The 144,179-nt window shown below is 31.7% G+C and overlaps 2 protein-coding genes across 23 annotated transcripts in view; both read left to right on the top strand.

The window, feature by feature from the left end:
* Positions 1-59,555: 59,555 nt before the first annotated feature.
* LOC148281954 (uncharacterized) lies at positions 59,556-131,864 on the top strand. 20 transcript variants are annotated; one of them, XR_015822211.1, is made up of 10 exons: positions 59,616-59,758; positions 63,024-63,169; positions 79,339-79,528; positions 80,528-80,908; positions 106,899-106,940; positions 120,570-120,647; positions 122,346-122,483; positions 125,591-125,687; positions 130,804-131,484; positions 131,631-131,864. XR_015822211.1 is itself a non-coding variant. In XM_088225847.1 (9 exons), the coding sequence occupies exons 3-9, from the start codon at positions 79,363-79,365 to the stop codon at positions 130,955-130,957; spliced, it is 1,056 nt and encodes a 351-aa protein (XP_088081973.1). In that variant the 5' UTR covers positions 59,616-59,758; positions 63,024-63,169; positions 79,339-79,362; the 3' UTR covers positions 130,958-131,864. The 20 variants fall into 20 exon arrangements, 12 of the variants coding, with proteins under 12 accessions (XP_088081984.1, XP_088081978.1, XP_088081973.1 ...); XR_015822216.1 differs by lacking the exon at positions 106,899-106,940 and having other exon boundaries at positions 59,561-59,673; XR_015822213.1 differs by lacking the exon at positions 106,899-106,940 and having other exon boundaries at positions 59,561-59,758.
* Positions 131,865-138,623: 6,759 nt separating this feature from the next.
* LOC148281953 (cilia- and flagella-associated protein 184-like) overlaps positions 138,624-144,179 on the top strand; it is a 17,587-nt gene continuing 12,031 nt past the window's right edge. For 2 of the 3 annotated variants that reach the window (XM_088225843.1, XM_088225842.1), the window contains exons 1-3: positions 138,783-138,859; positions 140,435-140,475; positions 143,006-143,135. In XM_088225843.1, the coding sequence (XP_088081969.1) occupies positions 138,832-138,859; positions 140,435-140,475; positions 143,006-143,135 (199 nt within the window). In that variant the 5' untranslated portion in view covers positions 138,783-138,831. Of the gene's footprint in view, positions 138,860-140,434; positions 140,476-143,005; positions 143,136-144,179 lie in introns of all 3 variants that reach the window. The other variant, XM_088225844.1, reaches the window with a different exon arrangement.

The raw sequence follows: 144,179 nt of genomic DNA, 5'->3' as shown, positions 1-144,179 counted from the left end.
ATAATATCATATCTTTAAAACTATTTTGGCTTGATAAAACAAGATATAAATAATTGGCATAGTGCGTTAATAAAAAAAAATTTAAAAATAAAAAATAAACAAATGGTACAGAGAGCAAAAAATATTTATTTTGTCAAGTAAAAAAAAAAAAAACAATCTTATATTATGTCCTTATGGCGGTCTTAGCATTTGTAGACGTTGCTTGAACAGGGTGAGTGGATCTATCCTGTAGTGGCTTGGAGAAGCGTATTGTTGGAGCTTTTCAGGCGTCACCATAGCCTCTGGCAATAAATAAAAAATAAAAAAAACTTTATATTTGGAGTATGTATGTGTATGTAAACATAAATGTTTTTCATCAAGTACTGGATTTAACCATCTCAGGATTTTATCTAGATAATCAAGTATCTCAACAAAGTTTTTTAATTGAAGTATGTAACAATCGGGGTGGTAAACATTTTTAAAATAAAAATCCAGCTAATGCATTTACAGGACTTGTGACTGTCTTATTTTTATTTTTAGTGGTGGGAGTCAGTGCTATGCAAGCTCCTGACGTCACTGCGACATGTGAAAATCTATTGTGACGGGTCCCCGTGAATAGTTTTCGCCCTCCAAGCCAAGGTCCGTAAAGTTTCGGGTTTTTAGGTAGGGGGTGAGCTTTATAACATCCTTACGTTTAACCAGTGGTCCCCCGAGGATAGGGCTCTTTTTATATATTTTTTTAAATTTTATTTATTTTATTTAGAAAACATACAGTCATACAAAATAAGTACTAAAAACAAAAATTTTTTAACATAAAAAGACCAATTAAGTTTTCATAAATTAAAAAGATATAAACATTAAATGTGACAAAAAATAAAAAATAAATAAGAATTTTAAGTGAGAAAAGGATAATTGTTGACATTTGCGTTTTCCATGGAGGTAATAAAATAAAATAAATAAAAATACCGAATGTACACTCCGAGCCATCCACGCACACACATGAACGCACATATAAAACATACACAAACATTTACATTACATGCGGCACATATACATAGCATAAACCACTCAAGATGTACATTCAGCAACTATCCCAAATAATCGACCCCATGAAGAAATTTTCTGTACAAATGCAACGTGCAGTTAAAAATGTCTACATCAATACTGAGTCCGTTATAATTTCTACAGGTACGTCTAATGAATGAATTCGAGGTATAATGTAAACATCATATTCACATATAATGTGTATAGGTGTTTCCTCATCTACACTGCAGAACCTACATCTAGACGTTTCGGAACGGTTCATTCTAGTCAGGTGTTTGTTCAATCTGATAACCCTCACTTGATTTTGTCTGAGCTTTATTACATCAAAAGCAAAACTTGGCGAGTCTGCTTTTATCAGTTCTTTCGCATGCTGCTGACCTGGTACTTTTTGCCAGAGCATTACACTCTGCTTCCTAGTTTATGACCTAAGCTTATCACGGGGAGCACATTTCAGCTCCTCAGCTCCCAGCCTTGCCAACTCATCAGCACTTATGACTGTCATTATTTTTTTAAAAATATTTTAAATAAATATGTGTATGGTACCGGAAGCGTTATACTGATTACCTTACATTGATGTAACACATACTCGAAATACGCTGCATTTGGTCTATCAATGCAGTGCTTTATGCACCACTAAGTTCTGAAATGGAAAAAATGATTATTATAATAAATTTATATCTCTTTGTTCGGACTATCTCTTCGTTCTAGTAACGAGAGAACCCTTTTAATACCCTGTCATCGCTCTAATTTTCTTGCCTCCTTCACAGTAGTAGCCGCTCGATTGTGGAATAATCTACCCACTAATGTAAGAGACGCCCCTTCTTCATTTACATTTAAGTCAATATTGAAATGTCACTATCTAAATATTTAAATTGTTCCTTTATCCTTCTTCTTTCCTTCTCATCCCCTCTCCTCTCTTCATAGTATAGTGTTATTTTTTTAAAATTTATATTTATTTTTGGTCAGCGTATTTGCATACCATGCAAGAGGTATCTTTCACAGTAGTAGCTGCTCGATTGTGGAATAATCTACCCACTAATGTTGGAGACGCCCCTTCTTAATTTACATTTAAATCAAGATTAAAATGTCACTATCGAAATATTTAAATTGTTCCTTTATCCTTCTTCTTTTCTTCGCATCCCCTCTCCTCTCTTCATAGTATAAATTTTTAAGTGTTAACTTTTTATAAATATTTTTATTTTGTTAATCTTTGTTTTTAATTTGTGTGTATGTCCATGTATTTGTAATTTTCTCAAACTGAACGGTTTGGGTAGGTAGGGAGAAATTGCCTTAAGGCAATATGCACGCTCTTATATGTATAAATATATTTTATATGTTTATAAAGTATTAAATAAATAAATTTAAGAAATTATAAAAATTTTAAAGACATATTAAACAGTCCATTCTGACATAAATTCCTAGCCTCTTCCACAGACATACATTTCGTTATACATGCCTTTTGATTGCGTTGCTTGTGGCATGAACAGACTTGAGATTTTGGCTTATCTCATCATGCCACGTCTTTCTTGGTCATCTTCGTCGTACGCGACCATTCATTCTCGCCACATAAATCTGTTTTAACTTTCGCCATATCGTCGGCCTAACTTATAAAATTCATAAGTCCCAAACTTACTTTTGTTCAGGGGAAAGTAAAAACACCTAATACTAAAACTGTTGTTTAGTGGCAAATATCAGCAAAGTTTTTATTTATTATTTTCATTTTTTTATAGTGGAACACTGTACGATTAACATGTTTAAGACACATGTATTAGATTATCTGAAGTCCTAACAGAAAACGCAGAACCATATTTTTTTACTATTTGTGGACTCACGAATTTTACAGTTAAGGTGACGATATGTTGATATATGTTTTACAATTATCATATCTGTAAATGTAGCAGAGAGAATTAACCGCCACCCACGTCTATCCTGGCATTCATTTCTAGCTTCTTCCACATTCATACATCTTTTTATACACTCCCTTCGGTTTTGCCTGCTTTTGACATGACCAAATTTAAGATTTTTGATTATCTGATCATGCCACGTCTTCCTTGGTCATCTTTGTCTCACATTACTGTTCATTTAAGCCATATATACTTATTTTACCATCATTTTGTCACCCATTCGTTCTACATGACCAAACTATCTCAGAGACCCTTTCTTAATCTTATCAATTAAACCTGACTCAGATTTACACTCTCGCCTGATTTCATCATTCGTAACCGTCATACATTGATTTTCCACACTTTCGTCTAAGATATCGCATTTCGACCACGTTTACTTAGCTTTCATCCTTTCTCTGCCAGTTCCATGCTTCACTTCCATAAATGAGTTTTGAGACCAAAAGTTCTTTGTGCACTGCCAGTTTAGCTTCGATTAACTTATTTTTATTAGCAATTACTGAGCTTAGTGCGCCGTTCATTTTGTTTCCCGCATTCACTCTTCTTTCAACATGTTTTTCTACTCTTCCATTTCTTGAAAACATGCTTCACAGATACACAAACTCTCCTACTTGTTTAAGACATTCGTTGTTTACATTTATTATGCAACCAGTACCCTCACTTCCCCTTTCAAATACAATCCCTTTTGACTTACTTTCTTACATCACCAATCCGTTCTCCAGGCATACATCATACATTCTAGATACTATTATTACACTCGCAAACACTAGATTACAAACTAAGGTTAACCTGATTGATCCCATATGATAAATTACTTCGGAGATCAAAATTTTAATTGCATCATTCCAAGATTGCTCAATAGTTTCCCAAAAATTATTATTTACTGGATTTTTTTAATAAATTTTATTTAAAACATATTAATATAGGCATAGTGCATTGCAAATATATTTATTACAAGACTTACCAAGCCAATTTTTTTCGCTCAGCTTTGAAGATCCTTTTCAAGAAAACATGTAATTACAATATATATCTAATACCATTTCTGTAAATGCATTTACATGTAATCTCACTCGTTATTTTTTAGAAAATGAATGAATTTATTTAAAAATATATTATTAAATTTAACTATGTTTTTTTGGATACGTATTTTTGTTTATTTCTTTATAAACATTTGTGGATTTATTGCCAAATTCCAATTTCTTCCAACCAACTGATAAAATACAGGTGTTATTGAGATTATTTAAGCTTTCATACTGATCCAAAAAAAGTATTATTTATAAAATCTTATTGTATCTCCCTCACCATTTTACACATACACACATTCATATGCACACACATGAGTACAAACGTCACACACATACAATTATCTAAACTTTTTTCTAATGTATTATGTATTATTAGATTTACTGTGGTTTTTTGTAATTGGCTTAATCGACTTAGCTGTAAAAATCCCAAATAAAATAAAATAAACTTATCGCAGCGCGTAAAATACTTATTCCCACCAAATGCTGTTTTAGAGCACTAAAATTAACAATAATAATGTTAAAATAGTGAACAAACGCTGTTCCGCAGCATTGAAAGTCAGCGCTATAAATACCTAGACATTTATTTTACCATCTCGTTTATTCTGTGGCAAATTTGAGTATTTGATTCAGTGTTCATAGTCATGCATACAATTTTCTTCTGATAAGCTCCGGTATCAACCCAACTTTGAGTAGAGTGGGGTGATTTACAACTTCTTCTCCGTTCCCCTGTAAACTTTCAATTTGATTGTCGCCCATCAGCTGTGAAATTGGTCCGCTACTTCTCGTTCGCTCACTGGAACTTTTCTCATTGGGGTCCTTAAGAAAAAAATGAGCTGAATCCTATAACAGAGGTCCCCAACAAACGGTCGGGGGCTAAGACCGGTCAGCAAACGTCTTTTGTGTCGACGTACCTTTTTTATACATAAGGTGTGTCCGTTTTTTTCCGAATTGAAATATTAGCAGCAAAAGTGAAACAAAATGTTGTTTTTTACGAATCAATGGCGAATTTAGCGTTTCTGATCCCGATGCGCAGACAGTCATATTATTATCGCATATTTACCATGCAAGACTTTTCATATTGTTATAATATTACATTTAATATGAGTACAAGGTAACAAATGAAGAAATTCACTGCAGTTATTGGTTCCAGTGATTAAAATACTAAATGGTTACCCACATAAATAAAGACATTTACCAAAGCGTCAACCACAACCATAATACAAAATACTCTAATAGGGATCTGATACTAAATGAAGGGGTCAACACTGTTCTTTTTTTTTTTTTTTTTTTTTAAAATGAAAAAAAGAAATATTTGCGTTCTTATGATTTACCCAAATATTTAATTTTGAGGGCCATTCTCAACGAGTTGTAAATAACTCACTATTAGAAAATGGAATCAAGTTGGGGTAGAGTGGGATTCGAACCACGGACCTTTGGTCTGTGAGTCCGAGACACTAGCCACGGGACCACAACCCGACAATTCTGGCATCGAGACAACACTGTTACTTAGGCAAAAAGGTCCATAACTTTTTGCCAGAATCGTGGAAAGACGGGAGTGCTGTCAAGTTGCGGAAGGTGTTGACCTCGCTCTTTCATGACATTGGTCATAGGGAGTCAGAAAGGTTAATGCATTCCGCGGATTGAAGATTCTTACTGGATGTCAAATATAAAATATGAAAATGAAGAATAATTGAACAAAATATATAAACAGTTGGGGATCATGAAGTTTCGCATTAAAAAAAATTGTCTTTGTTTTATGAATGTATATATGTGTATGCGCATGGGTGTATGTACATGTGTGTGCATGTGCATGTGTATATATGTGTATATAACTATATATATATGTGTGTATGTTTATGTTTAAAAATGTGTATACGAGTAAGTTTATATTTTATTAGTCTGTGCTCTTTATTAATTCGTTAACTAATATCATATTTATTAGAATGTAATTGCCTACCTTGGAACGGAATGTGTACCCTTGTTAGCTGGGCAAAGTGAACATAAAATTGTATTTTTGATAAAAGGTGAATATAAATAAATAAATAAAGATTATAACTGTAGTGAAAATAATCAGTTCTTTGCTTCAAATGCATTTAAAGCATAAAACTGATCATTTTAACTTCACGTAATAAAAATTATCAATATACATTTCGTGACAGTGACTAACGGAGTGCCCTGTGCACATTGGGTGAGAAAATCGATTAAACCATTAATTTAAAATATTCACGGGTTATAGACAGTGGTTAGTGCCACGGACCCAAAGATCAAAGTTCTAAGGTTCGAACTCCACTCTTATTCATCTCGATTCCTATTTCTTAATACTAAGTTATTGAATTAATTATAAAAATCATAAGAAAGCACTTTTAAAATATGTTTAAACATACCCTAAGAACAAAACGATTGCGAACTCCTGTTCTAAACAAAATTTGCATATTAATGGGACGAATGGAGCAGGGTATTTCTTACGGCCAATCTTTTCTCTTACTTACGCAAGTTGATGGTACAAAGTTGCCCTCGTTACCAGTCACCCCGGGTTGCCTTGATTAAAATGTGTCACTTTATTTGCTCCAAGGAGAATTTAAATTTAAGGGCCCTTTTACGCGCTTAGATCTTAATGAGAAAGGTGCTCCTTTTTAGATTGATTCATATCACCTACATATTCTGAGTCCGAGCGGAAGAGAAATACAGTTCTGTGTAGGGCTTCCAATCTCGGTATACCGAGATTCCGCATGATTTTCTTATCCCGCCCGGAGTGAAATTGCTGATGCGGGATATCTCAGAATTTGCGGGATCCTGGATTTTCGGGAAAATCGCACAATTCGTTTGATCATAGACTCTTATTTAAGCTGTCGATTGTCATTTATCTTTTAACAGCATATCACACCTTAACAACTTCCGATACATTTAGTTTATTGAAAAAGTATTACAAAGTCTGAACATTAAATATGAATTATTTCAGTTCTGATTTGAAAATCTTTGATTCTGCAAATATCGAGATTGCAAGTCAGCTGCGGGATCGGATGCTCTTGTTCTGTGTGTGAAAAAGAGCCAGAACCCTGGAAAAGTGTTTTCGACTCGATGGCTGTTCTCAGGTAAAAATGCTGAATACGGAAATCGAGTGGAGATAATACCATCTTGTAATGTAGTGGCTGGCGCGTTCACCTACAATGCTTTATGCCCCAGGTTCGAGTCCTGAGAAGGCCGGCATGAAATATTGTTAAGAAATGTATTTTTAACTAAAACATTAATTCGTCTTTTTCCATCAAAGGGAAGTATTGTTGCCTTTCTAACCCTTGGTTTTGAAATTGTCAGACGTAGTACCTACCTACCAACCATCTTTTCACCATGTTTTGATTAACCCGATCAGACCTGAATGAATACATGTGGATATAAAAAATATTTTTTATTCTCTGTGTATTAAAATAATTCATTGAGCATTTTTGGTATTTTCGTGTTTTTTATCTTTTGTGCTTTAGAAATTATTCAACATTCTTTTTTCATAAATAACGGGTCTCAAACTTGTAATCAGCCGTAACGTGTTATTATCTTACATTGTATGTTTATTTCATTAAATTTATTTCATTTTACTGAAATATATTAAAAACTTGCCCTACATATTATTTATGAGGACGACAGGAATTCGCTCTAAAACAAACAAACCAGCCAGAAGCTAGCTGTCAAAGTAAAAAACTAACGGACCTGTGTAATTCTGATTACCAACGTATACAAAAATAATAGAGACGTACGTAAAAGATCCAGTTATTAAAAAATAAAATCGCAGTTTTTTAATTTCGGTACGTATCAGAGTGAAAATTTTTTTAATTGCCTATCCTATTTGTCATGTTTATGAGGTTCGCCAGCAAAAATCAGATCTCGGAAATACAAGTTCTTCGAAACAAAGCTCTGAAAAACATTCTTGGACTGAAATGGGGTGTTCATGTCAAGGATATCTACCGACAGACAATAATTCTTCCTTTCAAGGTGATGCCATAGCATGACATAACCAAAACCATTTTGAATATCAAAAACTTTTCTGCTCACACAAATTTAAAATACATATTTGGTCATGATATTCACAATTACAATACGCGTTACTCGGGGAATCTTCATGTGTCTAAGTTTCGCTCAACGAAGTTCGGCAGAAGGTTTCTGAAAAATATTGGCCATTCCAAATTTAATAAACTCCTCGACGAGCTAAAACACGAAAAGTCGAATAGGAAATCTAAAAGTGTCGAAATTAAAAAATATTACTGAAATCTTCTTGATAGTGATAGTTATTAATGTAATTTATATAGGTGGTGTAAAATTAGTGCTTTATGTTTCTTACATAATATTTTCATACTATTTCGGATGTATTAACTACGTATTGTCACAAAACTGTTTTTTTTTATTTGTACGGTCCCAAATGAGTTTTTGAAATAACTCCTGGGAGTATGTATTATATGTTTTATTAATAATAATACAAAATCTAACTTTATTTTATAAACACCCCGGATAAAAGGGTGAAATATTTGTAATTAATAATAGAATGAAAATATTTGAATGCATTCGAAAGAAAATAACCTATTGCATTCGAAAACTAAATTAATTCTGGATGAATTCAGGAATTAATTAGTAATTGTATGAATGAATAAATAAATTGATAAACGAGTGAATGAACGCTTTAGATTGGAATTTGTTGCATGAGCTCCTCTCTCCCCTTCCATGCATTTATACATTTTTGAGATGCTAACTTTTCTCAAAATTCTGTGAGCACCCCTTCCTTATGGTTTTGAGTGATTAGACACTAACATAGTAATGTGTGGGTACATTTGATTCGTAGATGTTTAAGTTGCGAGCGGCGCAAGGCGGCCGGCTTCATTTATTCGTGTTTTGCCTTCCTAGTCACTTACACGTCTTTGCTTTTATAATTATACTATACTCTCTGGCATAATTGTTAAACGAAATATAAGAGTTTTTGTAATTAATCCAATACGTTTTTATCAACCTTATCAATAGGGAACTATCACGTACTACGAATACCGATTAAAATATATGAAATGGGGTTAGAATAATTAATTGAGTATCCAAAATCAATATGGATATGTTTCGATACATAACTTTAAAAAGAAAATTAAAAAATATGTGTCACTAGAAAAACGCTACAGGTTTGGAATTTATATTTGTAAAGTCATGATTCGTGACGATGTTTAAAAAAAATAAATGATTTGGAACAAAGTTGAAAATGAACATGAATCGTGACGTATTAGGGGCGCGGCCAATGCAATGACCGTTTGTGTGGGAATTCAAAATTACAGATTTAAATATATTTTGTATGCTACTAAGTAGATATTTTTTTTTTATTGGACAGTATTCTATGGACCCTTATAACCTTGAAATGTTTTTAAAAACGTGATATTTTCCTATGTAATCTCTTGCGCCTGGGCCCCGATTACAATGGGAAGTTAACAGAGTTATCTTCGACTGTCTATAAAGAAAAACCGATATTTGTGTATGAAAATAAGGATATTTGCATGAACGTTTAAATTGTCTTCGTTGGAAACATATTAATTAAACACGTTGAGAAGAAAAAATTCTAAGCATATTCTGCTTTTCATACAGAAAACTTAATTTTATTTTGTAGATAAAGTTGAAGATAAATGTTAACTTCCGATTGTAATTAAAGCCCTGGAGTTTTTACGGATCCCGGCCAAGGATTTTACAAGCATAGGCCACAAAACTAAAAATGAATGATTCATTCAATAAATTCATTCATTCAATTACTTATCATTCCGATAGTAAATTCATTAGATTATTTTAATGTCTAGTCATCTCTTGTATGGCTATAATGTCACACTCGACAATGTCGACATAGGACACGAGACTTCATAGAGACAATCAGTGGTAATGCATTGAAGATGTTAGGATTTGTTCTGCGTACTGCCAGGGTTTTCGAAAATACCCGCGTACTGAGAACTCTTTACAACTCCTTGGTGCGAAGTAGACTCGAGAGTGGCTCGATGATTTGGGGGCCACATGAACTGAAGTACTCTCTTATGATAGAGAAAATCCAAAAGAAGTTTCTGAGATATCTCTACATGAGAGAGTGCGGGTATTATTCTTGGCTCTACCCGACCGAGTTTCTCCAGGGTACGCTTGGCTACAACAGTTTAGAGACTAGAAGGAATGTGTATTTGACTACACATTTTTATCGATTGTTGCGCGGTGTGATCGATAGTTCTGAAATTATGATGAGCATTGGTTTGTATGTTCCTGATAATTACCTAAGACAGCGTCAGCATAGATTGTTTCATATTCCGATATTCAGGACCAACCTGCCTATGGTTAGGCCTGTTGGACGGGCTACCGCTATGCTGAACAACATCGCTCTGGATATTGATCTGTTCCATGTATCCGAAGGGGTTTTCCGGAGCAGGATTCTTCTACTACTTTGACATGAGTCTCTTCGTGTATTTATTTTTCTTTTTTATAATATTTACGTATTGAATATATTTTTGTAATGTTTATATTATATATAAAATAAATTAATTGAATTTAAAAATTGAATATATCTTTCCTATTTTTTTAAATGATGAACTCGTATTTTTTGTAATCTTCAAATGGACATCTTTACACCGGATTTGGAAAGTAAAATTTGTATAACTATGCTGGATGTAAATACAAAAAATATTTATCCTTGCTACTCAAAGAATTATTGTCCGCTAATTCAACAATACATCTGTAGAAGATAGAGCGCAAAGATGTAACCCATAACAAGGAAGACAGAGGCGCTTTTCTGTGGCGGGTGTTGGGTAAAACTGATTCAGTCTTCAGCAGTGGCAAATGGTGGTTTTATTTACAGCTAAGCTATAAAAAAATCATATATTTGTACCTACATAAAAGGTATATTAAATAATGTAAGTAATATAAACTACAAATTGATATTTTTCTGTAGTTCTGTGTGATACAACAACTCTTATCCATGAAATTAACTCAAACGACGTAATTTCGTGATATATTATATTTTATAAATATATTATTTATAACTTTAATACATAACTCATAAAAAAATAATAAAAAAATTACGCTACAAATTCAGTCAATATTAAATATTCAATTGAAGTGTCAACTGGCCGAATTGTTCTAGAAATTAATAGTGTTAAAAACGGCCGCGTCGAGTGCTATATGTCCTGCAATATGACGCATGAAAGTAAATGGTCTTGTGTCAAAAGTACCATCTCAAAGAAAAATAGCCTTTAAGAAATAATGTTTGAAATACTGTTTTCAAAATCAAGAATCATTAAATAATTTGTGTAATCTGCAAGTTTAATCTAGGAGAAAAAACCCGCACTAGGGTTAAGACATTCAAAATATAGTATACTTATTTGTATTAAAAAAAAAAAACTGGAATAATCGGCTAATTTCTTGGCTCACCGCAGGCGCTGGGCGCGTTTTATTAATATTCATATTTAAATTAGGATAAAGATACAAACGGTGGAAATGATTTAGAATAACTATTAATTTTTTATTTGTTTTTCTGTAAATACAATTACAGTAAAACATTATTATGGTTAGCTCAATATAACGGTAAGCTGCGCATAATCAGTTCTATACACGGTTCGCCCCTGGTCTTCAGTCGGTTGATGTCAGTAATGGGGGACGCACATTTATTTATTTATTTATTTATATATACGCCCAATGGTTATTTTTATGGACACATTTATACATGGAAAATTATTATAACAAAATTAGAAAGACTCAATGGTTTATAGTAGACTTTGTGGGAGTGGAAGCGGGAGAGAGGTGTTTATAATTGAATTTGATTCAGTGATCGTTTGAAAGAAGGCAACTTGTTATCAAAGAAATCAAGACTGGTATGTTTGTTGGCAAACCGAAAAATTCTGGGCATAGGTGAATGAAAACCACTGTAAGTTCTATGGTTACCAGTATGAAAGAGTAAGTTTTGTCTGAGGTTTCTAGTTAAGATATTTAATTTTACTGAGCTCAGTAGTTCAGGCGCATTAAAGAGTGAGTTGAGAATTTTAAATAGGACCATAAGGTTGGATTTATTTCGACGGTCTTGAAGAGAAAATATATTCAAGGTAGTTTCTAACTCATTATACGTATATAGGTATCTGGATAAGCCCAACCTCCAGCCCATCTTTCTTAAAAATCGATGTTGAACTGATTCAATATTCTTGATGTGAATATCATAACATGGAGACCAGATAACAGAGGAATATTCTAGGTGCGGGCGAACTAGGGAACAGAAGTTTTAAGGGTATTGATATTTTTGAAGTCAGTTGATCTTCTGGTTATAAATCCAAGAAGGTTTAAGGATTTATTGATAACATGTTCAATATGAATTGTAAAAGAAAGTTTAGTGTCAAGTATAATACCTAAATCTCATATACTAGAAACAGATGATAATATTTCGTCGTTCAGTGAGTAGTCGTATATGATTGGATTTTCCAGACGAAAATATCTCATAACCTTGCACTTACTTAAGTTGAGATGTAGATTATTGGATGAGCACCAGGTGCTAAAAGACAATAAGTCAGATTGTAATAGTGAACAATCGGAAGGGCTGTCAATCTGTTTGAGATTTTTAGTGTCATCAGAAAAGAGCCAAATTGATGAAGTAAGAAAAGCATTTTTTATATCATTGATGCACAGATTAAATAGCAAAGGAGCAAGGTGAGCACCCTGTGATAAGTAATATGAACGGCGTATTTATGATTTTTAATTTATTTTGCCACAACAGGGCTAAGTTATATGTTTATTTGCATAAATTATGAAAAGGGAGTTATTTATCAGTATGTCTCCGTGTTTTTTTTTCTTTTTCAAATGTATAAATTTTAGAATATTTAGTCTAGTGGGAACACGATGTTACATCACCGCGCTCAAAGGGATTATTTACCACAGTCTTTTAAAATTAATTATATTTAAATTTTTGAATTTACCTTTTAGTGACTCGCATGAAGGGCGTCGGAGTTAAGAAACTTTATCAAAAAGATGATAATAATAATTTAAATTCCATCATTTTCGGGTAGTTTCAAACATTCTCATTACAAATAATACCATTGTTGTGTTTTCATTTTAACAGCAACATGATACGTAAACTCATTACCTAAATGAAAATAGAACATTTCTTCGTAGGTACTAGATATATTCAGCAAACAAGAGTAGAGATTCCTATTAAGATGGCAACTCTTGTAATAAGTATGAAGTTGGGCGTGATTCGAATAACATTAACCCCATATTCATAACATATCTAGAGACTTCTCTGCTGAATATTCAATTCAATAATGCCCGAGCCAAGAGGTTTGCCTGGCAGCCATTTTGCATCCAAACGACGTGCTTAAGGAGAGTTAACAATGACAGTTTTTACTTCGCTCGTATTTTAGAAATGGAGGCCCAAATGTTTGACATTTTTCACGAATAAATGTGCGGGTTACAGAAATTCTGGCACGAGGCAACAGTTTTGCGTTAATCAAAATTTATTAAATGTCCAAAGAATTTAAGGATTTGCCGAAGACAAAAAAAATAATAACAATCATATTTTTATCTGTGTCCGGGTGGATAAAAAATACAGTTCTGCGAGTGAAAGAGAACCATAATCTCGCATGACTTTTGATTCGATGGCTACCCATGACAAATATGTAAAATGTATGCACTGTTTATGAATGTTATTAATTAGTCTATATAAATTGGTTATGTTTTTTATTAATATTTTTGTTTTTTATTTTATTTATTATGTTAATTATAATTAGGTTAATTGGTTTAATTACGTTTTTTTATTGTTCTTATTTTGTTAATTTTTTTAAATTTGTTAAATATATTTCATAGCTTTGTTAAATATTACTATCTTAGGCATGTTTCACATTTATGTAAAATGTTTCCCTCGGCACGGGACATTGAGGGAACATTATTCTGTATAAAAAAAAAGAATACAAACAATGTAAAAGTATAAATAAATAAATACTCTCAACTGAAAACCCTGTTAATGGAAATCAACTAGACAAGAGTCCGCCTTGTAATATAGTGATTGGCGCGTTTGCTTACCATGCAAGTCCTGGATTCGATTTCTGGGAGGATCAAGATAAATATTTATTTTTGTTGTTGTTTTACACTGCAAAACCTCATTCTCCTTTGACTGGCAACCTTTTTTATTTAAAAAGTTAAAACCAACGTCCCGATAGGACACATGCTATTAGACGCTAACATTATCATCATCATCGTGCCGTATCAGCACGCTGGTTTTATATTTCCTCTGTTATCTTAAAATAATATTGAAAAAAATCAAATAATTTTTGATTATTATGTTTATTAGTTTTGTTTATTTTTTTTTAGCCCAATATGATATTGACATAATTTGTTGAAAGTTTGACGATTTTGACAGTTGAAACATCCGTACCAAGTTTTGAAAGGTTCGTATTTTTTAAATTTTATTGGTACACAAATAATTATACACGTTTTAATATTTGACTACACCACCTGCGGTTTATCTTCAAACAATCAGCGCAGAGTCTTCATCCACGTTTTCCAATAATTGTTCTGGGGTGCAGCCGCGGTCCAAAATTTAGCGATAGGTTTTGAAATATAGTTCAGAGTTGAGGCGTTGCATTCCGATCACGTGCCGAGAAAATGGTGACGTAAAAATTGTGACAGATCCGACGTATTCCAAGTTTCATTTTCTTCGAGGACCAATCGGGGACCGTCCGTTGGATTTTCATAGCTGACGCATCAGCACTTCTGTGTGTCATTTTTTTGTTCAGTCAATCTCAAAATTTTTAATTATCAAAAATGTTTAGAAACCTTACTTACATGTAAAAGTTGTTAAATTTAAAGTGTTTTTTCTTAACACTTTACAACGGAGATAAAAAACGTTTTAAAGGAAGGAAAATCGAAATTTACGCATCTACATTCAACAACCGTAACATTCATCATTGTGCCTATATTCAAACATCTAGGTATATTCCTTTAGTTTTTCCATCTGTTTATGTTTTAAAAATAAAGAGCTAAAGCTTTTATTTATGTGGGTGAGGTTCATTTTATTGAATAAATTCACCTGGATACTAGGCAATGCCTGAAAATATTTTCTTAATTTTTATACTTTTTCTTGGACCATGTGGATTTGTCAATAATGAATCTTCACTTTTTCATTCAGTTTTTTTAATCTTTTTTTTCTACCAATAATATATTTACACAATAGTCTTAAAATCGTCCTGCTTAATTGTAAGCGTACATTTCGTCAGCAGGTTCTTATTTATTTATTTATATATGGCATTTCTGCCCTTTACATATATGTGGTATAAAGAGTGCTTAAAAATAAAAACATTTAAAAAAAAATCGAGTATGAAATATTAATATACTCGTACTGTACACATTATCAATTACTTGAAATATATATATATATATATAATTTAAAGAAATTATACAATAACAAAATACATTAATCAATCAAATTATAACTATTCCAACCCAATCTTCTGAAGATGATTTGCTCTTTTTGATAAAATAACGTTGGTCACTTTATTTTTTAAGTTAGGCAGAGATAAACTAAATATATCAAAATGTGATGCATATTCATTCCCGGTATTCTGTAATCAACAACAAAAGGTGAGTTATATTGAGCTACCGTTCGAGAATTTTGACAATAAAATATTGTAGATGTTCTGCTTAATCTAGGTGGTACATAGAATGAAATCAATTTCAGTAGATCAGGGGTATCAAACGTTGGTTTTATTATTTTAAATAAAGTCGTATGATATTTATGTCGTATGACGTTATGATATTCCTATGATTTTTCATACTGAATAAATCATAATTTTATTTGAAAAACATTACATATTATACCTACCATATTCTCTTACATTAATAAAGATAAAAAAACTATTATTAATTCAAAAAAACCTTTTTCCATTAGCCATAATTTGAGCATACGTTTCACTCCTGTATTTAAATTACTATTTTTAATATTGTTTGGTAACACGTTAAATATTTTTGGTAAACTGTATTGCAGTGTCCTTTTGACACATTTATTGCAATATCTAGGAACAGCTAGCCCTTACATACTAGTAAACCTGGTGTTGTTATTATGTACCAACTTGTATTTATACTCGAAGTGCGACGCATGGTGACAAATTGAGTTGCTCTAACGTAGAGCCCTAACTGATTATTTAATTACAGATTTATACATTGACGACATAAAAATATTTTGGATCTGGTAGTATGCATCTTAATGTAGTAGCAAATTGATCATAGCATTTTGCAAAGTTTGAATACATATAAGCTTTACTTGATAACCTCCAGGAAGTTATAGGGTATAGGATTATTGATTCTGAAAAGGTAAAAAAATAATAGTAAAGTATTAACAGGGACATTATATTTTTATTTATGTATTTATTTTATTTATTTGGGCAACCAACAGCTATAATTATCATATATATATAAATATATGTATATATATATAACAAAACAAATAACAAATAAGCCAATTACAGGTTTTCACAAGTAGCATCACAGTAAGTTAAAAAATATTCTCGAACATAAAATGAATAGTAATTAAATGTAAATTCAAAAGAAAAGAAAAAATAATACGAATTATTTCGAAAGCAAACGCCGTACGTCATTAAGATTATTTGCAAATAAATATATGTTAAATGATTTATTTATTACATTAAAATTATTAAAAGTTCGCCATAAATATGAATTTTGCCTATAATTAGATGAAACAAGAGGTATGTGAAGAAGGGGGTTATTTATGAAAACTTTGGAAGGAACATTGATAGAAAGTTTGCATAGTAGTTTAGGAGAGTCAATCGAACCAGAGGCAATTTTTAGTAAATAAATTATATCCGCTATTTCACGACGTTTTTGCAGAGGCAATAAGTGATGTTTTTTACAAATCTGAATAAACTGGTCGGATTTAAACTCAAGTTTCAACCGGAAATACATGAACTTAACATTTTTTTTAACATTTATTTACTTATTGTTCTTAATCGCTTGAAACAGATTTCTTATTTGTACATCCCATTTAAAATTACAAAACATCGTTGAACCTTAATACACATATTGTTACTGTGCAAATTGATGGTGTTGTAAATTTTTTATTGTTCAGTGATCTTATGTGCATTAGTTTGGTTTTCTTAGAATTAATTATTTAACCTGCGGCATGGGACCATTTTTGCGGGTTCACAAAGAATTTTGATTGCAGCAATTTCTCTGCAGTTTTAAGATCCTCGTGAGACATAACTGAGATTAGTATTTTTTTAAATTCAATTTTTGTTACACCTACCATATAACACTTAACTCCAAAAGTCCTAAGTCCTGTGTTAATTTGGGATGAATAATAAACTGAAACAACAAAGATGGCAACAAATTATATTTAATATAAGAAACACCATTAAAGAATAAGACTTGTGTTTCGGATTCATTATCTTTTTATTCAAGTGTCCAGCCATTCCTTTCTTTGATTCCGGTGGTCCTTGATTTGAATTCCAATGTACTTCCATCGCTGACGGCGAGTCGAAAAAGCAACACGCGCGAACATATAACGAAAAACGTACCGCAAGCGTTACAGTGATTCTGTGGCCTTATTCTGTAAGTAATTCGTTTCGTTAATTCATTCGTATAGTATGCGAGGGAACGGGAGCGAAATACGATTTTCATTGCGTTACATTGAGATGGATATATGACGAACGAACGAACTTAAGAAACGAAATTATGACAGAATAAGCCTGCTGATCATCAAAAACAGACACCTTTTGTTAAAAGTGATTTGTGTACACGAAAACGTTATTTTTCTGGACCAGTGTCAAAAGGAGGAAACCGTAAGTCTTTACACCTTTGATTATTCCACGATTGACACTTAAAAATAACGTCAAATAGTTTGCATAAAATCAAACGTTCCCTGTTTTCTTCGAACACGCGTATCGCGAGAGAGCAGGAATTGTTTACAGTCCCGAGGTCGAAGGGATCGAGCATTCGACAACATGGCTCATCAATGTAAAAAGAACAAACATAAAAAATATTTCATTCACATGAAACAAACTGAAATAATTGAAAAAATTATCCAGGTGTTTCCCACTCAAATCCCTCCCGTCAAGAATAATACAGTCCCGGGCCGCGATTATAAAGGATATCTTCATCGGTACATACCGAGATGGTATACTTGACTTCTGTTCTATCTCTATCTACTTCGGTCTGTTCTACCGGCTTGTCATCTCGACATCGTATGATCGAATCCAATGAAAGACCCCGAAAATTTAGTCCGCGTTCCTTCCTTAATTAAAATTTAAAATTGTTATCATTTATATTTTAAATAGGCTTCTGTGATAAAAAGTTGACCCCTTCAAAGCGATTATAAACTCCAATTTATCCTAATTCAAGCAAAAAATGCTCGCTTGAATATGATTTTTGTATGACTTTTGACAATTACCAATACGGTATGCTTAACAATCGTCTGTATTTATCTACCAAGCAATTACAAAGCCAGTTTCTTTTACGTATTGATACGAACACTTAAGAAGATAATAAAACAGATGGAAAAAACATAAAGACACAATTATTTTTTTATAGTGGCAACATTTTTAGACCTAGATGCTCTTACATGTTAATAGAAGTGAATCAAGCCACATTATCTGTGAATCTAGGCATTTGTTTTCAAAACGGACAGTAATCTCTGAATTTAATTCGACTTCAAAATTGACTTACTTCTCTGTCATATTTTAATAGTCTTTTAAGAAATAAAGTGGCAACATCGGAACAATTAAAAATGTTAAATAAATCATAATTAAATGATAATATGCTCGGTGCAAGAAAGTTTTGTCACTTTTAATGTGTATCGAGGGGTACTACTAGACCCGTCGGTATTAACCGGTGTATTAACGTCAAAACTTGAAAGTGGGGGAAACGGCAGTGTATCTTCAAAATCGCTAGAGAGAATTATTTATCTTCAACTATGACATCATAATGAAGCTATGTTACTTTAGTGCGTTAATATGTGTACCGTGTCCTATGCTCCCCCTTGTAACATATCGATGTATCTACCCGGAACTTGGGTTGGTAGCGTATCTTCGTCGGGAGAATTTATATTTAACTTTTCCGTCATGGAAGGTATGACGTCTTTAGTCTTTAGCTTTCAATCATAATCGCGGCCTTAAACCACTCTCTTAAAAATAGGTTTTATCTCTGAGAGCTTAATACACTCTTCCAAAATATTTAACACCCTCGGATAAAGGAGAGGTGACTTTAAACAAAATTTGTACAGATTTTGGAAAATAATTAAGCCATTTATGAAATTAATTAACATGTTTATGAAATACCTTTTAATATTTGTTTTACTAACTATACTTATAGTTTGAAAATTCTGTTTCTCATAATGAAATACTAAGATTTGAATGAATGTGTGTATATGAGCAATGGGCATACGATCAGACGCTATTTGGCTCTACCAAACGGCCAACTAAATATCTCCAGGGAATTGAGCTGTGTAGTACATTTCAATAGTCTTTGTTCTACGAATTAGGGGTCATCTGCCGTGGAGAATATTTGTCACAATACGCTGTCTTCAAAATTTGATTCGACCAGAAATGTATACAACAATGTTTTGAGTATGCCCAGATGTTTGCATACTGGCTAGATTTGTATATCCAGTCCATCTACCTACCGTCAAATAAATTTTCATTTGTTAAAAATTAACTACGGGGCATGGTCAGGCTGAAAAATAATGCACAAATGCTTGTAGAACACAAACAAAAACAAAAAGTAAGATCGGTCAAAAAATATTTAAAGTACAATTTACTTCGAAATCATATATTTATTTTTCACCACCGTTACTGTTAATCCTAACACATTTTTCCTAACGTGTAACAATTTTTTTCATTTCATTTTCATAGACCTGTGACTTTAAGAAATCACACAAAAAAGTTGTGACAGGGTCAAATCGCATGACCTTGGTAGTCAAATCAGACCACCCCTGCGAGAGATAACCTTACCCTCAAATCTTTCATGCAGAATGTTAATCGTGGCGTCCACTGTGTAAAACTTAGCACCGTGCTACTTAACCGCATGTCATCTAGGTCTATATAATTCAGTTTGGGCCGTAAAAATTTGTTATCATTGTTCTGTAATGCTCGCCGTTGACAATGACCACCTCACTAGCGTCGTTTTCAAAAAAGTACGAACCAATGACGCCACCGGCCGAAAATCCAAACCAAACGGTATCTTTTTGAGGATGTATAATCACTTGGTGAATTGATGTCATCCCATATACAGCTTTTTTGCTTGTTAACACAACCATTCATACAAAAATGCGCCTCGTCGCTAAAAAATATTTTTTGGCAAAAATTGGGATCGTCTTCCAAACGATTGGAAGCCCAGTCAGTGAACAAACGGCGTTGTCTATGGTCATGAACGTTAAGTTACTGGTTCAATTGAATTTTTTATGGGTGTAAACTTAAGTCCGAAGCAATATTCACCAAGTTGAAGTCTGCGAAAGGCCGAGTTCTTGTGCACGGCAAAGAATCGACTGCCTTGGGTTCTGCTGTACACTTTTAAGGATGTTCTCGGCAGATCTGACGTTCCTTGAACTAACAAATGTTAGTTAATTGATAACCAAACCGGTCGTCTCAAATTTAGCTACCAAACGTTGAAGAGTTGGCTGTGAAGGGCCACCACGTCTACCGTAAAATGGGCGCAATGCGTGCAACGTTAACGAAAACTCATTTTGATAATAAAATTTTATCATTTGAACGTGTTTTTCAATTGTGTAACTTACCGTGATAATTTGGCATAAGTAACTAAATAATTAAAAAAATATTTGACAGATGTCATCAAAACAAAATGGCCGCCACGGGCCCTCAAAGTCTACTCGCGCCAGTTGAAAAACCCTTTACATAGCTACTCACAAAATATTTTTGTTCGCGATCTGTATTTTTTGCTAAAAAAAATAGCAGTTTAACAAAAATGGTTCTTTATACATTCTGAAATAAATAAAACTCATCTTAGATAAGGTTCATATTTCCCTAGGACCAATAATATACCATTTGTAAATTTTGCACGTAAGAAAAGCGCGGTTCCACTGCCCATCTCGAGGTATCATACTGTACCTATACTCCAACACTGCAGTTTATTAAATCACTATCATATTGATAACTTGCTCAATAAAAATATTTTTATGTTTTAAAAATATGTGCAAAGCATAACCTTATGACGTATACAAACACGTTATAGGTGTGTTGATGATGGCATCTAATATTTTTCTTAATTTGCAAACCATATGATATAAAATAATAATTATGTCAATAAAGACACTGGATTAAAAGTTCATCATGTTGAATATTAAACATTGAAATAAGATAACTTGTAAATTTTAGAAATTAAAAAAGCGATTCATAATAAGAAAAAAATATATATATAAATGACTAAATAAACAATATGTCCGTTCACTCCCGTCTAATTTTGAGCGTTTTCATCTCAAATTACGCTTTCCATCCTTAAACGAAAAGAATACTTTATTTATTAGTTTCATATGTGTAGCAGAAATAAAGGAAGACCGAGAAAGACATGGCATGACCAAATCCAACAAATACTTAAAGATGGACATGTCAAAAGTCGGAATAATCGGCGCGCGTGCATAAGAAGATGTATGAATGTAGAGGAAGCGAGATCTGTATGCAAAGATAGAGTGTTGTGGCGTTCTATCCTCTCTGCCTACCCTTACGGGGAAACGGCTTCATAGTTTGTTTGTTTTGTTTATATGTGTAGCAAATATGCTATTAAATTAATTGATAGTAAAATGGGATAGAATTCATTAGTCAAGCAAACCTCGCATAAGAAGCTTGTATAGTTTTGAAACCGGTCGGTAGAAAAACTAAGTGATTGGAAACAAAGTTGTTTTATTTAATTTATTGAAACTAAGTCAATTTTAAATGAAATTTATGTTACTTTTAAATATCAGGTTAATTCAATGTTTCGTATTTTTTAATAATAAGCCTTAGTCCCCATAGACTTCCTCAATGCTCCCAATTTTCTCTGGACCTTCAACCGCCCCCCTGAAGACCTTCAGTGCCTACAAGGAAGCGTTATCCCCCACTTTGAGAAAGACTACTCTACACGATCCTACCGGCAGACGTGGTACTACAACTTAATCCGCCAAAACATTAGTTCGGTTTCTTTTGGGTCCCCTACGTATCCCTTAATCCACGCATATTTAAGCGCATTGCGCCTAATAAAGACTAATGCGTCATAATTCAACGCAAATAAAAGACGTGTCTATAGGTAGATGATAAAAACGAAGATAAGTTTTCATGATATGTTTCAAATGGGTACTTAATCGGAATAAACATTTTGTGAAACAGTAACATAAAATCGTCTGTTCCCATTATAATAATGTTTGCGCTAACACACACGTTCGATACTTAATATTTAGGAAGAAACATCTTGTCAACTAATGCCATTGTTGTTTCGTGCCCCAAAACCATCGTTATAATGTTAATTTTCCCGCCATACACTTTAACAGAATGTCGGGAGGATTTGTGGGTTCCATTTCGACCCCAAATCTAAAAGAAAAACACAAAACGGCCTACAATAAAAGGCGGGTAATTGCTGCGATCGCCATCTTTGGGCGGAAAACTGCCCGTTATTTCAAAGAAACAAATGCTCGCTCTGTTTTTAAATTTGAAAGCGTTATTATCTCATTGTGGGCAAGTTTCGGCTGCTGAAAGGATAATAAAACATAAAATGGCAGCGTCATTGTTAAAATAACCTTTAAAGCAAACGTTCAAACGGAACGATCTTTATATTACACTTAAGTAAGATATAAATAAATATAATACTTATGCAAAGATAAAGAACATTTTATAGAAGGGAAAATAGAAATCTAGGCATTTACAGGGCTTATGAACTGTCATTGTCTGGTTTAAGTAGCCAATATACGCACTGTGTAACATTCGCCATTCTGCCTATATTTAAACATCTGTATTCCTTTCATTCTTCCATCTATTGATCTTTGAGATGTTAAGAACTGAAAATTGTATTATTGATGAGATTATGATGAGATCTTATCTGAGATTGAGATGAGAGTCTGACCTAATTATTTCTCCTACATATTAGGCAACGCCTGAAAATGCATTTCAAATTTGTAAGCTTTTTCTTGGACCAGCTTGTTTCATAAACAATTTTTTGAGTTGTACCAAATTTTCCTCAAACGAGAGAGTAAAAACAGTTAAAAAATAATCCTAAACAGCATAATAACATATCTTTTTTTTTCGTTTTTCATCAGTTTGTGAATAATAAAAATTTAAATTAAGCTTAAACAAAAAATAACAAACAGTGTATGCAAGTTTATGCAAAGCGGGGAAAGATGTATTTGAATTGAAACAAATGGACAAAATAACACTTGTGTTAGTCGTAAATAACATTCCCAATTCCGCTATGTGTGTTTTCTCGTATTTCGGTGGTTTCCGCTTTCCCGTTTTAATCTTATTTAGAATGAATATAAACGAGATGTTTTTTAACATTTTGTTTCGTATTTACTGCGACTTTGTGTCGTCACCCCGTTTAACATAAATTGCCAATACAGGGTCATAAAATGGGCGGTGAGTGAATACGTAGGTACACTTTGTAAACCTCAACTGTTTGTTAGCGAAAAAAATTATAATTAAAAGTACATTAAAATAGACAGGATGTCAATAAATGTTTGTTAAAATTGTTTGCATGTTTCAAGATAAAATACATACATACCTGTCTTTTTGTCAAGACATTGAATACTACAGACCGGATTATAAGCATCCTACAAAGGTTTAAATATGCATGAAAAATGCTTAAAATATGCTAATAAAGTGTGATTTATACAAAATATAATATTGTTGTGTTTATTTATTTTTATTTACGAAGGTAAACAAGAACAAAAAACATAAAAGGAAAAATAATGAAACCCACCAAGCCGCAAAACCGGCTTGTCAGCAGGTTTCTTATTTTTCCTTTTCAATGAAAAAAGTTTATAAAGTAATATAATATTCTATTTTATTTTATTTTATTTTATTTTATTTTATTTTATTTTATTTTATTTTATTTTATTTTATTTTATTTTATTTTATTTTATTTTATTTTATTTTATTTTATTTTATTTTATTTTATTTTATTTTATTTTATTTTATTTTATTTTATTTTATTTTATTTTATTTTATTTTATTTTATTTTATTTTATTTTATTTTATTTTATTAGGGAAATCAACAGTTCTACATACATATTTTTAGTAAAAAAAAACAGATATAGTGTATAAACTCAGAACTAATAACAGATTTCCACATGGTATACAAAGTTAGTAAAGAAAATATATTACATATCAAATAAATACGTACAATATATACATAAAAAATGTTATTTTCATGTTCTCAATAATCAAAGATTTTTTAAATATTAATTTAAGAACATTAAGTTACTGTAAATTGGGCGAGATAAGGACAAAAATGCTTGAAGAGAGGATAAGGAGGGGAGGGGAGATGTACATATTTATTATTATAATATCTACTAAGTTACATAATACATTTTTAGTGTAAATTTTAAATCTGACAGAGTGATGTTTGTGTGATCTTTATTTTTATATTTTGTATTGTACATTGAAAAAGTCCTACGAAAAAAAGCATTTTAAACATACGATGTTTTACTTATTGGTACATGAAACAGGTGGTACCGTCTACAAATCCTGGCTGGCACATGTATTGTTATTAAACCAAGCAGCTCTGTACAGTCAACCATTACTGTCATAATTTTGTAAAGCAGTAGTTGGTCCGCAGTCACTCTGCGGTATTGTAGAGAAATGATTCCATGGAAGGTGGAGGCAGTGAGAGTAGATACATAAGAAATACCGGTTTTGTATTTATTTTAATATAATATATAATATAGCACAAATTTTACCTAACAATATTAGGCCAGCTTTTAATACTAATAATAACATAGGTAAAATATCAACAAATTGTAAAAATAAGGATGATTAATTAAATCATTCGGGAATTTATAAATTAAATTGTTTAAATTGCCCAAATTTCTATATTAAAAAAAACTTCACGTAAATTTAAAGTTAGAATCAAAAAACATATAAGATGTCTGAGTAATAATAATTTTTCAGAATTCGCAAATCATCTTATATCCGAAAACCGTGAATTTAATCAAGAAACGTATGTAGAAATTTGGCATGTCAATAAAAATGGTTTTCGTTTAGATAATTTAGAACGATTAGAAATTAGTAAAGCCATTAATCAAAAACTTCAAATAATAAATAATCAATTAAATTTAACTTCGAGTCCTCTTTTAAAACTATTCCCGTTATGATTTATTTTATCTTCTTTCTCTCTCTTTCTTTAGATTTTCTTCTTCTCTTTCATGCAATATTTTATTATATAAATAGCAACGCGTGTAATTATAAGTTAGTTAAATTCCTGACGATGAGGTAGTAACCTCAAAACCGGTCGAGGTGTAATTGAAAAAAGATTGAGTGGTTTATACAAATTTATAAACAAATAAATGTAAAATGTCATACCACAAAGTGAAAAATGTTTTTGATAACAATAATGTAATATAAACATTACTAAAAACTAAAAGCATACGTATTTTTTACACAAAATTTATTTACAAAAATTTGAATGGATGACTGTTAACATAAAATAATAATCGATGTAAAGCCTTGTTTCATATTAGCTATTTAATTATTTTTTTCTTAAAAGTTTTGTCAACATTTTCTTTTAAGATCTGCTAAGAAATATTATTGAAAATTTTAGTAATTGTATAATGAAGTGTTGTTTGGTCATACTTGTTTACAAATTTTGGTACTGACAAGCCTTCACGTTGTGCTAGCCTTGTGTAATGTGTATGTATATACCTTTTCTGGTAGTTACTATCAAATCGATATCTAGTTACAAATTTAAGCCATAGAAGAGCATTCACGGACAGGCACCCTTGCTTTTTAAAAAGTTCGGGTTCCTCGTCCTTATCAATTCTAGCTGATCTGTTAATTAATTTAAGAGCCAATTTTTGTAAATATTGAATTTTTATAATGTTGGTTTTAAAAGAAAGGCCCTAACTGGTAATACCATACCTAATAATTGATTACGCTAATGGTTGATAAATAAGTCTTAATGCTTTTATTGAAACAAAATATTATATTCTAAATATGATGCCTAAAATATTATAAAAAATAACAGTTATTATTTATTTATTAGGAAAAACTTACGCAATCTTTATTTTAATTAATACAGTGGAGGGGCTTACTGTCGGGGTTATTATTTGTGTTGGTCAACAGATTATTGTCGACTGTACTATTGTCTCTGTAGGAAGGTCGACTGACGACGGACTTCAAAAATATTAATAGTACCATCAAAACTCTTTACTGCTCACTAGTTCGACCTCATCTAGAATATGCTTTATCAATTTTGTCTCCATTCTATACTCAGAGTAATAATTTTCTAGAGAAGCCCTTACGCTCAATTGCATAGAACAAAGCGTTCTAATTTTTTGGTTTGGTTATAGTTTAACAACTAATTAATGAACGGTTTCGTTTAGCGCTCGCAATTCTTAACCCAAGTATTGACGGCCATAAAACATATTGTTGTAATCTGTAGCTAAGTTCATAGTCAATAATCATTGAATGGTTTTTCTCTGTACAGGTGACTCAGCTAGGTTATTACTCTAAGATTTTATAGGACTCATATTGACCATATCGAGTCTGTCCAACACCGTTCTTTAAGATAATTAGCATGGTTGCACGGATGGCAAAGGGGTAATTATTCCTATTTTTTAAAACAGCAATCTCTTGATCTGTCTTCATTGGAGAAACGAAGAACCGAGATGGACCTTATATGCATTTTCAAAATACTGCAATAAGTGTTGTCTAATTTCTTTTGCAATAAATTTCTTTTCACGTTCCCAACCATGTCACCAGAAGCCAAAATCGGCTATTCATCAGATCTTCTAAGAGCAACTTTTGTTTTCATGCCCCGATGCCCAAAATGTGTAGATTAGTCAATTTGTCACACAACTTGGAATTCTTTGGGATAGATCTTCCGGCTTTTTGTAGATCTCCTCACCACTTAAGCAGTGTGGGATGAATATGAATTGGCATGGTTTAGCTTGGAGTATATATGTTGATCGTGTTTTTGAATATATTGTATACCAACATTTTATTGCCCTTGTTTGTCTTTGCTGCATAATTTTATGTTATTTTTGTTTAGTTTTTGGTACATGTGTTTCTTGATATAACTGTTGTTATTGGCTAAGGCCATATATATATAAAAAAAAATAAAGATTCCAAGCCAAGGTTGGTGTGTCAAATGTTTTCAAACTTTTCTCTTAGTTTATGAGAGAATATCTGTGTTAATTATTATTATTATTGTTAAGGTCAGCTACAAGATTAGAGTAATAACGCGCTACTAATAATCAGCCCTCCGGACATCGTTTTACGGCCCTATGGGCCTCAATTGATCGGCCTCGGGCCTTGGTTGGTTAAACTCATAAGCACCTTAAAATATCGCTCATTTGGGCTTCACATTTTTTTTGTTGGTTCAGAGTAATCTAAATGTAATAAAGAAGAATTTATCACTCAAAATATTATCAAAACCACACAAAATTTACAGATATAATATTATCAATATCTACACAAAAAATTCAGTTAGCAAGCGATTAACATTGAACAACGAAGTAATCGAAATTTAAAATAATAACAGTCAGCTGTCGCTGACTATTACATGCTAGTTAATTCAGCCCATCGGGCCTCATGTAATCAGCCCTGTGGGCCTTAATGATTTTTTTCCAAAAGCCTCGGCTAATTAGGATCTCGGATGCGCTGTATTAGTTACCCATTATACAAATAAATACATTTTTAAGAATCACTTTGTAAAGCATCTTTGAGGGGTTTTCCATAATAATAATATTGATAAAAAAGCATGAAGGTTTTATAAAGACTAAGTTAAAAGTTATGCCTCGGCATAGTGTTAGAATAAGTATTGCACAGTAAAATTTCCTAATCCTTGAATAAAGTTAAACTCGGTATAAAGCTGTGAAAGCGACCATAGTTACTTATTCCACGCTTATACCTGGGCACAACCCGGTAACGCGCTGAAATAAACCCGCGATCCGTCATCTGTCAAATTGTTCTATGGTAAAATGGATTGCATTTATCTCAAATTTAAAAAAATATAAAACACACTATTTTTCCAGAGATTTTAAAGTAAAATATCGTTTAGAGTGTAAAACCACGACCAATCTTCACTCGATTTCTTTTAGCAAAATTTTCACCCGCGAGTAGAAGCAAAATAAATAAAAACCAAAAAAATATTAAAATAACAAGGATCCACCCACCCTAATTTTACCGGATCGAACGGATTGGCACGATACGTGTTAAACGGGTACGTACATGCCAGACACAATCAATAATCTTTAGAATAATAATAATATATAAGATAACATTTTCATTTTATTAGTGGGTTAGAAGAAATTTGTATTTGGCATTGAGCCCACCGAGGTAAAATTTATATTATATAAAAAAGTTCAATATAAAAATTGCCAGCGTTGGGAGGATCTGACACGGCACACATACAAAAACCAATTCTGTTGCCTAAGTAGAGCATATGGAATTCACAAAATCTCTCCGGTAAACTGTTAGCTGTGGATTTCTAGGACCGTGAGATTCTGATATCTGTAAAGTAGGTAAGCTTTATTTAAGCTGAGTGAGACATTTTTAACATATGCCCGTAATTGAATCATAAAAAAACTACTAAAGAACATCTGAACTTCATTTTCCACTTTGTGTGAACATAATTAAGTATCTATTTCAATTTGTCGTCATATTAAAAAGAATTCTTGTTTTTGTAGTTTTTGGCAGATAAACGTGTAAACAATTAATCGCTGGCTTATTATTCTAGGTGCAAAGTAAATCCTGTTTAACAAATCATTTTCAGTTCTCTGAATATAAAAGTTTCAAATGAAATTGAGAAAATTAAGCAAATTGTTTGAAGTTTGAAGAAATTGTGGATTAAAGAGAATTATACTTTGTCTTTCTGAGAGAATATTTACATAATATTTTGAATATCAAAAGCATTGCTTAGAGAAAATATAAATTTAACAAACAAATCAAAGCCCTTTACGTCATCAATAAGGATAGAAAGCTACACTTCTGTATCTTTTCACGTAGACCTCGCTTCCTTCACATTTTTGCAGCTTCTTTACATTATTCGGATATGCCCATCGTAAGCATTTGCTGACTTTAATTTAAAGGTTTTATTTAGTTCGTTTATAAGATCTCAAAAATATATTTTTGGTCTTCGGTGTCAATATAGTTCTGTGTGCGAAATATAATAAAGCTGTGTTTAGTTTTTGACACGGGACCACAAACCGATTTTTTATCTTATTTTCCAATTTGCAGCTTAAAATAATTATATTAATTTTCTTATATTTGGGTTGTTTTTTTGGTTCATTTTGAGGTCAAAATAGTAAATTGCGTCTTGTAAATTAACTAATGAATTTGTTATCGAAACCCGAGCATAAATATATGAAAAGGTCAAACTTATTTTTATTTGTTTTATTTTTAGTAGAACAGACCCGCTTATAATTAATCAGAAGAAATAGATTTCATAACCCATACAGAATAAACAACGATCGAGCAGTTTATTTTTTCTCGCAATGTTTACAAAAGCATACATCATTATCTGTTTTTTGTTCATTATTATGTTTGCCGGATTTCAACGTAGAATACCAATTTATTTTTTTAATACATATTTGATATACTCTTAAAGTTGGGTCGTTATTAAATATTCCAAAATAACATAATATCCGTTGCAGCGATATTGTGATTGAAAACTACTTAAATGAGTGCGTAGAGGGGGGGTCCATTTGCTTGCCAGAAGCCGCTTGGCAAGCGTACGTCAGCATCAACCAAACGTCAGCATCCACACGCTTGCAAACGCGGCAGTTAATCCTGAGCGTTCATTGGTTCAAGCCAAAGTATGATGTATATTTAACTGTTGCTTTCTTTGATCTGTGCACAAAATGCCGACAGCGTCCCAAACAGCCCAAAGGCAAGCTATTCGCACCTTCCACACGCTTACGCTTGTCGACGCATGGCAAGCGTTTGGAACACTTTTATGGCCACTGTTATAATTGTGTATAGTCTTTTTTGGGTATTTATTTACTTTATTTTTATTTTATTAACATAAACGGCAAATATGCCTTTTACAAAAATGTATAATACTAACATATTTGGCTTAATATATATATTTTTTAAAACGTAAATTTCCCTATACTCAAGATAAATTCAAAAAATTTAACCTAAAAATGATACAAGATTTATATTTAAAAAATTAACCTAAAAATTATACAGCATATTCAGTAGAAAGTTTAAACAATTCAAGAATAAATGTAAAAAACCAAATTAAATAATAAAACATTCTAAAGTAATACAACAAGAAAATCAAATGAATTTAAAAATCATATGAAAAAACAAAATGACAGGTCATAAGACCTGTAAATGCCTAGACTTCAATATTCCCTTCTCAAAAATGTTTTTCCTCTCTGTTGAAATGAATTTAAATATGAATTTCTCCCTAGGGAGGAAATCCAGCCAGTCTGCAAGCATTTTGACATAATTAAACATTGTTGAATTACTAACTGGTAAAAGAAGAAGAATAAAAATTGGAAAATTGTTTTCAGGCGTTGCCTAGTAGGTGATTTAGTTCAGCCGTAGAATCTCACCCTAGGCAGTTCCCTAGGGAAGAAATCCAGCCAGTCTGCAAGCATTTGGACATAATCAAACATTGTTAGTTCAGATATTTGAAAAAAAACATAAAGATATACTTGTTAACAAAAAGGCGGACTGAGTTGCGCCTCGCAGGATATCACATAGTACGCTAAATTTAGTCTCGGAAGGGCGCAGCTCAACACCAAAGTATTCCATACTCACTCCTCTCCCTTCAGCGCGTTTTACTACGGCCTCTCTTGTCTTGAAATCAATCGGAAGAACTTTTGCAAGCATAGGAAGAGTCTCAGACGCCACAGTCCAATATGGCCTTGTCAGTGCCAGCAGAGGAACCCTCTGTCCACTAAGAAGTGCGAGTCTAGCCACTCCGTTATCCAAACGATGTACCTATACTTCGGCCGCATCGTAACCTGAGCCACATAGGATCCATGATATATTTATTTATTTATACATTTGATCAAAAATACAATTTTATGTTCACTTTGCCAAGCTAACAAGGGGACATTCCCCGTTCCAAACTAGGCAATTACATTTTAATACACCATAATAGTTTACAAGTTAATAAAAAGCACAAACTAATAAAATAAAAACTTACTCGATACATTTACATACACACATTCAAATACACACATACACACATATACACATTAAAATAATAAAATAATAGTAAATAAATAAATAATAAATAAATAAATATATACATACATACACATATAAATACATTTATATATGTACACATATATACATATACACATATACATACATATAAACCTACACACACATGTACATACACCCATGCGCATACACATACATACATTTATAAAACATAACAATTTTTAAAATTTAATGCAAAACTTCATGATTGCCATTTGTAAATATATTTTTTTTAATTATTCTTTATTTTCATATTTTGTTTTCTACATCCAGTAAGCATCTCCAATCCGCAGCATGCATTAACCTTTCTGACTCCCTGCAACCAATGTCATCAAAGAGCGAGGTCAACACCTTTCGCAACTTGACAACACTCCCCCTTTTTCACGACTCTGGCAAAAAGTTATGGACCTTCTTGCCAACTTAATAGTGTTGCCTCGACGCCAGAACAGTGTTGACCCCTTCACTTAGTATCAGATCCCTACTGGAGTATCTTGTATTATGGTTGCGGTTGACGCTTGGGTTTTTATTTGTCTCTATTTATGTGTGTAATCACTACCGTTCTCAATATATACTGTTGAATAATATTAAGTACTGTGAATTCGTTGAAAAGCAAGTCACTTGGATAACGAAATGTTTTTTTTAATTATTCGGATTAGAGATTTCTGTGATCCGCAGGGCTGAAAATCCGAATTTAAACCACCAAAATGAAGAATTGAAGAAATATGGATGTTCCACAGTGTGTCAAGTGGCCACTTAAACCAGCCAACGGCAGGTCATTAGCCCTGTAAATGCTTAGACTTCCATATTCCCTTTTCTTAAATGTTCTCCATCTCTGATGTAAATTTTTAATTATAACTGGTGTCTAAATACGAAAGGAAAAACATGCCTAAAAGATAGTTTTTGTTTTCATACGTAATCCAGAAAAGAGCGAAAGTACTGGTAATGTGTGGCTAACAATCGGTCGATATTTTCTTTTCCTCATCTGACCTTCTCAAGTTTTATTTCTGTCTCATCTAAACACGTGCTACGGGTTTCGTCACTCCACACCTTGTGTTCACTTCTCAGCTAGCTTCTTGCGGAGTTTATAATTAATATAAATTGCCTAGTGGTATTTTCGAGCCCCCTTAGCGCTTGGAAAGACCCGAAGACAATGGGTAGAATCTGAACGATTTCTTCATGGATACATATCGATATGGTAAAAAAAAATATGTACGAAAATGTGTATATTTGGACGAAAGTTTGAAGTCGCTTCGCGGGTTACCTGTAATTTAACGTGTTTTAAAAAAAAATGGACACATATTATATTTTTCGTACATAACACATAATTTCACTTAGTAGATAAAATTCAATCCAAATTTTAAGTTATCATTGTAACACGGGTACAGATGCACGTAACAATCACCCACGTCCATCGAGTAATATTACATTATTTAATTAAGTCAGGTTTATCAACTTTTATCAATGTTTTTTCTTTTTTTTTCATGTGTTATTTCCCTCACATTTTTAAATTTTTCATACATATTTTTTTTTTTAAAAAAGGATCATTTTTATCTTTTTGATTTACCCAAATATTTCATTTTGAGGGCCATTTTTAACGAGTTATAAATAACTCACTATTAAAAAATCTAGACAGGCAAGACAGAGTCTTTTGTTTTACACTGAAAACGCGTCAACAAACTATTTTAAACAATCTACAATACCTAGAATATGCGACCAATATAACAATATATTTACCGAGGCAGATATTTTTTGTGACAATGTTTGTAAATTTAGGTCAAAATTTATAGAAATTTTGAGAGAAGCAGACATTTAACATTATTATTATATAAATATTTTTTCATTTCGTTTTTTTTACATTTATTATATTGAACATAATTTAAATTATTGTATTAAGTGTAAACAATTTTTTTGGTGTGTGCGTGAATTTATTACCTAATATACAAAGAAATTGGCAATATATGTGTACATACTGTTTGTTTACCTGATAAAATAAATAAATAAAAGATGGGAATCAAGTTGCGGTAGAGTGGGATTTGAACAATGAACCTTTGAGCCGTGAGTCCGAGACACTAGACATGAAATATATAAATCAATAAATAATCGTTCACTGATATATCAATCTTCCACGCACCTTTTTTTTTTTTTTAAAGAAATATTTGCGTTCTTATAATTTATGCAAACATTTAATTTTGAGGGCCATTTTCAACGAGTTGTAAATAACTCACTATTAGAAAATGGAAACCAAGTTGGGGTAGAATGGGATTCGAACCACGGACCTTCTATCTGAGTCAGAGACCTAGCCACGGGACCACAACCCGATTTAATTTAAAAGGTTTATTATATATGTATTATTAGGTTTTCAAGACGTTAATCAACACAAAATATGTGTCATATAAAGGGTTAATTAATGACATTCAACTAATTCAATGAGTTTTTAACACTTTGAGTACCGACCGAATACACATAGAATTTACCCTGTACCCGGCCCATTTTTGTGAAATTTCCTGCTTTGTGAAGGGTTTCTTAAAAGTGTCCTAACTATAAAAATACTGGATCAAATCAATTAAAACTTCTGATAATTATTTCAAACAATTTAAAACATTTTTGTTCGATAGTTTTGCCAAAATTGGCCTTTATGGAGAGCCACATTGCAATGTTCGCACACATACAGGTGTCACTCCTTTTTTTGTGCTTTGTATCCCGAAGCCGTGTAAACACGTGAATATAATAACCACGCGTTGTGTCCCGGTCCCGTGTTTTCACGTAGTTTACCAGCAGCGAAAAAGTACTAATAAAAGTCACTAGATGTTAATAAAATGCACTTTTTAAGACAGCTGGTAAACCACGTGAAAACACGGGACACTAGGCGTGGTTATATTATCACGTATTTACACGGCTCCGGGATAAAAAGTATTAAATTATGAACACGAAGATCAAGGTTGTCAACTCATGCTTGTTAGAAAACGATATAAGTCAGTTTTTTTATCGGGTTGTGATCCCGTGGCTAGTGTCGCGGACTCTTGGATCAAAAGTCCACGTTTCAAATCTCATTTTGCCGCAACTAAACTCGAATTTTCTCATAGTGAGTTATTTACAACTCGTTGAAAATGCCCCCTAAAATGAAATATCTGAGTATATCATAAGTTACTAAGAGATCCTCAAAAAATATTTTTAATTTACGTAAAACTCGCTCGTACAGGGATCAAAAATGTTTTAAGTTATCTCAAATTTTTGTGGACGAGCTGGATGAAAAATTTTTCGTCTTGCCATCGAATTAAATAAAGGAGCAAATTTCGATCAAATGTTTAATGTAGGTAAGGTGATTTGTCTTATGTTTCAGGTGCCAGTTCAGTAACGGTGAAATATTTTACAACGGTGATTTTTCTTCATACAAACATCATCCCGTATTTTTTCTCTGGATTGTGGTATGAAATAAGTGTTTTTTTTTACACTCTATGGATATTTTTTATTTTTCTTGATAAATTGTTTATTATGAAAACTAGGACTATCCAAAAACCCTTAAAAGCTTCTAATTTAATTTGTCGTCTTTGGACATACGGTATACAAATATAAAAATAATTTATGATAAATAATGGAGACAGATTTCAATAGTCTAGCTGACTGGATGAGATTAAATAAATTAAGTTTGAATGTTAAAAAAACAAGTTATATGATTTTTGGAAACAAACATACATAAATATCAACATTTCTTTTGGAACTGGCTTTATTGAAAATACCAATGTAACTAAATACTTGGGACTATTTACTGACTCCAAACTTTCATGGAGCTACCAATTTGAGAATGTAAAATCAAAAATAGTACTCGTAACTGGCGTGTTGTATAGACATCGAGGCTTGCTTCCTCATTCTGTTTAGTTTGCCGTCTACTACACTATGATTCATTCCCACCTATCTTATCTATCTCCGTATCATGTATATGGGGTTTTGCCAGCAAAAATCAAATCTCGGAAATACAAGTTCTTCAGAACATTCTTGGACTAAAATGTAATTCCCATGTCAAGGATATCTACCGACAAACAAAAATACTTCCTTTCAAGGTGATGCCACTTCATGGTGTAACCAATACTATTTGAAATATCATAAACTTTTCTGCTCACACAAATTTAAAATAAACATTTGTTCATGATATTCACAATTACAAAACGCGTTACTCGGGGAATCTTCATGTGTCTAAGTTTCGCTCAACAAAGTTCGGCAGTAGGTCTTTGGAAAATATTGGCCATTCCGAATATAATAAACTGCCCGATGAGCTAAAACACGAAAAATTTAATAAAAAATCCAGAAGTGTCGGGTTGTGGTCCTGTGGCTAGTGTCTCAGACTCACGGACCAAAGGTCCGTGGTTCGAAACCCACTCTACCCCAAATCGATTCCATTTTCTAAAAGTGAGTTTTTTACAACTTGTTGAAAATGGCCCTAAAAATTAAATATTTGTGTAAATCATAAGAACGCAAATATTTATTTTTATTAAAAAAAAAAGTGTCGCAATTAAAAAATATTTCTTAAATCTTTTTGATAGTGATAATTATTAATGTAATTTATATAGATGATGTTAAGTATTGTGTTTAATGTTTCTTCTACATTAATGTTTTCTTTCTATTTCAAATGTATGTATGATATTATGTTTTATCAAAAAAATGTTTTTTTTTTATGTACGGTCCTAATTGAGTTTCTTTAATAACTTCTGGGAGTATGAAATGTACTTTTTGTTTAAAATGTTTTATCAATAATAATAATAAATGCAAGAGAAATTTTATTCTGATACTCATTCTAAAAAAAAACAACCAAATCGGTTTAGTTCTGGGGTGCAGAAAACAGAATTTATATTTATTTGTTTATTGTAGTTTTCACTACAATTTTTAATAAAATATAAAATGTACAAAACGTTTTTAAAACTGTGATTTTATTTGAATCCTACATATGAAACATATTATTTATTACGGAAACGTTTGAAAAATAACTTTAATTGTTTGTTTTAATAGTTTTTTAACTCACTAAGCTAATTGCTAAGTGGTTTGTATCAGCAGCTGTGCGCTTTGATAATCCGAGAAGACGACAAACTCGACTTGACAGTTTTATGAGACTAATTCAATATTAAATGTATTGGTTTTGACAAGCATAAGAAACGAAAAATGAAAAAACTTGTAGACGTCAAATCATCTCGTAAAAAATGATATAAATTATTATCTTCATTTTTAAACTCAAGGGAAAAAAGTTTGGGTTTTTACACAGTAATTAAATTTTACTGCTTATTTTGATCTTCTGTTTATTACGGAAAATGATATAATTGTTTCTTTCACTTAAAAACAAATAAACCGCTTGTAATATAAAATTTCAGTGTTACGAAAAATCAGAAATAAAAAATATTTTCTTACACGCTGTTAAATAAAAGCATTAAATTGTACGGCGAAGGTTCTCGAAAATGTGCAAAAAAAAACATTTTTTTTGAGCTGCGCAGAATTTCACTCGGATAAACCAAAAATAAAGTTTGAGCTACGTCAGAAGATCATTCGGATAAATCAATGATAAAGTTTCAGCTACGTCAGAAGTTCACTCGGATAAACCAATGATAAAGTGTTGTGATAGATTTTTGGTTTCTCTTTTTAAAAAAAATTAGTATAAATATAAATGAGAAGGGAGGTCAGGGTTGTAAAGATATATAGGAATGTTTCCGGCGTTTCTTGAGAGTGGACAGAGAAGGTGCATTTTTTATATGAAGAGGTAGCTCATTCCAAAGTCTGACAACTTGAACATTGCCGAAAAGTGATGTCCTATGTCGAGAAATGGAAAGTGTTCTCTTCTGAGAAGAGTGTAGCGAATGACCATGATCTCAAAAGTAAATGAAATTCTCAGCAAGATGTTTTGGTGCGCAAGGGTTGTAAATAATATTCTGAAGACCTTTCTATCACTATAGAGATTTAAATATTTAACTGAGAAAAAAAAATATTCCCCAGGTGACTTATTATTTTAGTAGGCATGATCTTAATAAAATGATTTTAATCCACTATTAATCATTAGATTTTAAATCGATTTCGAAACTAAATAAAAAGTTTCAGTTTTTGAATAAAATCATTTCGATGGGTGTAAAAAATCTATGTTTAAATCACTATTCACATAAATCATACCATTTTACTTAAAAACAATAATTAATACAAGCTTTTTTAAAATAAAAAGTTGCGTCAAAATCCCACTTGTAAGTTGGATTTTTTTTCCTATTCAAATAAACGTTTTGATTTCCTCATAAAACTTTGAAAAAAGAACCCCATAACTTTAAAATGACATCATGGTTTCACCGCTAATTATGAGAAAAGCATTGCATAGCCACGTTATTTTCCTTTACAGGACGGATGATATAATGGGTCCCTTACCAACTTCCGTAATGCACAAGAGCTTTGTTGAGCTTTGAAAGTTAGCGTAAATGCAACATTGATAAATGCAGATTTATTCTCTTTTCAAGCTTCAGAAACTGTTTTAAATAAGCTTCATAATTGTGAAAATGCAGGCTTTTCAAAGTACTATTCCAGTTTTTGAACTGTGCGGTTGTTAGTTGAAATGCAAATAGGGACTTTGCAATTAATACCATTGACCAATTTCACCGTGGCAATACAGGGTATGATTGAATTTCAAATATGCGAGTTGTTTGTTTAAATTGTGATGATACAATAAAATAAATTTGGTAAAATATCCAACATAAAACACTTCTATTGGATTTTCATTTAAATTATTAATTGACAATTCTTGAGGGAATTCCATTGTAATGGTGTAATAACTTATATTAACATATATGTTACTAATTTAGGAAGAGAAAAATCCGAAAACCATCCAATAAACATTCTAAAATAATAAATGGTATATATATATTGTTTAATTTTAGTGTATTTTAGTGTAGTCATGTTATTGTTTATTTTTGCACAAAAATGTCTGCCTTAAAACAGGTTGTACCTAGTTAGACAGATTAGACACAATCCAGAGAAATCTATTACCTAAGTATGTGTCTAGTAGATATAGAAATTATTTTTTTGTTAATAAACCATGAATATTATCAAGTTTACATTTGAAGCACTAATTTTGTGGTTATTCATTATAGTAAAATAAACAAACCTTGACAAAGAAGCTTGTTTGCTTTGAAACCGGTCGGTGGAAAAAAAAAAAAAAAAAATTGGTGGTTAAAAACAAAGTTGTTTTATTTATTTTATTCATGATTATTATAATTATTTTTATTAAATTACCAGTCTAAAAATGCCCATTAGAGGGTGAAAGCGTTAACTTGTCAAACAAATAAGTGGAAGTGTACCAAGTATTTTTAATTAGTAACTTATATGTAAATATAAGTTATAACATTATTACTTTTATTGGATTTAATTCTACTTTTAGTTTTTTAAATACATGGGACGCGTTTCATCTTGTTGGAACATTGTCAAACTAACATAAGTATTTGCAAATAGGTGCATAATAGTGTTTATAGTTTATGGGGTATATTTATGGGATATGTATATATTTTTTTTAAAGTTGAATCCCATCCACAAAGTGTGTTATCAATCATACGGTTCAGGTGTCAGTCCAGAAACTATGAAATGAGGGTACTATTTGCAAACCAGGCAAAATCCAAAATCTAAAAAAAGTTAGATATTCATTGGAACTTTTTAAGAATACAATTCTTACAATAATTCTAACATGGTCAGTTAAAAATACGGCTTTGTTTGTAAGAACTTGACTTTTAAATTATCGGGTTTGTTGCAAACATGGCAACCTCTACTTGAGTATTGTAAAGTTGGAATGTATAAAATTAAATTTATTATTTCTCTACTGTTTCTTGACATAATCATGCTTATATCATCACTGTTACGTATAAAATATTTACTGATTGTAATAAAATATTGAAGTTTATAAAAAAGTTGAAGTTTAGTATTATATTAGTTTTTTGTGATTTGCTCAAAATAAATTTTGATAAAGCTTACCGTGAATGTAAATTGCTGTTATTTATATGAAAATATGTAAGCACAGAATATTTTTATATTTTATTATTTACACTTTTTAAAAAATGAGCAATAAATGATTATTGGTTTTTTGTATATTTTTAATAGGTATTAATCCCTTTTCCGTGGCTTGGATTAAGGAGAATTCATCTTGTCTCAAGCTTATACTTTTCATTTAAAATTCGGTTTTATACCTTTGGAGCACGAGGCTTTTCTGTTAAAAAATTCAAAGCCTTTTGAAAGTTAAGGCTCGATGTTCATCCTGTAAGCTCTAAATATTTTTGACATCAACAGTCGTGAAAGTTAACACTGTGGATTAGCCAAGCTTACGGTAGGAAAAGGTCCTGAAAGCTTTCATGACTCACTTTTAATTGAACGTAATTTTTAATTCATTTAGTGAAATCATGGATAACGAGAAGAACAAATTAAAGTATCCCGTAAAATTATTTGGGAGAGCTCTTAATAAAGCAAGCATCCAATTTGATATACCTTATCTAAATTTTATTAACGTTAAATCAGGTGTATCTAGGAACTAAATATTAACAAAATAAGTAAATTAAAATTCGTTTTGAAATCACCAAGAATTTTTAATTTAGTTAAAAGGTTACAGATAGTTTTACATTTATTTCAACAGAGAGGGAAAAAAAATTGTGAAGGGAATATGGAAGTCTAGGCATTTACAGGGCTTATGACCTGTCATTGGCTGGTTTAAGTGGCCACTTTACACACTGTGTAACATTCACCATTCTGCCCATGTTTGAACATCCACATTTCCTCAACTCTTCCATCTGTCGACTTTTGTGAACAGGTCATAAGCCCTGTAAATGTCTAGACTTCCATATTCCCTTCACAAATTTTTTTCCCTCTCTGTTGAAATAAATTTGAATATGAACAACTCCCTAGGGAGGAAATCCAGCCAGTCTGCAAGCATTTGGACATAATCAAACATTGTTGGGTTACAGACAGAGCTAATAAATAAACACTTTGGAGTAGATTTATTATTTTCTTATTGTACAGTGTATGTATTGTATAGCTGGGCGTAAATTATAGTTCCTCTCCAACCGTAGCTTATAATATTATAATAAATTTGAAAATAAGTTGTTATACTCGTATGTTAGAAAACAATGAGTTAATGTTTATAAGTTGTTAGTGTGTAGTAGTGTAGTCATGTTTAAACAAACAGTGGAAAAAAGAAGGCTATTTATTTAATAGCATTGTTTTATACATTATTCTTTACAAAAAATTGTGACAAATTGTCAACAATGGAAACTTTAAAAAAATAGTGCGCCTGTAACCTTGAAATCATAAAATTTTATATGAATCCATTAAAACCGTTTAAGAATGCATCAGTTTTTGACGCAAAAGTACCTTAATTTTGCTATTTGGAACACTAAACCCATAATTAATAATCTACAACAGTGCGACTAAAAATGAACTGACATTTTTTGATAAATACATAATATTTCAAATATCTGCCTTCTAATAACATTCAAGATGATTAATCAAACCGCTCATACACGCGTTTGTGTAATATTTATGTAAAAAAGTGAATTGAACAGGAATGTTACGTCTCATATAACGAAATAATACGGACCAAAATGGACACTAAGTCGTTGGAAAATAGGCATAATCCTCCAGTAACTACACACGTGCGTTTCCAGAAATTATCAAGCAGCCAGTGGGCCAAATGGCAACGGTATCTACTTACTGTATACAAAAGCTTCTCTTCGGACATCTATCTCCCTTTGTTAACCATGGAGTTGAAACAATGTTTTATTTATTTAGTTTTTTATTGCTTACTTCTTGGCATGAACACTTGACAAATTTACTACTATACTCTATTTTTTGTAAATTTATTGATATCATTTTAACTTTGCTAGAATTCTACTCATCCTTGCGCTTTGTAGCTGGACGATGATTGGTTATCTAGCTTTCATATATCAACTTTAAAATACCTAAATTTTGTAAATGGGGTCTAGAATTCCAATCGTCACACTCTCCTTTATTTTTTCACACATACACACATTCGCATACACACACATGAATACAAACGTCACTTGCATACAATTACGTAAACTCTTTTCTTATATAATATGTATTGTTATATTTACAGTGGATTTTTTTTATTGGCTCTAAACGGCTTAATTGATTTACGTGCGGTTTTCGGAGAAATAAATATATTTGCTCTGTGCGTGTTTGTAGATATAAAAATCTTTAATCGAATATGTAAAAATGAAGTGAGGAGCATTAATGTTTTATTCATCGATCTACCAGGGTTGCATTCGAGGAGAATGCATTTGCAAAAAAATGGAAAGATGTTGTTTTTTTGTGTATAAAAAAGTTTGTTTTTCAATGTTTACAAACAGCATTTGTTTTTTGTGGATCCCAATCAGATTCTTTCCTTAAATTCCTTATGATTTCAACCCATTTATTTATTTTTATTGGATTTTTGGTAATACAAAAATAATATTAAAGTCAATACATTTTTAAAAATCGTATTCCTACATAAGTACAACCCTTTGTCGCTGAGACGACCAGAATTTGACGTTTGCAAACAGAATGCCATATTTGAAAAAATATTAATTATATGTTTTGGAATTCAACCATAAACAGGTACATGCTTAAATTCAATATTTTTTTAATATTGTCAATTTTTCGTTTTGAAATTTAATCACAAACAAGTACCTAGGTACTAGTACCTAGGTTCTAGGTCCTACTTATCAATAAAAAGTATTTTTCCAAGGCAAGCCAACGTTCAGGCAAGACAATGTCTGTCGGGTCAGCTTGTTTACATATATATTATAAAATTTACATTTAAAGCACTAACTTTGTCGTACCAAAATAAATATAGAATAACTTTGTTTTTAAAATATTATTTTTAATTTTTTCTACCAACTGGTTTCAAAGCCACAAGCTTATTTATCAAGGTATACTAAACTGATGAATTATATCCTTATTTTATTTGTGATCATTATTTTATTTGTGACTTATAATTCCATATGTATCAATGAAATATTAAGTAATCACTTCTTCTTTTTGTCGTGTCTTATCAGGTTTCCCCGACGTTAGCGTTCACTACAGCGAAAGGATCTCAGTCTTGCGCTACTCTGAAGCCAGGACAACTGCTTGTTGGATGTACTCGCCATAGTGATTCCTTGAAAAAGATGATCAGAATGGTTTCCCGTTGCCTTCTCTGGTGGATTTTTCTGTCGGGGTTACCTTCCCTTAACTGGTTGGTTCTTATTTAGAAGGTGCCTCACCTTTCATACTCTCGTTATCTGCTGCGATTACACCGTAATGAGTGTGATCCTATTGCCCAGGGTTCACGACGTGGACGCTAACGAGTTGGACTAGTCAGTGGTGTTGCCGGTAAAATGCAACTGTGCATTCGTTGCATTTAATAGAATCACACTCTCCAGCAAGATGTGACTCACTGCAACCCTACTGACGGTTCGAACCCATGTTACCTTGTTTAAGTAATCACTGTTAACATAAAATAGGCTAGAATTCTTTAGTTAAGTTTACCTTGATAAAGAAACTTGTTTAGTTTTGAAACCGGTTCGTAGAAAAATAAATGGTTAAAAACAAAATAGTTTTATATAAATGTTATTTTATGGTCACAAAATATTATTTTTCTTACAAAATAAATAAGTTAATAAGATTCTTACTTACGATTTGTATGCTTAAGGTTTTTGCAATAATTTGGATAATACAAAGTTCAAAAGATGTGTTATCGAAAAGTTTCTTAAGAAAAATATTTGGCTTACATTAAATACTTGGTTATTTATCTGAGATTGAAAAACTTTCTTCGATCAATAATTTCCATTCCATATTAATTTGACTGGATTTCTGATTTTCCTGAAATGGTTTGACAGTTAATTAATGTTTCATTTTTTTCAAAAAGGTTGTCAATGAAGGCTTTTTCTAAACTTACGTATTTTTTTCCCATTAATGAGTTTCTTTTGGATTTCCTCGTGACAAATATTAAAAACCATCGTAATTCGTATTTTTTTATATTAATTTATGTTTGGCTTTTTAAGGATCCAACACACAAGCTAGCCGGCCAGTTTTTTGTATATTTTACGTCCTTATACAGTCTTACATCCCGCCTTATTTAAAAAAAAAAAATACAATTCAAGACGACTTTCTCTCAGCTCATCTTTTGTCTCCGAACTGACAAATGAACGAATATATTGGTTCTAGTTATTTAATACGATGTACGGGGACGAAATAAAGAAAAGTGATATAAATAAAAATAAGTTTTTTTTTTTAATCATTGTCTTAAATTCCAAGTTAAGTGGGTAAAAAAATAAAAGAACAAACCAAACAATTGAAAGCAGTGTAAAAGAAGGTGTTTTTTAATATTTTTTCTCATATTTCGGTATTTAAAAAGACTTGATTTAATTTTGATTATTTAATTTTAGTATTTAATTTTTAAAACATTTATTTTATTGATATATTTAAGATTTCTAAAATTTTAATGTATAAATTATTATATTGTGTTACCAAAATATGTATGGAGAGAAATCCCTGCAAAAAAACTGCTTTTGCAGTTTGGCGGGAATTAAATAATTATTCAAAGGAATGCACATGTAAAATTTTTCAATATTATTACTTTTTTTTAAATCTCTTATATATATATATATATTCCCAAAGTTTGACTGTATTATATTGAAATTTAACTCACATTCGTTTTAATGCATTCCGAGTATTGTTTAGCTAACTTGATTTGGGATTTTTTAATAAAATTTCTGTTTCCGGCGTACGGACCTTGACAAGAAAGATATTTTCTCAAGTTTTTACCAAAGTTCCTGCATTTATTTCGTATGGTTTCCTAATTTTAAGAAAAATTTCAATGTACATCTTAGAACTTTGTTTTTTAACCTGTAGGTCGTGACCCCGCAGGGGGATGCCTTGCTTGAGGGGTCGCGGTCACAAGCAAGACAAAAGTAAAATGCAGGGGATGAAAAACTGTCATAGAAGTAATATAAAAAAGTAGGTCCTGGGAGGGATGGGGTAGTCAAGTTTAGTCGTGATTGTAGAACAACGACGGATGCGCAAAAAATGCGTCATTGACTTTTGTTATATTTGATATTGAAAAAGGCTTTATATTCCAGGTTTGAAAAATATATGTGTAACTAATCGAAGTAGCAAGGGCATTATTTTATACTTATATAGTTATGATAAAAAGCGTGAAAAAAATAACCGCTCTCATGTAAGGTTGAAGAAAATCACATGCGTCGTTGTTCTATGATCGTGACAATTTTTTAAAGCCTTGCTAGAGATGCCAACACCACCGAACGTGCATGTTCGGACATAGTGATGTTTGCATCCCCTTTAACTTTGCATGTAATTTATGTATTTTTTCGTAAAAACTATTTATACTTGGTGATGGTAAAGATGAAAGTATTTTCTAGTATTTGCATGTTGGTGCACTGAGTGGCCTGACGAAGAGACGTGTATATTTTGAAACCAGTAGACATAAAATAATATACTAATATTTACGAATATTCGTTAAAAATTTTGACCAAAAAGTTAATGCTTTAAACATAAATAACATGTTGTATGATTAATCTGTACTAAAAATAATAACAATAAAAAAATTCAACCATACGGAAAATTGGATTTAGATAATGTATTCTTAAGTGCAGTAAAAATAAGAAAATTATATCGTTTTACGAAGTGTGTTGAAAATGTACCTATGAAAAAATTAATAAAAATGATTTTTAGAAAAACGAACTACTTTGAATGACGTCACCAGTTCCTCCAAATCAACCAATGATAAGAGAGTTGTGATAGATTTCCGGTTTACGGTCAGGCAACTGACCAATCAGCAAAACTCATCGAGCAGAAGTGGAAGAGAACTTGAGACGTCACACGCGTAGTAATTTCAAAAATACAAAACTATCACTACTAGCGCTAATAAGACGATACATTTTATTAGCTTAGTTTTTTTTTTATTAGCTTAGTTAAATAGATTTTGTTTTATTAAAACACCAAACACCATCATTGAAAACATTTCAATATATTTAATGAAAATGTCGAGATAAAATTAAAACAGAAAAAATATTATATAAAAGAAATAACAATTCACTGAATATTAAAAGTCCTTCATTTTATTCTCTTGCTCAACATATTCGTATATGCAATGTAACTGACAGTCACATCAGGACCAAAAGTTTAAAAACTTGGGGCTTAATACCGTAAAATGCCTTAAAAAAAGGAAATATCCCTTTTTTTGTCTATGAAACACTCGAGTAAAAACATTTTTTTCACTGCTTATTAGTTGCATAAAAAATATTTTTACATTTATAACTTTGGATTCCCTCGAAAATGCTCCATTGCATTGGCCACGCTCCTAATATGCCACGATTCGGGTAAACTTTGAGCTTTGTTTGTGACCGTTAAAATTTAAATAGAACATCGTCACGAGTCAAGACATCATAATTATCGTGGCCAAACATGTCGCATTTTCGTAGGGACATGTTTTTTAATTAAAAAAAATAATGATATGCATGACAACATTTCTCCGAAATATCCATATAGATTTCGAAAATAAAATTATTTCATCTAAATCCATATCATATATTTTGATCGGTATTCATGGTATGTGATATTTCCTTATTCTAGTTTATATAAATACATAAGATAATTTTAACGAAGACAAACAACACACGTGTCAGAAATAAATTAAAATAAAATTCAACATCTGTCAATATAATGTAAATATATCTTCCTTCGATTAATTAATCGAATTTTTCATCTATTTTTCACTCAGCGTGATATGATCATTTCTTTTTAGCTCAGTACTGTAGATGTGTTTTATCGCTATCAGTAAATCTTGTGGCAAAAGCTATAGTAATAAATTCCCAACAACAATGACAGAATTGATATTTTTCTTGAAAAAAAAAACTGCGTTGGTGGGTAAAAAACTTAATTATGTTAAAAAAATATAAAATATATACGTTACTGCCTTTAATAAATAATTAATATGCATATTGTGGGCATACAAAAGAAATTGACCAAGTGACAATAATGTTCTGGGGAGCCATTTTAGTGTTTTTCTAGAGTTCAATTGCTTCTCAAAGATCAGATTTTTCAAGTAGCTGGTTGGTAATTTTACATTATATGGACAGTATTTTCAACTTTCCTGTAAATTAAACTTTTAAATAAAATATAAAAATTGAAAAGTATGGTCAATTTTACCCGTAAAATTTGTCATGAAATCTTACAGATAATCATTTTTGTTTCGTTCATTGAGGGAGGTTGTATTTTATTTTATAACTATAAATTTGTTTTGGGAATTTTTATTTCAATAATCCATGTTTTAATATTTATGAAGGTTAAATAAACACAGAAATAGAAAATAAATGTAATAGAACAAATAATTAAGAAGTGTTACGAAATAATCTAAAGAATACATTTTATTAATTAACTTTTTATAAAAAAACCGTATCTGTCAAATACAAATCGTATACTAACTTACTAACTACTAAGTACTAACTCTAACTAACTCTTTATTGGTGATATCACCTACAAGTAAAATTCACTAACTGTTACTTGGTCTATTCTTTGGATCTTAAATTTACTAATAAAAGTGACTATTTGCGTTGGTCAGTTTTACTTGTCAAAAATCTGTGAGCTTCTATCAAATGGTCACATATTTTACAAATTACTTTTTTTTGGAGTGTCGGATCGACTTGAAATTTTTACCAGTTAAGTAATATGCTAATACAATGTCAAAAAATTAATTATCTCAATTTCGTCATTTTTGCAAATGGTCACTTTTACTTGTATAACCACGATATGTTCGGGTAACAAAAGTGGGTTTGGACGTGTAGAGCGAATGGACGGTGAAAGAAGGGCTAAAATTATTTACAATGCGAATTTTTCTAGATGCAAAAAACAAGGAAGACCGAGAAACACATGGCATGACCAAATTTAACAAGCACTTGAACAAAGACATGACAAAAGTCGGAATGATTGAATGTTAGAGAAAGTATATTACGGGAAAGAGGCGTAGTGGTTTGTGGTTTGTTTTGTTCATAAATAATGTTACCTATGTTCAAATATTTCACCCGAAATTTTTATTTAAAAAATACTGTTTATAAGGTTAGTAGGACTGTCGTCGACACGTACGTGTCAATTTTAAACACAATCTGTCTTGTAGTTTGTGGCAGCTGTGAAAACAAATCGATATTTGGTGTGTTCTGCAGATTTTGCTTTAATTTTCCTCAAAAAGCGAGAATCTGTCGCTGAAGAGATACTTTCTATGGACGATATTGCCATTCAGCGCATTATTACGGATAATGAAACGTGGATGCATGAATATGACGTGGAAACAAGTAGACAATCTTTGGAGTGGCGTCCAACTGAGCCAAAACCCAAAACACCAAGGGAAAGTCGTTTAAGAATCAAAAATGTCGACTGTTTTTTTTTATTATCATGTGCTGTGGACTCAGACTTCTTTTCAACAGGTAAAAAGATTAGTACAAAATACTATTGAGGCATATTGAAGCGTTTGAGGGAGAATATTTATGGTTTTTTATTGTAAAAGTCGTTCCCGTTCACCGTATTCACCTGGTTTTATTTATTTATTAGTTTATACATACATTGTTACAAAAATGGCACAAAAAACACTCTGGGAAGTTCTGATTGTACTAGGAATAGGCTCAGTATATGAAAGGTCAGCAAGCCAGAAATATTAGTATGCCTAATGTTACAATCGGTTCCTATATGGGTTTGGCTGCTTGTAACTTTTTTCTGTTCTTTAAACTAAAAATACCTCTTAACGTAAAGCATTTGGACTTGATTGAGGTGATAAAATAAAATTCTCAGAGAGAGCTGAAGCTATCCTGGATAGCTTCAACTATCCAGGGTGCTACGAGAAGTGCTTTAATGATTGAAAAAAAACGTTGGAATACATGCATAGCCTCTAATGGAAAGTACTGTGAAGGAGATACAATAAATATTGATGAGTAATTGAGCTAAAGTCGTTTTTTTACAAATCCTGGGTCATATTTGAACATATGATGATAAATTAAAATTGACTTGTTATCATAATTTCCCTATCTGTTTTCGCCACATTTACTATATGTGTACACACATACATAGCATATTAATAGGATGAGGCTTTCAAATTTATTTGCTACCTACTGGGCCCTGCTTAAGATGTTGCAATGCCTACGGTGGGTACCAATTATTGTCCCGGCCCCATAATAACAACTGAACTGATTGTGAGTGCATGTACTATTAATATTCTCACCGCGATCGCGAATAAGTTATTTTTGCGATCAATAACCCATTAAATCCGCTGTGTCGTGTAATCGTCAAGTGCCTCACCCTCCAAAACACAAGACCTGATGTGATTTTGACTGCCGTGACAGAAATTCCAGACAATTAAGGTGCCAGAACCCAGTACAAGGTAGGTAATTGCATTTATTGTATTTAGGGTTCGGTGGCAAAGTAAATAAGGATAACGCATCCCGCGAACCAGACAATTTCGAGCACTCATCTGCCAACAATCAAGTGGGGCGATCACTATCTAAACTAGTTTACTAAAGGCAGTGGATCTTAATCATCTGTTACACAAAAGGAAGGTGGTCAGTTTTAAAGGCAATTACAAATTGCTTCACACTAATTTGTTATAAAATTTGTTTTATTTAATTGTTACACATTTACATAATTATTGCAGCAAATTACATTTTATAAAGTAAAAGCGTACAAAGATATTTTTTGTTTTTACTGATAACTCATCTAAACTACCCAATTAGGGATTGCTTTGCCGTTCTGAGGCAGTAAATAATGTGATTTTCGTCATAAATATCATTTACTTAAATAAGACATTTCGATCCATTTTTATGGTTTTTCAAACCTTAAGTTACAACGTAATACATGTCAAATAGTTTATAAATGAGATACACATGTATACTCGTACATTATTATTACTAAAGCTCATTTAAAAATATGTTTTTGTGAGCCTTTACTTCCAGATTGGAAAGCAAATAATAAATATGCTACGAATACCTAAATTCTAAATCACTACCAGTAAAACTAGAAATCAACTTACGCCCTTCTACGTTCAACGACAATTTATCTGACTTCCCCGACCAATACTGATTAAAAATGCAGCCAACTCCTTCCTCAGCCTGGCAATCCCACCACATTTCCATGAATCTGGGATAAGGTTATATATCCTTGGGCCTTTATAGTATTGCTGCCTTTGAGCCAAAAAAGTATTACCTCCTCTGTGTAGAATCAGATCCTCAATAAATATAGGGATTTGAATTTATTCAAAATAAAATATTGACAGAGAATACCTAATTTACTCATTTTTTGTAATCGTTTGAAAAAACGGGCAGAACTTGTGTTAACAGCATCAAATCAGTGAACGATTCATGGCATCTTCACCTTTATTATCTTGAACAGAAAGTGTCAAAAATGCTCACTTTCGTCTACTTAACATTCCATTTTGAAAGATTGTAATCAAATATAATAAATATACGTAACGGAAATGTACTCAAGTATAATAACATACGTAACGTAAATATAATCATATATAATATTTTACGTAACGTTAATTTAATCAAATATTCAATTCAATTAAATTAAATTCACTTATTTTAAATACATATACATTATTAAAATATATTCAATACGTACATATTATAAAAAAGAAAAATAAATACACGAAAGAGACTCATGTCAAAGTAGTAGAAGAATCCTGCTCCGGAAAACCCCTTCGGATACATGGAACTGATCAATATCCAGAGCGATGTTGTTTAGCAAAGCGGTAGCCATTCCAACAGGCAGACCCAAGGGCATGTTGGTCCTGAACATCGGAATATGAAACAATCTATGCTGACGCTGTCTTAGGTAATTATTAAGAACATAAAAACCAATGCTTATCATAATCTCAGAAATTTCGATCATACTGCGCAACAATCGATAAAATGTGTAGTCAAATACACATTCCTTCTAGTCTCTAAACTGTTGTAGCCGAGCATACCCTGGAGAAACTCGGTCGGGTAGAGCCAAGGATAACACTCGCACTCTCTCATATAGAGGTATCTCAGAAACTTCTTTTGGATTTTCTCTATCATAAGAGAGTACTTCAGTTCATGTGGCCCCCAAATCATCGATCCACTCTCGAGTCTACTTTTCACCAAGGAGTTGTAAAGAGTTCTCAGTACGCGGGTATTTTCGAAAACCCTGGCAGTACGCAGAAAAAATCCAAACATCTTCAATGCATTACCACTGATTGTCTCTATGTGTTCATGAAATGTCAGAGTGCTCACAAATCTAACGCCCAGATCCTTAACATTCGATGTTCGTATCAGATTCTGGTCATTCATTTTGTAGCGAAAAAAAATAGTTTTTTGGGCCCTAGTGAAATATAATAATATACGTAACGTACGTCTTCACTGTACCCACCTTTAATAAAATATAAAAAAATAATAACAAATGTAAAATAACCTGCAGACAAGCCTCGGCTTTGCGGGAACAACAATACAAATGACCGTTGTTATGCAGAAAGCAGCCAGCCATAGAAAAGTAAAACTAAAATAATAGCAATTAGGTGAAAAGAGTGAATAATTAAAACCACAAAACAGTTGGAATGTTTTTTACTTTGACAATTGATAAATGATGCACACATTCGTTTTTTATTTATAAAAAAAAATGATTATGTATTTGATCAGTTTAAATGATTTTTAAAGTCTGGCTGACCACACAACCTTAGGCGTGCATTTTGCAGAAAACAGCCAGCCCTAGTAAAGGTCTGATGTTCGTTGTATTATTCTGTTTAAAGGGACTTCATTGTAAAGAATCACATAACTAATTTGTTATACCTAAAATCTTTTTAAATAATTTAATTCTGTGGTAAAGGAATTTGGGTTATCTTTGTAAGTCTGGCTAACTTAAAATATGCATTTTGCAGAAAACAACCGGATCTAATATTGAATGATACCCCATTCTAACTTTGAATGTATAAGGTAACATTTTGTATTAGAACTGTTTGTTTAAAGGTATTTTAAATACTTGTGAATGTATACACCTTAAATAAAATAAATAAAACAACTTTGTTTTTAAACACTTATTTTTATTTTTCACCGACCGGTTTCAATGCAAACAAGCTTCTTTTTCAAGGTTTACGTAACTAATGAATTGATTCCTTTTTATTTTATTTCTATCATGTTCACTAAATACTACACGTGGACCCAATAAATCAAGTGTTTTTTTTTCATACACGGGTGGTAATCTGATATCATTATTTTCGAAGTAAGACAGAAACTTAGGTTTTCACAGAAACTTAGGTTTTGTTATCCGCACTTGCCAAGTTTTTAATGATATTGGTAGTATCAAATTGATTTATTTCGCTTACGTTCGCAGTCTCCTTGAATATGCCTCCTCTGAGTGGTCTCCTCAGTATTTCATACACACGATAAGGCTTGAAAATATTCAGAAAACATTTTTGAGACATCTCAATTGGAGATCCAGATTTACGGACCTTAACTATAAAACTTCTTGTCATAAACATAATATACTTAGTCTTGAGGATTGTCGTTTGGTATTAGATATGGGGATTTAACATGACATTCTTAATGAACGTCTTGATAGTCCTGTTCTGGTTTCTGAGTTGGCCCTTAAGCTGGAGTTTCCTAGGACAGCGGTGCCCGTATCTAAACGGCCGTAGTGAACGGTGATGTGGTGGACAGCCGTCGTAACGGTGACTAGAGAGTGGTTTCCTAGGAAAACAGTGTTAAATGGTGTCGATAACACCGTTTTCCTAGGAAACCACACTTTAGTCACCGTTACGACGGCTGTCCACCGCATCACCGTTCACTACGGCCGTTAAAAGACGGGCACCGCTGTCCTAGGAAACCCTAGCTTTGATGTACCTGGCTACCGCACCCGTCACACGAATCTATCTCTTTTCCATGTGCCTACAGTTCGCACCAACTATGCACAGAACTCTCCTCTGATTCGCTTGGCGCGTAATTATAATTTATTTTTCATAACATAGACATATTTAACTGCAGTAAACTCACTTTTAAAACCAAAATTAAAAAACTATTATATGAAAAAAAATATGTTTCTCCAAAAAAAAAAAAAAAATTTTACATAATAAATTTAAGTTGTTTCTATTCACTCATATCAAACACACACTTACCCTGTCCCTAAACCTACCCTCACACCCATATACAATCACACACATATTCACATACCTACCAAAACCACACTCCACTTTTTTACTCACGCATCCTCACACAAAAAAAAAACTCGCACTATATCTAACTAAAGTGGCTTTTTATAATTGTATTTATGTGGAAAACTGATTTGGCTTTATTTTATGTTTTTTTATAATGTTATGTATATTTTTTTGTATTGCTGTTGTTTTTCTGAATAAACAATTTTTTTTTAAAAAAAGACAGGAGAGGACTAAAAGCGGACTGAAACCGGTCGGTGAAAAATAAAAATTAGTGGTTAAAAACAAAGTTGTTTTATTTATTTTATTATAATGAATAACCACAAAGTTAGTGCTTCAAATATAAACTTTATATTGTATACACCTTAATTTATTTAAGAGAACTAGATTTCTGTCAGCATCTTTACCGTGAGATTTTCCTAGTGCTGTGGGTGTTTTCTGCAAATTGAAAACTTATATTTTTGTGATCAGCACTACTTTCAGATTGTAATTAGTACAGTTGTTTGTATGAAAGCGGGCTGGCTTTTTTTAGCGAAACATTAAATTGACCTTACGGCTACTTTCTGCATAACTACGTTCAATTATGTTTGCTATTTTGTTGTTGAAATAAATAGATATTTATAAAAAAATATATTCAAAAAATAAAACAGGATGTCTGTAGAGCAGGATTTTTTTTTCGATTGATGTACGAGTATAACCATAAAATTAAGAATAGTTCAGAAGGAGCGTAGAATCATATTTGAATACATCGGACTGCGTCCAGAATGACCCCACTATGCCCCACTTTCACCGCGAGCATTCATGATTTCGCCGCGTAATGTTACACGATGGGAAAAAATAAAATCATAACACAAATGTAAGGTAAAAAAAAATTAATCTGTTGATTTCTCTAAAATTTCATTGTGCACGCGAAAATATTGATTGACACAGCATAGTAGATAAGTTAAGGGTCATTTAATAAGAGTAAATGAATTAATGAACTTTGAACTTACAATATAAAAAAAAAAAATATTTGACATAAAACGGATATTTTTATATAATGTTAAATAATATTTGATGTTTTAAAGATAATGTCGTTCAAATGTCTCCCACGGCATTGTTTAATCTGAGGTCTAATTTTCATTAATTTTCATTAAATAGATGAGCGAAGTAGCGTAAAAAGATTTACTACCCTGGCAACACTAACGGAATGTTCATTTTGTTTCTTCGACAATCTGACAGCTGGAAAAATAATTCAATATTTAGGTAATACATTTGTTACATACACATTTATTTGCTAATTACACATGAAATGAGATTGCATACTGTTTCTTTAAGATCCTAGTAGTATTTTTACACTTTAAAAGGACGCAACACGGCATAGTTGAATTCAAATCAGGAGATGCGTACTGAGCGACGTCTAGAAAGAAATTAATGGGTCTATTCTATGAGTATAACCTTTGCCATTTTGTTTTTTTTTGTGCTCATTTTAAAATTTGGAAAAAACTGACACAGATTATATTTACTCCTAACAAATAGTGTAAAATTACTCTATTGACCAAACCTGGGAACACACCTATCACTACAACGCATTGCAGAATAATCTACACTCGATTACCTTGAGAATTGATTTTTACCTAATGGTAGCCGTCGAGTCGAAAACACTCGTCCAGGATTTTGGTTCTATTTCACTCAAATAATATTTTCCATTCATATTTAAAGTCTCTCTGTATAGAGGCAGATGAATAATACAGTTCTGTGTGTGAAATAGAACCAGGGTATTTGACTAGATGGCTGCTCTCACGTAGAATTTCTGAATGCAGAAATTGATTGAGGGTAAGTCCACCTCGTTGAGAAGTGATTACCGATTTTGCCTACCATTTTTGTTGTCCTGGGTTCGATTTCTGGTTGGCTGAGCGTTAAATACTGATAAAATAAAATATATATAAAACAACTTTGTTTTTAACCATTTTTTTTTTCTTTCCACCGACCGGTTTCAAAGCAAACAAGCTACGTGTAACTACGTTACGAAAACCTTGGAGAAGAAGCTTGTTTGCTTTGAAACCGGTCGGTAGAAAGAAAAAAAAATATTGGGTAAAAACAAAGTTGTTTTATTTATTTTATTATAATGAATAACCACAAAGTTAGATCGTCAAATATAAAATTTATGTTAAATATTGATTTTAAACATTTTTTCAACAGTAATTTATCATTAATCCAGGACTTGCAATTTGAAGATTTATGCTTTCGCGTTTTTTAATTCGCAAATCAGAAAAATAAAATAATGATTGTAATTAATATGAAGCTGCGATTGCCAGAAAGAGCCGAGATTATATATTCCGGATTAATAAATTATACGATTCATGATCTTTACAATCAATTATAAATATGAAACAGATGTGAAGCTGACAAGATTTCAATTTGTATGTACATTGGAAAATTTATTGGAATTTTTAATCCCCTGATTATAAAAAGCTCCGTTTGTAAGCTTGATCAATTTATTTCACCACAAAACTATTATTCATTTTGTGATAAAAATCACATTTGAAGTGAATAATTTTAGAAAAAACTCTTTTTCACTTGTTTTTACATTTTTTCTTCGTTCCCTTTTCCGCACCTAGTGGTGCGTCGGGTACTGCTTTGCTACACCAACACCAGCGCATTACATTACATCAGAGATGGAAAACAATCTCGAGAAGGTATTATATAAAAGTCTATGCATTAACATTGCTTTTGACTATTGGCAGATTTTAATGTCCATTTTACACTCAGCCTAATATTTTGTAACAACCAATTTTTTTTTTCCGCCCTGACACAGCAAAACAAGACACAAAGCATTTGGGTGTTTTTTATTTATGAAAAAAATACGTGCGACGTCTAATATTTTTTTTACAAAGGTTTAAACATGCAAACGAGTCATTTTGCGCCTTATAGTATAAACGGCACGTATTACGCTACCGCACAATACTTGAACGCAATGTTTGTCAGTGGAGCTCTCGGCTTGCATGAAGTGTGACGTCAAAGTCAAAGTGATGTGATGAAAACTGCGACTCGTTTTGTATCTAGGTGCTTGCGTGTTAGTAATTTAATAATTTCTATTAAAGCACTCAGTGGTTCATAGGGCGCTGACTGCGTTGGCACTGCAACTCCAGCGTATCCATCTTAAGGTACCATTCCGAGAACAGTGAAACATTGCAGTGTTAACCCACCAGTAAAACATTTTTTTTGAGAGGAATCTAACCAGAGTACTCAAAAATGGTAGGTATGCACCAACCACTACACTAGGAGTCGACATCGAGTCGAAAACGCCCTCGAGGGTTCCTGTTATATTTTACACACAAAACTGTATTCTTCATCCGCCTGGACACGGAATTTAGCTAACCGTCAATTTGTTTTCAAAATGAAATCCGAATTTTTGTACTACGATACGACTATTATTTACAAAAATATTAATAAATTTTCTTTCAACAATGTTTTGAGTATGTCCAAATGTCTACAGATTTGATGAATTTCCTCCTTAGGGAGTTATTAAGATCTAAATTTGTTGCAATAGAAAAGGAAAACTTTTTTGAAAAGGGTATATAGAAGACTAGGCATTTACAGACCTGTCATTGGCTAGTTTGAGTGGCAATTTTACACACTGCGTAACATTCACCATTTTGACTATGTTTTTACGTCCACATTTCGTCAAATCGTTCACCCTCCCTAGGAAGTTATTTAGATCTTAATCTCCAGCCAGTCTGCAAACATTTGAACGTACACAAAACATTGTTGAATCAACTAACAGGTAAAAAAAGAAGTATCATAAAAATAGGAAAAATGTTTTTTTTAGGCGTTGCCTAGTAAGTGAATTTATTACACATGATAAAGGTTTTAGCTCTTTTGCTTCACAAAAGTTGAGGAGATGTGGATGTTAAAACATAGGCAGAATGGTGAATGTTTAATGGTGTGTAAAGTGGCCACCTAAACCAGCCAATGACTGGTCATAAGCTCTGTAAATGTCTAGACTTCCGTATTTCCTTCGCAAAAATGTTCTCCGTGCTTAAAATTTTTTTTTTTTCTTTCGATCAACAATTGCTATGTATATTTTCCCACATAAAACTTTATCCTAAATACTTCAACTTGTAGGTCAATTGGTTAGGATCGCTCTCTTCACACCAACGTGTATCTGTAGATACGTTGAGAGTTCTCCATAAAATAATATTACGTATTCTAGAAATAATAGTGTGACAGAATCCATTTTTAAAGACCGCTCTAACAGCAAAATGGTGCTATGTTAGCGAAGACACAAGAAGTCTATGCGAAGGCGCCTCGTTCAGAATTATCAAGGATTTTTTTCTAAAGTAAGAGATCAAATGGCTTTAAGAAATAAGAACACGAATCCACTATTTAAATTTTAAAAGTAAGAAAAATAAGTACTTTATTGTTTTTTTTAAATATTTATTTCAGAGATATACTTAACATAATAATACTTACACCTTTTTCAGAATGCAGATTTACAATTGAAGAGTGACTTTTCAAGTCAAAATTTTAGAATTTCGAAGTAAGAAAGTTATTGTTATCACAACTGTGACATTTATCTTAAGAGGTACACGTAACTTAAATTAAGAAAATGAGTTAAGTATGCAGTTTTGCTCGACATAAGTTCTACAGAAAGTTGAGCACAGATAATAATTAAGACATTTTAATAATAAAAAAGGTGGATTGCTGGTGCCTCATAATGAGGGGTATCCGAATCACCCCCATGTGTGTTCCGCGATTTTGCGTAGTTTTCGAGTTATAATTTTTGTTATAAGTTTTTAATCGATTTTTATTTAATTTTTTTAAATATTTGGATTGTTTTTAGGATATTTTTTGCAACTCGTTTTTTTTTTATTGTACTTCCACGCATAACATAATCAGCTTTGTAACATTAACGGAAACTACAAAAATTTTGACCTAAAATGCAGAGTTTAAGTTGGAGCGAGTCAGACTTGAACTTTCAACTAAAATCTAAAAAGGTGATTCCTTTTTTAAAAAAAAACGTTGAAAACTGCGCTAGACATTAGGTTTTTGTAAAAAAAAAAAATATTACTTCATAGATTATTTTACGAACTTTTATGGTGGTTAAGAGCTTTTTATTCGTTCTAGCTAGACTTAAGACTTTAGTTTGTTATCAGGTCTGTCAGGTCAAGATATCTTAAGCATTCTGCGATGCAACCACATCTCAAAAGCCTCCAGCCTGTTCATAGTGTTCACCTTCAGAGCCTAAGTCTCGCAGCCATACAACAATACAGACCGCACATAATGTTTTTCCAATCTTTGTCTTATTTTCAAGTTGAAATTAGCATTGCAGAAGAGGGATTTCATGTTATTAAAAGTTGCTTTTGCTGTCTCAATTCTGCATTTAATTTATATATCTGGGTCGAGGGTTTCTGTTAAAATACTGCCGAGTTACTTAAGTTATATTTTCGTATCTGGGGCATATAATGCGTAGAAAAAGTACCACTTGCTTCATTTAATTTTGAAAGGCAAAATTGAGGGTCATAGAGGGGTTGGAAGAAAACAGATGTCCTGGCTGCGAAATATACGAAACTGGACTGGCTTCAGGACTGTGGATCAGATTTGCCGGGCAGCGCAGGACAAAGATACTTTTGGGGGATAATTGAGGATACCTGATAGGGCACTAAGAGAAGAAGAAGAATAGGTTATTATTTGCTGAAATCAGTATTTAAAGATACTGAGGTGGACAATTCCTCAGTTATTTTCATTTTGTGTTTACTGCTACTCAGTTATTTTTCTTAGTTTCCATACTAAAAAAATTATAAACCTGTCCGGTAGAAAATTTTCAAGAACTCATTAAAAAATCTCAACTCGAAAGCTTCGCAAAATAGCGGACCATACAGGAGGTGACTCGGATGCCCCTCAATATGAAGCACCTACATTTTCCCTTTTTCAGCCTGTATTTAGAAAACTGTAATTTTGGTCGGTTTGTAAACGTTGTAATTTTTTTTAATGACCGTTTTTTATTTAAAAAAATAAATCGTTTCATACAATTCGTTTATTTTTTTTATTTGCTGCAATTACTTTGTGGTTATTCATTTTATTAAAACAAATTGTTTTTATCCACTATTTTTATTTTCTACCAGCCGGTTTCAAAGCTACATAAGCTTCTTCATCAAGGTGTAATTTACAAATGAATTTTGTCATGTTTTATTTTAACAGGAGTAATTATTTCATTTAATCCTAAAAGAGATCAGTGTGAAGTTGTTTTTATTATTTAAGAATTAATTGTTATATAAAACATCTAAGTTTGCAACTTAAAATTCTTGATGGAAGTTCATTGTAATTTATTATAAAAATAAAAGAAAAATCATACTTGAATCCACAAAATGTTATTCAAAAGTTTATTGGTTTGTTTTTCCGAAAATGAATAATTTTTCTCTGTTGTAATATGTTGATGTAAGCAGCTCCCCAGGGAGTTGAATCCAGTCCTTGTCTACAAAAATTTGGACAAACTCAAAATATTGTGAATAATTTTTGTTTTCTCTGTAATTGAAAATAGGTTTATAAATACCCAGACAAACCTATCTGCTACTGATTGTCATTTTTCCCTTGTATCTATAGCATTATAATTTGAATCACCTGTGCAATAAGAAATAATGCTTTATCATTCGCAAAAATAAAAGGAAAATGTTTTGACAATTTTGGGTGGCTCATTTTTATAAATTATAAATAGCAGAGACCGAAAATACTGCCTTGTGGTACACCTCTTTCCACAATTTCCAATTAGATTAAGACTTTTTTTTAATACGGATATTTAATTCATTTTGTATCCAACTACTATTTGTTTTCTATTATACAAATACAATTCCAACCATTGTAACAAAATATCACGTGTGCCTATACATTCTTGTTTATTTAATAGTTGCATGTGGTCAATATTAGAAAAAAAAAAAAATTATACGAATTCGTTCTTTCCCCGCTACTGCGCGCTTCTGCCATTAAATAAAGAATCGGGCCTATAGTTCGCGCATCCGTATAATAATAGATGTCCACTGGGATGAGACATTTTTTGGCACCATCTACTCCGGGCGTCGCGACGCCCGTTCTCCGCACTAGTGCCGTCCCGACGCCGGGCACTTGTGGAATAGGCGCGCGTAGTACGAGTAACGATAGTATTCCCCACCGTCACCTGTCCGCTCGATGTATTTGTGAAGCGATAAGAACTTTCTATTGTACAATTACACTTTGACAATTGTGGTAGTGAATATATTATTTCGTTAAGTGTTTGTGCGGTTAACGATCCATTATTTTAAACTGACATAACTTAAAAGCTTCTGAATTTTACCTTAACCGAAAATTTCAATTAATAAATTTTGGATACTGAAAATCGTTTTCAATAAGTAAAAAAGGGTTAGTTATTTTTTTTGACATTTATTTAATAAGACCATAATTTTATTTAGTTTTATTTAATAAATAAAAAAAAATAGTATTTTAATTATTGAGAAAAAAAGTCTTTTATTACAAACACAATATTTTTTTACGTTACTATTGCATTTATAATAAAAAATCTTGTTTTTTATTTATTAAGGAAATCATACAGTCTTTATATAAATACAAGATACAAAAAAACAATTTAAAAAAATAAGACCAATTACAGATTTCACATTAATTTATTATGAATGCAGGAGAGGGGAAAAAGTAATTAAATTTAAAAAATATATAGATAAAAATATATTATATCTATATATATGATATATTTAATTATTATTTATATATACAATAAAAATATTAATTAAAAAGTACATAAAAGGAAGAAAACATTGCAAAGCTCCAACTTTCCTTTCCTCTCTCTCTGCTTCCATGAACATTTACATTTCTTAGTAAAAATTTATAATCAAGAATAATTAATTAGATGTAGGTAGTAGATAAACATATAAATAAGTTAAAATTAAGAGTTGAAATTAAAAGTGAAAAGTGTAAATTTAAATTTAAAATTCAAATTTAAAGTAAAAATTAAAATTTAAAATAAAAATTAAATTTAATACGTAAAATTAAAATCACAAATTGAAATTAAAATTTAAAAATTGAAAACTAAAAGATAAAATTCAATGTCAAAATTATGAACGCTAGTTAAATTTTTTAACATCCAAAGAAATATCTTTTAAAACGCAAAACAAGATACGTTTAGTTAGATAAAAATTTGCTAGTTGTGTTAACTTTCTATTTATCTGGAGAACATGTGAGACATATATTAATATAAATTTTCCAAGGAGGATATTTTTATTTCACGACAAGCGTTACGTTTTGACTTTTAAAAATTATGTATAAAACTCAATTGAATGGAGCCGTTAAGTCACTTTTTAAATTTAAAGCTTAAAATCACATAAAAATAATAAACATTCTTATTTCAAGTACGTGTATAAAAATTACAGACTTAAACTTTTTTTTAAATTTCTTTTGACTGGTGATATTTTTACAATTAATGTCAATAAATGAAACAAACAAAAATAATATACAATGACAGCCTGTAATACATAAGCCATTCATAAATACTATTTAAATTGTTTGATTGAGATGATCCAAAACACTAAATTACCCACCCCTAAAAAAGTTAAAATGACCAAAACAAATTATACTAAATTCTATCAGTAATATCCTTTTCCGGTCAAATAAAGTGAATGAATATGTTAAATATGTAGATCTGTGTGTGAATAAAAATAAGACCTCATTTCCTTTATATTGAAATGGGAATTCAACAAAATTATCTTCTTATACTCATAAAGTAAGTTTGATTTTTTTTAAATGAAAATATAAATATTAGAATAAAGATTTTAAATATTTTTGTCGGTAACATGTAATTGAACATGTTTCAAAAAAATTAAAATGTACACGTTTTCATACATGAAAATTCATAATTCTGTTTAGACAATAAATTTATTGACATTCTAGTTTTCTACTTGACAGATAGTTTTCGACTTGATAGCTGCTATCAGGTTAAAATATTGAAAAATAAAACCGAGTAGAGATAGGTCCGCCTCGTAGTATAGTGTTTAGATTTATAGTGGTTAGATTCCTAGCAGGGTCGAGATGAAATATTTGTTGATGGATTTAAGATGGATTTGTATTTAAATGTTTTATCGTCTATAGACTGGGACATTAAGATAAATAATTAGACCCATTTCACATGTATCGTGCCGATTCACCTGGGCCTCAATTACAATGGGAAGTTATAAAAGTTATATTTATGTATATTTTTTTAAAGAATAACCTCTCTAAACTTCTGTTTAGAGGCTTGTCAGCAGGTAGGAAAGAGGGAAATAAGGTTATGAAAAATACACCACAACACCCAAAACAATTGAGATTTTTTCTTTCTTTTTTTTCTTGCAACTGGCGGGAATTGAACCAGTGACGCCAGTTTCACAGTCAGCCGTTTAACTAATTGCGCCACGGTACTTGTTATTCGACTGTCTATAAAGAAAAACCAATATTAGTGAACCAAAGTAAGCATAATGTTTGATTATGTCCAAATGCTTGCAGACTGGCTGGATTTCCACCCTAGGGAGTTGTTCATATTTAAATTTATTTCAACAGCGAGGGAAAACATTTTTGAGAAGGGAATATGGAAGTCTAGACATTTACAGGGCTTATGACCTGTCATTGGCTGGTTAGTGTGTAACGTGGCCACTTAAACCAGCCGATGACAGGTCTTAAGCCTTGTAAATGCCTAGACTTCCATATTCCCTCCTCAAAAATGTTTTTCCTCTCTGTTTAAGTAAATTGAAAGTAAGTGTATTTGCGTAAACATTTAAAGTATCTTCTTCGGAAACCGATAATTGAACATGTTTTGAAGAACAAAATGTATGCATTTTCTGCTTTTCATACAAAAAACTTAATTTTACTTTGTATATAAAATTTAAGATAAATGTTAACTTCCCATTGTAATCGGGGCCCTGGCCGATACAATTTGGATAAGTGTATTTTAATGAATATTTTTTTTTATTTCTTTAGTTTATACTCGCGGGTTAAATTTTGCTTAGAAAATCGAGTGGAGATTTGTCGACCTTATTTATCGTGTGCTGATTCGTGCGTTTACCAGCCAATAAATAAATAGAATAATTTTAAAACTTAATTACTGTACGATAAAAGTCAATCCACCGTTTATTCTTTTATTGGGCCCGATGGAATTTCGCTGTGGATAAAAACGTCCTTAGGTTGCATGTAATGTCCTAATTCAGCGCCCTTTAAAGTATCAGGTGCAAATAGGGGTTGATGTGAAAAAAATAAAATTCATGAATTATAATGATAAATAAAATTATAAATAAACTTATCAATGAAACTTCAAGGTTTAGTTTTACTTTTTATTATTTTGACCAACGAGCGCTTTTGCCTAAGTAGGCATAATCATTAGCTTTGGAGTTTTATTATGAAATATCAACAAAAAACATCAATATTATAATGATAAACATTGTCGTATTTTCAACTCATTTAAAAATATATTTTGAATATACTTTTTTTTTATCAGTGCATATTTCGTCATCAAGATTTATCAAACTTTTAATAAATATGTAATAAAATACTGCAAACTATAGACATTATTATAATAAAACTTAAATACTGAATTGAAAGTGCTTCAAGTGGTGAAATCAGAATTTCAAAATTTATATTTAGGTAAGTAGAATTATTTATATTAAATGTTACGAAATAGTTGTAGATAACCACCAATCAGCTTTTCTACACATCTCTTCCTCAAAACACCAATCAAACTAATATACAAATCCACACCTTCCCCGAATGATATTATTTTTTCGTGTCTGTGTAAGGTGGGCTATGTTGTGTGCCAACCTTTTTTGCCTTTTGTTATATTCAAAACTAGCGCAAACCCTTGTTAGATAATTGCCATCTCCTACACCTCAATAACTTACATGGTATCGCAACTATTTTATTTTTGATATTTGGCTTGACATTTTATTTTAGCCAAGGCTTATTTATTAGTCGTAGTCTATACCCATTTGACAATTTATATCTAGAGTCTATACGCGTCTGATAATTTACTTATCTTAATGCTCTCACCTGCAAGGGGCGGATGTCCCAAGGGACAATATTGTCTGTCTAAAGATTGACTGTTCAGATGCACCTTGCGATGCTCCAAACTGAACTTTTCCTAAATTAACCTACTATAATCCCCTCTAGTTACTGAAAATGTACCCTTTATAATGGCATACATTGATTCCAGGAAGATACATTGAAATTAGATTCCTAACTTAGTACGTCGTGACTACGACATTTTATTATAAAATGTAAACTTGAATATCATTAAATCATAAGTACAGTAAGCCAACGAGTGTAGTTGGAGACATATTGTTATCTTCAAAAGTGAATTAAATAATTAAATAAAACAAAACCATCTTCGAAGCTGCCTTTTATTGACGACTGGAAGGCGATTCAATTACTCATTACAAAGTGCCTCAACACCTTACATGGCACATAACAGCTATATGTGTGCAATAGTCCATATCTCTTGGAGCGTATTTCAATCAATTGTCCCGTAGCTGCTCCAAATTTAATTTACTTTGTCCCTATTTAGATATTTTTAATACAAAATTTTGTGACTACAAAAAAAAACTTTTTGAAACCCTGTAAAATAAAACATTTGTCAGTGTGTAATAAGTTTATGTTCCTTTAATTATGTTTATTTTATTAAAATATCAAAATTTTGAACTATTCAACTTTATTATGAAAATCCCTCTCCTCCACTCAATGTCCTCATCCCTTAACCTTGTTAAGAGCTCTTTTTTTTCTCATATCTTTTATAACATATTATTATTCTCTTAACTATGTAAAATGTTCTCTCATTATATTTGTGAAAAACTTTAACTGGATGTATGTACTATTTTTTTAATATTTTGTATTCTTTTATAACAACCGTTGTTTTTCCTTAATAAATAAAAAAATAAAAAATATAACCAGTCCCGGACGAGCGTTTTTGACTTGTGTACACTCTCGTGATGTAGTGTCGGCCTCGTTGTGTAGTGGTCAGCGCATTTACCTTGCATGAAATATTTATTTTTAAAAATGTGTTTTTGTACTGGAATATTTTATAGTCCCTGGACTGGCACGTGAACCGTAAGACTGATCATTTTACCTTCTTGTATAAAAAATGATCAAGATATGTTGCGATTGGTGTACCAATGCAGTTCCCTGTGCGCCATTATATGCGGAAAGGGAATGGTGATGATAATGTAGTCTTGTGAAATTCTTCACAAAGAAAATTGAGTGATGATTAGTCCGCCCTGTCGTTTAATAGTTAATTAGTTTGCCTACTGCGTATGAGGTCATGGTTTCAGTGTTCAGGTCAAAGGCGTTGAACCACAATAGGGAAATATCAATAAAAATATATGAAATGGATTAAGAATATTTTATTGTATTTTCAAAATCAAAATGGATATTGTGGAGAAATATTTTCATACATCAATGTAAAAAAGAAATTTAATAATGATTATTATTATTATGGATACCTTATAAATCGCAATTTTCATAATATAATACCTAAAGGGTGGTTTACAAAGTGATTAAATATAGATATTTTTTTTTTTTTTTTTTTTTATGCAAGAAATACACTGTACTTTGTCACCACATGCTAAGGATTTATTCAAATGATTTAGAGAACAAGTGGGTTTTAAGTTTCTTCCGAAACATCACTTCACTCTCACAGTTTCGGAGCTTTGCTGGGAGAGCATTCCATGCCGTAGGGCCTGCGACCGCAAATGCGCGTTCGCCAAATTTAGTGCGCTGTTTGTTTAGATACTAATAATGACTTTTTCTTTAGACGTAGATGTAGCTGATCTAAGCGAAAAACGTCTGTCAGCTAGTTTATCTGGAATGCAGAGTTCCTTTAGATATTCTGGAGTAAAGTAGTGCAGTGACTTATACATAAGATAACGTTTGTTTTCCACCCTCTGTGGAAAACTTAGCCAGTGTAATTTCCGAAGTAGTGGAGTGATATGACTCAACTTAGAGATTCCAAAAATAAGTTTCGCTGGGGCATTCAATAAAGACTGCAGGCGAGTCATTTTCTTCATTGGTAGACCTGCGTAGTAAATACCATTACAATAATCGACTCTAGACACTACAAACGCATTTATGAATTGACGGGCGGCATCAACTGGCAAATTTTATAACAATAGTTTGGCCTCGGTTTTTGTGACGTCAAAATTTGTGATAATGTTCAAAACAAATTTCGACGGCCAGGAACAAATAAACATGGATCGTAACGTATTAGGGGCGTGGCCAATGGAATGACTGTTTTCGCAGGAATTCAAAATTACAAATTTAAAAATATTATGTATGCTACTAATAAATAGCAAAGATTTTTTTTTACTGGACAGTATTTCATAGACCTTTTTTTACTTTTAAAATGTAAAAAAACAGTGATAATAATTTGGAATATTTAAATTCTGAAAAAAAAGAGAGCATGGTAGTTATCTGTCGCTTTATCCCATGGTGTTCCTCTTGGGCGTGCTTGGGACGAACAGTTTTCAACTTTGAGGATGATGGGATGAGTTTTCATTTTTTCAGACTGATAAGAACTTTAAAAAACTCAGCCATTATTAGAGTGTATAAATTTTTACGTTCCTTTTGTGTGAAGTGATTACTTAAACCATGCAATGACAGTTCATAAGCCCTGTAAATGCCTAGACTTCCATATTCCCTTCTCAGAATTTTTTTTTTTTTTTTTTAATTAAGTTAATAATTAAATTTATTATATAAATAAAACACGAGTTATACTTTAAACCACAAATTTGGAATATCCAGTGACCGGTTTCATTGCTTTCGCGACATCTTCGAGACTAGTATCTTTATTGAAGAGTTAAATGTATTTATACAAAACAGAGGTAAGGATAGATACTTCAAAGTTATATGTAAGTAAATTAAATAAAGTTATTATTTGTGGATTAAAGTATCACTCGTGTTTTATTTATATAATAAATTACAATGAACTTCCATCAAGAATTTTTACTTACAAACTTAAATGTTTTAACATTTAAATTATTATTTTTTTTTAAAATATGTATTATAAAATTTTGTAACAATAAGGTAATAAAACTGAAATAAAACCTAATTAAATAAATTAAATATATGAAATTCGTAATTGAAACAATAATGTATAATGTGGATGAACAATAAAATTCAAAATATTGGGTTAAAAAACATATTCAAAACTAAAGATAAGACTTTTATTTTTTGCCGGTGGAACATAAACTGTTTTTCAAAATTTAAATATATATATTTTTATTTTATTTAAATCTTAAAGTAGGGCACACAAATCATACATATTGTTATGTGTGTTCTAATAATAACATTGCAAATATATTTAATTTATAAATTGATATGATACAATACTTTACTTGATCAGACACTTTGGATTACAATACAATCAATATTTTTTTTAGGTAAAAGTGCATTCTACTTTGTTAGAACTGAAAATAAAATTCACCATATTTCTCACTTCATGAATGATACGGCCAAAAGTGGTAACGTAAGAATTATTCAAATAAAAACGAAATTCTAGAGACATATCTTTGGAATACGAAGATTGAAAAGAATAAATTGTTTTTCTACACATTTATTAATCATTAAATATCAGCGTTAATATTAATAATTGTCCAGAGAAAAGGCTCGTTACCCAAAAATAGAAGCACTTATTTGATATTTCAAATCTTAATGCTAAAAATAACATATTACAACAGAGATGAATTACAGTTTAGAGAAGACCTCTTGTGTCTTCGCTAACACAGCACCATTTTGCTGTTAGAGCGGTCTTTAAAAGTGGATTCTGTCACACTATAATTCCTAGAATACGTTATATTATTTTATGGAGAACTCTCAACATATCTACAGATACAAATTGGTGTGAAAAGAGTGATCCTAACCAATTCACCTACAAGTTGAAGTATTTAAAATATAGCTTTATATAGGAAAACATATATAGCAAGTGTTGATCGAAGAAAATTTTTATTTGTTGTAACAGAGAAAACATTTTTGAGAAGGGGATATGAAAATCTAGGCATCTACAATTTTTATGACCTGTCATTGGTTGGTTTAAGTGGCCACTTTACACGCTGTGTAACATTCGCTATTTTGTCCATATTTAAACATCTATATTCCTTTGATTTTTTGTTGATGTTGATGTTTACAGTGGTAAATGTTATACAGTTGTAAAATGGCCACGTAAACCAGCCAACCAACCAACCTGTAGATGCCAAGACTTCTATATAACATACTCTTTAATGTTCTTAAGTTGTTATGTGTTAACTGCTCCCAAGTGAGTTGAATCGAATCCTTTTATACAAAAAAATTGACAAACTCAAAATATTGTTGAAATACGAAAAAAATAATTTATTTTATATTTTATATGCTACTTCTAATGTTTATATAAAAAAGGACGTTGATAAGCGACTTGCCTAGCTAAAATGGTTCGTGCAACATTGAGAAAGATACTTTTCATAAAAGTTGCAAAGAAAAAAATCCTTTGAAAAAGTGGAAAAATCTACGGCCTTGCCCATTTATACCATTTTAGCTGGTGTATTCTAAGGATCCTTTGCAGGAACTAGCGGATTTTAAACAAACACAATAATAATAATAATCAAAGTTTATTAACAAAAACAACAATAACTTTATCTACTACAAAAACACTTAGGTAATAGATTTCTCTGGATCATGTCTAGTCTGCCTAACTAGGTACAACCTGTTTTAAGGCAGACATTTTTAACCAAAAATAAACAATTACATTACTACCTTCTTGTTGATATACTATACAGTTATACAATATTAATTATTATGAATTTATTTTTAGTAAATTTTCCGATTTTTCTCGACCTAAATCCAGTACCCTTTTTTTTACAAATTTGCTAATTTGAATCCGGGTCATGGTTTTGCAATCTTTGGGTAACATATTGAATATTTTGGGGCCCAGAAACCTGAAATTTATTTCCCCGAATTCAGAGTTTGTGATAGACCCCATGACCCATCCTCTAGTTTGACTTCTGGTAGTGTGGGAATGTTCCTTTTGGGATTAGATAAAATGATTTACTTGCACAAACATTATTATTCTAAAAATATATATTTGTCTTAAATCTAAAATCTCGAATTCCTCAAATAACTTGACGCTGGGGTACCTGAAGGGTTTTTAAAAAATTATTTAAATGATTGATTTTTGAGCAGATTTGAGAGGTATCGATTTATTAGTGCCTCCGCATCCTAATATGCCATAAATTATAATTGAATTACATAAAATAAAATATAGTTGCTTGAGTTTAATTAGTTATAATTATAACACTATTTGGATAATGACGTCCATAGTGTTAATAGTTTTTATATTTTCAGTTACTTTGAATTGAATGTCATTTCAAATTGGAAATCTCTCTTCAACAGTTGACTGTGAATTTATGCTGACTTCACAATTTCATTTCTGTGTAGAGCGTTTATTGAAAATTTGCAATAAATACGTAAGTACGCTGACGATATTTGCTTCCGTTGATTTATTGGAATAAGCTGGTTGGTTGGAAGCCGTAAATGTCGGGTTGGTTGAAAGCAGCGCATATTTATGGTTGTAAAAGTAAACTAATATTTAAGCAGGTAGACAGGTTTGTAAATATTGATACGCAGAATTAAATCACTGTAAAATATCTTAATAAAAATATCTTCATGCGTAGTGGGAAGTATCGGAATTACTTCCTCGAATGCAAATATTTGGTTTTGATATAAATACTCACGAATTATTTTAAACGAATGTATTTGTATGTGCATTAAAATGTATTTACAGAAAATTTAATTTTAATTCTTTCTTAAGTTAAAATTATTACTCAAAAACTGGTTTTGAAAAACGTGAAGGTACGTTTAAAAATAGATCATCGTCATTCCTTTTTCTGCATCTAGTGGTGCATAAGACATTGCATTTGTAACCCAAATGCAGCGTATTTCATACAACAACTGTTTAAATACAAACTGCTTTAAAGCAGAATCAAAATCCCGAACGAGTGTTTTCAACTCGATGGGTACTCTCAGATGAAAATACTGATAAAAGAAATGTAAAATCTCGCCTCGTAAAGTCGTGATTGGCGTGCTCACCTATCACGTTTAAGGTCCTAAATTTAATACCGAGTCAACATGAAATATTCGTTTGAGAAGCTTTGCACAATATTTCACTGACTGGCACCTGAAGCGTGAGGCTGATCGTATTTCTTTCATGAAACACATGATTAAGATACACTGCGGGAAACTCTTTGATAATTTTCCAAATGTTTGAGTCTACTGTTTACCATATTGATGAGCCATATATTTTGTTTTTTTTTTATTATTACGTTTCTGATATGATATATTATTTTCGGTGATATACTCATGTGTCTTTGTCAACTAATTGCTCGTCCCATTTCAACACAGGACTTTAACAGGATGACAGGAAGAAAATAAATAAATAAATAAACTGCGTGTAAATAGGTGCGAAGGTTTTCACGGTCACTGTTATCAATATTATGTATCTTTTTTGGGTGATACCGTGTATGTTGGATTTGATCCGACGTTTCGGCTACCATTGCAGGAGCCATCTTCAGGGAAAACTGTGTGTTTTATAGAGAAATGTATTTATTTTTTCCCTGAAGATGGCTCCTGCAATGGTAGCCGAAACGTCGGATCAAATCCAACATACACGGTATTACCCAAAAAAGATACATAAAACTGCGTGTACTTTTCCAATATTGAGCCTTGCGTACCCCAAAAAAATATATATAATTTTAATCTAATACATTTAAATTTACGTTTTTTAATAGCCCGAATTTGAAAATAACTTTTGATTTCATTACTTTTCATGAGACTACAGCCTTAAGGGCATATTTAAAATGTTAAGACTTTTATTTATAATGTTTTGAGTTTGTCCAAATTTTTGTAGACAAACTCAAAACATTGTTGATGAATCCACCTGGTCCAACAAGAAGTAAAAAAAATTAAAAATGTTTACAGGCGGCGTCATAATAATGCAATCAGATGAATCTCACAGGCAACAATAAAGGTTTCAGCAATTTTACTTCAAAAACGTTAACAGGTGGAAGAGTCGAAGAAATATAAACGTTCAAACATAGGTAGAATGGTGAATGTTACACAGTGTGTAAAGTGGCCACTTAAACCAGCCAATGACAGGTCACAAGCCCTGCGGATGTCTAGACTTCAATATTCCCTTCTGCAATTTTTTTTTTGCATCACTACAGGCCAGGAGGCCCAGTTACATTGGTGAATTGCATCACAGAATGCCCAAACTTGATAAAAAGTACATTTAAATTTTTGTGTTTTTTTAATTTTTTTTTATTTATTTACAATTTTAAAAAACCCGTTAGGGTTACATTAGAAATTTAATATTGTCATTTTATGTCTCGTCTAGTCTAGTTAGTTCAGTCATCATGTGCTTTTTCAGATTGATTTTAAATTTGTCTCCATTAAAAGTTTTCAAGTAGAAAGGTAGGTCGTTGTAGTGTTTAAGTCCATTATGTAGTATTTTTGACTGTCCTGTGTTTGTCTTTGCTTTTTCAATATGATTGTGTTGTTGTTGTCTGGTGTTATATTTGTGTGTGTCAGCATTTTTGACTAATATTATGTCGTCGTCTTGTATGTTTTCCAGTGTTATTTTGAGCACAATTTTTAAGGTCTCAATTTTAGTCAAGTAGTTTATGTCAAACTGGTGTGTTTTTTGTACAGTTCAGTCGTAGAGGTCAGGTAGGGTAGATTGTATGTTAGTTTAAGAATTTTATTTTGTTGTTTTTGTATTCTTGTTACCAGTTCCCCAGAAGGCGATCATGTAACTCAATTTACTTTTGACATAGACTTCGTACATCATATTTTTTTCCTTTCTTGATATAAAATTCTCACCGAGAATCGAACCCGGAACCTTCCGTCTGTGAGTAGCTGGATAGTGCTTTGCTTTGTCTTACACCAAAGTACCGCCATTAATAATAACTTCAGACAGGTTGCGGTTTGTTGTTTCTCCTAAGAAAATTTATCAAGTGAAAAATTAGAAAACTTTGGGAAGCCATTTGTTATTATTTGGAATAAATCGGTCGATCTTTGGCTTCGATATTCATCGCATTAGGGAGTTTATTTCAGATAAAGAAATACTTTGTCTCGATCGAGCGTTTAACTTTGGGAACCCATTGTATCGGCTTGATTACACAAGGTAAAATAAGCATTTTCGAATGAGATTTATTTTTTTATGGTTCCGATTTCACGGTCGTTTCTAACCAATGAGGATGTTCAGTGCTTTGGGAAAATTGATGTAAAAAATTTTCCTTTGCGTGGTAAAAATCTAAGCGTTAAATCGTAATGCGAAGTTTTTAAAAATGTAAGAAAAAAATAATAAAAATGATTAACAAATTACAACAGAGATGGAAAACATTTTGGAGAGGGGAATATGGAACTCTAGGCATTAACAAGACTTATAACCTGTCATGGGTGGTTCAGTGGCAAAATCAACAGATGGAAGAATTGGAGTAATATGGATATTCAAACATAGGCAAAAATGTGAATGTTACACAGTGTGTAAAGTAGCCACTTAAACCAGCCAAAGACAGGTCATAAGCCCAGTAAATGGCTATACTTCCGAATTCCCTTATCTAAACTGTTCTCCATCTCTGTTGTAATTTGTTCATGATTTTTATTATTTTTTTCTTACATTTTTAGGCAACTTTGCCTTTTAATTGTGCTATAATTTTTACCGCGTGTATGAAAATATTTTTATCAATATTAAATCGACATTTTTCTTAATGACTCCCTAGGGGGTCCATTCAGTCTTTTGTCTACAAACATTTAGATAAACTCAAAATATTGTAATTTTCTAATGATTTTTATAAAAACCAATGACTTTGAATGACTTCGTCATTCAGTTCTTCTAGTTTTTCCGACTCAACCGATAATACAGTGTTCTGAAAGGTTTCTGGTTTACAGGAAGCCAATTCACTAATAAGCAGAACTCACCGAAGTGCACTTGTGACGTCACACGCGGAAAAATTTCAAAATTAGAAAAGAAATCATAGCAATAATAATCCACATTTTTTTTTTTAATTTTGGCTTAATTTGATAGTTTATTAGTGAACAAAAATTAAATTTGAAATCAGTTAGTGGTAGGAAACTGACTTCCCACGTGGATGCGGGGCGAAAATTTGCGGGGGGCGAAGCCCTAGGGCTTCTACGATGTTATTTAGCTGAGTAGACATTATTTAAATTTTAATGAAATAATTGAATATCCTCGATATGCGGTACACAGTGTCAATTGGTACATAACCTCAACGAATGAGATGGATTAGGGATGGATGTTGTTAACCTGGTTCGTTCTTGATGGAATTGCGCTGGTCTGACTGGTCAATTGCGAGCGGCACCAACACTAGAACATACCCTTGATCTGGAACTGAACACTGGTGGTTGGTGAAAACAAAATCTTTGATGCGGCACACGTTCAACAAAATAAACGCGCGATTCTCGACACGAGTTCTTATTGTGGTAGATGATCAAAGGATACTAAGGTAGGAAATGAACAATTTTTGTAGGTTTAAAGGATGTTAAAGTTGTGCCAATAATTTGAACAATGCATACCCACATAATTTGCAACCAGTAAGTAATATGCTAGAATATATTCAATAGATAAGATTCGCCGTAGTTCGGGATTCGAACATTTGACCCCTGATTCTAAAGCCTTATCATTATCACTGCACTACAACTCTACTCATCTTTTCATGTTTTTATTTAACTGCCTTGCGTAGTAGTAAGTGCGTTTGATTTATGCGCCTAATCCAATTTTCAATTCTTAAATGTTTATTTTAAGGATGAGTTCAGTTTACATACTTAGCAATTGGTATAAGAAATGAAGTTCCTAATACAGACTAAAAGCTTAATTTATCTGATAGAATAATTCAATTGGAATGTGGGTAAAACCATGTACGATAGTTGTACTAATGTCGAGATTCGTGAATCGTGTAAGGCTGAGACAAGCATTATTGACAAAACCAAAAAAGGAGTACTGCGTTGGTTTGGGCATGTGGAGCCAATGGACGGTAAAAGAATGGCTAAAAAGACTTACCACGTAAATTTACAATGTTTTTTTAAAAATCTTTTATTTACTATACGTAAGTTTTACATCTTTTACTTTTTTTTAAAAAAAATTTAAAACTTTTTACTAGGTATTTTGCTGTTTTTTTAAAATTTGTTTTTGCTTTGCGCATATTTTTTTTTTACTACAACAAAAAATGTGTTTGTAACTATGTATTTGGTTTTCTCTACGTAATTTACGGGTTTAATATGTATTTTACTATATCTTTTACTATGTTTCTTACGGTATATTCTATTTAAACTACGTATTTTTTTTACGTAAGTTTTCAAATAAAGTTTTTTAAGTATGTTTTTCCTTATGTCCGCCACCTTTATTATTGTTTCTGTATATTCACTGTCGGCCTCGTGGTGTAATGGTCAGCGTATTTGCCTACCATGCAAGAGGTCTCGTCTTGGGTTTGATTCCCAACATGGTTGGCATGAAACATTTATTTTTAAAAAATGGATTTTTACACAAGAATATTCATAGTCCCTGGACTGGTACCTGAAGCGTAAGACTTATCATCTTGCCCTCTTTTAATAAAAAAAATATCAAGATACGCTGCGATTGGTGTATCAATGCCGTGCCCTATGCATGATTAGGAGCGGAAAGGGAATGATAATGATGATGATGTTTGTTAATTACTTTTTTGACTCTTAGAACGGGGTAAATAACCCTAGTTAGATAGTCAAAACAACTTCGTATTAATTATTATTTTATCTATATAATATGATAATAAATAAATAAATGTTGATGGATGTAAGAAAACGAGTAAGATAAATTCTACAACAGCTATGTCAACAAATGTAAAAAAATCGTCTTGCCTTGAAAAACCCTATATGTCAATCTTGATACTCGTGACACGAAATTAAAATTTAAATAATAATTAAAATAAAAAATCATCAATGTTTGATTATGTCCAAATGCTTGCAGACTGGCTGGATTTCCTGCCTAGATCATATTTAAATTTATTTCAACAGAGAGGGAAAATTTTTTTGAGAAGGGAATATGGAAGTCTAGGCATTTACAGGGCTTATGACCTGTCATTGACTGGTTTAAGTGGCTACTTGGGCAGAATGGGCAGACATGAGGGACAATGGGATCCTTTGGGACAGTCTGCAAGCATTTGGACATAATCAAACATTGTTGAATTACTACCTGGTAAAAGAAGAAGTATAAAAATTGGAAAATTGTTTTCAGGCGTTGCCTAGTAGGTGATTTGGTTCAGCCGGATGAATCTCACCCACGTGATAAAGGTTTCAGCTCTTTTACTTCACAAAAGTCAACAGATGGAAGAGTTGAGGAAATGTGGATGTTCAAACATGGGCAGAATGGTGAATGTTACACAGTGTGTAAAGTGGCCACTTAAATCAGCCAATGACAGGTCATAAGCCCTGTAAATGCATAGACTTCCGTATTCCCTTCTCAATTTTTTTTTCCCTCTCTGTTGAAATAAATTAAAATATGAACATCTCCCTAGGGAGGAAATCCATTCAGTCTGCAAGCATTTGGACATAATCAAACATTATTGAATTACTACCTGGTAAAAGAAGAAGTAAAAAAATGGAAAATTGTTTTCAGGCGTTGCCTAGTAGGTGATTTGGTTCAGCCGGATGAATCTCACCCACGTGATAAAGGTTTCAGCTCTTTAACTTCACAAAAGTCAACAGATGGAAGAGTTGAGGAAATGTGGATGTTCAAACATGGGCAGAATGGTAAATGTTACACAGTGTGTAAAGTGGCCACTTAAACCAGCCAATGACAGGTCATAAGCCCTGTAAATGCCTAGACTTCCGTATTCTCCTCTCAATTTTTTTTCCCTCTCTGTTAAAATAAATTTAAAAATAAAAAATCTTTATAATCCCTAAAGATAAAAATTTAGTTTCTTCCACAAGCATTTGGACATACTCAAAATATTGTTAAAAATCTTTATTTTTGAAAAATATCTCTGGGTTACATTTTTGTTCTGCATTCTTGTAGAAAGACACTAATTTATGACTCCGAACTGCCAAACATCATTGAACATTAAAAGTTTGTGAAATTCTTTAAATTAGTTCACATTGTCCGCTTTTAATGGAAGTCTGTTTAATTAACCAAATTAGGGACCGTCATTACTACTTGCGGAAAATTATTAAGGAGTGCTTTTACATCTCTTCCTTCTATTAAATATTCCAAATTATTCTTTGAATTTGACGACATTTTCACGTAATCAAAATTAAGAAGAGCTTAAAATTTTTAATATTTGTTCGCGCAACTGCGCTGTAGATGTTTTATTTAATTAATATTGATGTATTATGAGTTTTGTTTTTTGATTCGAGAAAAGACTTTTTTTAAATATATCAATGATGAAATTGCGAAGAAGGCCTTGTTCAGTGGAAGTGATCAACTCAGCTAGATAAAAAAAAATAAAGTTTTGTATGTTGGAATCAGTTTTGGAAAACCTTCAATTCAAACAAGGAAATTTGAAACGAAAATATACAAAATTTCATCCGACCCTCTACCTGGTATTATGCCTACAAATTGTCAAATAGAATCGTCTCTAATATTACCAGACTGAAGATTAGGCACTGTATTATGAATAAACATTGTTTAAAATCAAGACTGTGGACAGTCCTCGGCGTAAGTGCGGCCTTGACGAGGAATGCATAGACCACGCGTTGTTTGGATGCCCCGTTCGGGATGCCATATGCTTTGCATCGGAAACCAAACCTCCCCCTTTCCCTAAATTTATCCCATATCTTGTAAGTTTTATCCCCAAAAATAGTGTTTCACCTGTCTAAATTTACTGTTGCAAATTATATAACTTTTTTAACTAAAAAAATATCATTGGTATGGCACAGGTATGGTATCAACAGTATATGGCACAAATCATCCTTGTAAAGACCCTTAACTTAAAAACATTTTTTGTTTTAAGATTATGTCTTAATGTTTCCAGACAAGATTTTAGTACCCATATTTGCTTTGAATTTGATTTTGGTGAGAAGAATGTGGGGTTCATAGTCCATAATCGATGACACACGCGTGTTTAAACATTTTACCTGAAATAGTGCGATGACCGATGAAGCAATGTCTACGTTTTCTATAGAATCCAATACAACAAATTATGCAACTCTAACAGTATTGCTCAAAAAGACTAGAGCATTGTTCTGCAGAACATTAAAACCGTCCCTACCATTGAGATATGAACAACAAAGGAACTTGGCCTATATAGAGATCACAGGGCGTACTCAACGCCCAGTTAAGTTCAGTTGACCAGTCAACGTCAGCCAGTCCAGCCAGCCCGAAGACTCTGCTCAACGCAGATTTTCCAACCCCTCATCGCCGCTAAGCTCGCGCTACACAACCAAGTGCTGTATATAATTTGCCATGAAATAAATATGCATTAAACAGCAACCGTGTGTCTTCTGTTAATCTCTAACTGGGGTAGAAGCTTCAACCCTCAACAACCAAAATCCTACATTGGTGACCCTGACGTGATCTCAAAATCATAAATTCTACTTTTAAAACTATTTATCCGAACGGGTTTCACACACGTTTAGAGCCCCCGCTGATTGTGACAAAAAGTCACGGTGACTTTTTCTCACAGTGTCAAGTGCTATGAAGATATATAAGAGTAAGCTCACTGTGGCGACATGACAATACGGTGACAGAAAGTTCAAGCATGACGTGACTGTCACACGGCCCCTGCCTGTACTTTGCTATGGGAGTGCGCTCACTAGGAACTTTTTGTCACTCTGCCGGTAGACGCCTACCAAACGGACGTGCGTATTGAATTTTGCAGTTATATTTAAGGTTTACATTTTATTACAATAGTGATGACGAACATTTTAGACAAGATAATGTAGAAGTCTAGGCATTTACAGGGCTTATGACTTGTCATTGGCTGGTTTACGTGGCCACTTTAGACACTATAAAACATTCACAATTCTACCCATATTTGAACATCTATATCCCTATACCCTTTTATCTGTTGATGTTTGTGAAGTTAAAGAGCTGAAACCTTTATTTATGCGGGCGAAATTTAAGATGGATGGTTCTCTGCAAGAAGATAATATTGACAACGAATTGTTAACAGAAGACAAGGAAAAGGGATATTGACGTGATTCAAAATACAGGGAGTAAAATTTTCCTTTTAATAATTGTTCATTATATATGGGATGTACCCAGTAATATTTCTTTCGTTGAGTTTTCCTTCTGCGTAATTCAAGAGCGCAAATCACTGCGACCTCTTCGAAATCCATCGCTAAATGAACATTTGGTCACCAGTAGTGAGTAGTGAGTAGTGAGTAGTGAGCGCACCCTCAGTGACACAACGTGACAGTGACAAAAAGTCACAGTCAGCGGTTGGTGTTAAGTGTCAAAAGCGGGGATTTTGGTTTCAATTCTAAACGTCTAGCTCACTTCACAGCCCGCTGGCGGTTGAGGATCGACTCAATACGCGTTGGGCATGACTGAGCGTTTGAGCGTGGGTCATCATCTTGAGGGATTATTTAGTGTCTTTGTGCATAAATAGGTTGAAGAACGGTGGTAACCGGATTGAACTGCACTATGTTGCCCTGTGATCCTTTTACATGTCGTTTTTTTTTTGTTCTCGGCGTCTTTCTGGAGAAGATGAGGTTATTGTACTCCAATACGTTGCACCAGATTGGTCATTAAGAATTGATTAATTTTATTATTAAATATTCACGTCCTGCGTGTAATAATGTTGGTCTTGCGCAATAAAATGAAATGTATTGAAAAGAAAATGCTGAATTGCTTTCTTTGGTCGAAATTCTAGATTTGTGGTAAAATGATTTGGCGAGTGTGTGTCATCGCTTTATGGACATTGTACTTGCAGTTGAAATGCTGAACATGTAAAAATTTTGAAAGAACTAATTTAAATGAAAGGCTGAATGACGAATGTTAAACACTGTGTAAAAAAGCCACTAAATCATCCAATTTTTTAGAAGCCCAGTAAATTTCTATACTAGTATGTTGCTCTCAAAAATATTTGACTTCTTTTAACAATAAATGTCAAACTTGATAACTTCGTAGAGAGTGGAATTCAGAAATATACTTTTGTAAGACGCGAAATCTTTATCATTTTGTTTTACTTTTAAAACTCATGTTTAAATTTGGAAAAAATAGGCACAACTAATGTAACCTAGTAAATGTTTTTTCTTCTTCTAGTGCCTTGCAGGGTCCCTCCGACATTGGCAATCACTACAGCGAAAGCATATGTATCTGTCCTGCGCAAATTTTACATTTCGCAGCCAGGACGACTACTTATTGGTGTACTCGCCTTAGTGATTCCAGGAAAAAAATGACCAAAGTGGTTTCCCGTTGCCTTTTCTGATAGATTTTCTGTCGGGATACCTTCCCTTAGCTGGTTGGTTTTGGTTCTGAGGCGCCAAAAACTCACCTTTCATCCTCTCGTTATCTGCTGCGATCACACCGTTATGAGTGTGATCTCATTAACTAGTCAGAATTAGACTAGTCAGTAGTGTTGCCGGTGGAATGCAACTGGGCGTTCGCAGCATTTTATAGAATCACATCCTCCAGCAAGATGTGACTCACTGCAACACTACTGACAGTTCGAACCCCAGTATATGTTCAATGAACCAAAAATATTTGCATGTACAACAAAAATGTACGCATTTATGAACCTTTTTTCTTGTTCAATACCTTTGTTTAAACATCCATATCCCTTAAACCATATTTCTTTTTATTTCAGTTCAATTGACCGACAACATTCAAGATGTCTACGTCAACAATAAACATGGAGGAGAGGAAACCTCTGATGGACCAGATGATGTTTGAAAGACGGATGCTTTTTGGTGTCACGGCACTTATTGGTATTGGCATTCTAGTCTGGATCACAGCCATCTCTACGGATCATTGGTTCGTCGTCCAGGGAGGGCATGGTAAGCCAAAAGTAAAAGAAAATCAATCTTTCTTTTTTTATTTTATCAAAGTAAAATCTGTGAGTGAAGTAGAACCAAACCCCTGTAAGAGTGTTTTTGACTTGAATACTACATCATCAACATCAATTTTATTTGCACCCGGTTGTGCATTTTGTTTTGAGTACTGAGCTGACAGTCGAATTGCAGTGCATTCTAAATATCTATAGCTTTTTGCTTCTTATCCAGTCCAGAGACTTTGATACATTGCAGAGAAAAACATTCATATACATATTAATGTCAACTATTTTATGAAACAAATGTGGAGAAGCTCCTTAGCAAAATCAAAGATAACTATCTCGCCAGATCACACCTTTTGCAATAAATTGAAGCCTTGTATATAATAATTAAGGCAAAAAATGAGCAACTTTTAACCAAAAAAACCGGAACTTTTGGGATGGTGGATATATTTAAAAGCTCTAGGCAACCGCAAGGTGGACTTTTCGTACTCGATTTCATCCTAAAAGCTGTCATAAGTATATTAAAAATATTTGTCTTGGGTTCCAGTTCTAATTCACACAGAACTGTTTTCTCCATTCCTTTAGAACACGATGGTTACTTCCAGGTATAAATAAAATATAATGGAGACAAGTTTGTTTATTGCATAATTGGTTGCCAAGTTTCGAATCCTGGCTGAGGACGCGTAATATTTATTTTAAAGCTTGTTCTGGACTAAAATATTACATTTTTGACAACTGTCTATATAATGTATAAAGTTCAATTTAATTACTTGGGCGAATATTTACTATCGACTGTTTTCTGTTTCCGGCGAAATAAAAATACATTTTCCAAAAATGTTATTAAAACCGTATGTTGTACATACTTGTATTTAAAATAAATGTGCAAATAAAACATTGTCTTGATGTTTTGGAAATTAATCAAATAATTCCTGTTGTGCCTATTGTCTGTCTTGCTTAAATGCTTTTGTATTGTCATGCATCCAATATGTAATTTTCTTTCCAGGTATATTTGTTCCACAGACCAGAAGATACTTTGTCAGCAGTCATTCTGGTCTCTGGAAGGTCTGCAGATCAGTCTTGGTATCAACTCCTGAGCAGCTCAGAGACAGCGTTGCTGGAAGAGCATTTATCACAACCACAAAACCAACATCAACATTACCACCACCTCCAGATCTAAATTCTACCATTTCTAATGCTGCTTCAACCATTCCTTTATCAAATTCAACTGGTGTTGGTGGATTGGATAATTCGACATCATCATTATCTACATCTGTGAATTCATCAGTTCATCTTAACAACTCGACTTTTTTAAATTCGACAGTGATACACACTACCGCAATGCCTGTTCTTAACGCATCAATGGCAGCCAAAATGATACCATTCCGTAAGTTAGTTGTAAACTTATTTTTTATGTTATGCTACCTGCAGAACAAATACGAATTCAAATGCTGACCTTATCATGTATTTTTAAATATATATATTTAAAATTTTGTTTAAACTAATCATATTACCTGCCTCACTAAGCAGTCCTGTATTGAGGCAGGAACTACTCTTTTTTCAGTTGAGTCAGTAAGTATTTAACACATTATATCATAAATGAAGTTTTCTACCAATTGCTCCGATAGATCCATGATCCATCTTTATCTTTTCCTTAGCTTCTGCGGCTTTAAAGACCCTTGATTCTATGCGCAGGTGACTTCAGTGTTCGTACACAGTTAGGATATTTAGTACTTTGAATAGTTTTGAACCCGAAAACCTCGTTTTCGTTTGCGTATAAGTGTACTTGGTTTTATATTTTATGGTAGAGTAATTTTTAAAAAGGTTTTTCCTATATTCATTACGTTGAACCTTGTTAATACTTTTTTGTGGGTGTACGGATAGGCACTTTCAAGAGGAATTTTTAAATTGGTACTTTGTGCAATTTTCATTGAATGGAGTGCTGTCTTGCTTGCTGTTCCCCATGCTATGGCACCATATTCAATTGTGAATGGTACAATGCAAAGTACAATATTTTGGCTATTGCTGGGTTCATGATGCCTCTTATTTTACTAAAGACATATATAAGTCTCTCCAGTATATTTGTTATTTGTATTGTGTGTTCATTCCAACGTAAGAAGAAATCAACGAATAAACCTATGTAATTTATACCATCCACCCGTTGCAAGACAGCATTTGATAGGAATAAAGTACACATTGTACGAGTCTCTATTCGGCTGGGGTCTTGTCGGGATATTCTGGGATGGAGAGATGTAATAGCGAAAACTAACATTTTTTTTTTTTTTTTAAAACACAGTGGAAGTATTTTTCCTACCTTTCATGTTGTGTCCCTTATCGAAGAAGTACTTATTGGCTGTATTCTGATGGTTATATTTTTTGAACAGTTCTTTTTGCCTCTTTACGCTGCTGAAGAACTTCGTGTAAGTCATTTAAAATTAAAATATTACTGCGATATTGATTATACAGTACATAGCAAAAGAAAAATTATTTTACCACTGATATTTCTCTTCTCACTGTGGCGTTGTGCGCAGAAATTGGAAATAAATACTCACATAATTTCAGCATTGAATGAAATAAATCTTCTTTTTTTCTACAGAATCTCTCAACTTCTACCATATCGCGGCAAGTTAAGGTAATTGATAGCCCTTGAGGTGATTTTCACAAAAATGGCCCTTTATAAATTATTTACAATAATAATAAATATGTAATTTTACGTGTATGATATGACGAAAAATATTTTTTTATATTTTGTTTGTTATCTCACTTGTACAAGTTGTTCACAAAAATAATTAATAATAGACTCTCTAATAAACTAGACGCATACCAACCGGAAGAACAGGCAGGATTTAGGAGAGGTTACAGCACGAACGATCATATACAGACCCTGAAAAATATCATCCAGAAATATAATGAATATAATATGTCATTACAACTAGCAATTATTGATTTTGAGAAATCTTTTGATACTGTAGAGATATGGGCAGTAATGAAAGGTTAAGATAATTGTAAAGTGGATCACAGGTAATCAGGACTCCTAAAAAACATTTACAATAATACAGCTTCTATTGTACAGCTCCATAAACCAAGCGAAAAGTTCCACATAAGAAGAGGAGTAAGATAAGGAGATACAATATCCCCAAAATTATATACACTAGCTCTGGAAGATGTCTTCAAAACTCTTGACTGGAACGACAAGGGTATTAACATTAACGGCAAATTTATAAGCAATCTCAGATTTGCAGATGATAAAGTTATATATATATATATATATATATATATATATTTACATGCTAAAGATGAGAAAGAACTCAAAAACATGATAAACAAAGTTAATACAGCATTCCTGAAAATAGGCTTGAAAATGAATGATTAAAAAACTAACGTAATGAGTGATGCAAACCAACCATGTAACATTTTAGTAAATGGACAAATCGTTGAAAAGATTGATTGTTTTATATACCTAGGACACGAAATACAGCTCGGGAAAGATAATCAACATGTAAAAAATAGAAAGAAAACAAGATTTAGCATGGGCAGTCTTTGGTAAGCCCTCATATATCCTAAAATCTCCGAAGTATTCACATAACTTAAAGAAGAAACTTTTTTATGCTTCTGTTTTCCCTGTACTGGCATATGGCTGTGAAACTTTTGTGTTCACGAGAAAAAAATTACACAAATTATCAGTGACACAAAGAGCCATAGAAAGGAGAATGCTGGGTATCTCGTTGAGAGACAGAAAAACCAATACATATGGACTAGAGCGAGAACAAAGGTCACTGATGTGGTCCATAGGGCTGCCAACCAGAAATGGAGCTGGGCTGGTCATATAGCCAGAACCATAGGCTCTAGATGGAGCAAAAAAGTCCTGGAATAGAAACCCAGAACGAGTAGAAGAAGTGTCGGCAGGCCTCAGACAAGGTGGTCTGATGACATTAGACGAGTTGCAGGAAGTGGTTGGATGCGGTTGGCTCAGTATAGGGAAATATGGAGAAAAAAGGGGAGGCCTATGTTCACCATTGGACAAGAGACGGCTGATGATGATGAAGATGATGATGATCATATATTTTTAAAATATGTGTTAAAATATGTTAATGTGATGTACTGGTGGATTTTTATAAGCGGGTGCGTGCACTATACTTACACATACGCATTGTGTAGTATCGACGCGCTTATGAGCGTGACATAGACAACTACTGCTTAGTTAGTTGCTAATGATATGGTAATACAATATACACAGAATGCTTCTGTGTTCGTCTAAATTTCACTGTGATTCTTAATAATCAAAATATAATAATATGTTCGAGTATTGAGTTATGGATTAAAATCACTGGTTTATTAATATGTATGTATTTCATTAAATCGAATCATGAATAGTTCGTTTACGTAGATATGGCGCTTTCGCAAAACTTACACAAAAACCACCAGTCTCAAAGATGTCGCGAAAGCGATGAAACCGGTCACTGGATATTCCAAATTTGTGGATTAAAGTATCACTCGTGTTTTATTTAAATAATAAATTACAATGAACTTCCATCAAGAATTTTCACTTACAAACTTAAATGTTTTACACAAAAACATTTTTAATGTACAGAATACTAATTTTAAAAATGTTGAGGTTATACAAAACCTTTTTTGGATTAAAGCGAAAAGAAAAATAATTACTTAAGAAAACATCATATATTTACGAGTATTTATTTTTAAACAAGCATGTTTTTTATTTAATATTTTGTGTTCATCGTCATAATAATTAATTGAGTGTCATTAAAATGCACTGTACAAATTATATCGGAAAAAATATGTTTACACACTAATTGATAAACAATAAATCTTGTTATTTATATACTTAATACAATCTACACTTCATCGCATTCTAGTTTTAAAGTAAAAGACTATAAAAAAATACATTTTTCTAAATTTAAATAGCCCCTTGTTCTTGGAAGGACTATAATTAGTAAAATGCAACATTTAAAAAAAGTATTTGAAAATTATAAAACAATGAAACAAAGTATTTTAGTAAATAAATATTACAATTTTTATACCCATTCTATTTTTTTTATGTACACCTTCCTCTAATCCAACACAGAATTTTAAAAAAGATAGCACATTTGGTCAAAATTGAAAACAATATTTTTTTTAATCAACATCCCATAGATTTAAAATGCGTTAGTGTGAGTTTTCTGAACGCGCCAGCTTAAGTTAAACCACCAGTAGGTAGTAAGGCCGCTAGAGGATAGAATTTTTAATATTTTTTACCTAGTCAGGTTAGGTTACAACGGTGCACATTTGAGAATTTAGCAAAAGTTAAAATCGGAAACAAGAAAGTTGGAAATAATCAAATGAAAACTCTTGCAAGACCGTAAACTTTTATTTTTTTATGTTGGATTCAATCTCTCCATTGTTTCTACGCTAAAGAAAGTTAAATCCAAGAGTTAAACGCAGGTCCCGTTTTACGATTTTCGACAAAGAATCTAAAAATTTAGCACGCTTCATAATTTTAATTTTAAAGTTTGCAGTGTCTTCCTAAGGTAATTCGATGCTCGCTCCTAGAATCCAATCATGCAAAATTCTCCTTCGCCTAGAACTCCGGTGACTTGAATTCGGAAGATACGTCATCTTTAAAATGTCTCCATACTTAAACAGGTAGAGTCAAATAAGAGAAGATTGGCTTTGAGTGTGATTGTATCAGTGAAAACTGCGAACAGTGCATTCCAAATGTCTGAAATAACTAAAAAAAGCATATTTTTAAATATTTCGTGGTTATTTTACTAACCCAACAAATAAAAAACGGTTCTCGATGAGAAGTTTAATTTTTATGAATTGTTTAGCTTAAAATATTTTACTAACAAAATTTTGATGTGCCGACTAAGTTCATTTTACCACAAAGTTGACGATACACCTATCAATATTACAATTAACCAATGAAACTTTTCTGTATTTGAAATTGGTTTTTACACACACATATGATACATATTTATGATTGTAAACACTTGAAAGTCGCCATAAAAAAGTTAGTAATTGTGGAGATGGAATTTATTGTAAAGAAATACGTCCTATCGCTAGGGCGCGTTGAATCTTAGTGCCGTCAGAGCGATTTACTTTAGCCTGTAGGTCGACACGTTCCACGTTACCCCTCAGAATGCTTCTTTTTTTAAAAATGTTAATTTATCATATCTGTTACAAAGCGCAGTATAAATAGAAATGACAAAGGTATTATTTGAAAACTCATTTGATATCAAAAGAATTCGGTGCAAGTTCAACGTAAATGTTAATTTTAATGGGACGAAAATAATGATAAAGATATTATTCTTTTCCAACAAAAAAGAGACCTTACTGTCAGAACACAATCCTTCTAGCAAAATGGCCGGCTTCAAAACTTTGATGGATTGTCTCTGATACAGTTGTGAGAATTAAATGTCACAAATGTGATCGCGGGCATAAAGTACTTTAAAAGTTCTAGTTAAGTAATAATATTTTATATTTTGAAATGTAACATATATACGTAAAGAAAAGGTAGAAATAAGAACAATTTTTTAAATATTGAGCGAAATTAAAGCAAAATTCAGGAATATTAAAAAATGATCGAGAGCAACAATAATATTTTTAAAAAACCCCGCCCTTCAGAACGCTTAACGAATCTCCAAAGATATCAATGTTTCTCGCAGTGTCATAATGTTACTTGTTATACCATCTGAATATGCGAGATAGATTTTTGAACAATAACGTCATGGAAGTATTTTAGGATAATCAGCTTGACAAACGCATGCTTAATAAATCTTATAAATTCATGCGTTTACTAATATTAATTGCATCCTTAAGTAAATGTATTTATTTGTGATTACTTATTTTCATTTTATTTATTTATTGAAAACTTCAAAAACAAAGAATGAGTACTTTGGCGGACTTATTGCTAAAAGCAATATCTTCCAGCCAACCAAAAAACACATTGGTCAAAAAGAAGAGATTGGTAAAAATTTCGCACTAAAAAAAACATCAATATATACCAAAATATAGGTACATACATAAAATTTTTGAAAAATCTAATTAATTTAGTATAACCTCTGTTTTTTAATTAAGAGATAAGGATTAACTTTAATAAAATTTAAGAAATACATTTTGCTATACATGTTAAATGATGAAGAATGTGGTGATCAGATAGTGTGTTTGGAAGGAGAGAGAAAGAAGAACCAAAGAAAAAAAGGGATAAAAATAAATGTTTAAGAAAAAGAAGAAAAAAATGCTGTAAAACTCAAGGAGTTCAGGATTCTGGGGATATATAATAATGTTTAAGGCCTTTCTTGAAAGTGGCTAGAGAAGGTGCATTTTTTATATGAAGATGTAGCTCATTCCAAACTCTATAGTCCTTAAACTGTAAGATGATTAGAATGACAGTTGTCAGAAAAACTGACGACATAACTTTGTAGTAACGTCTAAGGAGTGATTTATATTGACACACGAATAATCATTCGTATTTGGTAAGTTAATTTATTTTTTTAATACAGTTCTTAACATATAAATCAACATAAATATACAAAATCAGCTTTAAAACTTAAAAAAAAACTCAAATAAACCTAATTATTAACGACGTTCTTACAAGGTTACATCATTTTGCAAAAACGTTGGAGATGGACAAATTGATCAAATAAAAAAAAATCGTTTGGTAATGTTCACGAAAAAAGTATAAATGTCTAATTTTTGGTGAATAATTGTATTCAACACACTAAAATAGGCTTGTTTTTGCTTTTTTTATCAATTTTCGGAAACAGAGTTTCATGTTTGCATAAAAAAACTGATAAAACGAATTCGATCGGTACATAATCAGTGATCAGTAATTTCCCATCACTGTTAATTTGAGTTTGACAGCTGTCATTCTAATCATCTTACATTTTAAGGACTATAGCAGCTTCATTCGCTCTTTGTCGCGCTACGGTAAAGTTTGTCATATTTTTAAAATTTAGACAAATTTGGTTGTTTCCCATTCCTTTTTTTTTGTTTTTTGACCTCTAAAGGATTTTTATAGAAAACTTTAGAAATTTTCAATTTATTGAGAATTTTATATATTCGTTACAGTGAACTATAAAAATAAAAAAAAACATATTTGACACAGTTTTTCATCATGGCAGGATGACATATATCGCACAAGTGGGTTTGGAGACTATTTAGAATATTTAGCCTCTAGCTTGAATAAAATTAAACAATGTGCGATGCCCGTAAAAATGTGAATGTGTGTACGTAGAGTTTATATATCGGTATGATGTTTTTGATTACAAATATTCAATACAATAAAATGAAATTGATCCTTTTTATAGATAATTTTCTATCGACAGTTTGTATGGGAATCCAATTCTGCGAACGACCGATTACATGCATGGAAAATGCAATGAAACATTCAATAATTGGTGCATCTATTGTGCAATATCACAATTATTATTCGGTAAATGGTGATAACCAACGGTAAAATCGAATACGCGAAATGTAAAAACACACTCTGAAAGGAAAATAAATAAAAGCGTTATAGGTTTTGTAGACTGGCTTTCGAATTATAAGAATATTTTGAAAAATTTTTTTTTTAAAAATGTAAATAAGATTCTTTTTTATTAAAAAAAACTTTAGTTTTCGCGCAGTGTAGGGTTGATATTTGTATTTATTTTTTGCTTTATTAACTCTCGCGCTGTCAACATTAAAGTTACCTGTTCTTGTTACCTTTTATTTTTTTTTTATATATGTTAGTGTTGCTCATCATGTCCCTATACTCACCCAATAATGCATAAGACACTGAACACTAAATGAAAAAAATGGTCCGTTCAGTTATTAGTTATTGTTAAACTTAGAGATCGACATTATTGACACTGGATTGTTAAGGTTTAAGATATATTAATTTTTTTACATTTAATTTAATTACTTTTACTTTTTACATTGCTGGTTTTGTTTCGATGCATATTTTATTGATTATTTTTATTCGTTTTATATTAATGAGTATTTTTTTTTTAAATAATTTAATTTTGATAATTTGTACTGTTAGTTTTATTTAAATACGTATTTTATTCATGTTTGTTTTATTATTAATTTGTAAAATTTTAGTATTAAAAAAAATAAATTGTTTAATTTGTGTTTCCATGCAATTAAAGAAAAATCAGTGTGTCTTTTTTTTATTGTTTATATATTTATGTGCATTATAAACTATTTTTCATTGTTTGTAAACCAAATAAATAATTTAAAGTTTAAAAATTATATTGTTAGTAACTATTGATGCGATTTCATAATTTGGTTTTATAAACAAAGTAAAGCTTATTATTGAATTTTTTTGAAATATGTATTATTTGAATAATTTATTTTTTTTGCACCACAACGGGCAAGAGGCCCAATTAAAGCAGTGAAATTATATTATTTCAATAATTTAACAAACAATGTCTTTTGGCTTGTGTTGCGGACTCATGGATCAAAGGTCCGAGGTTCAAAACCTACTCTACTTGATTTCTAATATCTAATAGCGAGTGTTCACGCCAGCTGGTGCAGGGTTCTCGCTTCGACGGTCTCGCCAATCTCGGGTGACATGCGAACGAGGAAAAAGACACACAGTTTCTTCAAAATATTATTTATTTTCTAAATTCCGCAATGTCACATAAATTACAATAGAAAACAGTCTGAAAAAGTTGAGCGGGCATGTAGTAATTAAACAAACATATCAGCTCAAATAAAACCACAAGGCAATCACACCCTCACACTCGCAACTCGTAACACTCGAGGATGCGTACAAGCCTCGCCTGTCACTTAGGACCTTCCGTCATTGTCTCTAGAGGCTCACTATTGAATGTCACATAAATAATAATTATTGCAACTATCCTAAAAGATAACTGCAGTTCCTTTAAATGATTACGTAGGTAACCACATTTACCTAATACGCGTAACATTCGAGGATGCGTACACTCCTCGCCTGCTACGGTCTGACTTTCCGTCAGCAACTCTACAAGCGCACTTGCAAAACCAATTTCGATTACATTCTACAAAAAATACTGATATTTTAGTGCCAAACAAAATATATCTAAGACCTTTTCAAACAATTACGAGATTTCTCTTCCTCAATAAATTAAATTATATGTGACATCCTAGGACAAGAAACGATAAACTAAACTAGGATCTTAACACGGGACAAATGTCCGGTTCTTTGAAAAATTATAAAAAAAATACAAGATTACAAAGTATACACAGAAAAATAAATATCTCAACTTCAGTAAACGACATTTAAAAGGCATAAAACAATAATTCACGATATACGACACTTTTGAAATAAATGAACACGTTGCAAAGCCGAACAATAACATCTGAAATTGCTAGTCGGTATACAAAATTAACCAATAAAGCGTTCTTTGTAAAGTATTATTTTAACCCGCCAAATCTTCGGAACGAAGTGAGTTATTTAAATGCGTTCTGTAAAGAATTATTTAATAAACGAAATATTGCTCAATTTAGTTTTGGCCCCAACAGTGAGGTTTTTACAACTTTTTATAATAGCCACCAAAAATTGAAATATTTAAATCAATTATAAGAACGCTAAAATTTTTTATCATTAAAAAAATAAAAAATAATCATGGTTAAACCATTTTTTCACCTTATTAAATTCTTCTTATCGTAAAAAACTGGAAAAACCCTCAAAATCGCCAAAATTTCCAGAAGAATACACAAAAGAATCGCATTATCATAGAACGTAATACTATTTCTATTCGTTTTCGGGGATTCAAAATATCATCCTCTCCACCTAAATCCCTTCTGGGCTGACCTTTTATCGTGTTTTATTATATTTTATTTATCTCGGTCTTTATTCCCGGCACAATGCCGGGATAAACACAACAGCCGGGATAATAAGTCGGGAAGAAAGGTCTGCTTACAGTTTCCAGATCTAATTAAGCGGAGTTCGTTTGTTTTTAGGGATAAAAATATACATCTTGTTCGTGGCTACCATAGGGTGCCTAAAAAACGTAAATAACTCAATTTCTTTTGCACGGCAAACAAACAGATGGAAAATTAGTGAAATCCAAATTTAATTAATACAAAGCATACATAATTATATGTCTTTAATATAATTATGTTGCAAAGTTAATAATAAAGTTCTGTGCCTATTTTTATTAATTTACTAACTAACAAGTAGTATATGCCACATTTTTTGAGATATAAGTCGCAACTCCATAGACTTTAAAGTCCTGTGTTGAGTTTTGACGAGTAATCAAACTAGTTTTCATTTTAAAAATTACTCTTAAACAAAAAAAACATGAAAAATAAAATCATTTGAAAATCAGTTCGTGGTGTAGGTACAAGGTAAGACTTTTCCAATAGATGAGGTTTTGGGTTCGATATCCGATAAAGTAGAAGTAAAATATATTGTTTTTTTACTGAAACAAATTTCCTAAAACACACTTGTTTCGATTGTTGCGCGGTAAAATTGACAACCCTGAAATTATGCGGAGCATTAGCTTTTATGTTCCGGATAATTACCTTAGATAGCGTTAGCATCGACTGTTTCACCTTGCAAGATAGAGGACCAACCTGCCAATAGTTATGCCTGTTGGAAGGACTATCTCTATGTTGAACATTACTTTGAACATTGACATTTTTCACGTCTCTGAGCTAGTTTTTCTTTACAAGATTATCTTACTTTTTAAATTTTACCTTTTTATTTTAATTTTTCTATATTTATTTATTTAAGTTTTTGTACATAATGTTATTTGTACATTGGCGGGCTTATTGCCAAATGGCAATTTCTTCCAACGAACCAATAAAATAAAAGTTTTATTTTTATAATTCAAGTTACAGAACATATTCAAAAGAAGATATTTTTATGAAATTTTATGAAATTTAGAACTAACACTGTATTCCTCCACTGTAATACTGGGAAATTAGAAAAGGGTGATTGTGCTGACCATGTGTATTTGATTGATCACAAACTGACAAAACTGCAGTGAGGGGTACAATGAAAGTTTTTAAAGTTTATTTGTTTTGTTATTTTCGCGGTTTGATTGTAAAGAAATATTAAATTTTCGCTTAATTAGTTTAAAAAAAAATAAATTGATATTGATATGCGAAACTGAAGAAAGACTCAAGTCTTTATGAACAGTTTCGGGAAAGGGGTGGATGCTTTCATTGTAAAAGAAGATATTAAAAGTATATAAATATATGAATCAAGAAATTGAAAATTGAATTCGAATGAATAAGTAAAATGTAGCATTTTAAACAAATTAATACAAACCAGTTATTAATACATATAATAAAATAATCAAAACTATAATAACTATAATAAAGAAATTTTAAAAAAATATAATAATCGATAAAAAAATGTGTTTATTATTATTTAATACTACATTGGGTAATAATAAATATATTTTACTAATATAAAAAAATGATAAAGATAAATATTTTGTACCGATAAATAAAATTAAGAAAATTAAGGAAAAAATAGAAATTGGAATGGAAACAATGATTAATTTTTAATTTATTTAGTTTCTTATGCATACATACTTGTACATTGGCGAGCTTATTGCAAAGTGAAAATTTCTTTCAACCAACCTATAGAATAAAATATCCTATTTATATCATTCTGGATAGGAAACGTACGCAAGAAAAAATAGAACTTGCAATGTGTGTATTAATAAGTGCCATACATATAAACCTATACAGTTACGCCTAGGCTTAGTGGAAGAATAAGAAATGGAATACCATATTTTTTCTACTACTTTGCCTAAGCGTAACTTTATAGCAGATTTATAAGTAACTAGCGAATCCGACACACGTTGTCCTGCCTGACAATGGGTTACCTGCTACTAGCTTTAAAAAATACATTTTATTGATAAGTAGTATATACAAAAGTATTTCTTTTCTGTTAGTCCTTGGTTGTTTGCAAGTTAAATAACTTGATATTGCAGTTAAAATTTAATTTAATATTTGTCTTAAAATGAAAAAAAAATTGCTTGATTGTGTCGTGAAAGCGTGCAAAAACTATTCGAACTAAAGAAAAAATACTTTTCATTGAAAATAAGGTACTTAGGTACTTGTTGATGATTAAATTCCAAAACTTAAAATTATTTATTATCAAATATTGAATTTAAGTAGGTACCTAGCTACTTGTTTATGTTTGAATTCCAAAACATAAAATAATTCACTTTCAAATATATAATTGTTTATGCAAATATCAAACTCGGCTCTTCTCACTAACAGGGGTGCAGTTTATTCATGAATGCGATATTAAAAAATGTATTAAATTTGATTTGAATAAATTATAAGGAATGAAGGAAAGAATCTGATTGGGATCATTAAAAGCTAATGTTATTTAAAAACATTCAAAAACAAACGTTTTTGTGCATGCATTCTCGTCGAATGCAACCCTGGTAGGTCAATGAAAAAAAGATTTACGGTTCTTACTTTTTTTTTAATAGATTCGATTAAAAATTCAAATGTATGCATACACGCGTAGCGCAAAGATTGCAATTTTTATGAAAACTGCACGTAAACCGGTTTAGCCGTTTAGGAGGAGTTCAGTGTCCCATTTATCGGGGACTTGGATAAGTTCTTGCCGTTTTTCGTTCAATGCATAGAATAAAGAATAGTCCAAAAGAATCGTAGAATCATATTTGAATACATCGGTCTGTCTGAATACATCCTTACTATGCCTCACTTTCACCGCGCGCGTAATATTGCACGATGGGAAAAATATAATTATAACACAAATTTAAGGTAAAAAAAAATCAATCTGTGAATTTTACTAAAATTTTATTGTGCACGCGGAAATATTGATTGACATAACAGAGTAGATAAGTAACGGGTCATTTAATATGAGTAATTGAATTAATGAACTTTAAACTTAAAATATAAAACCTTTTTTATTTCACATAAAACGGATGTTTGTTAAATAATATTTGATGTTTTAAAGATAATGTCGGTCAAATGTCCACGATAATCCGAGATCCAATTTTCATTAGTTTTCTCATTAGATGAGCAAAATACGGTAAAAAAGTTTACTACCCTGGCATTATTATTAACAAACAATGACATAAACTAAGACCTAACTATGTTGACTAAATGGACAAACACAAACTTACTTACACTTAATGACAAAAAATGCAATATTATCCATTTTGAATCTAGAAAAAAATGTCATAAAGTAGATGCTTACATAAATAATGAACGACTTACTGAAATTGAACATGTAATACTTAGGATTAACAATAGACAGGCAATTAACATGGACAATTCATGTCGACAATTTAATTAGCAAAGCGGCGACATTATCGAGTCTTTTTTTAAAGATCAAAAATTTTGTTCCAAAAACGGAAAAAATTATAATGTATGAAGCCTATGTAAAAACTAAAATATGTTAAACGCAACTACTATGAGGAGCAGGATATCAAAATGACATAAACACAAACTACAAAGACAACAAAATAAAATATTAAAGTTTGTATATGACCTTCCCTATCTAACTGCAACTAGAGAACTTTTTAAACAAACTAAGCAATTAAATATAACTGCACTTTTTCAACTAGAATCATTAAATTTTATCCATAAATTAGCCACTAATGTAATTGTAGACGAAGAACTAAAACTTGTAAAAAATTGTAGTCAACGTGGACATAATACGAGAATATCAGACAAATACCAAATGCAACTTTCTAAAACAAGACAAAGAAAATCAAGACTAATGAACCAGGGACTGAAATTATACAATAAACTACCAGACAAAACTAAACAAAAGACTCAGACAAACTTTTCAAAAGATGTAAAAAATATTATTTTGAACAACAGAGTATGAATGAAAAATATATATATTATTTTTTGTAAAATGAATGTAATAATCCGTAAGGGTTGACAATCTGACAGATGGAAAAATAATTCAATCTGTATGTAATGCATTTGTTACATACACCTTCATTTGCTAATTACACATGAAATGTGATAGCATCCTGTTTCTTTAAGATCCTAGCAGTATTTTTACACTTTAAAAGGACACAACACGGCATAGTTGAATTTAAATCAGGAGTTACGTACTGAGCGACGTCTACAAAGAAACTTATTCGTCGAAACGTAAACCTACTCATTTATGAGTAGTTTAGTCGCGTTCTGTTTGATGTGCGTATGCGTTTTCTAAACTATTCTTAATTTTATCGTCCGATGTTTATCGGCCTCGATTCGTACGGCACCCAATCTTTGCTTTTGGATCATTCCTAATACTTTAAAACGTTGGCAAATGTTGTGTAATTAACTCCTAATGATTCTGCAGGTTTCTTTTGCATCTGATTTGGGTCTTCATCGAGTAATGCTTGCAATTTTTTGTCTTCTAACCCTTTTGGTGAGCCAGAGCGTTCTTTATCTTCAACATTAAAATAATTATTTTTAGAACGTCGAAATCAATCTCGGCGTGCGGTTTCCAACAAAGCATGGTTGCCGTAATTCTCCAAAATAATGTTGTTTACCTGCAGATTTAAAAAAAAGTGATGCAGTAATATTCCCGCAAACACAATTTTTTGGCACGAAATTTGACATGCTTAACGTTATTAAAAAAACGTGTTGTTCACACTTCGGTCTAATAACAGATACCTTATTTCATTTCAAGCCAAATGATGGAGCATCACCTTTCTTTTATTGATGTTGGCTTAAGTATTGCCCAACGTTTAAAGTCTTAGATAACATTTTTCGTCGGAAAACAGCGAGGTCCCATTAGAAGAATTGGGTGAATGTGGGTTAAGGTAATAAAGAGCAAAGAAAAGAAGAGAGATCAAAAGAGAGGAAATATTTTTTTAGGCGCGATTTAAACAAATCTACAGTAGAAACATCTTTGATAGTGGATGAGCTATGAATTTACAATTGAAACGTGTCAACATTATTTGAGTTAGGCAAAAACGAGATATTGTTGATGTTAATTTGGAGAAATGGTATTATTTCAGTTCACGCACAGAGATATTAGGTTCCTTTGGCAAAATATGATTTATATAAATATACTAGCGGACAGACGTTGTCCTGTCCGAACGTTGGACTTTTCATTGATAAGTAGGTACCTAGGTACTTGTTTGTGATTTAATCCCAAAATTAAAAGTATTTAATATTCAAATATGTAATTTAAGTAGGTACCCAGGTACTTGTTTATGGTTGAATGAGAAATTCCAGCTCAACCCGGAATTAAATTTTAAAAATGTTTTCGTGTACACGTAAATATTTAAAAATTTTGGAGTAGGAGGAAATATCTCAAAAACGCACGCAAAAATAAATAAAAAATGTTAAAAATAGTATTCATTTTAAAATCTTAAATAATGACGTCACTCCTTATATCTACGTGTAGTATTTCCGGTTTCCGATTTAAAGCCTCCGCACCTTATAAGGAATGTTTTGACCATAGAAAAAAAAGAGTATAATTTGTGATTGAAATTTTTGACATTTCAACAGCGTTGCCAGATCTACCGTTCGTAAAAACAACCATAACATAGAAATGAGCAAATTACCATCAACTAAATGAAGTAATCACAGCAATATTCCATAGATTCTTGTCAGTTTTGTTATTGGCTGGAGAAATATAACTTACCGCGGTCAGTTAAAGTAAGAACGCCAACCGTTTCATGACGTCACTACTAAAAAGTGACACACTGATTACAGTCATTTGGCGTGGTATTTGATAAATGTAACTTTAAAAAATCATATCTTTGTAAATAACGCACAAAAAAAAACTTTTTGCTTGGTTAAATAGTACGCTAATAGAAAAAAAATTAATTAGAAAACAGTGGAATTCCTCATTCCAAAAAAAAAAAAAAAGTGTTTTCAAATGTGCCATTCTTTTTGCAAACTTCAAACTTCAGTCTTTTCACCAACAGAGGGGTGTACTTGAGTAGGAATACGATTTTTTTTAAATGTATTAAATTTAATATTATTTTAGTATTTCCAAAAATCCAGTTAGAATAAATAAATGACTAGAAATTATTTATTTATTTATTTAATAATGAAATCATACAGCCTTTATATAAAACAAGGTACAAAATAACAATTAAAAAAAAGTAAGACCAATTACAGTTTTCACACTAATGAATGCAGGAGGAGAGTGGAAAAATAATTTAATTCTAAAAAAGTAAAAATAAAAATATTACATAAAAAGTTCATAAAAAGGAGAAGACATTGTAAAGCTACCCTACTTTCCTCCCTATTTCTTTCTATAAGGAATAGGAATAAGGAATTTAAAGAAAGAATCTGATTGAGATCTACAAAAAACAAATGCCGTTTGTAAACATTCACACACAAAATATTTTTACACACAAAAAAAACAACAACTTTCCATTTTCTTGTAAATTTATTCTCCTCGAATGCAACCCTGAAAGATCAATGAATAAAGCATTAATGCTCCTTAATTATTTTTTACATATTTTATTGAAGATTTTTCTATATAAGATCTACGAACACGCACAGCGCAAATATCTATATTTCTCTGAAAACCGCACGAAAATCGGTTAAGCCGTTTAGGAAGAGTTCGGTGACATCACACGTACAGAGGAATTATATATATAGAGATATGTATCAACAAATCATGAAGAACATTTTCTAGAAGGGAATATAGAAGTCTAGGAATTTACAGGGCTTATGACTTGTCATTGGCTAGTTTAAAATATTGTTCTATATTTACATACACAGGTAATCGTCGTTTTACGCCGGGGTTTCGTTCTAAGAGACACCGGCGTAAAAAATCGGCGTAAAATGAACACAAACATAATGGAAGAGAGAAGGTTAGGTTCCGTGTCAAAATTCTAAGAGTAATCGAACATGTTTATTTAATACATATCCTATATATTCAATATGAATTTTTTATATACATATACATTTATATGTATTTAATAAATACAATTCAAATTCATTTACAAATCAAATAATAATATCTTGATATAAATAACGATTTTTCATAATAAACATTCACTCACCAGTTCGTCGGTACTAAATTAAATTCTCACACTTTTCAAAAAAAAAACATCCAATTTCATCTGCTTTGATTGTTGTTTCCTTACTTGCAGAATCATAGTTTACAAATATTTTAATATTCTTTTAATTTTAATAATAATAAAATAAAAAATGAATCATACTTTTTTTTCTTCAAAACCAAACGTCAAATTAACTCTAAAACAATTTTACACACACAATAGGCTGCTTGCGTACACGGTAATAGAATAAAACAACGCGTAAAAGTGTGTCTGCCTATTGTCGTCTGGAGTCGGCCAAACCGGGGAATCCCACGCCGGCACCAACCGGCGTAGTTGTAAATCGGCGTAAATCGAACCGGGGCAAAACGACGTTTAACTGTATTCTATTCTAACATTATTTATCACTATTGTACACTTTTTGCCCTAATTTATAACACTTAAACTGTCCATTTATCTGTACACTTATATAAACTTATTTTTATTCAGTACTTATAATATTATCTTATCTGCTATTTTTTACATTTTATTTTTTAATATATTTATATTTTATGTGGCCACTTAAAACACTATTACATTCACACATAGAATTAAGAATAGTCCAGAAGGAGCGCAGAATCATATTTGAATACATCGGACTGTGTCCAATAATTCCCCCACTCCGCCCTACTTTCACCGCTCGCATTCGTAAAGTTGCCGGGTAATGTTGCTTGATGGGGATAAAAAAAATCATAACACAAATGTAAGGTAAAAAAAAAGAATCTGTTGATTTCTCTAAAATTTTATTATGCACACGGAAACATTGATTGACACAACAGAGAAGATAAGTAAAGGGTCATTTAATAAGAATAATTGAATTAATGAACTTTGAACTAAAAATATAAATCAAATTTTATTTGACATAAAACGGATATTTTTATATCATGTTAAATAATATTTGAAGATAATGTCGTTTAAATATCCCCCACGGCGTTGTTTAATCTGAGGTCTAATTTTCATTAATTCTTTCATTAGATGAGGAAAGTAGGGTAAAAAAAATTACTACCCTAGCAACACCAACGAAAATTCTATTTTGTTTCTTCGACAATCAGACAGATGGAAAAATAATTCAATTCTCAAGTAATGCATTTGTTATATACACATTTATTTGCAAATTACAGATAAAATGTGATTGCATCCTGTTTTTTTAAGATCCTAGCAGTATTTCTAAACTTTAAAAGGACATAACACGGCATAGTTGAATTCAAATCAGGAGTTGCGTACTGAGCGACGTCTATAAAGAAACTAATGGGTCAAAACGTAAACCTACTCATTTATGAGTAGCCTTCTGTTTGATGTGCATATGCGGTTTCTAAACCATTCTTATTTCTATGCATTCGCCATTTTGGAAATGTTTAAACGTCTTTATTTTTACATTTCTTCTATCCGATGATCATTGTGAAGTAAAAGAGCTGAAACCTTTAATATCACCAATGATGTTTATTTTCAAAACATTGTTTTATTTCACTAAATCTCTAAAAGAAAATGGTTTGGATCTGCGCTTAAATTCTAATATTATTTCACGAAAAGAGTTTTTAATGTAAAGCGATTGTTTGCGTTTTAAAGTATTTTAGGATAATTAAGCCATTTGCAAATAATTACGAGAATTTATTGTTGACTTAGCAGCTCATTTCACCTTTAGAGAACAATAGAAGCTTGTTTACAGGAGGCCAGTAAGTTTCTTCAACAAAACAGAGCTGCGAAAAACTTTGTAGCAAAACAAAAAAACAGGGTCATCAAATTAAATTGTTCTTTATATATTACTTGGCAGCCCTCGTAGTGTGATGGCTCCGACTTTTGCCCCACACACGAAGGGTCCTGGTTTCGATTCCCGGTGAGATTGCAAAAAATATATGTAATTTTTCTCAAGCCTGTGTATTCAATCCTGTGTACTGTATTCAGCACTGTAATAAATTGGGCCTCCTGCCTTGTTGTGGTGCGTAAAAAAATCCAATTGCAATTCTTATTTTTTTTCTATTTTTATTTTAAATGTATCTTATTTAACTTATTACAAGATACAACTGACGGACAAGCTGCAAAAATATATATTATTATTATTCTTATTTTTTGAGGTGACGGTTAGTACTATGCAAGCTCCTGACGTCACAACTACCTGTGAAAATCTATTGTGACAAGTCTTCATGAATTGTCTTCTTCTTGCTTCAAAAAATAGCGTGGATGCTCGGACTAGAGAGAGATAACTATTCTAATGCTGAAATAGAGTCAATGTTAAATATTTCTAGTCTACAAAAACATTGAACTAATATTGACTTCATATGTATGTTCGGCATACTAAATGGTATAATCGATGTTCCATCATTACTGGGACAGGTAAAATTCAATATTCCGACTCGTAGATTGAGAAACAATGAAGTACTGTTCATCGATCAGCATAAAACAAACTATGGCCTAAATTTTTATTTTTTATTTTATTTTTATTTATTTGGATAACCAACAGCTATAATTATATCATATTTATATAACAAAACAAATAGCAAATAAGCCAGTTACAGGTTTTCACAAGTAGCATCACAGTAAGTTAAAAAAGATTCTCGAACATAAAATGAATAGTAGTTAAATGTAAATTTAAAAGAAAAGAAGAAAATACTACGAGTTATTTCGAAAGCAAACGCCGCACGTTATTAAGATTATTTTCAAATAAATCTATATTTTGTGATTTATTTATTACATTAAAATTATTAAAAGTTCGCCATAAATATGAATTTTGCCTATAATTAGATGAAACAAGAGGTATGTGAAGAAGAGGGTTATTTCTTAAAACTTTGGAAGGAACATTGATAGAAAGTCTGCAAAGTAGTTCAGGACAGTCAATTGAACCAGAGGCAATTTTAAGTAAATAAATTATATTCTCCAATGCCTTTGTCGTATTGTTAACTCAAGACAAGAACTGGACTTTTTTGGTTTAAGTTTACAAGGATTTAAACGAGCACTAAATAAATAGTCCAGATCTTGTCTCGATGTCCCTTATGTTTGTCAATGCTTCTTTTCTTTTTTTTTTATGCTTTAAACTATACTTTTATTGTAATATTTAAACGTTATAAATTGTAAACATGGACAATGTCCGTTAATAAACAAATAAATAAATAAATTAATAGTTCTTGCCCTTCAAGCCTAGGTTTTTAATAAACCTGGCAACTATGTGGAAGGCAAAGGTTCTTATTTTGCTAAATCTCCCCTCTTAAGCCCAGATACGTAAACTATCGGGCCATTATGTACAATGGTCCTCAAAAGATGCGGCTTCTTTTATGATGTAAAGCATCAGATTCAATATAACGTATACAGGCGTTTCTTTATTTGCACTGCAGAACCTACATCTAGAAGTTTTAGAAATATTAATCCTATCAAGGTGTTTGTTCAATCTGCATCGCTATGCAAAGACTCTAGTGATAACCCAAAAATATGCTGTTTAAACGAAGAAAAAAATATTTAAAATTATTTGATGAACCTGCTTACGCCAACGCAACGATAGGTCATATGATCTGTATATGCCTTGATTTTTATTTTATGCCCATTGCAAAAATGTATTTTTTCTTTTAATAAGTATTAGAATATCACGTCTTGACTTTGACATAAAACTTTCGTCATCGGAACATTAATATAAATCCAGCCCCGTCTACTGACATTTGGACAAACTCAATTATTGTTAATATAATTCTGGTTTTATTTATATGTTTTTATCATATTTGTACTGTTTTATTTTGTATCGTTAGTATCACTTTGTAATTTAAAAATATTCAATAAAGATACATCCACCGGGTCCATGAAAATAAATCCATGAAGTAAATAACATTTTCAGGCGTTACCTAGTATGCAGGTGAAATAATTCATTAGATGAATCTCACCCACGTAAATTAAGGTTTCAGCTCTTTAACTTCACAAACATCAACAGATAAAAGAATTGAAGGAATATAGATGTTCAAATATGGAGAAAATGGTGAATGTTACACAGTGTGTAAAGTGGCCACTTAAACCCGCCATTGACAGGTCATAAGCCCTGTAGATGCCCAAACTTCTGAATTTCTGCGATCAAATGTGGTAAATGATTAATATGTATTTATAACTTTAAAGTGTTATAATATATAAAGTATCAATGATGTGAATAAACTTAAACTGAATATATATGTATATGTATGAATGAAATATAATATAAATACGTATGTGCGAATATATATGTATATATGTGAGTGAATGTATGGTTATGAATGCATTACAAGTGTCCCGACTCAACATGGATTGTCTAGCGAGTCGGAGCAAGTTCACAGACATGGGTCGTTCCTGATTGTGTCGCTATAAACTGTGTCTCTGTCCTTAATAAATGTATGTTTAATGTAATGAATAAATAAAAATTAATAAAAATTACCCTCTCTCAAATGTTCTTCATCTCTGTTGTAATATGTAAATATTCAATAAACTTACTTCATTATAATGTTTGAAACAGTAAAAGCTCACTGCATTGAGGGCGTTTAAAATAAATATAAAAAAAAAACAATTTAAAAAAAGTAAACCACTATTCTCTTTTACACAGAGATTTGTATTTTGACCTGCTCGGAAAAGGGTAAAATCATGTGCAATTGAAGTTATTTTAACCTTCTGTGGCAACCCTGGAAAAAGAGTTTCGCACCCCAAGAGTATTGAAAAAGTTTTAGCGAGCGAGTAAACAACATGTCGTATTCGTATAATGATGCGTTTGCTAAACACAACATTAAAACATTTCTGGAAATACAATGCATGCAAACATAACATGGATTACCCAGATAATATTTATACAGGATGACTGGAACTGAACCCGCCAAAGCAAATTTTCATTCATTTGCTAATTATTGGACCTTCCTTTCTTTAACTCTTGATGGCTGTGATGTCACACAAGTCGACATAGGACACAAGACTTGATATATGTATCTCTCTTATTTTTTTAAACGGTGAATTCGTATTTTTTGAAATCTTCAAATGGACATTTTCACATACGATTTGAAAAGTAAATTTTTTATAACTATGCTGGATGTTAAAACAACGAATATTTATCCCTGCTACGCGAAGAATGAATGTCCGCTAATTCAGCAACTCATCTATACAGATACCTTATACAAGAGAGAACATGAAGATAAAAGTCATAAGAAGGAAGATGGAGACGCTTTTCTGAGGTCGGTGTTGTCTAAAATAGATTCAGTCTTCAGTAGGTTGATGACAGTGATGGGGGACGCACGCGCGTAACATGAACGGCGTATTTGTGATTTTAAATTTATTTTGGTATAACAAGGCCAAATTATATGTATATTTGCATAATTTTTGGAAAAATAGTTATTAAACAGTGTGTTTTTTTTTTTTTTTAATTTACGAACTTTAGAATATTCCGTTTTTTACTAGTGGTAACACTATGTTACATCACCGCGCGCAAAGTGATTATTTACCACAGTCTTTTAAGAGTTAATCAAAGTCTTATAGTTTGGGAGATATGTAAAATTTTATATTTTATTGAAATTTTTCCAAAATCCAACCTTCAAGCATTCAGAACTTTTATTTTAGTATTACTTTAATATTTTTTTATTATTTGTTGGTAGGCGTAAATATTTGTGATTAAAATGCGTCAAAACTTTCCTCACAGGGTTAGTAAATAAAATATTACGCTTTATATGGTAGCCGAAATGTCGGGGCGAATTGAATTAACACGGGAACAAATAAAAAACATACATATTTCTTATTTTTTACTGTCGTGTGGAATGCACGTACTGCGGAGTTCATACGAGGACAGGGCAATGCCGTCATGTTCCAGCTTCGGACTTATTGTTCTAGTGCGAACGGAAATTTGTATGACAGGACAATTGACCGAGACATTTTCCTAGAGATTCAGGCTATCTTCGCAGGACAATGGTTTAACCCCACTACCGCGCGCGACGTTGCAAATCCATTTTGCAGCGTTCCACGTTTGAACTGCGGTCAAATAGTAGGTAGTATTATCCCACTGTTATGTCCTGCGTGGTCAAGGCTGTTTATGGAGCTGGGCAGGATAGTGTTGTCCTCGTGTAAACTCTGATTAAGCCACGAAACTATTAATATATTTTTTTGTTTCACTAATAAGGTGCGGAGCCAATTTTACCATATCCTAGTGTACAAAGAAAACATACACAATAAACAACTGTGGTAAAATAAATATTTTAAAATAATATAAATAGAATGTTGAAGATTTGTTTTAGGGAAAATTTAAGACAAAATAATTATTCTTACGCGCGGTAAAAAATAAGAGTACTAAATTGTACTGCGAAGCAAGAAATGTACGAAAAAACTAATAATAAATTAAATCGAGCCACTTTGAACGACGACACTAGTTCTTTCAAATCAATCTATGATAATGGAGTTGTGATAGATTTTCAGTTTAACTAACCAATCAGCAGTACTCACCGAGAAGAAGCGAAAGAGAATTTGAAACGTCACACGCGGAGTAGTTTAAAAAACATAAAACTGTAAAAATTCATAGCGCTGATAATACGATACACGAATTATTTTGATTATTTTTTTTTAGCTTAGTTTAATCTTAGTCTATAGACAAACAATATTACAATCGAGTTGGGAGCTATCTGGCGCATATCACTTGCACTCACACTGCAATCGCGTGCGTGGGGCGTCGTGGTGCGCCACCGTTATTTAAACATCGGCAGAATGGCAAATGTTACACAGTTTGTCAAGTGGCCACTTAAACGATCCAATGACATGTCAGAAACCCTGTAAATTACTTACTTGTATATTTTCTCCTCAAAAACGAATTCCCTGTCTATTGCAATAGATTTTAATCTAAATAATTCCAAAGTCGGCCTCGTGGTGTAATGGTCAGTGCGTTGGTTGGTTGGTACGATATATTTATAAAATGGCGTTTTCTCACTAGAATATTTCGTAGTCCCTGAACTTGACAATGCAGACGTGTGTTATCCAGATGCTAACTCTTTATTACTTGATAAGTTGGACGATTGATGAATGTTTGTATTTGTTATATCTTTGGTACTCGCAAATTCGACCACATAACTGAATATTGCACGCAACTACACTGGCTCAGTATCTGGAATAGAAGATACATTCACATTCTATCACATCTTTACAAAATTTTTAATTAATCCCACTTTGCCTGTTTATCTGAGAGAGCTCTTCCAACCTCTATCACATCACGGACTATCTCTTCGTTCTAGTAACGAGAAAACCCTTTTAATACCCTTTCATAGCTCTAATTTTCTTGCCTCCTCTTTCACAGTAGTAGCTGCTCAATTTGGAATAATCTACGCACTAATGTTAGAGACGCCCCTTCTTTATTTACATTTAAGTCGAGATTAAAATGTCACCATCTAAATATTTAAATTTTCCCTTTATCCTTCTTTTTTCCTTCCCACCCCTTCTCCGCTCTTCATAGTTATTTTTTAATTATTTTTTTTATTTTTTTAGTTAATATTTGATTTTAATTTTGTATAAAATTATAAGATTTAATATGTCTATGTACTTGTAATTTTCTCAAACTGAAAGGTTTGGGTTGGTAGGAAGAAATTGCCTTAAGGCAATATGCCCCCCCTTATATGTATATATATTAAATATGTACATAAATTGTTAAATAAATAAACTGGTACCTGAAACCTAAGACTGATCTAAAACTTTGGCGTCTGAGCGTGGGCCATTCCTTTTTTAATAATTTATAAGTTTATAGTATATAAATATGGTATGACATAACCATTAAAAGAAAAACAAGATTAACATAATTTGCTGCTACTACAAAAACAGGATTTAGTGCAGTATGTATTTTATTTTTTATTTATTTTTTAGGAAGGTGTATCTGTTCATTCCATGCTGATCCAATACCTCGAACCTACTTTTAACTGTATCAGAGATTTAATGCTTTGTAATTCCTTAGGTAGATGATTGAAGGATCTTGGACCAACATGTAAAGAGTGCCTCCGTGCGAACTAAGTTCTCCATCCTGGAACTGACAGTACACTATCGGATCCATTGCTAATCCGATTTAAATTATTGCTAAATAATTCCCTATTAATCTGAACATATTGTATGCATTTATTTAACTTTTTGTACATAATGTTATTTGCAAATGGGAATTTCTCCCAACCAACCAATAAGATAAAATTTAATTTTTATAATTCAAGTTACAAAATATATTCAATAGAAAAAAAGATTAAAAAGCTAAAGATATATAAAAATAGAAATAAACATATTTATTTATAAATTACCTTAAATCAAAACTATTACTTAATCGGAAAAGGGAAAGGGGAAAAAGAGGAAAAAGGAAAGGATGAGAGATTAAGGAAGAGAAAGTAGATGTTTCTTCAGACGTGATTTAAACAGATATAATGTAGTAACATCTTTGATGGTGGATGGGAGATGATTCCACAGTCGAGCCACATGGACACTATATGAGTTAGAGAAGAAAGAGGAATTGTTAATGGGTATTAACAGAGTGCCTTGAGAATTAGAACAAAGAGGCAAACCATGAACTTTAGGCATTGAAATAAATATAATTTTCTCAAACTAAGGAGTCCACTCTCTACGTAAAGTTCATTACTAAGAAATAGTTTACGTTTTTTGCACATGATCTTAATTATACTTTTCTGTACTATTTCTATTGATTGACTATGCCCGTCTAAGACTCCCCCCGATCCTATTATACCATATGTGACTGAAGATATTAAATCGTAATATAACAATTTCAATTTTTCTTGGTTAAAATATTCTTCAATCTTTGGAAAACATACATTGCCGTCCCAGAATGCTTTTTTTTTCTTTTTTTTTAACGGAATAACCCGCTAAGCCTCTATTTAGAGGCTTGTCAGCAGGTGGGATAGAGGGGATATGGAAGGAGGTAATTAAAAATATACCACAAGTTATAGTTTATACACTATATCTGTTTGTTTACTAAAAATATGTATGTAGAACTGTTGATTTCCCTAATAAAATTGTTTTTAAAAATTTAAAAAATACCCAGACCAATAAAAAAAAAATATTTCTTGGATCTTTTTCTTGCAACTGGCGGGAATTGAACCCGCGACGCCAGTTTCGCAGTTGGCCGTCTTACCAACTGTGCCACGGCGCCTGTCGCCGTGTTTAAAACGAAAAAAAAATTAAAACAATAAAAAATAAATAAGTTAGATGGTAAAATTGTCGCCAGATAAAAATGCCTTCGCTCGCATAGTGACCGCAGTGCAAAAGATTCGTTAGCTTAGGCATTCGTATCTGGCGACGCCTCTACCTATGTATGAAATAATTTTCGTCCTGATGGATCCATCCAATTGACAGTATGGCATTTTTGTATATTTCTTTCTTTGATTCTATGAGCGTTTATGTTGAATTTTTTGCTTTTTTATATTTTCTTTTGTTTCAAAATTTCGAGTGTTGTAATTACAGAGACCTGCTGTATCTCTACTCTGGGCAGTGCGAGCAACAACGGTAAGATAGAATGTCCGCTCGGGCGTGAGACATTACGCAGAAGCATGATTGTTAAGCTATCGTTTGCAAGGCTTCAATACTCAAAAACGTATAATAATCGTACTGAAATTGAGTTTTATATGATAATAATTGTACCTTTAACCCAACTAAATATATACTTTTCAAAACTTGCGTTTTTTTAAAAATACATATGTTTGTACGAGTAATAAAATACATTATTATTATGTTTAACATTTATTTAAAAAAATAATATTATTACCTCAAAAAACATAATATTTTCTTTTGCTTTTTTTAAAAACATATTTTATTTTATTTTTTCACTATGCACCAACTTTATTCTGATTATTGAAGCAAATATACAAAATCGTTCTTTAAAAAAAAAAAAAAAATTAGAAAAAAAAAAATTTTCAACTTTGCCGGGATTTGTATAGCCAAACTATGCACCGAAACAGAAAAGAGTAGTTTTGCAATCGATCGCACATTGCTCTGTAAATTAATATCACACTGTATATCAATACTATTAATACCGAATGCAGTTTCTCGCTACTATCCGTGGCCCTTTTATAGGTCCAGTCGGATATACAGTACTGGTGGCTTCCAAAAAAAAATCAAGACGAATTGATTATGTCTAATCAGTTTAATCCCTGTCAGTGAAAAATTCACTTCCCTTTTCTTCTCAATCCAATGAAATACATAGAACGTACATCTAGATTTTCATCTTTCAGCATAAAGACGCCGAGACTACCAGATTACAGAAAGTTACTTCGGGCAGCTCTTTTCGTTCTTCGGAGCAATTTTTCGTTGTATGTGGACACCGTTGAGGAGACTTAAGTCCTAAGATGACGTGTGGGGTATATGGTAGGCAAGCTGGATGTCGATACAGGGAATTTCTGTGTTGAAATACATTTTGCTTTAGAATATTTTGGCAAAAAACAGATGAGTACGGACTTTCTCAACGGCTCTGTACTGTGCTGCTTAAGTTAGGTTAGGTTGGTGATTGAGAAGAAGTATTTAATTTGATTATATTTCGTTGTAATTGAATTATTAGGTTAAATAAAATACACATAAACTTCAATTACAATAAATAATATACGACTAATGTAAGGAAATATTAGTATTTAACCACTTACCGAATATTTATATCTACCGGTTTCGATAATTACCGGTCTTTTCATCGGACGCTCATTACACTAACATGCAAATACTAAAATATACTTTCACCTTTAAAATCACCGTAGTATACTCGTATTTACGAAAAAATATATAAATTACATGCAGAGTTATAATGGGATGTAATCACCACCGCGCCGAACATGTACTAAAAATTAGGTTAGTAATATTTAGTGGTATGTTGGAGAATGAGTGGGGAAAGTGTTGGGAAGGGGGGGGCTAGGATGTTGAAAGTTACATATGGTTAATTTTGATTTAATTGGTAGTGTAGTGAGTACGTCTTAAACCGGAAGACATAAAAAGTCGCTAAATAATTAAATGCTACTATTAACTAACATCACTTAAAATATTTGACTACAAAGTGAATGCTTTAAACATAAATAATAGTTGATTAACCATACTTACTATATAAACTAATTTATTTATTTAATGAAATGGATCCTACCCACAAAAGAACACCAAATTTAAAAAGGAATGTCACAAGAGGCAAAATTGGCCGTTCACAACGGAGTCCTGGTCCCGTCCCTGATGTATGGGAGCGAAGTATGGACTTGGAAAAACAGGGATGAAAGTAGGCTGAATGCTGTCGAAATGCGATCTCTCAGGCGAATGTGTGGTAAAACTATGTACGATAGATGCACAAATGTTGAGATCCGTACATTATGTACGGCTGAGACAAGCATTATCGACAAAATCAAGAAAGGAGCTCTGCGCTGGTTTGGACATGTAGAACGAATGGACAGCGAGAGAACGGCTAAGAATATTTACAATGCGAATGTTGATGGATGCAGAAATAGAGGAAGACCGAGAAAGACATGGCATGACCAAATCCAACAAATACTTAAAGATGGACAAGATGGTCAAAAGTCGGAATAATCGGCGCGCGTGCATGAGAAGATGTATGAATGTAGAGGAAGCGAGATCTGTATGCAAAGATAGAGTGTTGTGGCGTTCTATCCTCTCTGCCTACCCTTACGGGGAAACGGCGTGATGGTTTGTTTGTTTGTTTGTTTGTTTGTTTGTTATGTTTTAATAAGCTTATTGGAAACTAACCAACTTTTAGAATACATTTTTAAAAGCAACTAGCGGACCCGACAGACGTTGTCCTGCCCGAATGTGGGCTTGCCTGCTATTAGCTGGTTGAACAAACATTTTTTTCGTAATTAATTACACACGTTATTTATTATATCCTTTTTTGAGCTATTTATATATTTGTAATAAGGGTTTGTTTTTCGTTTTATCTCCATATGTGATTAGCTAAGAGGTCTTATTGTGCTAAAATCAAAATCGTGCAAAAATCACTACTCTCGTACCACAATCTATGGAGCTAATACGTACATGCGTATTAATGAAGAAAAGTCTGACCACGTTTTAAGCTGAACCTACTAAAATTATGACACTTAACTTGTACTTAATACAAATTTAGTCATTCTTTAATCGCCAGCCATGTTTTGACGTGAGCTTGACATTTAATTCGAAACCAAAGTAAATGAAAAGAAAAATGCCTGATTGTCTCGTGAAAGCGTGCAAAAACTGTCCGGATAACAGGAAAAAGACGTTTAATCGATAAGTAGGTACCTAGATACTTGTCTATGATTGAATTCCAAAACCAAAAATTATTAATATTCCTGAACGTTGGCTTGCCTGCTATAAGCTTCAGCAAACCTTTTTTCCGTAAATAAGGACACACGTTATTTTTTTTGTCACTTTTGAGCTATTTATTTATTCGTAATAAGGGTAAGTTTCTCGTTTTAACTCTTTATGTGATTGTTTAAAAAGCTTCGTCGTGCTCAAATCAAACCCGTGCAAAAATCACTACTGAAAAAAAAGCCTGAAAGTGTAATAAAAGCGTGCAAAAACTGTCCGGATAAAAGAAAAAGACTTTTCATTACTAAGTTGGTACTTGGATACTTGTGTGTGATTGCATTCCCAAACTAAAAATTATTCATATCCAAGTATTGAATTTAAGTAGGTACCTAGGTTCTTGTTTATGGTTGAATTCCAAAACACAAAATATTTTTTTTTTTTCAAATATGGAATTCTTTTTGCAAATGTCAAACTATGTGCTACTTACCGACAGTGGTGTATTTTGTGTAAGAATCCGTTTTTCAAAAATGTATCAAATATCGGTTAAAATTATTTAAGCATCATTCAAAATCTTTTAAAATTAGTTCATATGTAAAAATTAAGAAAATGTTATGAAATTCATCAATTCAGTATCCATTCAAAATATTTGTGGTTTCTAAACGTCAAAATACATTTTTTTTTTCTAAAATACAACATCCTCTGAATTTTTCAAATTATGCATATTAGACAAATGCAACCCTGGAAAATTGATGACAACACATATATGCTTCTTACTTTTTTTCTACTCAATATATTGAAGATGTTATTATTTTTAAACCTTCAGTACGTAAATTAGAAAGTTTTGGAAAAAAACGCATGTAAATCTGTCAATCCATTTTCGAGTTTTTGCGAGACACAACACGGCGAATATTTTATATATATATAGATAGAAAGATAGATATATAGATAGATAGATAGATAGAAGATACCATGGTTTGCTTCATATATGTACGTAAGCTGTTAAACTACTGATTAATGTACTCCCACCACGAAATTTCCAAATGCGGAAATGAGAGTGATTACTTCACGTCGCAATGGAGCAACCGATCGACTTGATACTGGCTACTTTTAATCCATAAAAAATCGTTGCATCGGAAAATTGTTAATTGTTAAACCACAAAACTAATTCATTTTCTCATTGCTCTCTAATACCGCGCGAGCAAAGCTCCGGGTAAATGCTAGTTTATATTATTTATAAAAAAACAAAAAGAACTGTATTCATCATCCGCTCGGATACGAAAATAAAATGCTACTAGTATATATTTCCAACCAAAAAAAACTCTTTTCAAATGTCTATTCAATTAGTATCGTAATTCGACAAGGTGCGATGACCTATTTACTCAAACGAAGCTAAAAAAAGCACCTAACCTTTTTTCGTCACCTCGCTAATTTTAGAGCACATGTATCGGCAAGTTACACAATCTTTGTTCTAGATAGAACGAAGAAAACTTCCTCATTCTTTGCATTTCACGCCGCGATAAAGTCCGCAGAATCATTTACAACTCTGATTCGCAACACTGCGCTTGAATAATTGAAGATATGCGTGGATAAAGGTCCCGTCACAACAGATCTTCACAGGTCGCGATGACGTCAGGAGCTTGTATGGCAGGCGCGTTCCGCCCATACATACTGCGGATACGGCGCATCCCCTGTATATTTGAAAATAATATGTATTTCATTAACATATTACAACAGAGATGAAGAACATTTAAGAGAAGGTAATATAAAAATCACATCTACTGTGCTTCTGACCTGTCAATGGCTGGTTTAAGTGGCCACTTTACACACTGTGTAATATTCACCATTCTGCCCATATTTGAACATCTATATTCCTTCAATTCTTTCATCTGTTGATGTTTGTGAAGTCAAAGAGCTGTGACCTTTATTTATGCGGGTGAGATTCATCTAATTGAATTATTCCACCTACATACTAGGCAACGCCTTCCTTGTCTACAAAAATTTGGACAAATTCAAAATATTGTTGACATCGATGTTGTTAGCATATTGGTTCGCGAGTACATGCATCCGCACTACTGGTGAATTCGCGCTGTAATTGGTCGATGATGGACCGCAGTAGAACAGAGTATTACATCGTTAATCAAATTGATAAGTTCACAACATTTGAACATTGATGTTATCATTTTAAATAAAAAAAGCAAGTCATTTAATTTTCGTCTGTTTTCTAATGTTTGGATGTTTAAATAATCATTTAAGTATGTGTAATTTATGAATTCAATCGGTATACTTAATTAAAAATTGATAAAACGCAAACATTTATGCTGAACTCTTTCGATGTCCTTAACATGAACCCTGTAATACGGTGACCAAATAACTGAGTTATACTCGAGTTAAGTGTGTATTTGTGTGAATAAATAAATAATGAAATACAGCATAAAGATTTAAATAGCGGATTATTGAAATTCAGCCAAAATTTAAGAACATCTCGAATTTTAGGTACTGTCCTAATGTAAAGATAGCTTCACCGCTAGACGCGCCGGCTCCAGTGCTCCGTAAATTTATAAACTGTTCATTATTATTTTGGTGGAAAACTTATACAGCATCATTTTCGTAATAAAATACCTTGAGCGCACTTTAGAAAAGTGATTCTATTGAATTTAATTAGATACCTAAACAAACCATCACGCCGTTTCAGAGTAGGCAGAGAGGATAGAACGCCATAACACTCTATCTTGGCTTACAGACCTCGCTTCCTCTACATTTATACATCTTCTCATGCACGCACGCTGATTATTCCTACTGTTGACATGTCCATCTTCTAGTATTTGATGGACTTGGTCGTGCCATGTCTTTCTTGGTCATCCTCGTTTTCTGCATCCATCAACATTCGCATCGTAGATCCTTTCAGCCGTTCTTTCGCTGTCTATTCGCTCCACATGTCCAAACCAACGCAGCACCCCTTTCTTAATTCTGTCGATGCATGTCTCGGCCTTACACACTTCACGGATCTCGACATTTGTGCACCTATCATACATTGTTTTACCACACATTCGCCTGAGGCATCGCATTTCGACAGCATTCAACCTACTTTCATCAACATTAGAGTCGGCACTAGACTTCATTGTGAACTGCTAGTTTAGCCTTCTGCGATAAACATTTGTTTGCCAAAATAGATTTCAGTGCACCGTTCACCCTGTTCCCGGAACTCACCCTCTTTTCGATATCTTTCTCGGTCTTTCCATCCCTAGTAAACATACTTCCCTGGTACACAAATTCTTCTACCTGATTCAGAATATCTCCGTTCACACTGATCTCACATTAAGTTATATTTTCATCCCTTTCAAAAACCATCACTTTCGATTTATCAACATTCATTAGCAAATCTCTTTTCTTGCATACATCGTAGACTTTTGCTACCAAGAATTGAACATCGTTATGCAGAAAGCAGCCAGTCCACAATAAAAAAAAAATATTGGTGTTCTCGGGTGCAACAAGGTCAATTCTAAGTTCTGCTAAAAACAGCCAGGCCGCTTTCATACAAAAAACTATAATAATAACCTTGTAATAATTTGAAAATAGTTCCGATCCCAAAAACAGCATTTCTCAATTTGCAAATAACACCCACTGCACTTGAAAAATCTTACGGTACTTTAAACGGTATAAAAATTGGTAAATGCGTAATTAGATTCTTGTTTATAATTTATTTTTTTTAAATCTAATGTATTCGTTGTTTATCATTTGTTAAAGTCAAAAACATTCCAACTATTGCGTAGATTTGATTATTCACTATTTTTACAAATGTGTTTGACAAAAATGTTTAATTTATGTTAATTTTGGGTCAATCTTAATTTTAACATTGTTATTTGTTATAGTCAGACAGCTTTTGTTCGTGCACATAATATGTGGTTAAAAATTAAAAACGTTTATTTTAAAACAGAAACTTTCTTAAAACAACTGAGACAGCTAAAAAAAAAAATGTTACTGTTACTGGAGCAAAAAGTTAGGCATGACAATATTGTCAATTTTTAAAAATATGTCTAAATCTTTGCAGGCAGGCTAGATTTCCTCGCCAGGGAGGTATTAAGATCTAACTTTGTAGCAACAGAGAGGCGAATTATTTTTGAGAAAGGAATATGGAATTCTAGGCATTTACACGGCTTATGATCTGTCATTGGCTGGTTCAAATGGCCACTGTACACACCACGTAACATCCACCATTCTGCCTTTAATTAAACATCAATATTTCTCTAAGTCCTCCATATGTTATTTTTTGTGATAATAAAGGTTTCAGCTTATTAATAATACTTGATCAATAACGCAAAATGGAATTGCAATTGTGTAATTGGTAGAAGAACGAACCTTTTTTACTATGTTTACATAATTAGCTTCATAGCTTTTACTTCATTTTTAATACCTACATAAAATGGAAAGAGAGAAAAAAAGATAAAAGACTTACAATAAACATTAATAATACTCTGATATATAAGACATATTCGTCAGATTCCTTTTTAGGCTTTTAAGTTTTCCATTTGACTAAAATTTGAAAAGCATTGTTATTAATTTTGCTTACCGGTATCTTCATGCTAAAAAAAATGTAAGTTTAGGTGCCAGAAAAATTAAGTGTCTTGTCTTTAATATGTTTTTGTTTTTTTATTTTATTCATAATACTCTGTTCTAAAAAAACCAACCAAGTAGGTTTAGTTCTGGAGTGTGGAAGACGGAATAACGATCGATCTATTTTGTCGATTTTAGCTAAGCATAATCAGACCGACGTGAGTTTTTATCTCACCCGCGTGATAAAATTCAACAGACGGAAGAGTTGAGGAAACGTGGATGTTTCACCATAGGCAGAATGATGAATGTTACGCGGTGTGTACAGTGGCCACTTAAACCAGCAAATAACAGATCACAAGCCATGTAAATGCCTTGACTTCCATATTTCTTTCTCAAAAATGTTTTTATTCTCCGTTGCTTCAAAGTTAGATGATGTTATTTATTCACAAATAAAAAAAAACAGTAGTTGTATAATACCATTTCTGAAATCTGAGAATACCCCTCCTTCCGAGGATGTGGTTTTGCTAAACTTGGAGCAGTTTAATTTGTTAATTAATAATATACAAAATAAATCAATATTTGAAGCACTACATTTCAATGCCTTGAACTGAAACTGGAAGGCACATTGAGTATATGTAGTGATTTTACCCTAAGTAAATATTGAGTTATATTATTTAATAGTACCGTGACGAGTTTCTCGTTGCAGAAACAGTTTGATTTTTTTTGTGAAAATATGATTGTACCAAATTTTTGCCCAAGCTGATTTCAAGTGTTATTTTTTAAACGGTTCCACGAAACATTTTTTTTTGTGAAACGGAAACTGTTACTACTAATTCTTTTGAATAACCGAAACTTCCATCTCTAGTACATACTGCTTTTTGTCTCCGTTCTTCTTTCTTCAAACAAGTTTTTAAACGGTTTTTTTATTGGTCGGTTGATCGGAACGGAAAGGACAACTAAGCTGGGAAAATTATTCCAGTCTGAATTAGTTTTGTGTAAATCCTTTTACTTTCTTCCGTAGTATTTACGTCTTAATTATTTTATTGATATGTTTAGTAAACATTGAAACAAAATAAAAAAATATGTTAATGTTTGTAAAAAGTAATATTCTAAAGACTACTATTGAATACCCTTATGATTACATTATTCCACGATTACTTTTACGTCTTTGTTTATTTACTTTTGTATTTGGTTTACAAACAATGAAAAAATTATACATAATACACATAAATATTAAAACAAAAAAAAATAAAAGACACTACTCATTTTTCATCAATTACATGTAAACACTAACTAAATACATATTTAAATAAAATAAGTAAAATAGATGATTCAATTGAATTTAAATTATTATAAAAATTTTACTAAAATTGTACGAATTAATAATAAAGTAAACCTGAATAAAATACGGATTTAAATTAAATTAACAATAAAAATTATCAAATTAAATTATTTTTAAAAATTCGTGACTTTATATAAAACTAATAAAAACAATTCATAAAATACTAATAAAAACAATAAACAAAATATGCGTCAAAACAAAACCACCAATGTAATCCATCAAAATTAAATGTACAAAATAAATTAATTTTTTTAATTTTTTTATTAATACATTTCATAAAAAGTACATATTTTTGTAAAATTCAACCGCACAACCTAGCTTATGCATTTTGCAGAAAACAGAAAAATATAATATTGAATAATACCTCATTCAAACTTCGAATGATTTAGGTGACATATTGAATTAAAACCTTTACTTTTTTTACAGGTATTTTTTAATTGGCTGTCCGCCTCGAGGCGTAATGGTCAGCGCGTTTGCCTACCATGCAAGAGGTCTCAAGATCTATTGCCGACATGGTTAAAATGAAATATTTATATAAAAGGGTGTTTTTACACCAAAATATTTCATAGTCCCTGGACTGGTAAGACTGATCATCTTACCTTCACGTAACAAAAATTATCGAGATTTGCTGCAAATGGTGTACCAATGCGATATTAACGAACCAAAACGCTTGTGTTTAGAGAAAGAGTTTATTTTACGATTATTTTTATCACACAAACACTTACAAAAATATTTATTTCCCCGTAGGGATAGATGGAGAGGATAGAACGCCATATCACTCTATCTTTGCATACAGACCTCGATTCCTCTACATTCATCTTCTTATGCACGCACGCCGATTATTCCTTCTTTTGACATGTCCATCTTCAAGTATTTGATGAAGTTGATCGTGCCATGTTTTTTTCGGTCCTTCTCATTTTCCGCATCCATCAACATTCGCATCGTAGATCCTTTAGCCGTTTTTTTGCTGTCAATTCGCTCTACATGTTCAAACTAACGCAGAACCCTTTTCTTGATTCTGTCGATAATGCAAGTCTCAGCATAAATAGTTCACGGATCTTGACATTTGTGCACCTATCATACATCGTTTCACCACACATTTGCCTAAGAGATCGCATTTCGACAGCATTTAACCTATTTTCATAATTATTTATACGAGAATATAATTACGAAAATTGATCAATACAGCATGGGAATTAGAAAGAACTGTGTTTAATGTAATTCTTTCATTTTAATTTAAATAATTTTATATTTTCAATACTTCTCAAGGTAATTAATCCAATTATTTTTTAATTGTGTTACGAATGCAGTGCCTTATGCACAACTTGATGCAGAAAGGTAAATGACGATAATAATGATTCAATTTTGGTTCTGAGTTTCGTTATTTCGTAACTAAACGGGGCTTCGAAATTTCTACAAGGGATTGTGACTCATATTAACGGGGGTGTAAATTGACTACGTCATAAAATAAATTATTGATTGCCGCCATGCTAACCCACATAGCGCAGAAACACCTCGTGTATTGCCAATAATTAATTATTATCTGATAACCGTTATGAAATCTAATGTCATAAAAACGAAGGGCAGTGGCGTTTAATCAAATAGACACGTTACAAGCGCGTAATATATGGCATTTAAATTGGTGGGTTATTAGTTACGTTCCTTGCCTTCATTCTCTAGTGGAATTTTGACGTGATCGGACGTGACGACATGAAAATAATGCTAACGCTTATAATGAGAATATGCTTTAATTACATTATAATCTCAGAGTAAGCCTCGGGCTCTCAAGAGAAGCTTTAGCTCAATTCCATTAAATATTTTCCATCCCTGTTGTAATTTGTTAATCTTTATGACTCCCAAGGGGGTGAAATCCGTTCTTTTGTCTACAAACATTTGGACAAACTCAAAATATTGTAATAAAACTACTGGTCCAAGGAGAAGTTTCAGAATTGGAAAATTGATTCCAGGCGTTGCTTAGTATGTAGTTTTTTTTTTTTTTTTATTCATTTGTTTTTTTTCCATACATTTATAAAGAATTATCATTACAAAAATACATCTTAAAATTAAGATATAAGACTTTAGCGTCAAGCGTGGGCCATTCCTTTTAAATTAATTTATAAGTTTATAGTAATATAAATATGTTATTATTATTATTATTTAAATCTTAAAGTAGGGCGCACATATCATACATATTGTTATGTGTGTTCTAATAATAACATTGCAAATATATTTAATTTGTAAATTGATTATCACATATGTCTTGACCATTATTTTAAATTTTGATATGTTTTTTTCTTCATAAATATTTCATTACCATGAAAAGAAAAACAAGATTAACATATCCTGCTATTATAAAAACAGGATTTATTTGCAGTATATATTTAATTCAAAGCTTTAGTTTTTTTAAATTATAAAATTAGATGAATCTCTTCACTATCATAAAGGTTTCAACTGTTTAACTTCCCTAAAATCAACAGATGGAAGAATTGACGAAATGGCGAATGTTATACAGGGGTTATGGTATTAAGGGGCCACTTAAACCAGCCAATGACAGGTCATAAGCCCTATAAATACCTAGTCTTCCATATTCTCTTTTCTAAAATGTTCTCCATCCCTGTTGTAATGTGTTAATCTATTTCATAGAGTAAAAGTTTTTAGCTCAACAACAAACGTGTTACGGATGGTTTCGATTGGCGCTTGCGATTTTCGACCGAAGTACTTATGGTCCGTTGTGTTGCTGTAATATGTAGCTAACTTCGTGGTGAATAACCATAGAATGTTTTTTCAAATGAGCGACTCTATCAGCCATATGTGCATTATTTATTTATGATTGTAACTTTGAAAATGTATTGGATGTATTGTTTCAGTTCAAACGATGAAATGAGGAACTTCAGCCCTACGGGAAATTGGATAAAAAAAATGTTTTCTTACGCGCGGTAAAAGTTAGAGAATTTAATTTTACGGCAAAGTTTCTTGAAAATAGACGAAAAAAATATTTGAAAATATTTTAATGAAAACAAACTACTTTGAACTACGTCACTAGTTCATATGAATCAACCAATGATAAAGGAGTTGTGAAAGATTTTTCGGTTTACTTGCCGTGAGCGGACCAATCGGCAGAACTAACCGAGAAGAAGCGGAAGATAGCTTGAGACGTCACACGCGGATTAATTTCAGGAATTCCAAACTTTAAGAAATCATAGCGCTGATAATACGATATATGAAAATAAATAAAAGGTATTGTCACTATAGTCTATTTAACAATTAAAAATATATAAAAGACCACTCAATTTTCTCATTTGTTGAATGTAGATAACAAGTTTTATTTTTGAGTAAATTAAAACAAAATTAATGTCAAAAACGTATAATGAAAATTTTAGTGACACGGCACATTGAACAGTATATAGGTAAGATGATCAGTCCTACGTTTCAGCTACCAGTTCAGGTACTATGAAATGTTCTAGAGTAAAAAGATCTTTTTAAAACAAATATTGAATTTCAACCATGTCGGGAATCGAACCCGAGACTTCTTGTATGGTAGACAAACGCGTTGACCACTATACCACGAGGCCGACATAAGCGATGACAAAACGATTTATAAAAACAAAAAAGTGGCCGCTCTACATACAGTATAACATTGACTATTTCATCTGTATTTCAGTATCTATATTCATTCGATTATTTTATTTGTTGAGGTTTGTAAAGTGGCCACATAAACCAGCCAATGATAGGTCATAAGCTCTGTAGATGCCTAGACTTCTATATTACCTAACTATTTAATTTTCTCCATCTGTGTTGTGATAAGTTAACTTTGAATTAATTTTATTACTGAGCGTTTTCTAACCTAATAAGCGCTTCTTTATCAATGTATACTAAAAGAGCGCTAAGTTGCTCAAAAACCGGTCGGAAATAAAATAAATAATAACTTACTAAAAGAAAATATTTTTCAGATTTTTTGAGAAAATGTTTTGTTTATTGAATCAATATAGAATTAAAAATAATTGATTAGTAACAAAAAAAAATTAAGTGTACTTGTATTAGTAGATATACGATAGCGACTCACACACCGAAGGTTCCGGATTCGATTCCCGGTGAAAAGATTTCTCAAGCCAGGGACTTTTGTGCAACAATCCTTGTTATGTAATGAGTGGCGATGAAATGGATAGTAGTTTGGCCGGATACCATATATCCGTCAAGCCCCTAAACCGAACAGCCGGTTAGCCGGATATCCGGCTCATTGTCTGATAAAACACTTGAAACACCCCAGTACTCAAATTCCTATAATAAATAAAAACGAATGTTTTAATGTTTATAATATCAAAAGTGGCTGAAACATTTTCATGATACAAAATTTTAATGATCACTTATCGATCAATGAGTTGCATATCAATATGGTATATAAGTTAAATTGATAAATAATTTAAATAGTTTTGGGGAATTTCTTAGCTAAATATTGATTGTTGGTAATTTTTTTTTATTTTCTGGTTAAATTCTTTTTCAAGGGTGTATTCTGAATTTTTTAAAAAAAAATACAGTTTTTTTAATAACAAGGGTAACTTTCTTTTTCTCAAACGCGGTCGATATCAAAAAATCAATATAGTGGCGTCAATTTCACAAAATATTCGTAATTAAATGAGCATTAGGTATCCGCCGGATAGTTAAATGAATATTGGGTATCCGACAGATTTTTAGCTACTATACGGTATCCGATGGGATAGTAAAATAATGTCGGATACCAGGTAGTAACCGGATATCCGTTTCAATTCTAGAAATCAGGCTTATTGGCCTGTTGTGGTGCAAATAAGTATTTACAATCATTTGTTTATAATTGTATGGATATTTTTTTTTTAGTTAAAAAATAACCAAATAAAATTAGTTGATGTCTAACACTGTACCATTTAAAATTACTTTAATTTTACTTGTGGGTTCCTTGATTTTTCAATGTATTTTTTTAAATGTATTTTATTTTTATTTTACAGGAAGATGCAAATATCACGAAATGTTTCCAACGGATCAACGCGTTAACTCAGACCCATCATTAGACACTGCCATTATTAGTAAGATAACATGAATTTAATACTTTTAATTTATTGATTTTGCTGTACAATAAACATCCAAAACGTCTTGTAGCTACAGTGCTAGAGTTGAAAATCTAGCTCCCATTTACGTTTTACAAAAAAATGACCGAGAAATTATTTGAATTATGAAAATATCCTCGAGAGATATAATCTAGATTACATGCTCTTCTGCGACAGAGCGCATTGGCGGTTCTTATAACTAACTTATGCGAGTATACTTTTTTTTTTTAAGGAATAACCCGCTAAGCCTCTTTTTTGAGGCTTGTCAGTAGGTGGGATAGAAGGGATATGGAAGGAGGTAATGAAAAATTCACCACAACACCCAGGCCAATTGAGAAAAAATCTTTCTTGGATTTTTTCTTGCAACTGACGGGAATCGAACCCGCGACGCCAGTTTCACAGATAGCCGTCTAACCAACTGCGTCACGGCGCTTGTCATTCTTATGTCACACTTATGTTAGTATTCAATATTACAGGTACCAAAATTATATAAATTTAAATGAAATTATGTTAGTTTTCAGTGATCATAATTTATTTAATTCCAATACCTAATTGAAATGTTAAACTTTATTTTAAGGTGGGATTTGAAAAAAAAACGCTTATGTTAAAAAGTTCGATTTTTCAATGTTACTATAGAGAAGTACAGTGTTTTTTTTTAAATTAAAATATTATAAGGGTTTATGAAATACTGTATAGCAATTTTTATTTTTATTTATAATTTTAAATTCCCACTAAACCGGTTCATTGCATCGGCCACGCCTCGAATACGACACAATTCAGTTAAATTTTGAACTTTTCTGTGACTGTTTAAATTTAAATGTATCATCATCACGCATCTTGGCGTCACAATTGTCAAGACTAAACGTTTTGCGTTTTGTAAAGATATATATTTAACATTTTATTTTTTTTAAATATGTATGAAAACATTTCTCCACAATATCCATATTGATTTAATATATACAAATTTGATAAAACACTTTGTTTTTAGACCGCTTGGGTTTATTTCAAAACACTACTAGTTTTGGAGGGCACAAATCTATCCATCTAGTCGTTATTATAAATTGAATATTAATATATAGAAATAAAAAATCTAGGTACTGACAGGGGTGTGAGGAGGCTTATAAAGGAGGGAGTAATTTAATATTTATATATTTAATAATTTATTCCACAAAGTTCATTTTGATTTAAACAACGATGTATCCATTTGGATTTTTAAAATTCAATTGATTTTTTTACTCTATTTCAGATGTTTTTATCAGTATTCGTAGTATGTAATATTTTCCTATTGACATGATTGGATACACGTGTTATGTGACAAAATCATAAAGCAGAGAAATCTGGGGTTAAAGTATGAACACTAGTATAATTATTAATAAAATAACATCTATGAAGATGCGAATGATCGCTCTCAAAATCAGTTTTTTGCTACTCGTACTTTTTAATAGTGTACATTTTTACATGAATTACATAAAATCTTCAAAAAAATACTAAAATATTTGCGATATAACGCCTTAATGCACATATGTCTTTACATATTTGTTATTGCTTGATGAATTATTTTTTTTAACAGTTCCGTTGTTGCGGTATTTCCGGTCTGTTAATTTGTACGGAAGCTTCTGTCGGCCATATTTCGTTTTTACTCCTTGAAATATTGATTTTTATACACATTTCCCACAGATTATAGCAGAACGGAGGTATCGTTTGCCATCATCAGTTTATTCGTAATGTGTATGGGGTTTGGATTCTCCATATATACCTTCATGAATCCAAGATACATGTTCAAGAGATTAGCAGGAGGAATACACTTCATTACAGGTAAAAATAGGAAGGAACATCCGATATTGAAGAAAAAAAATACATATCGCTAATTCAAAGCAACAGTGAGATAAACAAGAAATTTCTGATTTTGAGATTCACGTGCAGATATGTTAATAAACTAAATAAATCAATGTTTTCAAATAATAGAACATCGACGTTAAATAGTTAATCTTTGTGAAAATATTCTCCTTCGCCTTCTTCAGCCTTCTGTCCTCCACCACTGGATATAGGCCTCTTCAATATCCTTCCACTTTTTCCGGTCGGTTGCTGCTTGCAGCCATTTTTTACCCCCCACAGCAGCTATTTCGTCGGACCATCTTTTTTTAGGTCTTCCGACGTCTCGATTATTCTTCCAAGGTCTCCAACTTAAAATTTTAGTGACCCGTCCTGTGGGGTCTTGCCTCGCAACATTTGCTGCTCATTGCCACTTCAGTCCTGCTGCGCGATCCATGATATCCGCTGTTCTGGTACTATTCCCAATTCCATCATTTCTTATTCTGTATCTTAGGATCCAAGCATGGATATTTCCATGGATCGCTGTATGCATTTGAGCTTTTCTCCTTTTTTGTAAGGGCCATGGTCTCTAATGCATATGTAGTCCACTGGCAATATACATAATTCACATGTTTTCCTTTTAAGACAAATCGGAATCTCTTAATTTTCAAGTATGTGTCTAAGTTTTCCAAAAGCCCAACTCATTCCTATTCTTCTTGGCAGTTCCGCCGTTTGATTTTCTTTGCCCAATTTTATCTTATGTCCAAGAAATATATATTTATCTCCAATTTCGAGGTTTTTATTGTTAACAGTGATGATCTTGTTTTTTGGACTTGTAAATTTTCTTTTTATAATGTTCATATACAGACCAATTTTACTAGAAACCCTTTGCAATTCGTTAATCATTAAACTCAATTCATCAATTCTTTCACTTATAACTATTTTCTCATCAGCAAATCTAAGATGAAAATAAAGTATTCATGATTTATTTCAAATAATTGAATTCAGCAGACTTTGAGAACAAATCAAAGTCCGATTAACTCAGAACATGTTCTTCAGAGAAATCTCACTGTTGCTTTGGGCTAGCGATATGTACATATTTAAATACGTAATATATATATATTTTTTTAATTGCATACTTACAATAATAGTTACAAATAATTACACATAGGTAACCAAAAATTATAACGAAATTTATACATAAATATAAAAAAGCAAAAAAAAACATAGAAAAAAGCTTAAGAATTATATTGCGAGAGAAAAAAAAATTAAACTCGTCTATTGAGTCCAGAACTGAATATATCAGCCTTGTCCTCATATTGATTACCATAGCTGTGGAACCTAGGGATAGGCGAGTACTTGTGATGCAACCACCAATCTGAAAGTTCTAGGACCGACGTCCTAGAAATTTGATATCTGTGGCGGATATCATAAAATATATTTTATTTCATAGATATTTTAACATAATGGAAATAATTCCTTAATAATATTTAAAACATTGCATTCTTTACCACAAAACAGAGGATTTTACGTTTTTATTTATATTCCCAGTTCTGTGGCATGGATTTTTAAGCTCCAATGTCCATGTCTTTCAACCAATGGGAGCGCGACTTACGACTCTCATTGGCTGGAAATCACGAACAAACGAACGCACAGGTTACGATGATCGTCCTTTGTAAAACGACAATGTTAGACATCAAAAGTATCAAAATATTCGGCTTTGCAAAGTAACAAGTAACGTGACCTGTTACAAAGAGAGAATTTATTTAGTCATTTTGTGGCGTTATTATGAACTGTTTGACATATTTACTAACGAATATGAATAAAAAAACATTACAGCTTATGTGTGTTTTTATAATTGCCATTGATCCTCTGCAAAATGGTGGGAAAAATATATAAAATCGGACATTGGCACTTCTAGATCTAAGCCACAGAATAAACATATATATGTACATATTTAAGAGAATAATGAAATCAACAATAATTTGAAACATTTAAGTTTGTAAGAGAAAATTCTTGATGGAAGTTCATAGTAATTTATTATATAAATAAAACACGAGTGAAACTTTAATCCACAAATTTGGAATATCCAGTGACCGGTTTCATCGCTTTCGCGACATCTTCGAGACTGGTATCTTTATTAAAAAGTTAAATGTATTTATACAGAACAGAGGTAAGGATACATAATTCAAAGTTATATGTAAGTAAATTAAATAAAGTTATTTTTATCTTAAGGATCATTATCAACAAATTTTCTATGGGTTAACTAATGAATTGATATAATGCTATTTTAATGAGTTTAAGTATTTTATTTCGATGAAACCGGTCACTGGATATTCCAAATTTGTGGATTAAAGTATCACTCGTGTTTTATTTATATAATAAATAACAATAATTTGAATTTAAAAATTTATCTATACGTAGATTTTTTTATCATTAAATTGCAATTCACAATGGGGAATTTTTTTATTTTTTTTCACATTTTTAAAGTAATAAAAATCTATGAAATACTGTATAAAAAACGTAAACGTATAAATTATAAACAATGAATGCATAGAGTATTTGTCATTTTTCTTTCGTCATGTTAAAAAACAGTGTAAATTTCTTATATTTCATCATTACCATTCCCTTTTCCGCACCTGCGTAGGGCACTGCATTGGTAAACCAATCGCAGCGTATCTTGTCCATTTTTTTATTACATGAAGGTAAGAACCCGAGACTTCTTGCATGGTAGGCAAACGCGCCGACCATTACACCACAAGGCCGACTTATATTTACTCACACTAAAATCCCAACAAGCCACTCATGTAGTGTAAATTAAATTTTTCACACTTAAAACAAAAATACTTTTATCTCAGTTTTACTTTTATAGGGCTGTTTTACGTTTTTATGTAAAAAAAATTTTTTCGTCATAATAAAAACTTTTGAATAAAAAATTTACAAATATGTTAATTTCAGTAAGTACTGCTTACGAAGTATATAGTACTTACGATAAACGCATTTCGATGGATGTATATTATATTGTTGACTTATATGATTATTGATGAGAAAATTGCAATTCGAATAAAATTGATTTTAATTCTAATCCTTTTGTAAAATGTTTCTTTCAGCTGCGACTGTGTTAGTTGTCATTCAAGTTCTTATATCGTCCGTAGATTACGAAAAACAATATCTGTCTTACACCCACCCCAAGGGGGCTACACATTCGTAAGTATTTTTCAACATTTATAATAATAAATCAGAAAAAAAAACTTTATTTATTTATTTATTTCGACGGCTTACGCCCTTAACAATGTTTAAAATAATATTGAAAAACAATTATAATAAAACAAAACACCTGAACACAGTATAAAAAATATAGTTGCATGAAATGACAGAACGTTCCTATACTGATTTATTATTTATGTAAAACATTTATTTTTATCTCTCATTGAATACATTTTTGTTACTTTCTTAGGTTAAAATTTTTTTTTATTTCTTTCTTATTTCGTTTACATTTTTTAGATCTTAATTTTCAAATGTACTTCTAATTTTCTTTTTTTTTCTGTAGATATGAATTGAAAATCTCGATTTACTTTGCTTTGTTTAATTTATTTTTTATCTTGGTTTGATTACATTTATGAGCACACACTATTTATAAATGTGTTTATTTTATTTTTCTTATATTCAAGTAAAATAAAATAAAATATGTATTTCTTTAAACTATTTTTTATGTTTATTATTTTATGCGTAAACAGCATTATGTTTGTACTCTTCTTATTTGATTATTAATTAAAACTAATGTCTGAGCACCCAATGACAAACTATTATTGAATAGTTTATCGGGACAAAATATTGTAACGTTGTAAAAAACAAGTCCAACGTTCCCCGTTTTGAAAGCATTTTGGTACTAGATTATAATTCTATGTTGCCTAATTTAGCGCCATCTGACGGCCGCGGTAGTAACTCATCCATACGATATCCGTGTGTTAAAAATAAATTCCTTTTCCATTTTTTAAAATTCGGGACAAACAGTCCAGCTGTCGTGCAAGGACTCAAAGAGATGCGACCGCACATTTTAAAAATGTAGTCCTTCAAGAAAGGGAACGTTCTTGTAGAGAGAGATCATATTCTAATGAGCTTGTATTTTATACAGGTTCCCTTTTTTCTACTTTTTTTATCTTTTTCCATTTTTCCACCTTGTTCTATTTTTATTTATTCCACCTTTTATCTACTTTGTCCGATGATAAAGATTTTACGATGTAGTATATTTACTCTATGATTTGAATGGATCACTAATTATTACGAAGTTTATTCGTAAATACCTGGAAAAGTCGGTGTCAGACTTTAAAGTTTTCTTCAAGATCATGAGACACAAATGAACAAATGCAATGAAGCAGACGATCATTTACTTAATTAAAATGTCGACAAACAATCTTCTGGGAAATCATCAACTGAGCCAACCATGAGTTAAAAATATATCAACCGAAGACGTCGCATATCGAGTTCTATCTGCGGATTTTATTTTGTAAAATCAACATTATTTCATATCATCTCGAGAAGAAAACAATCAAGAATCTACTTCAGTTGTCATTTTTATTGTAACGAATATTTGCTTCTTGGATAAATTTATTGTCAACCATCTATTCATATTAGCTAGGCAGAATTCTGATTTTTTTATATTAACTAATCTTGTAACATTTGTAGAGAATTGCTTCTTTTATTAAAATTTTGTATTTCACTAACGAGTTGTTTATTTCATAAAATCCAGATCTTTAAGTCATATTTGTTCCATTTTACAGTAAGGTATTTTATATATAACGTTTTTTTTATTCCGTTCATAAAATTAATTTTATACAACATAATCTTATTATTTTGGAGAATTCTCATGTTCTTGCCGATTGAGCGAAACTGGTGAAAGTTAAGTTGTTTGTAGGTACTTTATTTGGTTATCTGCATTATTCTTCTAAATCTTAAAAATTTGCTTATTGGTTTTTGATAACCTACCTCTATAATGTCGCCCAACTGGGACCAAATAATTTATTTCAACCTACACTTATCGTTACAATATATCTTAATACTTTGTTTTTTTTTATAATGTATTAATATTGTAATAATGTGTATATTTTATTGAATAAAGACTATAAAAAAAAATCAATATATAAAATAAGGAAATAATAAAGAAAAATTAAATAAGAAATTATAACATAGGTAAGCGACAAATGAACAATAAAAAAAGGGTTTAAATAAAAAAGTATTGAAGTAACAGAGGCGATGTATGAACAGTATAACAAGTAAAACACTCAGTATATTTTTATAATTTAGAAAAGAAGTGAATTAAAAGTAATGATTTTAACTGGGATAAAGATAAATTGAATAAATCTAAGTTTCCATGTTTGTTTGCTAACATGTGGAACCGTGGAATAGGTGAGTATTTGGCATAGTTTGAACTATGCAAATCAACCGCAAAAGAAGTATTTTGTTTCGTCTCACGCCGCGCCGTCTCACATAAAAATTCACACAATTTAAAAGTTTGGGACTGTCAAGAACATTATTTAATAACTAGAAAAGCAGCACTAAATCTGAAATTTCCCTTCTATCACTAAGACATATTAATGTAAACTGCTTCATTAAACATTTTTAGTTAAGCTCTTCAATCGGAATGTATAATTTGAAATTTATAAATCTTAAAACTTGTGTTGGACCTTCTCCACACTGTTTATATGGGTAACATAATGAGGAGACTAAACTGAGGACCCATATTCTGACTGGCTTCTTACTAGGGTCATGTATAATATTTTTAATGCATCAACAGACTTAAACTCTCTTGTTGTTCTGATAACAAAACATAGAGTTTTTGTGGCCCTATTTACCATCTCATTCAATAAAAGAAGCTTTTCCTTTTAATTATGAAAAGGTATTTGATCGCACCGCTTTCTGGCGAGATAGCAGATAAACGTTCGAATTTTTCAGGTTTTGCTGGTTCCCGGATTTTGGCGTTGCTACTGCGTTACTTTCATATACTTTTCCACCGAACCCCAAAACAACTTAATGCAATTACCTACATTATAATGGGATTCTTCCAACATTAATGTTTGAACTTCTCTCGCGGCAGGCTCTATCAGATTTCCTGTGGTCAGATCGGCACTTGCAGGTTTCTTGGTTATTGATTCAAGCGATAACACTACACAGTGGATTAAAATGGCTTATTAAGAACGATTGCGCTGAAAATACCTTGATCACATGCTTATTCGATGACAGTTCAGTTGTTATTGGGCCGGAAAGAAAAAATTTTTACCCACATTAGTATAATTGCAACATTTAAATTAGGGCTCAGTAGGTAACAAATTTAACGCGGCAACCTAGTAAATCAACCTATCAAAATTATAGTAAATGTTGCGCAACAAGTATAAAAAATAAATTACAAGTGCTGCTTCGGAAAGAAAACCCGCCGTTTCCGTATATCATTTTAATCAAATCTAAGCTTGCGATAACAAAAATAATTGTTTTACTTATATTTTAAGAAGAATTAAATTTAGTACAAAAATACGCTTCTTTTGGTTATATTAGGTGTTACATCGAGGGGCTTCATAAAAGCGAACCTATGCGATATTTTTTTATTCAGTCTTAAAATAACAATAAACATAATACATGAATGTCGTAATATTAACTTATATCTAATTATCATTAAAATATATACTATTTATTAACATTTTTAAACGATATATGTACTCTTGAAAGCAATCACGAAAAATATTGCCGAGAACAAAACGTTTGAAACAAATTCACCATATTACAAAACAAAGCTCCAAAAATAATTCCGAGAAAAAAATACAGAAACACAAGGGTAAATTCGATGCTAAATTACTTAATAAAAGTACTTGCTCATTGTAAAAAAAAATAAAAATATTTAATATAATGATTTTCGTTCAAAAAATCATTAACTCATAATTTTGGAAAACCCACAAAAAATATTTTTTTTAAACCAACCCAAATACGATTACTTTTTAAGTGCTAACTTATCTGCTACACACATGTTTTTTAACTTACATTTAATTGAACTTTTTTTTGTTCTCTTATTTCCGATAGTATTTCATTATAATATAACTGTACAGTTCGGTGCATTGACTAGTTCTGTGGTAATGAATTTAATGCGTCTGAAAATATGTATTTTATTTTATTTATTTATTATACAGCACAAGTGCCTTTTACAATATAAAATATAACAACATAATGAGTTCGTTAGATATACAAAAATTAAAAAACTGAAAAACAAAATGAAAACATGGGTATAAAAAGAAAAAGAAAAATAACAAGAAATATTTATATACATGTATGTATGTACTCCGTTTACATTTTCTATTCATTAGTTTTATATAGATTCCCTGTTATTTAATATGTAATATAATTTAATATAATTGTATGCAATAAATTTATAAAATAAAATAAATAAATACAAAATATATAAAATGAATAAACACTAGATCATTAGCATAAGTAGCTTTTGCAAGTAATTCGTTAATCCATACTACAGAACATCTTAAATATTTATAAAGATATGATTGAAATTCACAGAGACTCGAGTTAAAAATGACAATATGAGAGGTACATTCGTTTCCTAGTCTGTGCATACACAGTATAGGTGAGTGACAAAGATTGTTGGTTTGAGAAGGGTGACAATAATATAGACTATTTTGTTTAGTTCTACGTGTTGGTATATTAATATTTATTGAATCCGGGAGTTTGCAACAAATGAATTTAGAATGAATGATTTTATATGAAAATATTCAAGAATAAAGGGCAAGAATAAGTCAAGAATAAAGTTGAAGTTAAAAAAAATTAAGTAAAAAAACTTCTATATTACCTTCTCTTAAATTTTCTTCATCTCTGTTGTAAAATGTTAATAAAAATAGTTGTTTTGCCATCGCATGGTAAGGGTTTATTAAAATTATTTAAAGATCAGGTGTGTTTTGAGTTTTCTTTCCAAAACAGCAGTTTACTCTCACAATTTTAGACTTCTGCAGGAAGAGCATTCCATGCCATAGGGCCTGCAGCTGCAAATACGCGTTCCCTGAATTTAACGCGCTGGTCGCTGAGAGATGAATTATTAATTAGGCTGAAGACGTAGCTGATCTAAGCGTAAGACGTCTGACAATGAATCTAGAATGCATAGTACTTGTGCAGTGACTTATACATAAGCCAACAGTGTTCGTATTCCACCCTCTGTAGACAGCGTCAGTAGTTTAATTCTCAAAATAGTGGAGTTGTGATTGTTTATTATTTATTTATTGAAATAATATTTAAAATAAAATTTTCTGTAATTAATACTGCCGTTTTATTACAGGTACGGGTTCAGTCTTTATTTGGCTTGGGCGGTCCTGACCATGAATGGCTTCGCCGGTTTCTGCTTTATGCTTTACTCCAGAAAACGAAAAGGAAACAAAGCATTGACTGAAGAACTTGGGATGGCCGATGAACCGACGATAATTGGACGATAAAAATACAAAAATCGTTACTATTGTGTAAAAAACATTAAAAATGTATTTATCAAAACAATTCCCTTTCGACGTCTGGTGCTGTGGTGTTATATGTATTATTTATTTTAAATCATAAAAAAATTTAAGCACATGATTTTGTGCAAATATTACAAATTTCAACTAATGTTAGTAAATATTGATATATAAATAATATAGGTGTACATAAATTAAATATAAACTTAAATACGTAGTATTTAAAACTGTCTGGAACATTTTTTAATTATTCCTGTATTAGGTATTGTTTGTTTATTCTCACTTTTAAAAATATTTTAAAAAAAAAGTATATTGTTAAGTTTCTTTGGCACGGGTAAACCCCAGTGAGGTCACAATATTTTTATTATATATCTTTGTTAACAATGGAAAAGAAAAAATAAACATAACGACCGACGTATAGAATGAAACGATGGAAGTTTCAGGTTCAGGTTCAGGATCAGAATCAGAATCAGGTTGTAGTCCCGTGGCTAGTGTTTCGGACTCAGGAAACAGAGGTCCTCTAATATAGATTTTAACTTTAAAATATTTTGGCAAATTGTAATTAGGTAAATACTGTTGTGGGAAAAAACTCTTAAACTAGTAATTTTTCCGTATTGCATTTTCAAAAGTACAATTTGTTGATGATAAACGATGTATGCAGAAATACCCGTCCAGGAGGAGGAATTTATATTAAATTATGCCTATTGAAATTCGTTAAATTTTAAATACACAAAATAAAACAAATTTGTTTTTTTTTCTCAAATTATTAAATAAATCACTGGCCTTAAAAACAGACGCCTCTAGACATTAGTTGTATATAATTATGAACTAAGAAATTACGATTAATTTATGTAATGTACATATAAAACTGAAAAATAAAACTGCCGACTGAAAATAATTAAGAGCGTATTTTCATTTTATTTAACCAATAATTTTTTTTCTGAACAAATTTTATTCAATTTTACATAGTATATCAAATTTAATGGCACTAACACGTTTACGGACCCTTTTTTCTCATGGGAACCACTCATATGATCATACACATTGCGTTTTGGGCCCAAGTGACCGGCCGTTGTCAGATCAAAACATACTTTAAATTATTGACGAAAAACTTAAAAAGTAAAAAATATTTTTCAAAAAGTATACCGATTTAGTGAATTGCTCTTACACTTTATTGAGAAATCTTTCGATCTTAAAAAAACATGGTAATAAAAAAAATCCTGTTTATTTGTTGTTGCATTGTTTTAACTATTGCAGGCAAAAACAACAAACCACATTGTAGAGTTTTGGAAAAAAATCGTATTCATTGAAAATTAACTACGTAACATTCACTATTCTGCCTATGTTTAAACATCCACATTTCCTCAGCTCTTCATTTGTGAGTCATTGTAGTCATAAGCCCCGTAAATGAAAAATGATTGAATGAAAACGTCTAGTCGTAAGGTAAAGTATTCTAAAAGAATTTATTAAAATAATTTACCATGAGTTCTTTTGTTGAATGAAGCCAATAAATGTAAAAAGAAAATCTTTTTATTGTGCTTTCATTTTTTTTATTATTCGTGTTATTTATGTTGATACATTTTATTTATAAATAAATGCATTATGTAACTTATTTGTAAATTATGTAAATATTATTTCGGTGAAATGCCTCAATAAAGGAACAAACATTTATTGACATCTGTTAAATAACTTTGAAAGCTTTTTTAACTTTTAATAAAATTTCTTTATTTAAAGATAGTTTCGTCGTTTTTTCATAGAGGAATTCTAAAGTATCATTTTAAATATTACGAACGAAGGGTAAAAAAATACTTAAAAATCTAAAAATGGAAAAAAATCGTAATGTAAACTTCAAAATGTAAAAAATCATAAGGGGAAGTAATCTCAATTACTTAATAAAAAGAGATTATTAATGGTTTGCTCTAAATATATTTTTTGATGATTTTTGTCTTAAATGTGAGGCACTTAAAATTTTAATCTAATAAAATTTCATAAAAGTTTCTTGAAAAATATGTTGATAAAAACGCACTACTTTGAATGACGTCACTGGTTTGTGTGAATCAACCTATGATCTGAGAGCTATGGAAAATTTCCGGTCTCCTTGTCGCTTCTGGACCAATGGGAAGGACTGAATGAGAATAAGCGGAAATGAACCTCTGACGTTACACGCGGAGTTATTTCAGAAATACAAAACTTAAAAAAATCGTAGCGCTGATAATACGATATATAATTTTTTTTTTTTCTAAATTGACTTAGTTTAACAGTCTAGTAACAAATATTTTTTTTTTAAAAACCACTGAACTTCCTCATTCATCCGTTGGCCTCGGACCATAAGACGGCCACTTGCGTATTATCAAAACAGTATTTCCAATACTTAAAAAAATATATACGGCACGTTTGTTCTCGCCGCGAACTACATATTATGATTTCTCTTTACAAATATGAACTTGGATCGTTTTGTCCCCTCGTTCGGATGGTGTGTATTTTGTTATGCTCAGTGAGGAAAAGGTTAAAGGTGGTTTGAAACTGTTGTATAATATTTTACTGGCAATGTAATCTGGATTTTCAAAAATTATAAAATAAATTTCGAAAAAAAATATCTGTCATTATTGGATTGGTAAAAGGTGAACAAGGTTCGCAGTATTTGATATACCAATACAGTGCCCTATGCATCATTGAGTGTGGATAAAGAAATATTAAAGAAGATGTGTGATATACTTCCTCACAAAATAAATGTATGAACAAAGCAATGATTTTTTATTCATAAATCTTTAATTATTTCGTTTCTTCCAGACACGGCTTGTCGCGTGTTCTGATTTTGAATTGAATTTTACAAGTTGCCAAAGTAGGAACTACAGTTGTTATAACAATCATGATTTTATCAAGTTACCATCACGCTATCATCATCACTTAAGTACCACGCTATTATCACCCTCCTTGAAATGACAGTCGCGTGTAACAAAATATTTGTCAAGTCGCGCCGGTAATTGGCACCTTCAAATATTTGGTCGAATGCAATGCCAATTGTATTCCATAAAAGATTATTTAATAAAAAATAACAATATATAAACCTTATGACCTGTCATTGGCTAGTTTCAGTGGCCGCTTTACACACTGTTCACACCACATACATTCACAAATTTGGTTTGAACTAATTTATTTATTTATTTATTATTATCATTATATTACATACACAAAATTATAATTTATGCAAAGTTGCTTTCACTGTCTAGGGTTATTTAGCCCGTTCTAAGACCGCCAAAAAAAATAAAAAAAACATTAATCAATAGCCAGTTGCCAGGGTAGTAAACTTTTTTTAACCTACTTTGCTCATCTAATGTGAGAAGTAATGAAAATTGAACCTTGCATTAAACAACGCCGTGGTGGACATTTGACCGACCTTATCTTTAAAATATCAAACATTATTTGACATGATACGAGTATAAAAATATCCGTTTTATGTAAAAAAAAATAAGTTTTATATTTTAAGTGAAAAGTTCATTAATTCAATTACTCTTATTAAATGACCCTTTACTTATGTACTCTTGTGTCAATCAATATTTCCGGGTGAACAATAAAATTTTAGAGAAATTAACAGATTGCTGTTTTTCACTTACATTTGTGTTATAATTATATTTTTTCCCATCGTGCAACATTACGCGACGGCATCAAAAGTGCGCGTGGCGAAAATGGGAATTTTTAGACACAGTCCAATATATTTAAATATGCTTCTAGGCTCCTTCTGGACTATTCTCAATTCTATGATAGTTTATTTTGGCATCAATAACAAATTTTCCGTTTATGGTGGAGAGTTTCATGTTCACTTCTAATACCTTAATTTTCCTATTTCCTACGAATTTGAATGCCGTATTCTTCTGGCCAGCAAAGTACATTCGTCCTATTCGTCATAATGTTAACATTAAATTATATTTACGAACAAAACAAATTTATATAAGTAAATAACAAAATAATGCGGATATCAAAGAAAACAATGATAGAGGTGGCAGTGACAAATTCACATTGGAACTTAAATCGATAGTTACCAAGCCAACGCTAAACTGTTTATTTCAAACGGCTTGGTATGCAAACGTCAAATTCACATAAAATTTTAATCAAATTTGAATACCTTCAACAGAGCATTAAATTCCCATTTGCATAATTCAAACATTTAAATTAAGGCGTTTATAGTTGAAAATGAGTGAAGGTGAAATCAATGAAATAGCTGAGGAGAAGGTGGTGGGTCATGCAGGTGAGAGCGAAGTGGAAAACGTAGAAGAAAAAAAAGAGCTGGAAGTTGACATTGGAACTGACAAAGTTGAAGGTAATTTTTTTTTGTTGTTTTTTTTTTTACGTTTTTAAATGCTTAATAAAAAATAATAAATAACACCATCCCAATGCTAAACGTGAATGAGGAACTTCAGCCTTACGGGAAATTGGATACAATTAATGTTTTCTTGCGCGCGGCAAAAATTGGAGCATAAAATTGTACTACAAAGTTTCCTGAAAAAGTAGAAAAAAAATACATTAAAAAAACGAACTAATTTTAACGACGTCACTAGTTCATATGAATCATACAATCTAACATACAACCTACCCTACCTGACCTCTACGACTGAACTGTACAAAAAAACACACCAGTTTGACATAAACTACTTGACTAAAATTGAGACCCTAAAAATTGTGCTCAAAATAACACTGGGAAACATACAAGACGACGACATAATATTAGTCAAAAATGCTGACATACACAAATATAACACCAGACAACAACAACACTATCATATTGAAAAAGCAAAGACAAGCACAGGACAGTCAAAAATACTACATAATGGACTTGAACACTACAACGAACTACCTTACTACTTGAAAACTTTTACTGGAGACAAATTTAAAATCAATCTGAAAAAGCACATGATGACTGAACTAACTAGACTAGACGAGACATAAAATGACTAGACAATATTAAATTTCTAATGTAACCCTAACGGGTTTTTTAAAATTGTAAATAAATAAAAAAATAAAAGGGTTATGGAAGATATCTGGTTTGCTTGCTGTCAATGGACCAATGGGAAGAACTGATCGATAATAAGCGGAAGAGAACCTCTGAAGTCACACGCGGAGTTATTTCCTTTCAAAAATCACAGCGCTGATAATACGATATATAAAAATAGAAATCTTTTTTTTTGGTTTAGTTTTATAGTCCATTAACAATTTTTTTTTTTCTATCACTGAAATTTTCTCATTCTGCCCATCTCACTGTCCCAATAAATATAAGTTTATTTGTCAAAAATATTTTAAGTTTATCTGGGAGTGCGGTAAAAAGTAGCAGTCGCCACATTCAGCAGTATAAAGGCTGTCTGGAGATTTGATATTTATTCAGTGAAAATCAAATGCCGCCTATATAACGCCTGCATAACACCTATTCTCCTCTACTGATGCGAATTGTGGAACCTCACTGGGGCCCAAATCAGCAAAATTCTGAGTTTTGAGAATAGGTGTCTCGGAAGAATATTGGGAGTGCGGTGGTTTGACTTTATGAGGAATGAAGTAAAAAGAGAACGGACGCAGCAAATTCCGGTGACGACTGTCGTCAAGCGGAGGCGATGCCTCTCGAGAGCCTTAACCACACTTGCCTACTATACAAGGGCATTTAAAACTATTTTTATATGTCACTGTTTGATGCTATACTGAAATTTCATACTCACATAGGCACTGTCTGTGACAGTGCGCGCAAAATGTTGGGATTTGTTCTCCGAGCAGCTAAGGTGTTCTTGAATACTCGTGTTCTTAGGGTTCTTTATAACTCATTGGTGTGAAGCAGACATGAGTGTGGTTCTCTGATCTGGGGGCCCTACGAATCGAAGTACCCTGTTATGCTGGAGATGATTCATAAGAGATTTCTGAGGTATCTTTACTTAAGAGAGTGCGGATACTATCCATGGTCGTTCCCGTTTGATTTCACACTGGAAATGCTTGGCTACAATAGTTTGGAGAAAAGAAGAAATGCATACTCGCTTTTATATTTTTTCAGATTAATACGTGGTATTACGATCAAAATAGGTTTAATGGAGAATATTTTTCTTTATGTTCCTTATGAATACTTTGGACATAGACAGCTTAAGGTGTTTTATCTTCCTGCTTGCAGAACCAACCTGCCGATGATAGGATAAGAATTTGTCTTTACTCAACCGTATCTCTTCGGATTTCGATATCTTTCATATTAATGAAAACAAGTTTAGAGCGGATAGCATCTTTTTTATATGATTGCTGGGTATTTTTATTTTCCCATCTTTACATATTTAAATGTTAGTGTAATTTTTTTCGTGTTATGTATGCCTTGAATTTTTTTTGCAATGTACATAAACGTTTTTAAAATAAAAAAGTTGAAATCAGGTTCTCGACATCCTTGACGTCCACTGCTGACTGTCGGCAGTTTATGTCAGAACTTCGGGACGAGAACCTGACTTGGAAGGAGGCTTGGATGCCATATGCTCCAACTAGGGGGCGGACATAGAATGATGATGATAATGGGATCGGGCTCCCTGGACAACATGGAAATTTTAATTTACCAACCATTGTCATTCAGAAAGGGACAATGTCATAACACGTGTTCGCCCGTTTGATTTTCCGCGCCGCAAGCGCAACTTGGAGCATTGACAAAAGCAAAAAAATGTAGTCGATTCCTGAATTCTCCTTGACCTGAAATCATTTGAATTGCATTGTAATTTAGACACCAGCCCTTGTTTCGAACTCTCGTCCTCGCGTCTGGGTAAAAGAAATGTGTCCATCTGCCCTTTAGAGAGGAGTCCCTAGTGAGAATGTGAGGAAGTCATCAATAGATCTTCCGACTGTTCGAAGATTTCTTCGCCATCGATCTTCTTCGATACGGATCTTCATCCCACACTGTGGCAATGGCGGAAAATGGATGTAAAGGCGTAGTTTGGCTCAAAGCCTTATTATTTGTTGATATTATATATTTTAAATGTATTGTTTACCATTATTTTATTGCCGTTGTTTGTTTTTGGTTTATCGGTGGTCCGCCTCGTGGTAAAGCAGTCAGCGCGTTTGCCTTCCACGCAAGAGGTCTCGGGTTCGATTCCCGACACGATTGACATGAAATATTTATTTAAAAAGATGTTTTGACTCTTAAAATATTTCATAGTCTCCTGGACTGGCACCTGAAGCGTAAGACTGATCATCTTAAAAGGAAAGAGAAAGAAAATTATGATGATGTTGATGTTGATGTTTGTCTTTGCTACATATTTTATGTTATTTTTGTTCAGTTTCTTGTACATTATGTTTCTTCGTATAACTGTTGTAATTGGCTTAGACAGTATATTTTATTAATAAATTACATCAGAGAAAGAGGATACTCGAGAAAGGGGAATTTGAAAGTCTAGGTATTTACATGGTATATGAACTATCATTTGGCTCGTCAACTTCACGAAAATCAAAAATGGAAGAAACGAAGAAATATCCGTTCAAACCTAGGTAGAATAGTGAATGTTATAGCGCGTAAAGTGCGCTCTTAATCCAGCCAATGACAGGTCATAAACTTCTCTAAAATGTTTTCCGTCTCTGTTGTCATACGTTAGTTAAATTGGTGTTTTTTTTAGTTGCTATTGAGCCCATTGAAGTATTAGAAGTAATTGATCGACGATTGTGCCAAAACAGTTGATAATGATAATATAGCCACATGACACATCAAAATATATGAGTTTACCCTACGAGCTTAAGAAAGCTTAGATGCCGTACGGTCCAAAAGACTTTTTTGAAAAAATGTATTTAAATTGAATTTCTTATTTTATTTAGATGCACAAGAAGGCACAAAGGAAATCAACACTAAAGATGAAGAAAATATAGAAATGGAATTCGATGAAGACTTAGACGAAGGTATTTAGTTATTAATTTATGTACAATAATCGAAGTTACAACAAATATAAAAATTCAAGATACAAAAAAAGTACAACTCTTCTGTTCACCCATTACTCCAGTATGGGATTATTTTGTGGGAAGGATCGAATAGCATTACGAACTTCTGAAAAGTAGTACAAATAACAATTTTAAAGTAGGGGCAAGTGGTGTAAATTTGTGCATAATTTAGGTATGTTAAATTTCAAAACCGTATTCTGAAAAAAATAAAAAAAGCATTTTATTTTAAAATTTAACTGATACTATCGAATGAATAATGTGCGACGAGTCCTGTACAATACGGTAGGTAACCACAAAATGCAGTAAATACGAAATAATGACAACAATAAAATAAGGTTTGACAATACGCGAACGTTGATTCAAAACGAACACACAAATGCATATTATATGCACCTACATAATATATAAAAAAGAATAACAGAAATAATTTTAATAATCATAGAAGAATAACAGAAATAATAATAAATAAAAGAATAAATCAGAAGTATAACAAACACATGCTTAAAAAAAAACGCTTTCAACTACTTACATACATGTAATATTCGAAAAGTAAATCCTCATTTTATTATGTGGTAAAAAAGTAGCAAAATTTGTGTTCATGATATAAGTATTTAATACTTATAGCATAAAAACATACTTTTTTTGCAAATAAATTCAATTCTTGTGAATTGAATTTTATTTACAGAAAAAAAATATTATTCACTTGATCGAAGAAAACAATTTGACAAAATTTAACGCTCGCAAATCTTAAAGATTTCTTATTAATTTAAAATAACCAAAATGTCATGCTCAACAATTCCAGCAAAATTACTTGAATAAAGGCTTTGAAAATTTCAAATGCCTCCCTACAGAAATAATGCAAATTAATAAAAGATATAAAAAATTCATCATGGAATTGATGAAACACTTTGCGAAAAAACAACTAAAATGTACATAAAGGACAAATGAAATATGATATTGTTTTATATTATGCAAATACTTATCGTAATCGTATTAATAATTTAGCGTAGCGTGTTTTGCGAATGCTAAGACGCACCCCAATTTTCGGTTGAATTTTCAGAGGAAAAAAGTGCGTCTTATGGTCCAAAAAATACGGTAAGTCCCTCTCCTAAGGATATGAGCTTGGCTCTGTTGCGGGGAGAAAGAGCATAAAAAAATTACATGCATAATATTTCAATAACATGCAACTTAACTATAATAAAAGTACCTTCATAATTGAATTTACCCAATAAATAAAAATTGTTTCAGCATTTGCTTTGTGAAATAACACATTTTTTGTTGTAATATAATATTTGTATCAGTTGAGTCGTAAGATACAAAACAAGAAATACGACATTAGGATTTTTAAAACTTTTATTTGAATAAACGCCTTGTAGGTTTTTAGATGTTTTACATAAATAAATATAAAGACACAAAAGTAGCAAAAAACAAAAATTTATTAAGAAGAATAAGAAAAATATAGAACCATCTTTACAAATTAGTAAAATATATTGGTTAGTTTATATTTTACTTGAAATCAAATATTTATTATTTTAGGTCAACGAAATGACGAGCAAGGTGGTGAAACAGATGAGGAGGTTAGTTTTTTTAATTTGTTGTGAAATGTGTAGAATTTATCGGATCCAGTAATTAATATTTATTGAAAATTTTTAGTTTTTTAAATTATGACGAAATAGAGAACATGAAAAGGAATATAAAAGTTGAGACTCGGGCAAAGACACTCATTTGTCATAGCTCCAAAACTCTTCAATGCATTTCATAAGGACAGTGTGAAAGAGATTAATTATTTGAATTTGTTAAGATTTAATTTTTCGTTGTTATTGTATCATAGACTTAAGAATAGTCCAGAATGAGCGTAGAATCATATTTAAATACATAGGAATGTGTCCGAAATCCCCTTACTATGCCCTACTTTCACCGCACGCATTCGTGATGTCACCGCGTTATGTTGCACGATGGGAAAAAAATAATTATAACACAAATGTAAGGTAAAAAAACCAATCTGTTTATTTCTCTAAAATTTTATTGTGCACACGGAAATATTGATTGACACAACAGAGTACATAAGCAAAGGGTCATTTAATAAGAGTAATTGAATTAATGAACTTAAAATATAAAACCATTTTTTTTTCATAAAACGGATATTTTTGGATCATAATATATAATATTTGATGTTTTAAAGATAATATTGCTCAAATGTCCACCACAGAGTTGTTTTATCCGAGGTCCAATTTTCATTAGTCATTAGATGAGCAAAGTAGGGTAAAAAAATTACTACCCTGGCATCACTAACAAAATGTCCATTTTGTTTTCTTCGACAATCTGACAGATGGATAAATAATTCAATTTTTAAGTAATGCTTTTGTTACATACGCATTCGTTTGCTAATTACACACGAAATGTGATTGCATCCTGTTTCTTTAAGATCCTAGTAGTATTTCTGTACTTTCTGTACTTCTGTAAAAGGACACAACACGGCATAGTTCAAATCAGGAGTTGCGTACTGAGCGACGTCTACAAAGAAACTAATGGGTCAAAACGTAAAACTACTCATTTATGAGAAGTTTGGTCGCCTTCTGTTTGATGCTCGTATGCGGTTTCCGGACTATCCCTAATTCTATGATCCAGTAATTAATATTAATTGAAAAATTTTAGTTTTTTAATTTGTGACAAAATGGAGAACATGAAAGAGAATATAAAAGTTAAGACTCGAGCAAGTCTTGGACTCGGGCAAAGACATTTATTTGTCATAGCTCCAAAACTATTCAATGCATTTCATAAGGCCATTGGAAAAGAGATGAATTATTTGAATTTGTTTATGCCAAAAATTTATACCCTCACTCATTCCATGCTTTTGTGGGGTTTTTTTTTGTGTTTGTAACTTATGTAAAATGCAAAGAAAAATGTATAATAAATAAAAATAAAAGAGTTTAGGCTTTAACATGTATAATTATGGCCTGTTTAAGTGGTTACTTTACACATGGTGTAACATTTATCATTTAGCCTATGTTTGAACGTCCGCATTTCTTGAATTCTTCCGTCTTTTGATGTTGGCGAAGTTGAGCTGAAGCTTTTAGCTGAAACTGCTGAAACTTTTATTGATACAAGTAAGGCGGCCTCCGTGGTGTAGTGGTCAAGACGCTTGACTCACGCTCGGAAGGTTCCGGGTTCGATTCCCGGTGAGAGCACAAAAATTAAAAATGTGATTTTTCTCAAGCCTGGGTGCTCTGTGATGTAATTCGCCACTGTAATTAGGCCTCCTGGCCTGTTGTGGTGCAAAAAAAAAAATGAAAAAAAAAAAAGATTCATCTAACTGAATTATTTCACTTACAAGGGACTAGGCAACGGCTGAAAATATAATGATCCTTAAGATAAAAATAACTTTATTTAATTTACTTTCATATAATTTTGAATTCTCTATCCTTACCTCTGTTTTGTATAAATACATTAAACTCCTGAATAATGATACCAGTCTCGAAGATGTCGCGAAAGCGATGAAACCGGTCACTGAATATCCCAAATTTGTGGATGAAAGTATCACTCGTCTTTTATTTATTTAATAAAAAAATCTACTGTATTGATTTTTCACGTTCAAATAATGACCTTTTTTTTTAAGGAAATTATCTATTTTGGTTCCACTGCATTTTAGTAAAATAAAATTCAGCGCCACAACATATTTAGCAGTTATTTATTATAGTATATATGGTAAAGTTGGTTGATTTGGGTATAACTATACACGTGATATTATTTTTATTATTTCTGATCATATATAAATAGTATTTAGTTTGTCTTTAATTTCTCAAGGTCAGTGTTTATTATTATGTACCGATTACCTATATATTGAGTGCTTCCTTTATTAAAAACCTCATTGCACGCCCCTGGTGAAAAGGCTTTTTATAGGCTTGCCTACGTCACTGATCCTCAGCTTTGCTGACTTTGCAGGTCTCGTCTGTCTTGTCTGGCACCTATTTTAAGGCATCCACTTGTTTCAATGGCACATTTAACTTACAGAAATGTTGTATCTTGTTTCCAAAATAAACAAATAAAAAATAAGGTAGTAGGTACACATAATTCCTTTAAAATAATCATTGCCTTAATTTAATCTAGGAATTCCTAGAAACTGAATCTCAGAAGAGTCCCACAGAAGACGAAACGAGAGAAATTCAAAGACGGATCCTGGAACAGTATGCAACAAAAGACGAAATTGAATTGTCATCGGATCTGATTGTCGATAAAGGTATGATAAAAATAATCGATGAAAGGGAAAAATTAAAGAAACATTTAGTAACAAAAATGAGGTTTAATAACCTCACTTTTAAAACAAGAATTTATCTTTAGTAATTTTAACAACATATCAGATGCAAGCAGTGGTTTGTTTTAAAGGTAATCTACATAAAATTGTCATTAATTTGAACCTGCAAATAAGTACAAACTTATTTAAGTAATATTAATATAAATGGCTGTTTTTTTGAGGTTTTGTGAAAATCAATTTAAACTACAATTAAAAGTAACTACGCGATATACATCGCTTTATTGTACACACTTGTATGAAAGATTATTGAAAAATACCACAATGACATTCACAAGATATTTCCATTATGATTGAAATGTCAACACTGAGTACTGGTCGATTTAAAAAAAATGAATAGTGCCAAAAACGGCTACTTTAACCACCACGTTTCCTATGTGATCCATAATATGTCAACGGTATCCGATCAAAGAAAAATAGTCCTTCGGAAATAATGTTTGGAATACTAGTTTTCAAATAGAGAATCTTTAAATGATATTTATAATCTGTAAGCTTGTTTTAGTACTAAAAAACCTGACCGGGTTAAAGATATAAGATATAGTGTTCTTTTTTGTATGGAAGAATAAGCTTAGGTGATCGGCTAGTTTCATCGTTCGATGAGAACGGGCTGGGCGCTGGGCGCACTTCCTAGATATATTTTTGTGGTAATTTATTAACGGTGGTGGTGATTGTAATAAAAAACAATTATTGTATTTATTTTCCCATAAACAAAGTTACTATGAAACCTGATTCTCGAAAGTCGAATATAATTATAAGCCGTGAATAATCGCTTATTTTGACGATTCGCCTCTGAAACATACGAAAATTTCTCCCCAAAACAAGAATCCTGGCAACTCAAAACAATCTGTATCATAAAGGACTTAAGATGTTTTGCCAAAAGAGGTAAGGGATGCTGGGTCTAAAGCATTGTTTCGTGGGATGGCGATGACTTTTGTTAAAAACAAACATTCATGTGGATAAAGTGTCATCGGA

Source organism: Micrasema longulum, unplaced genomic scaffold (genome assembly GCF_059751315.1).
Source record: "Micrasema longulum isolate JH-2025_06_02 unplaced genomic scaffold, ASM5975131v1 h1tg000390l, whole genome shotgun sequence".
NCBI classification, from domain to species: Eukaryota; Metazoa; Arthropoda; class Insecta; order Trichoptera; family Brachycentridae; genus Micrasema; species Micrasema longulum.
The sequence above is the reverse complement of the archived record's forward strand: the minus strand, read 5'-3'. Positions and strand labels throughout refer to the sequence as shown.

Excerpts from the sequence above, each read along its gene's own strand:
- LOC148281954 (XM_088225847.1), top strand. The coding sequence starts at position 79,363 with ATGTCTACGTCAACAATAAACATGGAGGAGAGGAAACCTCTGATGGAC. Across the intron at positions 79,529-80,527 it reads CGTCGTCCAGGGAGGGCATG|GTATATTTGTTCCACAGACC; the intron begins GTAAGCCAAAAG and ends TTTTCTTTCCAG. Across the intron at positions 122,484-125,590 it reads AGGAATACACTTCATTACAG|CTGCGACTGTGTTAGTTGTC; the intron begins GTAAAAATAGGA and ends TGTTTCTTTCAG.